The sequence below is a fragment of the Lygodium microphyllum genome, chromosome 4 (assembly GCF_053477565.2).
Source record: "Lygodium microphyllum isolate KBCC chromosome 4, Lygodium_microphyllum_v1.1.10, whole genome shotgun sequence".
Lineage (NCBI taxonomy): Eukaryota > Viridiplantae > Streptophyta > Polypodiopsida > Schizaeales > Lygodiaceae > Lygodium > Lygodium microphyllum.
In genome coordinates this window covers 69,412,225-69,556,403 of record NC_141138.1, presented here as the reverse complement: position 1 = coordinate 69,556,403, position 144,179 = coordinate 69,412,225, and positions in this window count along the sequence as shown.

The window sequence follows — 144,179 nt, the reverse complement described above, 5'->3', positions numbered from 1 at the left end:
TTCATAATTTTTAGCTATTTTTAAGCAATTTTCGGCACCAAAATTTTGCTCTCAATGCATCATCTATTTGAGTCATTTATGTTAGTAACCTCACACTTGAGATGTTTCTTCATGCCTTTCGTTGTCAAGATGATCTTGTTGCACATTTGAATCACCTAGTTCACTAGGATGGGATCTTTATATAGAAGAATGCATAATTCCAAGCATCTCAATTTTTATATGTCTAGAATAAGTACTATGATTCACTAATTGCCGACCTTCATGATTGTCTGCACACTTATACTTACGTACACATTTTCTTAACGTGCTTGAAGAAGAAAACATTAGTTTATTTTTAAAAGATCTATTATGATGGATATAAGATTTGGAAGACCAATATTACATCCCTTACTTGTTGGTATTCAATCTTTAGTCCAGGTCAATAAAATTATAAACTCCAAAAATATAAATTCCAAGACTACAAAAAATTCTACCAATAACATAATATTATGGTAATAACATAGTTTAATCATATGTGTTTTACTTCCCATGCAAATATACTCTCTCTCCCTCTCTTAAGATGTCTGAAATGATGAATAATTATCAATAGAGATGAAACAAAATAGCACTACAACTAGATGCCTATGTGTAGGCTACCATCTTCATTTGCGGGTTCAAGTATGCCATCTCACAACTTTGAGAATTATTATGACTCATGTTTGTTAGAGATGGGTATAAATAAAATACAATATACATACAAAAAATAAATGGATTGATCTATCTTCTTGACTCTCAACATATAGGTATAAAAGTTGAGAGTGAGTAGAATGAGATCCACCTTATCCATCTTTTGTATACAGGTGCATACAACATACAGATAAAAGATGGCTAGCATTCAGTCTAGAACACAAGATTAACAAGAATGAAAATACAAGATAAAATATTTACAAGAATAAACTTCATCTTTTGTAAGAGATTGCAAGCATACATGTAAGAGACTCTTAACATATAGCTGCAAGAGATTATGAGCATACATGTATATAGACATAAATGATCTAGATTAAAATATATAAATAATTAGGATAAAATTAGTTGTACACATGTAAGAGATATAAACATATAAAAGGGTACTGCATGCCAAATGATTTGTGGGCATGTAAGAGATATAAACATCATCATCTTTGCATAAAATCCAAGGTAGAGATAGAACCTCCTATTATATGTAGGTAAAGATGGATAGATATTTGTGCACGATGTCATGTATTCTCTCTTCTTGATTCTTAACATACAATTTTTAGAATATTGTGGAGACACATGACCATCTAACTCAAATGAAGTTGTCATATATAAGCTTCCATGCATTGCTTGGATAGTCCTTTTTTAGAAATGCTAAAAAGTCCTTCTTTCTAGGATATAGGAACCATGATATATCCACATAGAGAGGTGGAGACTCCCAAGATGTAGGGACCATGACACATCTAGGCAAAGATGGACATCATCATCTCTATATACAGATATCCAAGATAGAGATGGAACCTCATGTTACATGGAGGTAGAGATGAACATCATCATCCAAACAATATATATGAGCAAAGATGTCCATGATTCAAAATATTTTGGAGACATGGAACCATCTAACTCAAATGAAGATTCCATATATAAGCTTCCATATATTTCTTGGATACTTATGTAGATATATGCATTGAGAAGTGGAGTCAAGATCACATCTCTGTGTGAAGATAGAAACCCTCGCCCTAGTTGATGGTGGATTTTATTAATATAGAGCACACTACAATTTGAAAGCTAATCAACCAAGTCATTAGGTTAGCTAACCTAGAGGCCATGAGTGTCTCATATAGCACCATGGTCAAAGCTAGTTCTTTGAGGAGGAACACCTTAGATGACTTCTAAGCCCCTTCTAAGAAACCCTAGATAGGGTCCAAAATATCAAATAGTTTGACACCTCTATGATGACACTTGAGGCTATGGAACAAAATCTCTTAGACTTGAGAAGCCAAGGAATAATCATGCTTAATGTATTGATAGACATCGACAATGATATACAACAGCAACTTCTTACCTTGTTCAAAAAAGATGGATGCTATTGAGCACCAAAGCTACATGGCCTTCACAATGCTTGTTAATAAATCTAGTACTATAGAGATGAGTCTTTGATCACAAGGATGAAGTTCACGTGGAAAAATGAATATCCCAAACCTTGTTGACTATAATGGGAAATACACCAAGCACTAGAGACAAGATTTGCCTCATGACTAAGCAACTAGACAGGTATAGAGACGAAGGAAATCCATATAGCTTTATTGAGTAATTTGAATAGGTCAATAAAGCTAAAACCTCATGGGTGATGTAAAGCAAGCTCAAGAATTTGAATTGTGCATAAATGACAAGGGTATGACCTAGTTCATAGAACTTGATGCCATAAAGAGATCGTTGTTCATAATTCTTACCAACCCTACCCATATGCAAACCTAAATATGCAAGCACACTACCAACCCTACCAAATCAAGGACTAACTACTCCAAAAATAAATCCATTAAGAATACCTAAGTCCCTTGCCCCTATATTAACTTACCCACCTAGTGACCATCTTGCACATCTTATAGAGGAATTACATATATGAAGAGGAATAGATGAATTGCTAGGTAGCACGTGACAAAGAGAGTAATCCAATCCTCATGGATTATCTTCCTACTTGAATCATGATCCTAAGCTGCAATAGAGGGAAATGAGTTAAATAGTTGATACAAATGATTGAATATTGGAACTACCCACAACCAAGGAATATGTCAAACTCCTTCCTCCAAAGAACACGAATCTTCATTAGAAAATCAAGTAGACATAAGATGCAATGATTGTAAAATTCCTCATATGTATTGAGATTTCCATATATATAGACATTTAATGGCAACAAAATGGGTCCATGGGACATAACATGTCAATTCAAATGGTCAAATCACAATCATTGAACCCCAAAGGACAATGAGTTCATACCACCTTCCTATATTAGGATCAAACTAGTCACAAAATGAGAGCATGCCAATGAGGCTTTCATTGATAAAAGATTGAATCATAACATCCTTACATATGATACATGGAATCAAATTGGACAACTGAAGCTTATGCCAACTAACACAATAAAAAACCCATACACAGATCTCCATATTCCCTCAAAGGTAATAACAAATCTTAATGATGATGGAAAGTGAAAGCATGTCCACCACCAGGTAAAAATTAAGGGACCCCCATGGCTTTTAGTTTCTAGATAGGTGTGGGAAAATGTTTGGCTAATCAATGGTAAATAGTTTAGAAAATTGGGTGAGTACTATGATAAAACCCTATTTTAGGTTGTTTTTGGGTAAATTTTGGGCCAAAATATGCAATTTTTTGTTTATATGGACCATTTTTTGAGTTTTCAAGCCTAAAAATTAGCCTAATGATCGGAAAAACCTTTGAAAAATAGTATTTGGGTTAAAATTCGCCCCTAATTTTTACCTTGATTTCCACAATGTTTCATGTAATCCCAAATCAAGAATATGTATGGAAGGAAGCCCTTATTGGAAGAACGTTCAAGCACACAAGTAAAGGTGTACACAAGGAAGCTCTTGCACACAACTAAATGTAAAGTGGACTATGAAGTACATTGGGTACACTTGACCCTATGAAGCACCAATACACTCATAGCCTTGAATAAAGGCAATCTTGTCAATTCTCAAAGGAAGGTTGAGAGGCCTACCTCTAAGTCAAATAGCGGTTCTAAATAAGACAATAAGACAGCTCTTACAGACTTCTTAAGGAACAAGAGGAAAAATTAGTACCACACATTTCAAAATGAATTCTATGGTCCATGAAAGGAAAAAAAAGCTATTAAAGAGCCCCAATGTAGCTTCTTATGTGAGTTTGAAGGTAAGCCCAAATAGATTCCATAGTATAACATGTCCACTTGCATTTTGGAATAGGCAATGGTTGTAGTAAACCACAAAGTTTTTTAGTATTCTCTTTATTTACATGAAAAACATTTGGTGACAAAGTGCTTCACATCTCACCAAAGTCCCTTTCGATAAAAGCTATTTGAAAAATGGTTATAGGTCTTAAAGACACCAAAACAACTAGCCCTTGGTGAAGAGTGCATTTTCTTTCATAATATTGTGCTTGAAGGGTGAAGTATGAGGTATAGCTACCTTGTCATGATATCATATGAGATCATTCTTAAGTTAATAATGGGAGTTTATTTCAAGAAAAACATTATGTAACTTTTAGAATATGTAATTATATTCTTTAGTCAGAAAAGATAGGATTTTTGTAGCTCGTCAATCCAATCACTATTTGTAGCTCCATGATAGAATAAACTTTAAATGTCCACATTCTTTAAAGTGAATTCACAATCACATTATCTTTGCCTCACTAGAGAGTGCTTGAGAGAGAGAGAGAGAGAGAGAGAGAGAGAGAGAGAGAGAGAGGGAGAGGGAGAGGAAGAGGGAGAGGGAGAGGGAGAGGGAGAGGGAGAGGGAGTGTGTGTGTGTGAGCATCTTGCTTAACTTGGAGGAATAAGGAAGGAGCTTCAGCTCATGGAATTGAGATATGCAAAGCTTGCTAACACATGGTTGACATGATTGTCGATGCTTGGGAGCTCTCCAACAAAATCCTAAACCACAAAATTTTATTTTTCATGATTTTTGGAAAGGCTTAGTTGAAGGATAGTGTGCCCATTGCAATTAGAACCAATGTTTTGGTAGGGAATGATATTGTTTTAGAAATTTTCATGTGTAATGAAAATACTATAAGGATCAATGTAAATTTCATGGTTTATCTCTACAATGTTTAAGAAATTGGGAGGAAGTCACACTACAAGGAAATGGGCAAATAGCGACAATCATTTCCGATGAAAAACAATGGCATCACTATTTACGTTGCAAATGCGATGCAAATAGGGACACAAATAGTGATGCCGCTCTTAGAAAAAGAAAGCGTTGAAAACCTGAGCGTAGCATTTTGCCACAAAAATTTCAAGAGAGAGGAAAAGAGAGAGCGAGAGAGATCATGGCTTTGGGAGGGAGAGGAAGAGGAAGAGAGCAAGAAAGAGAAGGAGAGCTTCTCATTGTCGCCGGTGCCACCACCACCATACGCAAAGAAGAGGGAGAAGTGCACGCGGGAGAAAGAGGGGAAGTCAAAAAGAGGAGATAAAGAATCCATCCTCAGATCTTTGCAGTAGGTACATTGCCTCTTCTTGCTTTATTATTTTCTTTTGTTTGTTTTTCTTAAGAATGAGGTGCATTGAGAGAGAAAGAGAGGAAAGAAGAGAGGGAGTTGAAGGAAGGAAAAGGAAGAGAGAATGAGAGAGAGAGAGAGAGAGAGAGAGAGAGAGAGAGAGAGAGAGAGAGAGAGAGAGAGAGAGAGAGAACCTTGCTTAGCTTGGAGGAATAAGGAAGGAGCTGCAACCTTGCACAAAGCTCATGGAATTGAGATATGCAAAGCTTGCTAACACATGGTTGACATGATTGTCGATGCTTGGGAGCTCTCCAAAAAAATCCTAAACCACAAAATTTTATTTTTCATGATTTTTGGAAAGGCTTAGTTGAAGGATAGTGTGCCCATTGCAACTAGAACCAATGTTTTGGTAGGGAATGACATTGTTTTAGAAATTTTCATGTGAAATGAGAATACTATAAGGATCAATGTAAATTTCATGGTTTATCTCTACAATGTTTAAGAAATTGGGAGGAAGTCACACTACAAGGAAATGGGCAAATAGCGACAATCATTTCCGATGAAAAACAATGGCATCACTATTTATGTTGCAAATGCGATGCAAATAGGGACGCAAATAGTGAGGCCGCTCTTAGAAAAAGAAAGCGTTGAAAACGAGAACGTAGCATTTTGCCACAAAAATTTCAAGAGAGAGGAAAAGAGAGAGCGAGAAAGATCATGGCTTTGGGAGGGAGAGGGAGAGGGAGAGGAAGAGAGCAAGAAAGAGAAGGAGAGCTTCTTACTGTCGCCGATGCCACCACCACCATACGCAAAGAAGAGGGAGAAGTGCATGAGGGAGAAAGAGGGGAAGTCACAAAGAGGAGACAAAGAATCCATCCTCAGATCTTTGCAGTAGGTACATTGCCTCTTCTTGCTTTATTATTTTCTTTTGTTTGTTTTTCTTGAGAATGAGGTGCATTGAGAGAGAAAGAGAGGAAAGAAGAGAGGGAGATGAAGGAAGGAAAAGGAAGAGAGAACGAGAGAGAGAGAGAGAGAGAGAGAGAGAGAGAGAGAGAGAGAGAGAGAGAGAGAAGATGAAAGATAACACACACACACACACACACACCCACACATACACACACACAATCTTGCTTAGCTTGGAGGAATAAGGAAGAAGCTGCAACCTTGCACACAGCTCATGGAATTGAGATATGCAAAGCTTGCTAACACATGGTTGACATGATTGTCGATGCTTGGGAGCTCTCCAACAAAATCCTAAACCACAAAATTTTATTTTTCATGATTTTTGGAAAGGCTTAGTTGAAGGATAGTGTGCCCATTGCAACCAGAACCAATGTTTTGGCAGGGAATGACATTGTTTTAGAAATTTTCATGTGGAATGAGAATACTATAATGAGCAATGTAAATTTCATGGTTTATCTCTATAATGTTCAAGAAATTGGGAGGAACTCACACTACAAGGAAATGGGAAAATTGCGACAATCATTTTTGACGAAAAACAATGGCATCACTATTTACGACGCAATTGTGATGCAAATAGGGATGCAAGTAGTGATGCTGCTCTCAGAAAAAGAAAGCGTTGAAAACCCGAGTGCAGCATTTTGCCACAAAAATTTCAAGAGAGAGCAAAAGAGAGAGCGAGAGAGATCATGGCTTTGGGAGGGAGAGGGAGAGGAAGAGAGCAAGAAAGAGAAGGAGAGCTTCCCACTATCACCGCTGCTGCCACCACCATACGCAAAGAAGAGGGAGAAGTGCACGAGGGAGAAGGAGGGGAAGTCATGAAGAGGAGACAAAGAATCCATCCTCGGATCTTTGCAGTAGGTACATTGCCTCTTCTTGCTTTATTCTTTTCTTTTGTTTGTTTTTCTTGAGAATGAGGTGCATTGAGAGAGAAAGAGAGGGAGATGAAGGAAGGAAAATGAAGAGAGAATGAGAGAGAGAAAAAATATGAAAGATAACACAGAGAGAGAGAGAGAGAGAGAGAGAGAGAGGGAGGGAGGGAGGTAGGGAGGGATGGAGGAGAATGAGTGAAAGAAACAACAAGGGGGTGATGGGAAACAAAGAGAGAGGCAACAAAGAAAGAGAAAGAGAGAAAGAAAGAGAGAGGGGTGAGAAAAATAAACAGAGAGTGAAGGGAGAGGCGGATAAAATGGTGAAGTAAAGAGAGGAAGAAGAGTGGGAAAAAAAGAGAGAGCTAGAAAGAAAAGGGGATAAAAAGAGACAAAAAGAGGGAGAAAAAGAGAGATAGAGAAACAACAAATAGAGAGCGAGAGAAAGAGAGAGAAGAATGGAAACAATTAGAGAATTAGAGAGAGAGAAATGATAGAAAGAGAATGGCAGAGGGGGAAGAGAGGCATAAAGAGGGATGGGGAGAGAGAGTCTTTCAATGTCTTGTTTTATGAGTTTTTTATATATTTGATTTTTGATTTTAACAAGATGCATCAAGTGCGACTGGAGAGGAAACGAGATAAAGGCATAGAGAAAAGAAGGGAGAAAAAGAAAAAGAGAGAATAAGTGAGAGTGGAAAGGGAAGATGGGGGAGATAATGAAACATTTATAGAAAGAGAGGGGGAGAGAGAAGCAAAAAAGGATGAAGTAACGTAGAACAAATGGAACACCATGATGGTCATGATATGCAAGATTGCGAGGTGTATCTTAATTAGTGTGTCTCGTGTCCTTGCTCTCAATGCAAGCTAGAAATCAGATGAAAGGGTCGCTTGTCTATAGAACATGTATGATGCTTTGGTGAGTTCCAATCAGAGATCATTGATCAAGCGATCTTAGACTTTAAGCGAACGGTAAGAAAAGTGTGTATCAATCATGCCTTACATCCACAAACTAATTGAATATCATATATACAAACATTAGACGTGCCCATAAAATTTATATAGGGAGGTGACACATCATCCCAAGGAGGAATGCACCTATTGCGGCCAATTATGAGAGTTCGTGGGTGCACGATGGATGGAGTGCCTAAGCTAATCCACCAGTTGGAAGGCATGACTTATTCTACACCCTCAATACAAGAGGAGATAGTTAGGCTTTTGGACCTTCCTCCAATCTTGGAGTCTAAGATGGAGGCAATGATCAATGCATTGATGCTCATGGATGCCGAGTCATCTGATCTGCTAAGAGAGGAAGCATACATACCATTATATGATGGGTGCCGAGTATCTCATCTGAAGATGTTAATTGCGCTCCTAAGAGTGCAAGCAAAATACGGGTGGAGTGATGCGAGTGTGACTGAGTTGTTCAGGTACATTCTACGTATGCTCTATTGATCTTTTTGATTCCATTATAAAAAACATTTGTGCTTTTTCAAGGTGTTTTGTGATTTTTTTTAGGTTGCTAAAGTATTATATATTACCACTTGGAAATACAATGCTTGAGTCTCATGATGATGCATGACACGTTTTACAAAAGCCTGTCATGGACTACAACAACATCTATGCATGTGTTAACGATTGTGTGCTATTTTAAGGAGACTATAGGATTATGGAGACATGTCTATAGTGTGGTGCTCATAGGTATGGACATGGCTTCCAAGGGAAAACCATCCCTCAAAAAGTTCTTAGATAGTTTCCACTTATACCGCGTATACATCATAAGTTTCATACGTTAGGCATGGCAAGCTTGACAACATGGCATGCACAGAATAGATCCACAGATGGAATCCAATGAATATCAATAGATTCATGTGCATGGAGCCACATTGACTTTACCTTTTGATGCTTTCCACAAGAGCCAAGGAATCTTCAACTCAGTTTTGCTATGGATGGCATAAACCCATTTTGTCTCCACTCAACTTCTTATAATGTGTGGCCTCGAGTCCTTGTTAACTACAACATCCCGCCATGGCTTTCTATGAAGAAAGGACTTTTAATCCTTAGCATGCTCATTCCTAGGTGCTACAAACTCAAGAATATGGACGTTTATCTCCATCCACCATTAGTTGATGAGCTCAAGATTTTATGGGAACATGTTATACCTTTTTTATTGGGATAAGACATCAACAAGAAAAAATCCACAAGGGGATGCACCCCCCCTCCAAGGGAGTGAGCAAGAACCATGTTAGCATGGATTCTATGTGAAGATAGATTAGCTCACAAGACCAATTAACATCAAATTTTAATTGTACTAGGACTCTCCTCCTCAATAACAAAGAAACTAAGTGCAAGTGGGCAAAAGGCCCTCTCATGACCACACCATGTGCATACTACCAACATTAGGTCCAAGTGTCGAACAAAGTGATGCACCTACCAACATATGAGCCCACAACCTCATAATATGATCCCAAGTTGCCACTTACCATCACCATTGGGAGCCTTTTGTTTCATACTTCCTTTCACTAGCATGTGAATTTACTTTGAAAAACCTCTCAATGTGATGACATGAAGGATGTAATAATGCAAGTCATGGAAAGGGCCTTGGAATTCTTAATTACCAAAGGCTAGAATTGGATATTAAGAAGATGATATGAATGAAAATTGGAACTTTCCTTCCATATGACTATCTCTAGAGACAAGAGTAGCATGGCTAGAATGACCCTTTGCAAACATCTCATTTGGGGTAAAAATTGAAAATTTTTTGACATGATGATATGGTAATGATAATGTGGTAATGGTGATGTGACAATGATGATGTTGCAAGACACTTGATCATATGGCAATAGTTATGCGTTTTTTATTGAAGTTAAAATTTGGGTTGTAGGATATTATAATATAAATTTGAGCCAAATTTTGTGTAATCCAATCAATTAGACACAAATGGTGTTAAAGAAAAAGTAGGAACATGCAAAACCAAAGGCCTAACAACTAGGGTACAAATTGAAATTAGACATTGAAATTGTAATTGATCTAAAAAAGGTTGTTGAATTGAGAAGCACATCTTGAATAGCAAAGTGAAATTCACTTTGCAAGAGATTCTTGGCATTGAAGAGTTTTAGAAAGTGAGGGAAACTTGGTGATCATCAACATAGATTTAGACAAGGTCTATGATATGGTTTGGTGGGATTTTTTCACTATAGTCATTGCTAGACTAGGAATGGGGAGATAATTTTACCATATGGTAAATGTACTCTTCAAGAATGTAGCCATAAAAGTGGGGTTCATAGGTTACATAGCCCACCCTTTTCAGTTTAAGGAGATCACTCAAAAAAGGATGCACTATTCTCTTTAATATAGTTGGTGATCCACTACTTAAGATGGTGGATAACAAAGTGTAGAGAGGACTAATTCATGGTCTCCCTCTAGTAATAACTCCCAAAGATGCACCCAACTTTTTGTTGATGATAACTCAAATCTAATTTTGGCTTATCAGGCTAATTTGGGGCTAACAATTATGAGTAGTATGTAGTTCTGAGGCATAAAAATAAGTAAAATTAAGACAAATATTATTTATCTAGGTTTGGTAGATACCTATGATTAGATTTCTCAATGTAATCAAGGAAAGGGAAGTTTTTCGATATCTAGAGACGTTAGGAAATATGGAAAATAAATTTCCAATAGATATTGTGTTTGAAAATATAAAGCAATGCTCTAGCTCTACTTAGGGTACTTAGGAAAAATGACCAAGTCTTGAAGGTTGCCTTTAAGCAACTAGCTAAGAGTTGAAGCGTTTTGGCTTACCTAGGTCACCAAATTTTATGTTTGTAAATATTCAATATAGATTCAATTTATTAAGAACTAAAGTAGACAATTTACTCAATCAAAAGATTTTCTATAATACAAAAAAGGAACCAAATTCAATTGAGGAATATCAATAAAACAACTTAGAACTAATCCTCATTAGAAGCTCTCTAATAATTCAATTATATCACGGGCAATAAATTGTTCCCTCCTACTAATCAAAATATCATGTCTACTAGTGTTTATATGTATTGAGCTACTCAAATGTTGGCTAATAGTTAGATATTAGTTAGTCATATGTTACCTTCAATTGCTTGTTGCACTATTGAAATAAAATTTTGAAGGATTAAGGAGAGGAAATTCTCAAATCAACAAAGCAAAAAGAAGACACATTGTTACAATAGATGGGCATAAAATGAACAAAATAGAGCTATGTTTAGCATAGGATTGAGCAACTAGCTTAAGGCCACCCATTTGTATAATATGGGGGGGGGGGGGGGGGCATTTCCAATGAGTTTTCTAACATTTAATGCAAGGAAAAAAAGTCCACAATCACATCTAGATATGAATTTTTAAACTAGGAGTGGAGAGGGCATGTGTGTGTGTGCATGCATGTATACGTGTGTATATGTGTGTACTTGGAAATTTATATGGCTCTTAGACACCTTCATATGGTCATTTCCAACTTTAAAAAATTTATAATTTTGTTTATAAGCTAGATCTTAAATACGTAGAGCAATGCATGAATTTCCTATATTCTCCTATATAGAGAATTTTGAGAGAATGTAGGCAATCTTCATATTTGCATATAATTCCCTACTATTAGAGGTGGAGAATGAAATTCTTACATTCTCTTATGTAGGGATTTTGGAGAGAACATAGGAATTCACTACAATGATCTATAATTCCCTACTATTAGAAGTGGGGAATTAGATTATCCTATTCTCTTATATAGGGAATTTTGAAAGAATGTAGGAAATTCTCTCTTTTGATATGTAATTCCCTACTGAAAGATGTGGGGAATTTGATTCCCTAGATATATGTAGGAAATAAATGGATACATATATAGAAAATATCAATGAATTTCCTAGATTTCATAAAATTTCCTATATAGGGAATGATTAAAAGTTCCTTGTGAAGAAGACCTAAAACTGCGGTCATAGTAGATTAGAAACCATCCACAATATTGGAAAGCCTTTCTAAACTAATCCCTCCTAGCGTTGCATGCTATTGTGTGATGACCTGTAGCTTCATCACCTTTTGGAGCCAGCATTATTGGCACATTCAAAGTTATTCCCATTGTTATCATCTCACAATCAAGCTTTCTATCATCATCACCTCTTGTGGGTTGGAAAGTGATGCATTGCATCTCCTCGTTGCTTTACACCCCAAGAAGTCACTATCATTCCCCTCTTCAACTTTTGTGGTGTCGACAATAGAGAAGATGTGAAGTTATGGCTTTTCTTCTCTATAGCTATGGCCCTCCACCAGTAGCTTATGTCAACTTTGACTCTCCCTTTCAATCTACATCCTCCCTCTAATTAATTACAGTGTGTAGCCTCCATTAGCTTTGATACTCCTCAACACTCTTGCTTCCATGTCTATTCATTACTTTTATAAGGACAAGCTCTATCTATTCCTTGGGATGAACCTCCCTTATTTCCTCTTAATCTCCTCTTGTTGATCCATAGTCTCCCATAACTAGTGTTGCTTCTACGGTTCAGTTCCAACCTTGATCCACCATTATTCAAACCTCCTCTTCCATTGCCATAGCCAATAAAAGCCCCCCTTTTCCACTCCTCCTTGTCAACCTCCCACTACCACTAGGCCATCCTCTCCTTTCTCCATAGAAACTCTTTATTCAAGACCATTACCTTTTTGCTAAAATTTCTCCTTCTCTCCATTAGTGCCAATCAAACACTCTTGATCAATCAAACTCTTCAATACCCCTTTCTAGTGCTCTTCCTTTCCTTTCTCCATGTAGAGCATGTATCAATCGACATATTTTTCTTATCCTTTTCCCCGTGCCTTTTTCTTTCCACATGTTTTCTTTGCCTCACTTGTTGCAGCAAAAGGCCATCCAAAAAGCCATGCCTCAAGCATCCAAAAGCATACCTTATGCTACACACTCAATCATATCTCCAAAATAACATTATCTCATCCTTTTGAACATTAACTCTAAGGTCATCATAGATCACCATATTACCATACTCATCGAGTACTATTTTGCATAGCTTGGATAGCATGTAGGCTTCCAAAGAGCTTGTTTGATAACATGAAACCCTTGGCCTCTAGCAACCTCTTCCCCTCATAGCTCCACCCCATCCATTATCACTCCTCCTTTGAAGACTCCATCTTTAGGGAGTGGAAGACCACCTACAGTCACCAATGGACATGCATCCCAAAGTAGCCTTAGATGAAAGTGTAATCCTCTCCTCCACTATATCCCAACTCTTCCTTTGGCTTCTCATCAAATAGAAACATCCATAAATCATCGAGAGATCCCCTTCACTTGGTTTTATTTGGAGCAGAAAGTGAACTTCTAATCTATGTACAAGCGATCTTGCTGAACAATCCAAACATTAGAGGCAATGCTAATGTTATTCTAACTATTCACTCAATAAGCATCCTTCTTTCATGGTATCTTAGGAGTAGACATCTAGTGTCATGACATTCAACCCCTCTAAGCCTACTCGTCTCAGATGGGCCAAAAATATGTAACCACCCAGAACAAATACCCATATAATCTTCAACTCACCAAACATATGTGTAAGTAACCATTCACTTGGATCAAACACTCGATGGGAACAAATATCTGTTGGATATACATACCAATCCCAATTTCTCCCACCTAGATCATAAAACATTATACGTGCATGACAAACTTTAATCATTAAACCCTCCACAAATAGATCTATAAACTCACTAGATCCTCTAGGATCAAATGGCAAGCTCAAATCCCATTACAACTTTAGAAATCCAATAGCTTCCTTTTCATAGACTATTCTTCCCAATTGTATCCCAATTGAATCCCAACATTAGACTATTTTTCCCAACTATATCCAAACATTAGATGCGTTTTGTTTCACTTTTTTATGCATAGTTTTGTACCTAATGATAACCTTGGCTTTTTCTTGCTCTTCTTAAAAATTGAAGTCATGCTATATATGTATAATACTCAACTCTGTGGGCTAAAAATGATCAAACTTCCACTCTTTGGACTACATAAAATCAGCTCCATAAACTATTGGTTGAGATGCCTCAGTCCTCAAGGACTTTGGTGTGGTTGAAAATAATCAACCATCTCTCCTCTTTGTTGAAACATTCTAGCACTCAATTCAGTTTGCTAAGATTCATGTTAAGTGTAGCATAAGAAAAAGTGAAAAAAGTGAAAAAGTGCAAGTCGGAACCTAAAAGAGGTGGGCTAGAAGGAAATTGGATGCAATAGAAGAAGCAAGAAGGGAAACAGTTGAAAGTGCAAGGGTGGTCTCAAAAGCTAAGGCAAAGGCAAAAACATACTTTTCAATGTGAGGCACCCCTAAAACATTTTGTAAAAGACCGCCAAGCTCCCTCTTGTGCAAATTGTAAAGGTAGATGGGCAGTAGGAAGGAAGCTAGGAAGATAGGAGGATAATGGGAAAAAGGGCCTAGGCCATGTGAAAAAGGGGATAAGGGATGACCACCCAAAAGTGATTTAGGGTTTTATATATAAAGTTTAAAAGTGGACTCATTCTTCTCCTCTCCTTCTTACTTGCTTGTGTGTGCTTGAGAGAGAGTGTGTGAGAGTGTGAGGGAGTGAGTGTGTGAGGGTGAGGGATCAAGGAGAAGAAGCTGTCCATCATCTCCTCTCTTCTTTTCTTCTCTTCTCTTCTCTTGTCTCGCATGAAGCTATGGAGGATGGAGCTTGAAGGTGGAAGCTTGTGGTTGCTTGAGCTTTCATCACGAATCGTGGAGCTACCAGTGTGCTTGAGGGAAGAGCCAACTCCTTTGAGCATCAAGGTAAGATCACTACACCCTGATAGGATCGAAGGTGCATCAGCTAGGTGAGAGATAGCCATAGGTGTTCACTTGAAACACTTGAATAATAAGTGGTCAATGGGTCTTGGTGGTTGCTTGCCTCTACATTTTGGTTCCCTTGCCGGGACCCAACTGATTTAAGCTTGAGCACTTGCACGCCTCAAATCTAGCAATCAAGTAAGGGTTTCATCCTCAAATTGAAGCTTGAGATAGGTACGAGGTTTTGGGATTTTAATCTTAGCAGCAAGTATTTTTGGTTTTTGATGATTAGGCAAGTAGGAGGAAGCATCTCAATATTTTGCTTTTGATTTTTGTTGCATTTAGAGTAGGTTAGGACAAGAAATTGAAAGATAAAACTTTTGGGTTTCTGCTATTGAACATGCCTGAACATGGCACAAATATGGAGAAAAATGGGAAAAAATAGTGCTTGGAGATATTAGAATCGCATGAGGGGTGATCAACTAGATTAAGACTGAGTCCAACAAGGGTTTAAGACCCTAGGAGGCAATGTGAAACCTCATTTTCACATTTTCAGGAGAGAGAGAGAGAGAGAGAGAGAGAGAGAGAGAGAGAGAGAGAGAGAGAGAGAGAGCTTGTGCAAGACTTGGTGCTTTCGACGAATAGATATAAGGCCACATGAGTTTTTTACTTGGATCACGTATGTAGAAACCTTTCTTTGCATCTAACCTTGGATCTTGCTGAATCTTGCTTGTGGGCGTGGCCAAAAAGTGTTGGCGGCATGAAGTTATTTTTTTTCTCTTGTTTACATGCCGGCAAAATCGGACACAATCCATAGGTGTTTGATTTCTAGAATCGGACGCTCAAACACCCGACATCTATGTGATTCTGAGAATTGGATGGTCGACACTTAGATCAACTTGACCAATCCAATTGGACTCACCAAATTGGACTCGAACACTCGGACACCCCAATAATCATATCATTACCACGCATCCAATCCTGCGGATCAGACACTTGAAACTAACCTTCTCTGATTTTGAAAAATCAAACTCTCGCACAACCTTGTTTGATTCTAGAAATTAGACACACTCAAATCAAACCAATGTGACTTGTCTGATCGAACAGGTTCCTAGAATGGGCCATCCCATAATCGGACAATCCCAGAATCAGACAACTAAAATATTGGACACTTGTCAAATCAAATGTCCGATTCCTAAAATCGAACACTGCTTGCAGAATTAGACTCTGCGGAATTGGACTAGATCTTGACACGTCAAAATTGACAAATTTAGCGCAATCGGGGTGACTGAGAGTACCGCCCACAACAATAGAATTCATCAAAAGCCCTACAGAAAAATTTGACCCTAGAAATCATAGGAAAATGACCATGCATAGTGTTGACACTCATATCACTATATTTGATACACTTAAGAAGAGCAGGCTAATTAGCAGACCCCATTTGACCTTGAGCAAGTTGAACGATGTAGCACAGACCCTAGAGACTAGAGGAAGTGGCTAGTAACTTAGCGTAAAGCCCTATTCGACCAAGTATCTAGACGAGAGTGTGAAAACTGCAAGTGTCATTTTGTATTCGTACTCACATATTGTTTTCCAACACTTGAAGTGCACCTTAGAAAAGCTAAAAGCCTGATTTCGCATGATACACGGAAGAAAGCATGCGCACATGCACACTGAGTGAGCGTAAGTTGAGGATTGTTTGTAAATAGTAAAGAACTCACTCAAACCTAACAATGTGAATGAACCCACTAGTAGGAGAAGACCCTGAAACGTAGTTGAGTGATCGAGAGCCCCAAGTGTAGGACCAAGCAAGGAGCAACACCATTGGAGAAGTGGATCTGTCCGACTTGATCAATATCATCCACAACCTAGTGGAGGACATGACCACAAACATGACAGAGCTAGGCACTAACCACAGACGTGACGAAGAGCTTGATTTAGGTGGTTTCTTAACAGGAATCCAATGGCTAGTCACTAGTTACAATCTACAGACTCGGACAGACCACCACGGTAGCACATTCGAGGATATCATAACGGACCTTGAGGAGGAGAGGAGACTAGTGCATGAAGCTTTGCAGGACATACTGGCCTACAATCATGAACAAAAAGCCATAAGCTTGTCACAAAACAAAGAAATATGTGTGATTTAGCGAGTGCTAGCCCTAGCAAGTGGAAATAGGACAAAATGTGACACAAAATGGGAAAGAGCACTGGAAGGTGATTTTATGTTGAGCAAGCTTCTTACGAAGCAACTGCTAGTAGACAACTTGTTAGCAAAGTTTAACCACAGCTCTAAGAGCCAATCAAGAATCCCTGTCATGGCTAAGCAACTAGACAAGTATTGGCCAAATGATGACCCATATAGCTTCATAGAGCAGTTTGAGCAATCCTTCGAGGCCAACGGCCTCACTGATCTCACTCAGTGCTTGCAAGCTTTTGGTCTATGCTTAGGGGATAAGGGTAGGACTGGCTACACGAGTTTGGATGCTACTAAGTAGACTAACTTCAACAACCTCAAGAGTCTCTTCATTAAGAGATTCTCTGAGCTTGGGTACTCCACCAATAACCTATTGACGAGCGTCAATCAGAAAGATAAGTAGGACATTTGAGACTACGTCACCCATGTGTGGAGTCTCTTCAAGAGGATCCCAACTAGTGAGTAACCTACCAAAAGAGCAGTCTCCACATTCTTCATTAATGGGATACGAAGTGTGAAATTTTACATGGCCTTGGTCGGCAATTCAAGATTGCAATGAGACGCATTAGCTAGGATCTTTGACAAGGCAATCACAATGGATGACCAACTCAAAGAGAGAAGCTCCAAGAGCTCAACCCAAGAGGAGACTAATGCTGGAAACTCAAAGAGAGTTTCAATGTCAAGTGATCAGGGACAAGTACTTAGGATAAAGGAAAGGGCTTGGATGCAAGTTAGGAGCTAGCGGGAGATGAAGACAAAGCTAGCCAAATCACAAGAAATGATGAGACGACCAATATGCCCTCACATTGAATGTGTGGATTGTGGAAAAAACCACCTACCAACCAAGTGTCAAGACCCAAGGTCTTGACCTTGCACCATTTGTAGTAGGTTGGTCATGATGTCATGCATTGCAAACTACTAAGAAGACTCCCGTACTGGCATCCATATGGACAACCTTACCTAGCAAATATGTCACAAATTTTTTTCGAAAGGGGAGCCCCATTCGCTCTCATAGCACCTAATGACACCATACCAGCCATTCCTAGGATGGAGATAAACTCCACAGGCATACCTAAACCACCTGGACCCTACGTAACCCATCCATCGAGCGATGCTCTAGTCCACTATGTGTGGAGAAGCCAAACGACGAAGAGCCTTATGTGCACCCCTACGTATGGTATGATGAAGAGGAAAATGAAATCCTTATGGATTACCAACCTATACTAGTGATGGAGTTAGGTAGAGGCAGAGACTTTAAAGGGAAGACCCAAGAACCAATCTCGTGTTGGACTTGTGGACACCCAGGACATATCTCCTCACATTGCCCTGAATGAGTGAAGTCTAATCGGATCTTAGATGCCCAGAGTATGGAATCACTCACCTGTTTGCCTAATAACCTAAACAAAGACCACCCTTAAGTGTAACAAACAAGCCATATGTACCATTGGAGCTGTTTGGAGTTGAGACATTTAATGGAGAGGGCACACCTATCCCACTGCATGTCATGACCTGCACACAGACAAAGTAACCCAACTTAGATGCAGCCTCAATTGGAAAGAAAAGTTGTAGGCGAAGGAGAAAGAAAGATGACATAAAGATCAAGCTGAAAATCGAGAGTGCCATGATGCTTCCTACTGGAAAAAAGGTGACAGATGCAAAAGCAGAAACATCAGCTGCAAGGACGGAAAGAAGGCAAGTACAAAGGTCGGGGAGTACCCCAACCTGAACCGCCAACTTGAGGCCATAAAAAAGGTCAATGAGTGGGTAAAAGAAGCCCAAGAGCACCTAAAAGATGTTGAACCCATATTGGAAGATGAGATTAATGATCTCTCAAGCGTAAGTATGCCAGCCTTGCCTCCACAACCAAAGTCGAGAGACACAGCCAGACCACAAGAAGTATCACTTAAATAGAGCCGACATACTACGGGCAAGCAAACTAGTCACAGCCATTGGCCAAGAAACACATAGTTAGGAGAGAGGCAAGCAACCAACGACCTTCTCACCATGCTAGTAACCACCCTAGTGACTCTAAGCCTAGGAGATCTTCTTAGGCAACATCCAACACTATAGCAAGAATTGAAGCTGTGGGTTGAAGGACCAATAGAGCAAGGGGCAAGTGATCTACATGATCATGATGTGGTGACTTAGATACCTAGTTTGACGCTGCACTAAATGCCAAAGTCTTACATGTTAGTGCTTTTTGGGAAGGCATCAAAATGCATGCAGTCTTACCTATCCTAGCTCTAGGAGACACCATGAGAAAGGGAATTGTAGATACAAGAGTAGGAGTTAGTGTACTGAGTCACGCAGTGCTCTAGGACTTGGGTAACCCACCTATTGAGAATGCTAGGTTCAATGTCACCATAGTCAATGGAATGAAAGTGTGCCCATTTGGAGTATTAAGGAATTGACCATTGTAGATCACAGGGATACAATTCTCTGTTGACTTTATAGTCAGGAAGGGAGTGGACTATGACATCTTGTTAGGCCGGGGCCCTAGATGTGCAATACATGGGTCATAGAAGACTCGGGTAACGGTTTGATATTCTTAGGCAATCAAATGGAGATAGTAAAAGTAGAGATGGATATATGAAAGACCACACCAATCGACCTAGATGCCATCTCCACCATGTTGAAGGGTGACATGCAAATTAGGAAATCTTACGGGAAATTGACCAAGTATATCCCCTGTCCCAAGGATGTGTGACATTGGATGCACGTGCTCACCATGATAAATCTACCATTCTTAGACAGTGAGGAGTACAAGCAAGTTGCTGAGATAGATGATAAGCCTAGAGATTTACCCGCAGTGCCAGTATGCATGATGGCCAAAAGCTCGCATAGACAACCCAAACCTATCAAGGTTACGAGTGGCTACCATCATGGAAATTGACGATGAAGATGAGGAAGTGATGGGACCCACATACCTACGCTTATTAGTGTCTAACCACAAGACATGCATCTTTGATGTACTCATTGATGAGGGAGCTGACTATAACATCCTTATGCATGATCATTGGACTCTCATTGGTCAACCCCAACTATAGCCTACCAACACTAATCTGCTAGGAAAATCCAAAATAACGATCTTTATCAAGATTGAAAGCCTACCTGTGATCTTCTATGTGATGCCTAACATTAAGACCACCGGAAAGGAATCGCTATTCAAACATGCATTCCAGAAACAAGCACACTGCAAGGTTGACTACGACTCATATTACATTCACCTTGCCATTGGCAGTTTTAGGATAGTAATTGCTTTTAGCAAGGGTAGCTAAGCTCCATCACAGCCTATCAAACCACCGATAGAGCAACCCACTACCGACCCTAAGAAGAAAGATCGTGACTCATTACAACCCACCAAACCTCAATCCTACCAAACTGCAAAAGTTATAACGAAGGCCTAGGAACCACAACTTAATTGGATGCCTAAGCACAATAGCTCACCTCTTAGAAGCAGGCACACACAACCTCGCAATACAAAAGAATCACACTCGAGAGTTTGGGGGCCAGAGAATAGGTGGTACAAGTGAAGAAAAACGATAAAACCACAATGGGTCCCCAAAACCTTATTGCAAGTGCAATGCTACTACCAGTGCCACAAACTGCACCAATGCCACAAATGACTCAAATTGCAAAACCCACAAAGCCTCAAATGTAGAAGCTGGTGGATACTAAACAAGTCTATCGACAAGTGCTACTCACACTATGTCTCAGCCCTATAATACTAGTGCCCCTAAGACTCACTAGCATCTAGTAGCATGATATCCGTGACTCTAACTAGGCCCATCACACAAGAAACCCAACCACACTCTCAAGAGAAACTAAAGCCACAACCATCAGTTGTCGAGTTATCTAGTTTAGTCAAACCCTACCCACCAACAGGTCTTAAACCATCCTACGAATGACGATCGATCCTCACGTTGGCTAAAGACCTAGTTGAAAACATAGGAGATGACCTAATTACCTACATCAATCACTTTGATGCTATGCTCACCCGAATCGCTAAGAGCTATGAGTGCTTGTACCTAGGTCTACTTGATCCATCCTTAGCATTAGATGTCTACTCCATCCTATGCACTTGGGAGGAATATGAGATTTTGATGGTTAAAAAATGAAATATCTCAGGACCAAGCCCTCAAATGATGGCTAATAACCTCCTATAGCAAAAGCAAAGTTACTACCACAAGCCAAAATTTGTAAGCTAGCTGATAATGACTCATCCTTCTTATGCAAGTGGTATGCTCTCAAACTCCAGTGGGAATAAGAAGGCTACCAAATCATGACCAATCCTGAGCAACAACATGCCATTAGGCCTTTGAGTATGATTCCACTTATGTAGCTCCAACTTCCTATAGGGTGTTGATCACCATTCATAAGCAGCCCCTAGAAGAGCACATCATGACCCACCCATACTCAGATTGAATTCTAACTGAAGAAAAGTTACGCATTGCTAGTAGGATCAACTCCGGTGACTTCCTCTCATGGATGTTCTCACCTACAACACTTAAGTAGGCATTCTTCCTTTCAATATGGATCGCTATGCCAACCTAGAATATAATCTGAACTTCTATGATTGGCTCATGCGGAAGCAAAACGCTGCAAGCCATTGTTAAAATACCCTTGATCTCTCAACCCTTAATGCTAGAAAGGATTCTACGGCAAGGTGAAAATAAACATGTAAATGGGTAAGGTGAATGAAACGCATGGATAAACCATCCATCAATGTCTAAGAGCGGAAGAGAGCGAATAAAAATCAACTCGTTGAAAAATTTGTAAAGTTTTGGAATGAATGGAATGCTTGAAGCAAAAGAATTATCTTTTTTTATTTCAATCTGTTATTCTTCCTAAGAAAGCATAATCAATTCTTACTTTCTTTCCAATAAGAAGTTACCTTCAGGACACTAATGGCGAACTATGGCATCATAACAAGTACCCACAATGGAAGGTCAAGAGAAAATCAGCAAACTTACATTCTCAGAGGAGGAGTAGGCAAAGTACGGTGTCGAAGGGTTCGTGAAAGCAATATCGCATCCACAGAGGACTTTGAATAAGTTCAGGATAGAATACCAATCAAGTGAATATTGTGTGTATGGTTCAGACTTCAAAATAAAGGGTGAAATCTTGTAAATTCAAGTATTTGTCCAGCTCATCTTATGAGATAATTGACAGCTGCAATTGAGGCTCCTATAACAGAAACACCAAGAAACAAGCCCGTTTTGTACCTATGATGGATGTCATGAATATGATAGAACCTCCATTATTGCTCTATTATCAACTGTACAGGCTATAAAGGATGCGGTTGAGAAGCTGAACATGGATGAATACAGGAACTGGATACATAGTTCAAAAGCTCCTAGCTCACTCAAGAAGCCATGACAATAACATCACAGAAAAGCAGCAAAGATCACTACAAAAATCAGTAGCAGTTCTAACTTTGTTGAACTTAGCAATCTCTAGCTCACTGGCACTTTCACTACAGCTATCACTGTCACTGCCACTATTGCTATCAATGCTATAGTTGCCACTGTCACTATCACCGTAATCACTCCACTTTCAAGGTAAGCAATGATGAAGCATAGATATTGCACAAATTCTGCAGTTATCTCTTTACACCACTCCCTGGGAATTCTTTATTCAAGACTTCAATAAATTTTGTGACAACATTAAGTTCACAATGTCCCGTGCAGCTTCAACCAACTCCTGGAACAACTCAGCAAATTCTGTTTCCTGGTTGGCTGCTCTACCAATTGGAGTTCCATAAAAAACAGCAAGTCTTGCAGTCCTGGCTTCTCACAATCACCATAGTTAGCAGTGATCAGCCCTCTGCCTGTCAGTAGGCTCAAGCAAGCCCAAACTTAAAGTAATTGCTCTGAACACGTCAATAGAGAGCTTCCAATTTGCCCACTCTATCAAACACTTAGAACTTACTTGCAATGCAGATCCATAAATATAGCCAAAACAGAAGATAGTTAAACCCTGCATCATACACAGTTTTACCATCATCAACCTTGTTTGAAGGCTCTGAAATGCCACAGCCAGGATGAGCAATTGAGAAGCTAATTAAATAAGAGCCTTTGGGAGGAAAATTCGCAAGATAGCCAAGGTCGCAGCATCACGTGTCTTCTGTGATACAAAGCGGCAACGAAAGAAGGATAGTCCAAGGGAAGTCCGTTTCCTTTCTTCCTTTTCTCACCCTCCTTTCCCGTCAGCAGGAGGAGTTGCTCCTCAAGTGAATTCTACAACAGATCGTCTCCTTGGTCCGCATTCTCCGAGCCCCTCACCCATAGCAATGTCTGCGTCCTCCCATAGCTTGCCAAGAGTCCACCATCTGCTTCCAAGATATTGGGCGAGCGTACAATTCTCACTGGAAGTTGACACAATAGACTCCCTTCTTCCCTTTCTGTTTTTCGTTTCAGGGGAGCTCGTCACCTTCTTTGTCATCGATGCTACATCGCAGCCTCCAAGCTACCATCTTTGACCGTTTCTTTTGCTACAGGTCTGTCCCTATCAAAGAAGGTGATCACTGAAACATCCTTTTTGCTTTGTCTCCAGGCTACGTCTTCTCTCCGTCGCATTAGTGACTTGATCCTTCTTCTCTGCTTGAATGTCGTCTTTGTCTTCTACATCATCATCTCTGCTTCCATCTTTGTCATCGATGCTTCATCGCGTTCTCGGCTCTGATGCTTCATCTCCTACTGTCGTTCTTCTTCTGCCGTCTCAGATGCTTCCCTTATTTGGCCATCTCTGTTAAGTCCTTCCCATATGATTGTGGTACATCTCCTTGAACTATTCGTTGAGCCAACCCTTCAGAGATTTATTTCTTTTCTACTCCAGGCTCTCCCTCACGGAAAATGTAGCAACAGGCGACAACAAGAACACAGCTGAGGCGTTGGTGATGGTGTCTTGATCCCTCCACTCATCGCAGCGCAGAAGCAGCACAACTCCTCCTTGAGGCTTGCATACATGGATGAGTGCATCTCTTCTTCTGTCTTCCACTCATCATTTTCCCCTTCAATTGTCTCCTCATGCCTTCGTTTTCCCTCCCATCGGGCCTCTCCAATGCTTTTTTTGTATGTTCCCCCAAATTAGATTCCCTTTTCCCCCCAATCCAGATTTTCCCCCAATCATTTTGGGTACTTTTCGCCATAATCCATCCTATAAAAAACCACCTTTGTTTTTAGCATACTCTATATAGAGAGTATTAACCGCAGCATACTCTATACAAAGAGTTTTACCAATACTCTACATGTGGTGTTTTGCACCCAACTGAAAAGGAGTAGGCTTAATGTTGTTCCCACTTGTCAAGCCAAAATCCTAGTAAGTCCACCATAGCAACATAGTGCTTCTCAATAGAAATAGTGCCATATACCCTCGTCATGGACACAAATAGTTGAATTCCCTTATCAACATAGCCAAGGATCAGGAAACTCCAAAAAATACTCATTGCGTTGTGGCATGCAGTCAAACATGTGCTGAACATCAAGCAAGCTCCCACATTTGGCATATTTATCCTTCAATGTACTTCGATTTGCATCTCTTGGAAATAGTTTAGTACTTCCTCTCAAAACCCATAATCGGCATATCTTGAAATAAGTGTAGCCCATGAGATTGCATCTCAAGTTACCAGTCTACCAAAAACTCCCTGTTCTTCTCCGTCTTCAGCATAGAATGAAAGAGAAAACATAACAACTAAGTATGTACAAAGTATCAAATCACACGCACAACTTTTGGGTGGTTTTCACACCTCGAATGCGCAGCAATACGATAACGGCCTCTTGTTGGAAACAAGGGCCTACAATCAATTCATATTCCAACATATCCTAAATTTAGAAGACCTAGTCACGGAGGACCCCATCATGCAATTGGTAAAGTAGTGCAAGTTGCAAAAGTACGTGGAGAAGGTGGACCAAGCCATCAACTATGAGAAGTGCACCGAGTTCCTTCAGACCTTCAAGAAAAACCGAGGCACTATCACAATGCATCTAGAAAAGGAATCCCGCCAAGTAGAAATCAAGATAAGCCCTGAGTTGGTACAGAAAGCATTGGGCCTAAACGGACCAAAACAAGATGTGCATGACATGCTAGGGATGGACAAAGTGATGGTCCATAGTAATGACGACATCAACTTAGTTGATATCCCCGACCTTGAGGTTCAAATCTAGGCCAAAATGGTGCATGCTTTGTTCTCTAGTCAATGGTATTATGCATTGATGAACATAATCAATGTACCAATGCTGGAGAGCATTGCTCCTTGGTCCTTTGATGAGGTAAACCTTAATGGCTTCATGAAGAAGATGATAGAGACGTCGGAAAAAACATTAGCCACTAGCGAAAGACATTTGGGGGGAGAGTCCCCAGCCTTCAAAGCCAAGAAATATTCATCCTCAAAGGCCTCCATCATTGGCTTTGAAGGAATCTTGACAACCATCTTAAGAGAGGCACTAGGAAAAGCACAAGATGATGGGACAGTCAATCGGATAGGTCGCCTCCGCACCAATGACAAGATGATGATGCAGTTGTGGATAGGTTCTCTCTGCACCAAGGACAGAAGCAATCTAGCGAAAGGACCGTGAGTGAGGAAAAAGGAGATGAAGAAGCACAATTTGGTCAAGGAGTGACCAAGAAGTCAAAGAAAAGGGACTTTGTAGAAGAAGGCCCAAGGAGAGAGGGGAAAGGAGAATACATACCTACAAGGAGCACAAAGTGAGTCCAAAAGAACGAATTTAAGAACAACAAAGAAAAGAAGAAAGTGATGAGGCAAAGAGAATAAAGAAGGAATCCAAAAGAGCTAAAGAAGAGAGAAAGAGAAGAGATGAGGAGGAAGAGGCAGAGCTTAGAAAGAAGAAGGAAGTTTTCATAATTTTCACTATTAGCCTCTCAGTGGAGTAGCCTTCAAGACAAGAAGAGTTGGTGGCCATGAGCCCACCCTGACACAAAGGTCCAAGCACCAGCTCCAAGACACCAAAAAGTCTAGCACCCCCAATGACTGAGGGAAAGGTCAAGGGTTTGATCGACCCTATCCCACCCATCCTACTACTTGCCACCCTAGTCACTAGACCCACCCAGGACTCCTCCACCACGGTAGATGCTAGCAATCTTGTGGCTTAGGTGCAGTTCATGGTCAACCAAGAGGTAACTCAAGGTGCAAGTGTAGGAACTCGTATGACGGGCACAAGAAGATAGGTAGCTACCGATGTGAAATCCAGGTAGGACCTCAAATGGCTGAAGATAGAGGCATCTACAACCACTTGTCCTTATGCATTGCCATTGTCCACAACCTATGATGCCTATGTGTGGGAAATTTTGTCATAGCTGGAATGGGCAAAGCAAGATAATAAGATAGCCATAGTTGAGCTCGAGGCCAAAAGGGAGAGGATGGCAAAATCTCAGTTTAGAGAGAACCTGTCAAGTGGCCATCTATCAAAGAGAGATAACACGAACCCACAATGGCAGGTCAAGAGAAAAACAAAAAACTTTCATTCTTGGATGAGGAGCAAGCAAAGTATGGCCTCTCGTTGGAAACAAGGGCTTACAATCAATTCAGATTATGGTATATCCTGAATTTAGAAGACTTAGTCATGGAGGAGCTTGCCATCACACAATTGGTAAAGTAGTGCAAGCTCCAAAAGTACATGGAGAATGTGGGCCAAGCCATTGACTATGAGAAGTGCATCAAGTTCCTTCAAACCTTCAATAGAAAATGGGGCACTATCATAGTGCATCTAGAAAAGAAAGCCCACCAAGTAGAAATCAAGCTGAGCCCTAAGAGAGATGGTACAAAAAGCACTAGGCCTACCAATCAAAGTGGAAAATGACCAAAACAAGATGTGTATGACATGTTGGGGATGGAAAAAGTGATGGTTCACACCAATGATGGCATCAACTTTGTTGACATTCTCGACCCCGAGGTTCAAACCCAGGCCAAAATGGTGCATGCTTTGTTCTCTAGTCAATGATATAATGCTTTGATGAACAAAATCAACGTACTAATGTTGGAGAGCATTGGTGACCTGTCTTTCGATGAGGTAAATCTTAATGGCTTCATGACGAAAACGATAGAGATTAGCAAAAGCATTAGCCACTAGTGAAAGACCTTCGGGGGGAGAGTTCCCAGCCTCTAAAGCTAGGAAATCTTCATCCTCAAATTCCTCCACCATTGGCTTCAGAGGAATCTTGAGAGCCATCATAAGAGAGACACTAGGGAAAGAACAAGACGATGAGGCAGTCAACATGTCCCCTTCGCACCAAGGATAGGAGCAGTCTAGCAAAAGGACTGTGAGTGAGTAGACAAAGGAGAGTAAGAAGCACAATTTGGCCAAGGAAGGACCAAGAAGTCAAAGAAAGGGACTCTGTAGAAGAAGGCCCAACGAGAGAGGGGGGAGGAGAAGATATACCTATAAGGAGTACAAAGTGAGTCCAAAAGGACGAAAGAATGATGAAGGAAAGAAGAAAGGGATGAGGAAAAGAGAATAAAGGAGAAATCTAGAAGAGCCGAGGAAGAGAGGAAGAGAAGAACTGAGGAAGGAAGAGGCAGAGCTTAGGAAGAAGGAGGAAGACGACATAGATCTCGCTATCCACCTCTCACTAGTGGAGTAGCCTTCAAGACAAGAAGAGTTAGTGGCCATGAGCCCACTTTGACAGAATGTCCAAGCACCAGCTCTAAGACCCCAAAAAGCCTGCCGCCCCCAGTGATGACTGAGGAAAAGTGTGAGGGCTTGATCCACCCTATCCCACCCATCCTACTACCCACCACCCCAATCAGTGCATCCACCCAAGACTCCTCCACCATGGTAGATGCTACCAATCTTGTGGCTTGGGTGCAGTTCATGGGAAATAAAGAGGTAACTCAAGGTGTGAGTGGCGGAACTCCTATGACAAGTGCAAGCAGATAGGCAGCTACATATGCTGAATCTAGATGGGACCTCAAAGGGCCGAAGATAGAGGCATCTACAACCACTCGTCTCTATGCACTGCTGTTGTCCAGAACCTATGATGCCTATGTGCAAGAACTTTTGTTATAGTTGGAACGGACAAAGGAAGATAAGAAGATAGCCATAGTTGAGCTCGAGGCTGAAAGGAAGACGATGGCAGAATCTTAGTTAGAGAGAACCCATCAAGTGGTCATCTATCAAAGAGAGATCAAGGAGCTAAAAGCAAAGCTGCTTGCCAAAGGAGGAGAAGACGAGAGATGGAAAGAAAAACTCACGGTGGAAACACACAGTCTCACGAGCCTACAATGCAATTTTGATGAGCTAATGGCACTGTACAAGGATCTACAAAAAGAAAATGAAAAAATCCAAGATGTTGTAGAGCAGCTAGTAGCAATATAAGAAGAGAGAAGCTGACTGCACCAAAATCATATAGCAAATCTAGAACAAAGGCTAGCCTCGAATCTTGAAGAACAACAATGCTTGGAAAGAGAAATCGAAGAATAGGAAAAGAGACTAAGGGCATTAGCCTATAGGCACAACGAAATCTTGGAAGAAATGAAGAAAAAAGAGGATGATTGGGTGAACAAGAGTGAAGAAAAAGTGAGTGCCTTGACACATTGACTAGCCCTTGCAGAAGGCGACAAGGTGCTAGTAGAGAGCATGGTAGAAGACGCACAGGTGACCTTGGAAGCCCAACAATGAATGAGCCTTCCTCCACACTCTCTTGGACACCATGCAATTTAAAGAAGAGAAGACTGTTGAGTCCTTAAGGAAAAAGCTGGCGATCATCCGCAAGGCCCTACAGCATGGGCTATACATCCAAATGCGAATTGCCAAGGCCAACAAAAGAAGAGCCACCAGAGAGTAGGGGAGAAGAGAGGTGAAGGCCAATTGAAGATGTAGGGCCAAGTTTTGAAAGGGGATAGCTAGCCCTCGAGTAAGTTACTCATGAATATTAGTGTGTATCATGTGGGCTCAAAATAATGTATTTTTAAAATACCATTTTTATACATTTTTTGCATACAGAGGGTGTAATATAAGGGGGTTATTTATAGATTTAATAGAAAAGGGTTATGTTTTATTCATGAAAAATTCAGAGATAAGGATATTTCTAAATAGGCCTTGAATGCACGCGATGTAGAGGATATACATATAGTAACTTTCCTAAGAGCCAGCCGCGGCTCCTTAAATGGGAGGTTTTACAACCACCAGGATGTTGCCCCCACCCCTCTTTTTGACCTCAAACATCAGCAAAGATATTTGTGCTATAACTAGTTCAATGTGTGACAAAAAAAAAAGGGTTAGCCTCTACATGTCACAATCACTCAACCTAGGGGTTCTCAAGCAAGGTGCATTTGGTAGCTTTGATTGGCTAGCTCAATCTCTAATCCCCTAGCCCATTTTGATTCCCCACTTCAGGCTTAGGGCACCTCAAGGGTAGGACTTTCAGGCCTGTCTCCCTAAGTCACGCATTGCACCTCCAATGATATAAGAACTAGGTCCTCAAGGGTGGGACAATACCAAGGCTTGCATGTGGTTTGATGCAACTCCTAGTTACACTTGCACGAGCACTATGCACCACATGATAAGGCAGAAACATCTCCAGGTAGGGCACCTTCTTTTCTTTTCAGGTAAAAATAAATGTTGCAACCCACCAACTTCGGAGGCTCCGTCATCCATGCAATACACTATCGGACCCCACCACTTTGATCGATTGATCGGCTTCTTTCAAAGATCAATCTCCATGCAACCACATTGTCATCCACTTACACTATCACTGTTACATATGTCATTGTGTAGCCAAAATGAAGCAGAGGAAGACCAAGGAAGTCATAGTAAAAAAGTGAATGAAGAAGCTCATTAGGAAAAATGCAGGAGATGGCACCCTCAAAAACAACATGGGGGAGATTCAACTACTTTGGCGAGGTCCTCTCAAGGATGAGGAAAATTCTCTCAAGGATGAGGGAAGTCTTATCAAGGATGAAGGATACTCTCTCAAGGACGAAAGAAAGCATCGAATATTCTAGCAAGGCTCTCTCAAGGATGAGGAAGAACGGGGCACAATGTAATTCATTTTATGAGAAATGCTAGGTTTCCTCCTGTGCAAGTGAAAAAGTCTGCGCAAATATAGATGAATGGGTAAGGCAACTTGAAGGGAATAAGGAGAAGCCATGTCGTAGCATCCTCGAAAGATGTGAGGAGGCATCTATCCAACACCATTGTCAATTTCCAAAACGGAGCCATCCATCTGCCATTCTCCAAGAAAGATCCATCCAAATTTATCTTCAATTTCAAAGGATGGATCCCCCTACCATCAACGTCAGCAAAGGACCAAGCACAACACCATCTTCAATTTCAAGGGCCGTGCCACCAATACCATTCCCCACAAGGGCTTGTATACAAACTCAAAAAATTCATCTGGCTACACCCGTCCCACCTTTCAATTATTATCAATTAGTGCCATGGGATTGGCACTAGGCTAGGAGGGGGATAATTTTAACTATAGCACAAACAAAGCAAAAAAACTAAAAAAGCACAAGTGGGGACCTAAAAGAGGTGTGTCAGAAGGAAATTGGACACAATGGAAGAAGTGAAAGGAAATTTGCTGAAAGTGCAAGGGCAGTCTCAAAGGCTAAGGCAAAGGCAAAAGCACACTTTTAAATGCGAGACACCCCTAAAAATTTTAGTAAAAGAGTGCTAGGCTCCCTTCTATACAAACTATAAAGGTAGATGGGGGATAGGAAGAAAGATAGGAAGATAGGAGGACAATGGGAAAAGGGGATGACCGCCCAGAAGGGATTTACAGTTTTGTATATAAAGTTGAAAAGTGAATGAGGAGCTCATTCTTTGGTGTGTGGCAAAGTGGAGTGATCTTCTTCTCCTCTTCTCTCCTTCTTGCTTACTTGTGTGTTCTTGAGAGAGGGAGTGTGAGAGTGTGAGGCTTGAGTAAGTTACTCATGAATATATGTGTGCATCACATGGGTTCAAATTAAGGTATTTTTAAAATACAATTTTTATACATTTATTACATACAGAAGGGTGTAATATAAAGGTTTTATTTATAGATTGAATAGAAAAGGGTTATGTTTTATTCAAGAAAAATTCACAAATAAGGATATTTATAAATAGGCCTTGAACGCATGTGATGTAGAGGATATGTATATAGTAACTTCCCCGAGGTGTGAGGGTGAGGGATCAAGGAAAAGAAACTCTCCATCATCTCCTGTCTTCTTCTCTTATCTTATCTTATCTTCTCTTCTCTTCTCTTCTCTTCTCTTCTCTTCTCTTCTCTTCTCTTCTCTTCTCTTCTCTTCTCTTCTCTTGTGTCACGCGCTACTATGAAGGATGGAGCTTGAAGGTCGAGGTTTGAGGTTGCCTGAGCTCACATCATAAATTGTGGAGCTATCGGTGCGCTTCAAGGAGAGGAGGCAACTCATTTGGGTATCAAGGTAAGCTCACTACACCCTAGTAGGATTGAAGGTGTGTCGGCTAGGTGAGAGAGCCATAGGTGTTTGCTTGAAACACTTGAACAATAAGTAGTTTGTGGGTCTTGTCAGTTAAGCGTGAGCTCACCTCTATAATTCCTCAACCTCTAACTCTCTTGATGGCATAGCATCTCCAAGCACAAAATGCATGTCTAGGGACTGCACTAGTATAACACTAGAACTACTCAAATCCTCAAGGTTTTTCATATTCTCAATCTCTATCACAATATCTACATTACTCAAACCATCATACATACCATCGATGTGCTCATCATCATGCAATACACTTGGCTCCTTGAGTACTTTCATCCTTCTTTGCATGTACTATCTAGCAGCTCTATGCATATCTGAAATCCTATGATAAGAAACAAAACTATCAGTACAAAGTCCAAGAAAGCTAGAAGCAAAAACTCCACTACTAGGAGGTGAGAATTTATCCCACCCCATACCACTGTCATCCCACAGAGGACAATGGTACCTAATGAAAATCCATATCTACCATAGGTAGAGGAAGCATGGTATGCACACATAGTCATGAATTGAACTACCCTCATCCCATCTTTGCTACGCACTTGCACATAAGTGGAGCTATCATCCATCACTTTTGTCTCCATGCATATCTTTGTAATAAATGGCTATCCTAGTATGATATCATATGGGCATGTCCTACACAAAGAAATGAAAATCCTCCTACACATCATGTATGGGTACCCTAATATTCAAACATGCAGCATACAAACCCCCTACTATATTGTTGGTTGCTCTCATGTGCCAACTGTAATCCATATCAACTGGCCACTTCTCACTCTCATAAACTTTGTGAAAAATTACATCAAACTTTGACCCATGGTCAAGCAAAGCAATACTTGGAGTAGCCTTCTCACCTATTTTGACCCCTATCTCCATAGTGGCATGAGCCCAATGAGGCCTAGAAAAGTGATTGCAACATACTAGGATAGATGTGTCATTATCCACATAACGTACTGACTAAGTATTCTTAACAAAATTAGAACACTCAGTAACACTCTCCTCATGAACCTTCTCACATTCATCAAACAACTCCTCAATATGAGTACTTGGTCCTTCTACAATCTGCACTATCTACCTCTTTCTCTTTGTGATATTAATGATCTCCTCATAATATTACCTCTTGGTGATTCCCAAGATCTTGCCAAGCGTGAACTCCATTTTATGTTTAAAATCCAATATTCAAGTACCCTCTTGTGAGGCTCGTAGCATTCTGAATATCCAAAAAGAACTTATAGCTAGCTATTTCTTAGGTCATGCATCTTGCTTCTTCTCCTTTTTTTATGCATCATTCATAACTTGCTTAGGAACTAGCCTAGGAGGGAGAGAAATAGACCCATCCTCTCTAGTTTTCTTCGATGTACTAGGAGCATCATCATCTTATCTTCTCTTTTCCTCAATAAGTACCTGAGTTCCCTAGGTCTTTACTAAGATGCATAGATAGAGTAAGTATCCACTAGTGCATCCCATCCAATCTCTCTCTTTATGATTTGACCTACTTTAAAATCTCTCACTACTATATCTTACCTCTGTGAGCTGTATTCAATGCAAAAGTCCATAGTTCTAGCTTACTCTATGATCCCCTCTCAATCTACATACCATAGGCAAAAGCATTGCCTTTAGCCACATATCAACTCTGTGCAACCATATCCTCAAGAGTTTGTTTCATTCCTTTTTCGCCAAAATTTAGCTTCATAAGCATGCAAGTTTCTATCAAGAAAAATTTATTTTTAGGCCCCCAAAATACCAAATTCTTCCTCCTTGCATCCTTGAAAAACTCACAATCCTTGCACTAATGCTCAAGATTGTCACACCAAATATATCTCTTGACACTGTCCCTTCTCAGAGGCCCTATGAAGGCTCTACTCTTTCAAGTGTAGTAGCTAGCCCTATAAGTCTAGAAACATAAGGCTTTAGATCTCTTAAAGTACTTTTAATTACCTCATCCATACCATTATTCTTGAGTCGTAGAGCCATAGGAGCTAGTGGTGTAGTCATAGATACTAGTACGGGCATAGACATATAGACATGTGCAAGTATAGAAATTGAAGCAGGTAAGAAAGTTCTAGGCATAACAAGTGTAGGCATAGAGATAGGAGCCAAGACCAAGATAGTAGAAGGCATAGTAACAAGAGGAAGCATAGGAGATAGAATACCATCCGATAGTCTAGACTTCCACATTTTTCACTTCACCAAGGTAGTGATAATATCCTTCACATATTGTCAATCGGTCTTTAGACCCAGAGGCTATAACTTGTCCTCCAAAGTCTCTCCTTACTGTGCTTGAAGCACTAGATCCGTAGCCTAAAGAAATAACTCCACCTTCTTAGGCTCTAAGGCCACGTGACCTACAACATCCATCTCCTTAAATCTAGACTCAAACTCTCATAGAAGATCTGTCATACCAAGCCCTTGTTTGGTTTTTGTATCCACTCACGGAAGTTGTGCCTTGTATCCATGCCAGTATCCTCTAAGAAGTACTCTTCCTTCAAGGCTTTCTTGGAGGCAAACCAAATAGGACTCATAGCATAGAGCTCATTGATGCATAGATTTAGAAAAGAAGTAACTAGTCGCATAAAGTACTAGCTCATCATATGCGTAGGCACACTAAAGAACTCCATCTTCGACTCATAAATCTTCAAATTGCTCGAAACATTGTGAATATCAAAGAGCTTCTTCTAACTTTCTACCACCTCCATAGCCTTCATAGTTACAATTTCATATTGCGTATTGGATTGAAGTTGCATCTATTGTAGCATCTGCTATTGATGGTGTTGCTGTTGCTATTGTATGTATCCATTAACGGTCTATAGGAGCTACTTTACCTCATCAATAGAATCTAATGTACATGTTGAAAGTGGTGGTTCTTCCATCTTGTTGACAATCATGACGTGACTGTCACGTCAAGTTCACCTGGTGCGCAGATCGGTTGCTGTATGCTCGCATAGTGAATGCCGGAAGGTCCCCAAGAACAATGAACTCTACTTTTTGCACAAGTTACAAGGTAAAAAGCATGAACGACAAGAGCAAGAGACCAATTGGGTGCAATCTCCCCCCATGCCTTGTGTGAGCGCTTCACAAAGCATGTATTTTATGTATATTTCATCTTCATGCTCAATAATAGCCCAATTTACAAAAATATATCAAGCTTTTAGCTTTTGAGTTTGCTTTTACAAAAATAGAAATAAAGCTAATGGACGGTGCCCAAAGAGTCTGGCACGCCCATTACAATGTCCAAATAGAAATAACATAACCATGCGCATGGGTGCATACAAAATAATAATAAATAATCGATGCCTCAATAAATAGGCATGACAAAATATAGGCGTGGCACCTATTAGAATATAATCCATAGATTGAATACTCGCTATCCTTCAATGCTTTCCTCCGCCACTGCTGCTATCTCTACACATCAACTAAAGCATTCACAATCGTTAGTAAAATAATACAATTAAACCGACAAAAGTGAATACCTAGCAGTCTTCAGCTACATAAATAAATCAACAGGTTAGAAATAAATCTTAACCTTAATTTATTACGAGTGCGCACTCTAAACTCATAAACGTTTATTAATTTAATATGCATTTTGCGGAATCACCCGCTATGGAATTACCCATGTACACACTAAATTAATGAAATGCCCGAAAAGGACAGGCGTCCCCATCAACTTCTCGCACAAAGAATCCACTTTGTGTATGAGCCCCGGTCATCAAAGTTTACGGAATCCACTGTAAAATCTCACGAAATCCATCGTGGCACGGAATCCACCGTGAAATATGCCTCCTGGCATCATACCCTCGGGGTAGGATAGCAATTGACCTCAATTGCTATTAGCTCAATGTGGAGCTAACAGAGTGGGGAAAGCATTTAAGTCTCTAGCGTGCATCCATTGTGCTTCCTCTACAGGATGGTTCTTAAATTTAACTAGATATCTAGAATACCTTCGGCCAGTTCTAGTGGTCATAAAGTCAGTGTCTATGATAGCTTCTGGTTCAAGTATTTCAGTCTCTTCTTCTAATAAAGGTGGGTTTTCATAAACAGGGTGTATAGGTAATTGGCCTCTAAATGGTCTCAATAAACTAATGTAAAATGTGTTATGAATTTTCCAATGAGGTGGTAATTCTAACTTGAATGCATTGTCATTAATTTTATGAATGATCCTAAATGGTCCATAGAATCTGGGGGCTAATTTGACAACTGGGTGTCTATCTACACTTTGCAGTCTACGTTTTTCTATTCTCAGCCAAACATAATCATCAACTTTTAAATTCATTGCTTGTCTTTTCTTATTGGCGTGTTTGGCATATGATTGCTGGGCTTTAGCAATCATATCTTTAACCTCATAAAAAATACTATTATGCATACTAGCAATATCATCAGCACTCTGAATTCTATCAGACAAAGATGCAATAGGTGTAGATAATCTATATCCATAAATGACTTCAAACGGTGCTTTCTTTGTAGATGTGTGTGGTGTATTGTTATATGCAAACTGTAATAAATGCAAATGTGTGTCCCATGTCTGAGGTTTAGAGATAGTATATGCATGTAAAAGATCTAGAATTGTGCTATTTGTGGCTTCTGTTTGTCCATTAGTTTCTGGATGAAATGCAGATGAAAAATCAATCTTTGTGCCTAGGTTAGCAAACAGAGTAATCCAAAAGTTGTTACAAAATCTAGAATCCCGTTCTGAAATAATAACTTTTGGCAATCCATGGTTAGTAAAAACAGTTTTAAAAAACAACTGTGCTGCTTGTGATGCTGTTAAAGTTTTCTTACATGGAATGAAATATACTTGTTTACTAAATCTATCTACGACTGTCCAAATCATATCATGGTTAGATTTAGTATTAGGTAAACCAGTAATGAAATCCATAGAAATTTGTTCCCAAGGTTTAGATGGAATAGACAAAGGCATAAGTAATCCATACTGTTTACCATGATGTCTCTTAACTCTTTGACAAATCAAACATTTAGAAACAAAGTTAGATACATCAGCATCCATATGCGGCCAATAAAAATCTTCAGTTAACGTACGTAAGGTAGATATGATACCTCTATGACCTTGATATGGAGGTCAATGAATTTCATTTTAAAAAAAAGATCAGAATGGAATCGTAACACACAATCTCTTTTCATAAAACATAAATCCATCATTATATGACAATGAATCAATAGGAATGAAATTATTTTGAACTATTTTATTCCAATCAGCATGAAAAGTAATATCCTGATGATATGCATCTTTCATAGTAATCAAAGAATCAAAAGATATAACAGAAATATTATGAATGGCAGGTCTTCTACTCAATGCATCATCCACTACATTTTCTTTTCCGGGTTGGTATTGAATGATAGGATGAAAACTTTGAATAAAGGAGGCCCATTTGATAGGACGGTCAAAAATTTGAGGTTGGCTAAGTAAATGTCTAATACTTTGTTGATCGGTCTTAATCATAAATTCTGAACCCATTAAGTAGTGTTTCCACTGTCTTAATGCTTGTACAACTGCTAATAGTTCTTTGTCATATATGGAATATTTCAGCTCAGAGGGTTTCAACTTACAACTAGAATAGGCTATAGGATGATTGTCTTGCATAAGTACAGCTCCTATTCCTGATCCACTAGCATTGGTCACTACTAGAAAGAATGGTTTACTAAAGTCAGGCAACTGTAGAACAGGGGCATGGGTTAATGCATGTTTCAGTAAGTCAAAGGATTTCTGTTGATTTTCAGTCCAATGATAAACAATTCCTTTCTTCAGAAGTTTGGTTAACGGTAAAGCAAGTAATGAAAAATTACGTACAAAATTCCTATAGAAACTAGCAAGACCAAGGAATGAGCGTAACTCATGGACGTTTTTAGGTACAGGCCAATTCAATATTGCATCAATTTTCTTAGGATCAACTTTAATTCCATCAGATGATACAATATGACCTAAATACTCAATTTCTGTTTTAAAGAATTCACTCTTTTTAGGATTTGCATACAGTTGATTTTCTTTCAATAACTGAAAAACCAATGACAAATGCTCATAATGTTTTTTCTCATTTTGACTAAACACCAAAATATCATCAAAGAAGAGAATTACACAATACTGATATTTTAGAAATATACGGTTCATCATTCTACTAAATGTAGCACGTGCATTAGTCAATCCAAATGGCATGACTAAAAATTCGTAGTGACCAAACTGTGTTCTAAATGCAGTCTTGAATATGTCAGACTTATCTAGCCTCACCTGATGATAACCAGACTTAAGGTCTATTTTACTAAATATAGCAGATCCTTGCAGTTTGTCCATAAGGTCATCAACTCTAGGAATAGGATACCTATTCTTTACAGTGATTTTATTTAAAGCTCGATAGTCAATGCACATACGATAGGTATTATTCTTTTTCTTGACTAACAATACAGGTGCACCGAATGGAGAACTGCTAGGTCGAATCAATCCTCTATTTAGTAATTCTTCAACTTGACTCTGGATTTCTTTTTGCTCTATCTAGTTATGCCTATATGGTGCTTTGCAAGGTGGTTGTGTGCAAGGGATCAAATCTATCTTATGGTTTTCTGGACATGAAGGAGGTAAACCAGGTGGTAGGTCTTCTGCAAAACAGTCCTTAAAATATGCAAGAAATTCTTTATGCCTAGGATGCATATGATTTTCTTTGACTTGCAATTCATTCACCCAAATGAGATAGGATTTACTACTCTTGTGTAATGCACGTTTAGCTTGAGTATGCGAAAGTAGTGGAAAAACATTAGATGCATGCATACCATATAATGTAATAGATTTTTCTTAAAAATTAATATTCATTAAGTGTGTGGAATAGTCTATACCTGGATTATGCTGGTGTCGCCAAGGCATACCTAAAATAATGTCACTCGACTGTAATGGAACAACTAAGAAATTTCTTCTATCAATGTATGAACCAATTTGAATCTCTAAGTTTTGCACTTCTTGTGTACCATTATACCTAGTGCCTAAAAATGCAGCTTTTATGCGATAATGCATAGGTACAGTCTGTAACTTCAATTCTTTTACCAATTTTGCTGAAATAAAATCATGAGTACTACCGTCATCATGCAAAATAGTCTTTTTCTTTCCATGCACCAAACATTTCATAGTCAATAATGAATGTGGAGTAGGCATACATGGTAAAGTATCGGAAGTAGTAGTAGTATCGTCCTCATCTTCAGTGAAGTCAAGCATATCTTCATGTTCGTCTTTGTCCATTGCTCCAAGGTAGTTGATATGAGCTGGTGGCTTCTTTGAATGACAATTTGCTGCTAGATGTCTAGGCTGGTGGCATTTATAGCATACTATTGGCTTGGCTTTGGTTACATTGTTTGCAATGGCAGGAAGTTGAGGTACGTTAGGATTTGGCTGTGAAATAGGCTTAGGGTTTTGATTGACATTGGATGGTAATGCAGGTGGTTTTGCCCAATTTTTGTGGAAAGATAATGAAGAGAAACGACCTGGATTAAATCTTCTAAAATTGGAATTGAATTGCTTAGATCCATAATTACCATTGGCTTGGAATTGATGTGGTCGTCTGTCTCTACCTCGTAGTTTATCTTCAGTGTCGCGAGCTAGTGAAATGGCATCTTCAAGAGTAGCAGGCTTGAACATGTTAACTTCAGCGTAATAATGCCCAAGGAGTCTAGACATATACTTACGCTTATGTGTTGCCTCTGGTACGTCTTCAAGCATGCGTAGCTGGAGTAGTGCATTCCAAAAATGCTCTATATACTGAGGAATAGGCTCACGATCCCGTTGCTGGAGAAGATCCCATTGCTTAATAGCTTTCTCATGAAATTGCGGTGGAAGGAAATTCTGCATGAACTTCTTCTTGAAATCTTCCCAAGTAGCAGGACAATCTATGCTCTTGCGTACTACAGTCCACCAAAGAGATGCTCTGTCTACTAAATGATTAGTAATACACTTGATTTTATCTTTTTCTGCATAGGTTTCCTCATGGAAATAGTCGTCAAACTGACTAATGAATGCTAGAACAGTTTTTCCTTCTCGTATGCCATTGAAAGTACAGAATTTGAAACTTCTTTTACTTATCTTTGATTCCTTGCGAATAGTTTGAGCTTCAAGAGTTGCGTCGATGGTACGTCGAATCAGATCTTCAGCTTGAGGTTCTTCTTTATCGGTAGACGCTCTTTGTAAATTTGCCAGTTGAGCTTGCAATGCTTGCCTAGCCCTTCGTTCTTCTTCCAATTGCATCATGATTAAGTCCAGCTTTTGCTCCATTGTAGACTCAGGTAAGTCGGCTTCAACCACATAAGATCATCCATATGTGGTTCCATCATCCTGCAAAACTCAAAAGACATTTCTCACTCAAAATCTAGTTAGCGGGATGAGCGTAGCTCAAGTTCGGGGTTACAAGGCTTATGTGTTTTTGGGTATAGCTTTCTCAATCTTCTGAAAATCTACGATATATCCTTCTTCGTATGCTGAAAATGCTTTAGCAAACCTGTGTATGGGTAGAGTACCTTCCAACGAACAACTTTGAAGTTCGGAGTTTTTGCGCAGGAATAGGTCTTCTAGGAGTTTTGAGCACAAGTCAGTTCTGACTCCAGTTGACTTGTCTGACTTGCAGAGTTGCAGACTTATGTGACTTGCAGAGTTACAGATTTGCAGAACTTAGTCGATTAATGGAACTTGCAGAACTTTATCAGGAAATACTCGCAGAACTTGACTTTGTTGGGTGTGACCTGAAGTTTATGACTTGCAGAGATGAGTTGCCTTAGGAGACTAAGCTTAATTGATTAAGCTTAGGCTTAATAGAATGAAAATGGTGCAGATCATTGACGGGGGCCGTTTTTCAACTGTCGCGCAAATCTCAGAGGTCTTCCGATACCTCGCTGATGAATTTTGAAGCTTTTAAGCTTCACTACTAAGCTTTTGAAAAGAATTAGCTATGGAGATTGTAAAGCTTATCTCTGGTTGTCCACGACTGACAGGGGTTCTTAATCGCCAGAAGTCTGCCTGTTTCGATGGTTCGCGACGAGATTGACCATAGAGACCGATCGTTCCAGGAGCTCCGCCTTCGCACGAGATGGGTAGCGATTGGAAGCTCTTGATCTCAGCTTCGCTCTGATACCACTGGTGCGCAGATCGGTCACTGTATGCTCGCGTAGTGAATGCTGGAAGGTCCCCAAGAACAATGAACTCTACTTTTTGCACAAGTTACAAGGTAAAAATCATGAACGACAAGAGCAAGAGACCAATTGGGTGCAATCTTTCCCCATGCCTTGTGTGAGCGCTTCACAAAGCATGTATTTTATGTATATTTCATCTTCATGCTCAATAATAGCCCAATTTACAAAAATATATAAAGCTTTCAGCTTTTGAGTTTGCTTTTACAAAAATAAAAATAAAGCTAATGGACGGTGCCCAAAGAGTCTGGCACGCCTAATACAATGTCCAAATAGAAATAACATTACTGTGCGCATGGGCGCATACAAAATAATAATAAATAATCGATGCCTCAATAAATAGGCATGACAAAATATAGGCATGGCGCCTATCAGAATATAATCCATAGATCGAATACTCGCTATCCTTCAATGCTTTCCTCCGCCACTGCTGCTATCTCTACACATCAACTGAAGCATTCACAATCGTTAGTAAAATAATACAATTAAACCGACAAAAGTGAATACCTAGCAGTCTTCAGCTACATAAATAAATCAACTGGTTAGAAATAAATCCTAACCTTAATTTATTACGAGTGCGCACTCTAAACTCATAAACGTTTATTAATTTAATATGCATTTTGCGGAATCACCCGCTATGGAATCACCCATGTACACACTAAATTAATGAAACGCCCGAAAAGGACAGGCGTCCCCATCAACTTCTCGCACAAAGAATACACTTTGTGTATGAGCCCCGGTCATCAAAGTTTACGGAATCCACCATAAAACCTCACGGAATCCACCGTGAAATATGCCTCCTGGCATCATCACCATTGATGTCGAAGGGCAATCACATTATGCCACGAATCCACTAAGGATAAAGGCTCAAGTAAGACAAGAGAAGAAGGGAATTTGCGGGGGAATCGGCCACTCAATTTGAGAGTTCAAAGAGAGCTCTTTACTCTTTAGACACCCAAACATTGATTCAAGATACCTAAGTTAGCCGTTACTTATTTCATCACTAAAATCATTTATAGTTGCAAATAGAAGGTGAAGGTTCCACAAGAGGATAGATCTTCCCATGAGATTTCTCTATTTGGAACTTCACATTGGCAAACTTTTACTCTGGGAAGGGTTAGTAAAGAAGTGGTATCTTCGTGGCTTGAGGGTATAATTAAATCCAATACTAACCTAAAGAAGTGGTATCTTGGTGGCTTGAGGGTATAATTAAATCCAATACATTGATTATGGAGTAAGGAGCTTGTAGCTGGACCCCTTTTTTTGTTTTCTAGTGATCATACAATAAAGGACAATTATGTTTAGGATAGCTATGTCAATGGAGTGCATCATCCCCCTTCCAAAGAGGATGGACTTAGCATTTTTAGTATTGGTATTGATGAAGCAAAATCTCATGTTGCTAATTTTCTGCTTCCAGCAAATTTGGCGGCTGAGGATAAATTTCGGCATGGCCCCCACCACCGCGAAAGGGTTCACCCGGTCACTCGGTGGAAATCAATTAAAATATAAAAGGCCCCTAAAATGGCGTTTGGTAGGATCGCCCGCTACACACGGTAAGATTTGAACCCCCTCCCTCATGTAAGCACTCATAAGATCTATCACTCTGGGCGCGCGTACGATTGTTGACAACATGAGTTTTTAAGTTTATTAAATCCTTTAATGGTGAAAAAAGAGGCACACGCGCCTAAAACCGGCGCTTCCGGTCATACCGATGGAAAAGTATGGGGCCCTGGCGGGCCCCATACTGATATTTATCCTCGGCCGCATCGGTATTTATCCTCGGCCGCATCATCTCACCATCAGGCTTTCTATCGTCTTCAGCTCCTGTGGGTTGCTAAGCGGTGCATTTCGACAGTCTACACACACATGCACGCTGAAGGCTTCCTCTTCTCCCTTAGTGTAGCAGCATCTCCTCTTTCTTTTACACCCCAGGCAGTCTCTATCATTCTCCTCTCCAACCTCTGTGGTGTCGACAGCAGAGAAGACGTGAACTTCTCTTCTCTTCTCTATAGCTATGGCCCTCCACTTGCAGCTTATGTCGCCATTTTAGGGGCCTTTTATATTTTAATTGATTTCCACCGAGTGACCGGGTGAACCCTTTCGCGGTGATGAAGCAAAATCTCATGTTGCTAATTTTCTGCTTCCAGCAAATTTGGCGGCTGAGGATAAATTTCGGCATGGCCCCCACCACCGCGAAAGGGTTCACCCGGTCACTCGGTGGAAATCAATTAAAATATAAAAGGCCCCTAAAATGGCGTTTGGTAGGATCGCCCGCTACACACGGTAAGATTTGAACCCCCTCCCTCATGTAAGCACTCATAAGATCTATCACTCTGGGCGCGCGTACGATTGTTGACAACATGAGTTTTTAAGTTTATTAAATCCTTTAATGGTGAAAAAAGAGGCACACGCGCCTAAAACCGGCGCTTCCGGTCATACCGATGGAAAAGTATGGGGTGGGTTGCTAAGCGGTGCATTTCGACAGTCTACACACACATGCACGCTGAAGGCTTCCTCTTCTCCCTTAGTGTAGCAGCATCTCCTCTTTCTTTTACACCCCAGGCAGTCTCTATCATTCTCCTCTCCAACCTCTGTGGTGTCGACAGCAGAGAAGACGTGAACTTCTCTTCTCTTCTCTATAGCTATGGCCCTCCACTTGCAGCTTATGTCGCCATTTTAGGGGCCTTTTATATTTTAATTGATTTCCACCGAGTGACCGGGTGAACCCTTTCGCGGTGATGAAGCAAAATCTCATGTTGCTAATTTTCTACTTCCAGCAAATTTGGCGGCTGAGGATAAATTTCGGCATGGCCCCCACCACCGCGAAAGGGTTCACCCGGTCACTCGGTGGAAATCAATTAAAATATAAAAGGCCCCTAAAATGGCGTTTGGTAGGATCGCCCGCTACACACGGTAAGATTTGAACCCCCTCCCTCATGTAAGCACTCATAAGATCTATCACTCTGGGCGCGCGTACGATTGTTGACAACATGAGTTTTTAAGTTTATTAAATCCTTTAATGGTGAAAAAAGAGGCACACGCGCCTAAAACCGGCGCTTCCGGTCATACCGATGGAAAAGTATGGGGCCCTGGCGGGCCCCATACTGATATTTATCCTCGGCCGCATCGGTATTTATCCTCGGCCGCATCATCTCACCATCAGGCTTTCTATCGTCTTCAGCTCCTGTGGGTTGCTAAGCGGTGCATTTCGACAGTCTACACACACATGCACGCTGAAGGCTTCCTCTTCTCCCTTAGTGTAGCAGCATCTCCTCTTTCTTTTACACCCCAGGCAGTCTCTATCATTCTCCTCTCCAACCTCTGTGGTGTCGACAGCAGAGAAGACGTGAACTTCTCTTCTCTTCTCTATAGCTATGGCCCTCCACTTGCAGCTTATGTCGCCATTTTAGGGGCCTTTTATATTTTAATTGATTTCCACCGAGTGACCGGGTGAACCCTTTCGCGGTGGTGGGGGCCATGCCGAAATTTATCCTCAGCCGATGGCAGTCTCTATCATTCTCCAACCTCTGTGGTGTCGACAGCAGAGAAGACGTGAACTTCTCTTCTCTATAGCTATGGCCCTCCACTTGCAGCTTATGTCGCCTTTGACTCTCCGGCCTTTCAGTCTGCGTTCTCTCCCCGATTAACAGCTGTGCATAGCTTCCATCGGCTTTGATACTCCTCAACACTCTCGCTTCCATGTTTGTCCGTTACTTTTACAAGGATAGGCTCTGTCCATTCCCTGGCATGAACCTCCCTTCTTTCTCACTGATCTCCTCTCGTTGATCCTCAGTCTCCCGTAATCAGTGCTGCTTCTGCGGTTCAGTTTCAGCCTTCACGTGCCGCCATTCAGACCTCCTCTTTCGTTGTTATAGCCAATAAAAGTTCCCTCTTCCACTTCTCCTTTTCCATTAGCGCCATGCAGACCATCCTGATTCTTCAATCCCCCTTCCTAGACTTCTCGCTTTCCTTCCTCCATGCAGAGCACGTATCAACTGACATCTTTTTCTGCTCCTTTTCCCCGTCCTTTTTTTCTTCCCTCACGTTTTCTGTTCCTCACCGTATGGAGCAAAAGGTCTCCAAAAAGCCACGCCGCAAGTACTCAAAAGCATACCTTGTGCTGCACACTCAATCGGATCTCCAAAATAACATTATCTCTTCCTTCTAAACATTACCCCTAAGGTCCATCATAGAGCACCATATTACCATACTCATCAAGTACCACTTTACATAGCTTGGATAGCATGCAAGCTTCTAAAGAGCCCATTTGATTGCATGAAACCCTTGGCCTCTAGCAAACTCTTCCCCTCAATTCCACCCCATCCATTATCACTCCTCCTTTGAAGATTCACTCTTTAGGGAGCTGAAGTCCACCCAAAGTCTTGAATGGACAAGAGTCCCCCAATAACCTTAGATGAATGTGTAGTCCTGTCCTCCACTATACCCCAACTCTTCCTTCAACTTCTCATCAAACAAAAACATCCATAAAGCATTGAGAGATCCCATTCACTTGACCTTATTCATAGCAAAAGAAAACTTCTAGTCTTTACACAGACAACCAATTTTGAACTCACAAGATGCACTCAAATCCGACTATACTCATGATTTTGCCATTGTCATGTAGCTCATGTTGTTTCACTCGGTGTAGTCACAATGCACTGAGTGTCTACCAACCTTGCCACTCGTGCCAATGCTCCTGCCTAATAGGTTGGATGGCCGAGTTTGTGAGTGGGAAAGAGCCTTATGCTCACATGGCTACACATATGTGCAAGAAAATGCACATAGTGCAAACAAAAAAAACAACATTGCCCTCTTTCACCCAAATTCAAAAAGTAATAATAAACAATTCAATTCTTTTGTGCAGAGACAAGTGTGTAGCAATCAATGTACTGCCAGAGGAAGCAAGTGCCAAGTTTCATAGTTCATACATGCATCAATGAATATTTTACATGTGCAATCATTAATGATGTTTAAGTGGCCAGGTTGTTTCTGATACACACATTTCCTTCCTCGTGTAATCACTCACCCCACCAAGAGGGGTGAGAATCCCTAATAGGGTAAGATGAGGTCTCGACTTGTTATGAATACTCTATATGTCAACACCTTCACATGCAATGGGTTAAATACCCTACATGTGATTGCGGGTGGGTTGCCATGGCATCCTTGGCAATGTTGTTTTTGTCTTGTGGCAACTTTGGGTTGCTCTTTCTCCCCTGACGGTGGCTTTGCTCCCCTCTTGACACCTCCCTCCTCTTCAACGACTCCACTTTTCTTTCTCTTGTTCTCTCTCATAGTGTGGTGATAGATGATTTTTGATGTCAAGAAGTGCTTAAAAATAGCCAAAAAATCCAAATTTCAAGGGAAAAATAGACTTCGTTGAAGGCAACAACTGCAATCAGTATGATTTTAAGCGGCAAAGCCCCAAAATGGCTTTAAAGACCCATCGAGTGACGGTTGGGAAATTTTCATAATTTCTCGGCATTTGAGATGAGACTCTAGGAGATCCCCGGCAGTGGGGGACTTCGAGACGGGCACCCAAGAATTTTGGGAAGTTGAATCGGACGCCGCACGCTGGAGGAGTGCCAAAAATTGGCCAACCATTTAAGAATGGAAGAGGTGTGATCGTTTGGGGCCCCCTTGGGTACCCAAATTTTGACGATTGGAAGGGGGGGGGGGGGTGGTTTTTCAGCGGGCGCATGAAGAATACCATGCCATGGATGCAGGCAACATTTTTCTTGAAGGGACAGAGAGAGAGGGGATTGGCACTTCAATGTAACCCCCCGATCCGACTATATCGATGATCTTCATCTTCTCTTCGCTCTCCATCGCTACCTTTGGCTCGTGAAATGGCTACTTCGACATGTAGATACAGATTCAGTCTTTCTCTCTCCTCCCTCTCTCTCCCCTTAAGGGGCAGTTCATGCCCATGAAGAAGAATGAAGACCGGTTGAAGGATGCTTACCCGACATGAACTGGATTGCTCCAAGATGAATAGGAGGCTGAGGGGAGATGTTCATCATTGAAGATTTTCTATTGGTTGGTCCATTGGCAACCCAAAAAATTTAATTACAAAACCTACAACACGCAAATAAGCGGTATGCCTCATTTTTACAAAGGAAAATTGCTTCTTGTTGATGTTTGATGGTTGAAATGAAATTCATATGGAACCAAAACTTGTTTGGATCTTGTTTTCATTATGATTGAGGGTTTTGCATTAAAAAATTGTAGACCGGTAATGATAAATAGTCTCAATATTTAAATTATGGCTCGAAAAGTGCATTTTTAGTGTAAAAATGAAGGTTTTATTGGTTTTGGGTGGGGAAAAGAGATGTGCATGGGATAAAATTCTAAGACAAAACATCTTTCAACTTTCATGATCAATCCATAATCATAAATCAGAAAAAAACCTATTTTTATGCACAAATAAATAGAGAAAAATAGCTAAAACTAGAAAAAAATAGGATTTTTGTGTTATAAAAATCTAGAAAATTATGATTCATGGTTGTGGCTGTATAACAAAGCTGAGGCAAGAATTTTGGCTTCATTTTGGCTTTTTTTTTGTGTTAAAATTTATGTTATTTCCATTTAATGTGAAAAATACATACAAAATAATACCCTACACCTATGCAACGCAGCATAACCTAAACATTAGAGGGAAAGGGTGAGTACTCATAGCCTTACAATCAACCCTACCTTGTGAATAGGCCATCGAAATTCTTTGGAAGGGGAGTCCGACTGGCCCTCCCACACCTAATGACACTAAGCCAACCATTCCTAAGATGAAGATAAAACTTATGGGTATCCGTAGACCACCTGAACCCTTCGCAACCCACCCATGGAGTGACACTCCATTCCACTATGTGGAGGAGCCAAATGGTGATGAGCCTTATGTATACCCTTACATATCATATGATGAAGAAGTCAATCCAATCCTTTTGGATCACTGACGAGTACTGGTGATGGTGTTAGGTAGAGAGAGAGGCAGAGGCCTAGGAGGGCAAACACAAGAGCCAATCTTGTGTTGGACTTGTGATCACCTGGGACACGTTTCGTTGCACTGCCCCAAGAGGGAGCAAGAAAATAGAGACAAGATTGACCTAAGATGCGCTAAGTGTAGAATCACTCCTCTCTTTGTCATTTTCCCTAGACAGAAGATATCCTCTAGTTCGGAAAATGAGCCATCGGTCCCATTGGGGTTGTTGAGTGTCGAGACACTCGATGGGGAGGCTACACTTATCCATTGCATGCCATGACCCACGTGCAAACAAAACAAGCCAGCATATCACTGCCAGGGCCTAGCAACCCTGACGCAACCTCAATTGGAAAGAAGAGTCAGAGATGGAGGAAGAAGAGACCAGACACTAAGGTCACGCTCAAAACCGAAAGTGCTACCACACTTTCTATGAGAAAGAAAGTCACTGACGGAGAGGCACAAATGTCAGCTCTAGGATGGACTCCAGGACTGTTGAAACTTCAGCTCCAGGATGCTCAAAACCGAAAGTGCTATGACACTACCCATTGGAAAGAAAGTCACTAACACAAAGGCAAAAATGTCAGCTCTAGAATTGGGGCTCCAGGATGGTTGAAAAGGAAAGTGTTAAGGTCAGGGAGTACCCCAACCCAAAGCACCAACTTGAAGGCATCAAGAAAGTGAAGGAGTGGGTGAAAGAAGCCCAAGAGCACCTGAAAGACGCCAAGCCCATACTAGAAGATAAGATCAATGATCTCTCAAGCATGAGGATGCTAGTCTTACCCCCACGACAAAAATCAAGTGATGCGACTGCACCACAAGTAGTGCCGCTTTGACAAAGTCTAAATGCTACATGCTAGAAAATTAGTCAAGTCCATTGGCCAAGAACCACGAAGTTAGGAGAGAGGCAAGAAGCTAGCAACATCCTTAATACATTGGTGACCACCCTTGTGACCCTAAGATTAGGAGACTTACTTAGGCAACATCCAGCACTATGGCAAGAGCTAAAATACTGAGTTGAAGAATCAAATGAGCAAGTTGTCGCATAGACTCACATAAGCACAACATAGAAACACAAATGCCAAGCCTGCTTGATATTGCACTCAGTGCCTAAGTCCTTGCAGATCAATGCTTTCTGGGAAGGCACAGAGATACATGCAATCCTACCAATCTTAGCTCTTGGGGATGTCACAAGAAAGGGAGTTAGGATGCTAAGCCAAGTAGTGCTTCAAACTTGGGTAACCCATCGCTCAAGGCCGTTAGGTTCAATGTCACACTAGCTAATGGAATGAAGGTGAAACCATTTGGCATGTTAAAGAATTGGCCAGTGAAGATTGCATGAGTCCAATTCTCTATTGACTTTATAGTCATGAAGGGAGTGGGGACTATGACATCTTGCTAGAAGGCCGACCCTGGATGCGCAACATAAGAGTCATAGAAGAATAGGGCAATGATCTCATCTTCCTAGGTAATCAATCGGTAAGGGTAGAGATGGATATGTGGAAGACTACATCCGTTGACCTAGATGCCATCTCCACCATGCTGAAGTATGACAACCAGATTAGGAAATCTTACATGCCCTTAACTAAGTATATCTCGTATCTTGAGGATGAGCAAGATTGGATGCATGTTCTTGCTACCACCGACCTGCTGTTCTCGGACAATAAGGAGTATGAACAAGCCATCAAAACAATTGGCAAGCCCAAGGACACACCCTCAGTACCAATCTACATGATGGCTAGAAGTCTATGCGGAAGACCCAACCCTCTCACATTCTAAGTCCCAACCAATAGATGAGATTTCCTTGAGATCCTAGGATATCTAACTTACAAGTTGGTTAGCGATCCAACAAAAAATCTCAAGCCACTCCAAGATCTATTAGATGAACCTAAGTGGCGATGGTCCAACGTGCATGATTTAAACTTGATGTACAATTGGGCCTTAGTCCTTGACCATAGCAAGAAGAAATGTATCAGGACTTGGGAGATGATGAGTAATCAGACTGTTGGGCAATTATGAAGACTGCTATTTTGATGCCAGGAGGCATATTTCATGGTGGATTCCGTGCCATGGTGGATTCCGTGAGGTTTTACGGTGGATTCCGTCAACTTTGATGACCGGGGCTCATACACAAAGTGGATTCTTTGTGTGACAAGTTGATGGGGACGCCTATCCTTTTTGGGTGTTTCATTAATTTAGTGTGTACATGGGTGATTCCATAGTGGGTGATTACGCAAAATGCATATTAAATTAATAAATTTTTATGAGTTTAGAGTGCGCACTCGTAATAAATTAAGGCTAGAATTGATTTCTAACCAGTTGATTTATTTATGTAGTTGAAGACTGCTAGGTATTCACTTTTGTCGGTTTAATTGTATTATTTTACTAATGATTGTGAATGCTTCAGTTTATGTGTAGAGATAGCAGCAGTGGTGAAGGAAAGCATTGGAGGAAAGCATTGTCGGTTTAATTGTATTATTTTACTAATGATTGTGAATGCTTCAGTTGATGTGTAGAGATAGTAGCAGTGGCGGAGGAAAACATTGGAGGATAGTGAGTATTCGAGTTATCACTTATATTTTGATGGGCGCATACCTTAGGCATGGCGCCTATATTTTGTCGTGCCTATTTATTGAGGCATTGGATATTTTTTTATTATTTTGTATGCGCATGGGCGCACGATTATGTTATTTGGAGAGAGAGAGAGAGAGAGAGAGAGAGAGAGAGAGAGAATGGAGGTATCTTTATTTTTTTAATCTTTGTAATTTTATTATTCTTCATAGTTATTGTTTAATCCTTAAGTGTCAATTCATATAGAGAGAGAGAGAGAGAGAGAGGAAAAGGAGGGAGAAGGGAGGGGGGAAAGAGAGATGACTTTGTGAGATGAACTAAGAAAATAAGTGATAGATAGTAAATTAGGGTAGAAGATAAGATGATGTTATTGTTCTCCACTAGCCAAGCTTCTGTATAAATATGTTTAAATATCTTTGATCAATTCTGAGAGAGAGAGAGAGAGAGAGAGAGAGAGAGAGAGAGAGAGAGAGAGAGAGAGAGAGAGAGAGAGAGAGAGAGAGAGAGAGAGAGAGAGAGATAATATTTTGGATAGAACAGAAGATAAGATTGGATGCTGATTAGAGGTATATTAAAAGCTAAGATTACAGGCAGATTAGGGGGGTTGATTAGGGTCTATCATGACTGAAATCAAAAGAAAGAGACAAGATCCAACTGGGTAAAAAAGAACATAGATATAGTGAGTCAAAGGGGTGCAATTGTGTGATTTGAGCCAATCCAGAATTAGCTTCATGCTGTTGGATTGATGTTGACATGTAGCTCCCAGATATTTAGACATTCTTGCTATTGATAAAAAAATTGGCATCAACTCCTTAGCTTACTATTAATCAAAGGGGTGCATTTTTGTAATGTTGAAATTGGCATATATTTTTCTTTACAAGATGCAGGTGCAGGACGTACCAAGAGAAAGAGAGATATTCGCTTTCAATTGGAGAATAAATATGCACCAATGTTCAAAAGAAAGATAGAGGATGCACCAAGAAAGAAATGCAAGGAAAAAAAACATGGACCTTTGGGTTGATGGGTGCATTTATCCACCCGATCTAGTCACTCAAAAGCCACCACAATTTCAAGGGCTTACATCATTTGTAAAGTTTGTTTGTCAAGGCAATGAATGATTGTATGGATACACATGCAAACTTGTCACACAAGGATTAGTAGGGGTTCATCAAGCCTTGACAAATATGTAGACAAGATTACAAGGGAATATGCAGTCTTTGATGGAAAATGATAGATTATTGGCTAAGAAGAATAGGGAGAACCAGAGCCCACAATAAGCAATGTCTACCATTGAAGATGCTATGCAGGCTACACATGTGCAAAATATGGAGTTATAGTCTAAAGTTATGGACTTGGAGAAGGAGAATCGCAACATAAAGAGGAAGCTCACAAAAACTTTGAAGATTGGGCCCACTTTAAAAACCAAAGAACCACATTGACACATTCGATTAGTTAAACCAATTCACCAATTAACAAAAGGAAGTTGACAATATCATAGACGGATATATGCTCAATCTGCTATAATGAGAAATATGCTCCCTCATGCAGAGAATGATACTATTGCCAAAGTCCTAAGCAAGGATATGGTCAAAAATGCATTGGAAAATCGTAAATTCAAGGACACGGTAGATGGTGTCGTAAGTGAATATCTTAGGGATGTGAGCAACTTGTTTACTGCTACAGATGATCAAGGATTATGTGACAAGGTGGGAATGAGTTCTAAGTCATATAGTATGCTCTATCAACAATTGGATATAGGATTTAAGAAAGTCTTCAAAACTAAGCAAGTAATGCCTTTGCCAAAACCATTTCACGTGAAGAAGGCTCAAAAGCAACCAAATGAGAAAGCTTCAAAACTAATTGGTGAGTCAATGCATCTGGAAAATACACACATATTGAAGTATGGTTCCAAAGAAGTTGCATTTGTATTGAATGCATCCAATAACTTTGTATTGGATATATGTAGGGTTCAGATTGCTATGGTCAAGTTCTACAATATGTCTATGGCAGAATGTAGAGGCAAGCTTTAGTTTGTCCTCAAACTTGATGAGAGTGAGATTATTAGGGGAAAAAATTTTAATGTGCGAGTATAGCACTTATGAATCGAGCATTGGATCCCAACATTGATGAAAACCATCATTTATACTTTGGTGTACAGTCACAGAATGAAATACGGTGACTTGCAACATTTGAAGTACCAAACGAGGACCAAGTACTTAAAGTTTTTTTAACCTCACTAATATACCCAATGTTATGCAATAGTAAAATAATGGAGCAATTTTACACATCGAGGGGTTTGGGGACTATCAAGTTGAATGGCATCTTGCAGGTGATTTAAAAATATTGAAGTGTATGTTTGGTTTATCAAATGCAGCAAATGCAAAATTTTCGTGCACATACTACATGCAAACTAGGAAGAAAGGGAAAGATTGAAAGAAAGAATGGCTTGCCAAGGCAAGAAAACAAGGTGCTCCAACACGTGATTAAAAAGTCATGAGAAATGGAATGGTAGTTCTAGTGGATCCGAATTGGTGCCCTATTTTGGAAATACCACTAACAAGGGTTCACTTTTGCACATTGCATTGTTTGATTAGAATAATTGAGAAGCTAGTATATGAATATATATGCTTTGCATAAAAGATACAGTCTATTGTCAAAAACTGATGCTACATGCAAGAAGGTAGAACGAGTCCTCTCTGAAGTTGGATTCCACGAGGGCCAAGTATGTCATGTGCCTACCTAAGTGTTCCCTAGTAGCACGTTTTAGTGGTCTATTGGGGGACTATCCGAGATGGCTTCGCCCAACACTCGCGAGAATGCATGGGATCTATCGTCTAGGTTTCCTAGAGTTCACCCCGTAATAGAAGGTACCAGCCATCCCCATAAGGATCAACTTGCAAGCTCGGGGTCCTAATTTGACAATTGAGGTCTTGATGCATCAGGTAGTTCCATCGGAGGTGTCCCACAAGGGCTTCTTATCCGATTGGAGCGATCATAGTTACCCTTGGTTAATGGAGTGCAACACTTTTTTCCAGCAACTAGTTAGGATTCATGGAACCTTAACGGAGTTCTGGTATGCTACACCTTTCCCCTAAGATAATTATTGATCAAGGTTTTAATACCCGACCTTAGGTAAGTCAATGCTCAGATCTATCTAATTTCTCCTAATTAATGTTTCATTCAATCTCTTGAAAGAAGCTCCCAGCTTACCAGGACCACCCATTCGTAGGACAGATCCGTCAGGGATATCGCCCACCCACTTCCTACAAATGGTTTTCTTTAGTTTTCTAATTACCTATCACATTACATTATGACATATAAAAGCATATTTGTTAATTAATCTGTTATCATAGGTTCCTTTGCGTAATTTTACGACACAACACAAAGACAAAGAAAAATAATCTTTTGGCAAAACATATTTATTTATTATTTTGCAAAAGTTATTTACAATGCCTTTATGCAGAAGATAATACCTCCATTCATCGAAAAATCCCTTCTGTCTGTGTAGAAGAAAGAAAACCCTCCAAGATTTCCATTCCTTCACTAGTACCAAGGACTCCAGGATCCCATCCTCATTTGCGTGAGGGTCAAGCAGTTCCTAGGAGCGATCGAGAGATTTACAGCTAGAGGTCCCTGGCACTCCCACCTCCTCCTACTTAATGGATTCCCCATCGAGCAACCTCTCACCATCGAGGCTGGTCCAAAGCTCCTCATGGTGGTACAAAACAATCCCCCTTGGAGTAGGGTTCCGCATCTAGCCATGGGGGAGGCATAGCGCGATCTTTCCTCTTATTGTCTTGATTATATATTTACAATCAGATCTAACTTCTACAAGCACAATTAATCATTCTTGTGCAACCATCAATAAATGCACAAATTTAAAAAAAAAGAAACAACATCAAGTGTTTTTAGCATAGGAAGTAGCCCCACCTAGTTCCAGGGTTTCTCTTTTAAGGTCCCACCTTATTCTTAGGGTTTCACTTCCTACTTGCAACTCTTTTTTTCGGATCCACAAGTTATTTCACGAATCTAAAGTCTATTTTATCCTTATGAAAACTTAGTATTTTTGCCCCAAAAGATAATATGGGCATTTATACCTATGGCAGGCAATTCATGCACTGCTCTCCCCTAACCCACACTTAACAGGATTTCAAATACTTTTCCAAGTCTGTTTAGACATTAGAATTTGTATCGAAAAATTCTTATCAATGTCTAATAAGTCTTACAGACTTTCAATATTTATTTAATTTCTTGATACTGATAGTTTCAAGGTTGTCGAGTATTTCATAGTTGTTTTTGATTCAACATCCTCGATATTTTATGTAAGGTTTTCTCGTTGCTTCATATGGGGTCGACTCATGATATTGATGCTCTTGCTAATATAACCATTAATATTAACATTGTGTGTGTTTTGAGCAAGAAAATAATTTTTATTTTATTCTACTCGTATTCTATGGTTTAATTGATGATGTCCGACCATTTGTCAAACTTTCAACATTATCTAGGAAGATCAATTTTCATTTAGCTATGTCATAAATGCAATGATAATTGTTTTTCTGCAAAATTTTTTCTAAGCAATGCAAAAATCACAATTGTAATTTTTCTTTCATCTTTCAGACATGGAATTATATTACTACACACCTAATTTATGTGCACCTAGTATATATTTTCCTATACAAATTTTTGTTGATTTAATGTATTGATTATTTTATGATATTATCTACATGATTTTCTATAAATTATTATAAGACTCATATGCATTTGTTTATCACTAGAAAAATAAAATAGAGATAGTTATTTCAAGGGAAAACTATAAAATATTCCCTTTCCTAACACCATCTATCTTTTTTTAGTTATTATAATCACACGCGTCATTAACGACATAACAATAAATATCACGAAATAAACCATGATTATGATATTTTCTTCATGATAGGCATATAATCCTTTTTTAAGTGAAAGAGTATTTTCACTGAATAGTTTATTATTATATTACTTAGGCCATTTTTCCAAGCAGTAGTTCAGATGCATCTTCTTTAAAATGCATTTATAATCATTTAAAGCCAAATATAGTGATAAGCTTATAAAATACTATTTTTTTCCAAACCGACGAGATGTTACCTCTATGAGGTTTGTAGTAATTGGGGTCTTGCCAATTCCTACTACATCGTTTTCTCCATTGATCGCGTTTCTTACTTCTTTTGCTTCAAATGGGCTTCTTGAATTTCTACGACCTCGTGGAGCCATGGATGTTAGGCGAAATTAACGTGGTAGCTCAGGGAGAGTTAGTGGTCGTTTAGAAAAATTTCACTGGTGTTTTGCTTAGTGAAATGGCTGTATGGAAGAAAGGCGTAACAGGGCGTAGAGAAAATAGAAATGAGGTAGAAGAGGGGTATTTTCCTGCTTCAAGGCTCAAGTTAGAATGGAAAAGAGATGTAGAGAAAAATTTCCATCATCAGGAGGTCTTCCTTCTTGCTTTCTTTGTGAAGGAGAAGGGTTGTATTTATAGCCATGAGGGGGAAGCATGCAGTCACTCATTCTTTTGGCTACTTGTCAAGAGCTAAGTAATCTTGATAAAAATTGCTTTTTGACTGTGGACCTGTTGGATGGTGGCATGGGGATGATTTTAAAATGCTTTCTCTCCCTCCATGCATAAAAAATGTCATGATTTTTTGCATATTTTTTCAAAAACGTTTTTTTTCTTCAAAACGACTTCATCTTGTAGTTTTTGGCCAAGTTACCTCATGACTTATTTAGTTTATAAAGTCATGCCATATTCTTTTATACTTAACTTACTCAATATCATGCTTGTTCTTGCGCGTTCTTTGTCTACCAATTAAGGCTTTTGCGATTTGTCTTGCTATTGCAAAATCAATGCGATCTTAGATGCATTAAATGGAATCGAGAATGCTAATTCAAATATAATGTGGGAAATATTATGATCAAGACGTCCTAATATCATTTATGAGGCGTATTTACTTTTTTGTTGGCTAGGTTCATTGAGGTATCTTCTCGTGTTAGATTGCAGAATTGATTTAATACAAGATTTAATATTACATGCGGTCACTTATGTGATGACTCAACGAGTAATTTTTAAAACAATTCAAGCCCGAGTTTGTTTTATGAAGTGTTATGGCGGATATTTTACATCCTCTCCTCCTTAGAGGAATCGAGATGTCCTCATCTCGAAAATAACTTGGAAAACTATTTTTCTAGAGCTGTCTCTTCTATCCAAGTAGCATCCTTCTCAGGATAGTCTTTTCACTGGATAAGATACTCTCTAATGGTTTTGTTTCTAAGAGGTTTCTCTTTTACATCTAGGATCTTATCAGGCTAGAGTTCAAGGGCCCCTTGACTAGGCATTACAATTTGTTGGTCCTCAAGAATATGATCTTGATTTGCCAGATAAGCTTTTAGAAGACTAATGTGAAATACATTGTGGACTTTCACATGATCAGGAAGTTGCAGTTTGTAGGCATTAGCTCCTAGGAATTTGAGAAGCTTGTATGGTCCACAATACCTTGGACTCAAATTTTTGAACTTTCCTAGTGACAGGAACTCTTCTTTGGGCATACACGAATGAAAACCATGTCTCCCTCTTGGAAGATGCACTCTTGCCATCCTAGATCAGCATAAGCTTTCTGGCGATCTTTGGCAGCTTGGATGTCTTATCTAATAGTTTTGACTTCATCATGCATGTCTTCTAGCATTTTCTTAGAAGCCTCAACCTTTAGGGTTGGAGAAGAGAAATTCAATGGTGTCAAACAGTCTTGTCCATACAATGCTTGAAATGGAGTCATTTGAATACTTTGGTGATATGATGCATTGTAGGAAAATTCTACTAAGGGCAAATATTGTATCCACTTTGTCGGTTCTTTGGAACAGTAAGCTCTCAGTATATCTTCAATGATTGATTAACTCGCTCTGTTTGACCATTAGTTTGGGGATGGTAAGCTGCGCTAAAGCAAAGTTGGGTTCCAATTGCTTCAAATAGGCTTTTCCAAAAATGTGACTTAACAAGAGAGTCGTTGTCGCTAACGATCCATTTAGGAAATCCATGAAGCCTAAAGATTTCTTTCACAAACAATCATGGAATATTTGAAGCTTTGTAGTTGGTCTTGACTGGGATAAGATGAGTGACCTTTGTTAGCATATCCATAATCATCATGATTGAATTATACCCTCCTTGAATAGAAGGTAAGCCAACTACGAAATCCATATTGATGAACTCCCATTTCATTTGTGGAATGTCAAGTGGTTGGAGCTTACTTGGCATTTTGACACGCTCAGCTTTCACCCGCTAGCAACTTAGGGATTCAGTAACATATCTGAGTACATCATGCTTCAGTCTTTCCCAATAGTAAATTTTCCTGACTGCATTAAGAGTTTTTGCATAGCAAGGGTGTCCTGAGAACGTGGAGTCATGGGCTTCCCATAATATCTTCTTTTTCAGCACTTGACTGAGAGGAATGCAGAGCCTTGTCCTGAAATAGACAAGTCCATCATCCACAGTGAAATTTTTGTATTTGACTCTAAGCTTAGGATCCGTGTCCTTAACTAGGATTTCTCTAAGCATTAACGAATACTTAGGATCCTTGTCTGCTTCTTCTTTGGCTAGCTTAATGACTAGATTGCTAGGCATCGATATCATGGTAGCTAAAGTTTCTCCTTTAGATGGCTCTTCCATGATAAGTGCATTTAAAAAGCTTTACAACTTAATGCATCAGCAATCACATTTTCTTTCCCAAGTTTGAACTTGATTTCAAAATCAAATTCTTGCAAGACTTCAATCCATCGATGCTGCCTCATGTTGAGGTCTGGTCGAGTAAAGATCCATTTGAGACTTTTGTGGTTAGTGACCAAAGTAAACTTGCTTCCAAGCAGAAGGTGTCGCCACAACTTGAGCGCAGGGATCACAGCTAACAGCTCGAGATCATGGGTGGCATAATTCTTGTCATGGATTTTCAGTTTTCTTGAGGAATAAGCTATTGGATGACCTTGTTGCATAAGCACACAACTTAGTGCAAGAGAACTTGTGTTTGTTACGACTTCAAACTCTTGACTTAGGTCAGGTAGCTTTAAGATGGGTATTGTTACCAATTTTTTTTGAGTTGCTCAAAACTGGTTTACTCAATGGGCATCCATACAATACTAGTTTTCTTTTTCAGCAAATCAATGAGAGGTGCAACTATTAGGGCGTAATTTTTTATGAAAATTCTATACCATCCAGTTAATCCTAAGAAGCTTCTCACTTCCTTAACTGTCGTTGGAGGTTGCCACTCTTGAACATCTCTAACTTTGGCTAGATCTACAGAGATTCCTTCAGCATATACTATGAATCCAAGATATTCCATCTATCTTTCGAAAAAGGCACACTTCTTTCTTTGCATAGAGTTTGTACGTCCTCATGGTATCTAGCACAATGCACAATTGTAGCTCATGGTCTTTGTCTCTCTTGGAGTAAGTTAGGATGTCATCAAAGAAGACTAGGACAAACTCATCAAGACAAGGTTAAAAAATGTTGAGCATTAATCTATTAAATGTAGCAGGGGCATTAGTTAGATCAAAAGACATTACAATAAATTAAAAATGACCATATCTGGTATTGAAGGCAATTTTGGGGATATCTTCTTTCTTGATCCTTATTTGGTAGTAACCAGATTGGAGATCAATCTTGGAAAATATTCTCACCCCTTGCACCCTATGAAGTAGCTCGTCTATTCTTGGGATTTGATATTTATTCTTGATTGTTACTTGGTTTAGACCTCGGTAATCAATGCAAAGGCGGAGAGTTCTGTCCTTTTTCTTTTGAAATAATATTGGGGCTCCCCCATGGTGAATTATTGGGTTTGATGTATCCTTGATCTAGTAACTTCTTGAGTTGCTCTTTTAGCTCAATTGCTTCAGGGATAGACATTTTATATGGACTCTTAGGAATTGGATCGGCTCTTGGTTCAAGTTTGATCTCGTGATCGACTTCTCTTCGAGGTGGTAATTCAGTCAGCTCTTCTAGGACGATGTCATCATATTCCTTCAGCCAACATGAAAGAGTGTTGTTTATAAACAAAGTAGAATAAACAAAGCAGAATAAACAAAGTGTACCAAGAAATTAGGCATAGACACATGGCTCTCCCTAGTCTTGTTTATGAGATACATTGGTAATCCTTTTCTTAACCCTTTTGTTATGCAAGATGATTTGGCTAGTTGAACCTTGGGTTTTCCTGCCTCACCTTGGGTCATCACTATTTCCCCCTTTAGGTTTTGAAAAGTCACATGGCCTTTTCTACACTCATTATGTGCATCAATGGGGATTAACTAGTCCATACCCAATAGACATTCATAGGCCCCTAAATTCATGATCCTAAATCCCATTTCAGAGAGATTGCTTCCTAGGCTAAATATCACTTTGCAAGTTTGCTAAGTAGACATTATTTCTTTTCCATTAGCAAGTTCCACAAGTAACCTAGATGTAGGTATTGTGTCTATACCTAATTTCTTGGCTCACTTTGGTGACATGAAAGAGTGTGTGCTTCCATACTCAATCAGGAGTTTAAAGGACTTACCATCATATTTTGCTGGTATTTGAATCACTGAAAATTGGCGATTTGGGTCTTTCTTATGGAGGGTGACATGAACTGATGCCCTCTCCATATCGGCTTCCATAGTTGGGTTTTCCTCTTCTTCAAGATCTTTAAGAATTATAGCAGATGATTTCCTTTTGTAATTTAAGCTTTGTTTTGACCTCTGTACTGTCCTTGGCGAGGAATTTGGCCAAGCTTTGGGCATTGTCTTTTAAAGTGACCTGGCTCATTTTATTGGAAACACGTGGGTACTCCTAAATTACTTCCCATAGATATGAAGTTCTTATCTGCATTTGTTTTGGCCTTCTTTCCTTGACCAAGTGGACGTTGACCTTGGGCTTGCTTAACATAGCCCCGTGAAGTCCCTTTGTTTTGATTCCAGAGCTTATTATTCCTTGGCTTTGATTGAATCTCCTGAATAAGAGGTGCTGCGCGAATCAAAGCATCTTGCAAATCAGTTGGGTGCATAGATTCAAGGCGTGTGTTCAGAGGAGCATTCAATCCGTGACAAAACTTAGACACCTGCTAAGCAATAGTCATGGAAGGCACATATTTAAGTAGTAAGATAAAATTTGAGTAATATGCCTCCAGGCTCATTCCCAGCTGTCTTAAGTTAAAGAACTCATTCATTTTTAGCATGCGATAAGCTAGTGGAAAATATCGACCACGCACAGCTTCTTTCAACTTTTCCCAGATGATAGTTGTCTTAGCAAGTCCCTAGTCTTTACAGCACTGTTTCCACCACAGGCGTGCCTCACCGGTCAATTTCAACTTGGCGATCATAGCTTGATTAGCAGGGCTAGTTCCCATGGCAGTAAAGTAGTCCTCCATGGTCTCAATCCAAATCTCTGCCTCGGCTTCAATGTCTTTGCCCTTGCCATCGAATTTCGGGGGCTTAACCTTCTTAAGGAGATACTTCTTCTCCTGAATTTCAGTCGAACTAGCGATAGTTGTGTTACCCTGGGTTATCATAAGTTTCATAAATTAGTTTAGTCCTTTAAATTTTTCAGCTTTGTTTCCACATTAACATATATTACTAGTTTTGTAAAACAATGATGGGCCAAAGAGCACAATATTTTTACAAAATCTAGTCGCTATTATCTTTTATAATCAGTATCCATATATTATGATTTTTACAAGTAGGGAATATTTACAAATGGCAGATGTTTACAAGTAGATATACATCAACATCAATAGGATATGCTAGATGCTATTTACAATTTTCAAAATAGGATATCTTTATATCTTTCTTTTTTAGGGATGGATTTTAGTTAGATTCATGTAGAAGAAAGTAGGCCAATTGCTATCTATGTCCAGAAACCTATATTGTGGAAATGGCAGGTCTGGAAAACCATGGATATGGTAATCTTGATACTTGCGATGTCCTTGGATTATAATCCTGTCGGTTGGGATTACCTTCAATACCTTGCCATAGACATAACGGTCTAGACGTATTTGTTGACCATTGGTAATCATAAGTGGATTCCTTCTGGATAGACAAAAGATAAATGCCTCAATTAATTTTAAATTTTCCATCCATTCAAGGCATTTTAGATTAGTCTGCAAGTCGAAGAATTGGTCAGCCTTGATGTAACAATAACACTCATCCCAGAACCATCTTCTTTCGCGATTCACGAGGAATGGATCATATAGGCAGGCGATCGAGTATCCTCATCATTTCTCTTCTCCTCTCGTTATCTGTGGAGTTCAACGAAGATGTGTATATTGCTCGAAAAACAAGGAATTGGTTTTGGGCTTCATTATTCTGCCAAAGTTATCCCTTAACAATCAACACATTGATTATTACCCAGAACAGTTAGTCTTAAAAATCATAGATATTTTTAATTTCAATTAGGCTATGATACCATGTGTCACGTGCCTACCTAACAGTTTCCTAGTAGCATGTTTTAGTGGTCCATCGGGGAACTATCCTAGATGGCTTTGCCCGGCACTTGCGAGAATGCACAGGGTCTATCATCTAGGTTTTCCAGAGTCCACCCCGTAACGAAAGGTATCGGCTGTCCCCACGAGGATCAACCTGCAAGCTTGGGGTCCTAATTTGATAACTGAGATCTTGATGCATCAGCTAGCTCCATCAGAGGTGTCCCACAAGGGCTTCTTGTTTGATTAGAGCGATCATAGTTACCCTTGGTTCATGGAGTGGTGCACAGATCGGATGCTGTATGCTCACGTAGTGAACGCCGAAAGGTCCCCAAGAACAAAAGAACTCTACTTTTTGCACAAAACTCAAGGTAGAAAGCATGCACGACATGAACAAGAGACCAATTGGGTGCAATCTCCCCCCATGCCTTGTGTGAGCGCTCCACAAAGCATGTATTTTATGTATTAATCATCTTCAAGCTCAAATAATAGCCCAAATTACAAAATAGCACACTTTTGGATTTTGAGTTTGCTTTAGCACAAAATAGAAATAAAGCTAATGGGCGGGCGCCCAAAGAGTCAGGCATACCCAATACAATGTCCAAATACAAATATCATAATCGTGCGCCCATGCACATACAAAATAATAAATAAATATCCAACGCCTTAATAAATAGGCGCGACAAAATATAGGCGCCATGCCTAAGGTATGCGCCCATCAAAATATAAGTGAAAACTCGAATACACACTATCCTCCGATGCTTTCCTCTGCCACTGCTGCTATCTCTACACATCAACTGAAGCATTCACAATCGTTAGTAAAATAATACAATTAAATCGACAAAAGTGAATACCTAACAATCTTCAGCTACATAAATAAATCAACTGGTTAGAAATCAATTCTAATCTTAATTTATCACGAGTGCGCATTCTAAACTCATAAATGTTTATTAATTTAATATGTATTTTGCGGAATCACCTGCTATGATATCACCCATGTACACACTAAATTAATGAAACACCCGTAAAGGATAGATGTCCCCATCAACTTCTCGCACAAAGAATCCACTTTGTGTATGAGCCCCAATCAACAAAGTTTACGGAATCCACCGTAAAACCTCACGGAATCCACAGTGGCATGGAATCCACTGTGAAATATGCCTCCTGGCATCATACCCCCGGGGTGGGATAGCAATTGTCCTCAATTGCTATTAGCTCAATGTGGAGCTAACAGAGTGGGGAAAGCATTTAAATCTCTAGCGTGCATCCATTGGGATTCTTCAACGTGATGGTTTTTAAACTTCACCAAATATCTAGAATATCTACGGCCAGTTCTAGTGGTCATAAAGTCAGTATCTATGATAGCTTCATGTTCAAGTATTTCAGTCTCTTCATCTAACAAAGATGGGTTTTCATAAACAAGGTGTACAGGTAATTGGCCTCTAAAGGGTCGTAATAAACTAATGTGAAAAGTGTTGTGAATTTTCCAATGTGGTGGTAGTTCTAACTTGAATGCATTGTCGTTGATTTTGTGAATGATGTTAAATGGTCCATAGAATGTAGGGGCTAATTTCACAACTAGGTGTTTATCTACACTTTGTAATCTACGTTTCTCTATTCTTAACAAAACATAGTCATCAACTTTGAAATTCATGGCATGTCTTTTCTTATTTGCTTGTTTTGTATATGATTGCTGGGCTTTGGCAATCATGTCTTTAACCTCATCAAAAGTAATAGCGTGCATGTTAGCAATATCATCAGCACTCAAAATTCTAGTTGATAAAGATGCAACAGGTGTAGACAATCTATAACAATAAATCACTTCAAACGGTGATTTCTTTGTAGCTGTGTGTGGTGTATTGTTATATGAAAACTGCAGTAAATGCAAATGTGTGTCCCATGTCTGTTGTTTAGAACTAGTGTAAGCACGTAAAATATCTAAAATAGTACTATTAGTGGCTTCTATTTGTCCATTAGTTTTAGGATGAAATGCAGATGAGAAATCAATCTTTGTTCCTAGGTTGGCAAACAAAGTAATCCAAAAATTATTACAAAATCTAGAATCACGGTAAAAAATAATAACTTTTGGTAATCCAAGATTAGTAAAAATAGTTTTCAAAAACAATTGTGCTGCCTGAGATGATGTTAAAGTTTTCTTACATGGAATGAAATATGCTTATTTACTAAACCTGTCTACAATAGTCCAAATCATATCATGGTTAGCTTTAGTATTAGGTAAACCAGTAATAAAATCCATAGAAATCTGTTCCCATGGTCTTGATGGAATAGATAAAGGCATAAGTAATCCATACTATTTACCATGATGTCTCTTAACTCTTTGACAAACCAAACATTCAAAAACAAAGTTAGATACATCAGTGTCCATATGTGGCCAATAAAAATCTTCAGTCAATGTACGTAAAGTATATATAATACCTCTATGACCTTGATATGGAGGACAATGAATCTCATTCAAAACAAAAGATCTAAAAGGAACTGTAACACATAATCTCTTTTCATAAAACATGAATCCATCATTATAAGACAATGAATCAATAAGAATCCAATTATTTCTTGCTAATTTATTCCAATCAGCATGAAAAGCAATGTCGTGATGATAAGTATCTTTCATAGGGGTTAGAGAATCAAATGATATAACGGAGATATTATGAATGGTGGGTCTTCTACTTAATGCATCGGCCACTACATTTTCTTTACCTGGTTGATATTGGATAAGAGGATGAAAACTCTGAATAAAAGCTGCCCATTTGATATGTCGGTAAGATATTTGGGGTTGAATAAGGAGATGTCTAATACTTTGTTGGTCATTCTTAATCATAAATTGAGAACCCATTAAGTAATGTTTCCATTGTCTTAAAGCTTGTACAACAGCTAACAATTCTTTATCATAAGTGGAATATTTAAGTTCGGATGGTTTCAGTTTACAACTCGAATAGGCTATGGGATTATTATCTTGCATAAGTACGGCTCCTATTCCAGATCTGCTAGCATCAGTAACTACTAAAAAGAATGGTCTATTGAAATCAGGTAGTTGTAATACAGGAGCATGGTTTAATGCATGTTTCAATAAATCAAAAGATTTCTGTTGATTTTCAGACCAATGATAAACAATAACTTTCTTTAAAAGTTTAGTTAAAGGCAAAGCAAGTAATGAAAAATTTCACACAAACTTCATGTAAAAACTAGCAAGACCTAGAAAAGAACGTAACTCATGCACATTTTTGGGTATAGGCTAGTTTAATATTGCTTCTATCTTCTTAGGGTCAACCTTAATACCTTCTGATGACACAATATGACCTACATATTCAATTTCTATTTGAAAGAACTCACTCTTTTCCGGATTAGCATACAATTGATTATCTTTCAACAACTTGAAAACCAAAGAGAGATGTTCATAATGTTCTTTCTCATTTTTACTGAATACCAAGATATCATCAAAGAATACTATAACACAATGCTGATATTTCAAAAATATGTGATTCATCATTCTACTAAATGTAGCAGGTGCGTTAGTCAATCCAAAAGGCATCACTAGAAATTCATAATGACCAAATTGTGTTCTAAATGCAGTCTTGAATATGTCAGATTTATCTAATCTCACCTGATGATAACTAGATTTAAGATCTATTTTACTAAATATGGTAGAACCTTGTAGTTTATCCATAATATCATCTACCCTAGGAATTGGATATCTATTCTTTACAGTAATCTTATTTAGAGCACGATAATCAATGCACATATGATAAGTATTATTATTCTTCTTTACCAACAAGATATGTACGCCAAATGGAGAACTGCTAGGTCTAATTAATCCTCTGTTTAATAATTCCTCAACTTGATTTTGACTTTCTTTCTGTTCAATCTGGTTATGCCTATATGGTGCTTTACAAGGTGGTTGTATACCAAGAATTAAATCTATTTTGTGGTCTTCAGGATGTGAAGGAGGTAGTCCAAGTGGTAGATCTTTAGAGCAAAACAATCTTTAAATTGTGCAAGGAATTCTTTACGCCTAGGGTGCATATGTTTTTCTTTAGCTTGAAGTCCATTCACCCAAATTAGATAAGATTTACTACTTTTGCGTAATACATGTTTAGCTTGAGTATGAGTAAGCAGTGGAAAATTATTAGATGCATGCATACCATACAATATAATGTGTTTTCTTTGAAAATGAATTTTAATTGAATGCATGGAATAATCTATGTCAGGATTATGTTGATGACGCCAAGGCATACCTATGATAATATCACTAGACTGTAATGGTACAACTAGAAAATTCATTCTTTCAGTATATTCACCAATTTGAATTTCTAAATCATGCACCTCTTGTGTTCCATTATACCTTGTGCCTAAGAATGCTGCTTTAATGCGATAATGCGTAGGAACAGTTTGTAATTTCAATTCTTTCACTAACTTTATAGAAATAAAATCATGTGTACTACCATCATTATGCAAAATAATCTTTTCTTTTCCATGCACTAAACATTTCATTATCAACAAAGAATGTGGAGTTGGCATACCTGGTAAAGTATCTGAAGGAGTAGTAACGTCATCCTCATCTTCCGTAAAGTCAAGCATTTCCTCATGTTCTTCATCTTCCATTGCTCCAAGATAGTTGATATAGATAGGTGGCTTCTTCAATTGGCAATTGGCTGCTAGATGTCCAAGTTGATGGCATTTGTAACACACTATAGGTTTGGCTTTAGATATATTGTTTGCAATGGCAGGAAGTCTAGGAGTATTAGGATTTGGCTATGAAGATGGCTTAGGGTTTTGATTGGTATTTGATGGCAAAGCAGGTGGTTTTTTCCAAGACTTACGGAAAGATAATGAAGGAAATCGACTTTGGTTGAATCTTCTAAAATTTGAATTGAATTGCTTAGAACCATAGTTACCATTTGCTTGAAATTGTTGTGGACGCTTGTTTCTTCCTCGAAGCTTGTCTTCAGTGTCATGAGCTAAAGAAATTGTATCTTCAAGAATTGTAGGCTTGAACATATTGACTTCAGCGTAATAATGCCCAAGTAATCCAAACATATACTTGTGCTTGTGAGTCGCTTCAGGTACGTCTTCAAGCATGCGTAATTGGAGTAAGGCATTCCAAAAGTGTTCAGTGTACTGAGAAATAGTCTCACGACCTCTTTGTTGAAGAAGGTCCCATTACTTTATGGCTTTTTCATGGAATTGTGGAGGAAGGAAATTATGCATAAACTTCTTCTTGAGACTCTCCCACGTAGTGGGACAATCTATGCTCATACGAACCACGGTCCACCAAAGAGATACTCTATCCACTAAATGATTAGTGACACACTTGATTTTATCTTTTTCAGTGTATGTCTCTTCATGAAAGTAATCATCAAATTGATTGATGAATGCAAGAACAATTTTTCCATCTCGAGTGCCATTGAAAGTATGGAATTTGAAATTTCTTTTACTTATCTTTGTTTCTTTGCGGATGGATTGAGCTTCGAGAGTCGCATCAATGGTTCGTCGGATAAGATCTTTGGGTTGTGGTCCATCTTTGTCGGTAGTCAATCTTTGTAAATTGGCCAATTGAACTTGCAAGGCTTGCTGAGCTCTTCGTTCTTCGTCCAACTGTATCATAATTAAATCCAATTTTTGTTCCATGGTAGGTTCAGGAAGATCGCCTTCAGCCATTAAATGATCCATATTTTGTTCCGTCATCCTGTAAAAATTAAAAAGACCTCACACTCTCAAAATCCAATTAGCGGGATGAGCGTAGCTCAAAGTCGGGTGTACAAGGCTTATAGATTTTTGTTTGGCTTTCACAGTCTTCAAGTTTTGCGGTTGCGGGATTTGAAATCTTTGTAAAATCTGCGTATGTCCTTCTGCATGTGCTGAAATTGGTTTTAGAAAGTCTACGTATGCGAACAGAGTCTTCCAGGGGACAACTTTGCAGTTCAGTGCTTCTGTGCAGGAACAGTCCTTATGGGAGTTTTTGGCATAAGTGAGTTCTGACTTTGTGATGACTTGACTGACTTGTGGAGTTGCAGAACTTATGGAACTTAGTCAATTTTGAAGCTTTGTGTGAATTATGACTTGATTGACTTAGCTTAAAGCTAGTCTGAATAAAAACGTCGAATTTTAGGGGTGGGGGGCGTTTTTCAACTAATGGAAATTTCGGCGATCCTCTCCTGATGCCGTTTGTTGACAATTTGTTGTTTTAAGCTTCTTTAAGCTTAACACTAAGCTTTCTAACTTTTAAACTTAAGCTTTTAAGCTTTTTGGAAGATATGGAAACTATTGTATTCTCTGTTCAAAGCGACTTAAAGAGAGGGATGTAGGAGTGGTCCTCCACCATCTCAGGCCGGTCCTTCGCGATCAAAGACTGTAAACAGAGGTTTAATTGTGCGAAGGCGGTTCTCGATCGTTCCAGGAGCTCCGCCTTCACACAAGATGGGTAGCGATTGAAAGCTCTCAATCTCAGCTTCGCTCTAATACCACTGGTGCACAGATCGGATGCTGCATGCTCACATAGTGAACGCCGCAAGGTCCCCAAGAATAAAAGAACTCTACTTTTTGCACAAAACGCAAGGTAGAAAGCATGCACGACATGAATAAGAGACCAATTGGGTGCAATCTCCCCCTATGCCTTGTGTGAGTGCTCCACAAAGCATGTATTTTATGTATCAATCATCTTCAAGCTCAAATAATAGCCCAAATTACAAAATAGCACGCTTTTGGCTTTTGAGTTTGCTTTAGCACAAAATAGAAATAAAGCTAATGGACGGGCACCCAAAGAGTCAAGCATACCCAATACAATGTCCAAATACAAATATCATAATCGTGCGCCCATGCACATACAAAATAATAAATAAGTATCCAACGCCTTAATAAATAGGCGCGATAAAATATAGGCGCCATACCTAAGGTATGCGCCCATCAAAATATAAGTGAAAACTCGAATACACGCTATCCTCCAATGCTTTCCTCCGCCACTGCTGCTATCTCTACACATCAACTGAAGCATTCACAATCGTTAGTAAAATAATACAATTAAATCGACAAAAGTGAATACCTAGCAGTTTTCAGCTACATAAATAAATCAACTGGTTAGAAATCAATCCTAACCTTAATTTATCACAAGTGCGCACTCTAAACTCATAAAGGTTTATTAATTTAATATGTATTTTGTAGAATCACCTGCTATGGAATCACCCATGTATACACTAAATTAATGAAACGCCCGAAAAGGATATGCGTCCCCATCAACTTCTCGCACAAAGAATCCACTTTGTGTATGAGCCCCAGTCAACAAAGTTTACGGAATCCACTGTAAAACCTCACGGAATCCACCATGGCACGGAATCCACCGTGAAATATGCCTCCTGGCATCATGGAATGCAACGCTTTTTTCCAGCAGCCAGTTAGGATTCAAGGAACCTTAACGGAGTTCTGGCATAGCCGCTGCACCTTTCCCCTAAGATAATTATTTATCAAGGTTTTAAGAACGGACCCTAGGTAAGTCAATGCTCGACTCTACCTAATTTCTTCTAATTAACATTTCATTCAACCTCTTGAAAGAATCTCCCAGCTTATCGAGACTACCCATCTGTAGAACGGATCCGTCAAGAATCTCGCCCACCCGCTTCCCACAAATGCTTTTCTTTAGTTTTCTAAATACCTATCACATTAAGTTATGACATATAAAAGCATCTTCGTTAATTAACCTATTATTATAGGTTCCTTTGCCTAATTTTATGACACAACACAAAGACAGATAAAAACAATCTTTTGGCAAAAAACACAATATTAGTGAGTTTGGGAATCTCCCAAATCCCATTTTTTGAATACTAAAAAGGTGGCACTTGGATAACATGCCCATAAGTCTCTCCAAACCATATGATGTGACCTATCATTGGAAAGAGCTTGAAAAATGGAATCTATTGAGCTATAGAGCACTCAATTTGGAGCTATAGCATTCAAGTTATGACAAATTCAAAGATTTGACCACGTGTCCCAAACTTATGCAAAATTCCCATATTCCCCAATATGGTGTTAAAAAATATTTATTTATTATTTTACAAAAGTTATTTATAATGCTTTTCCTCTTCTGTCTATACAGAAGATAAAACCTCCGTTCATCGGAAAATCCCTTCTATCTGTGCAGAAGAAAGCAAATCCTCCAAGATTTCCATCCCTTTACTAGTACTAGGGACTCCAAGATCCCATTCTGATTCACGTGAGGGTCAGGCAGTTCCTAGGAGCAATCGAGAGATTTACGGCTAGAGCCCCCTCACACTCCCACCTCCTCTTGCTTAATGGATTTCTCACTGAGCGACCTCTCGCCATCGGGGTCATTCCAAAGCTCCTTGTGGCGATACAAAACAATCCCCCTTGGAGTAGGGTTTTGCATCTAGCCATGGGGGAGGCATAGCGTGATCTTTCCTCTTATTTTCCTGATTATATATTTACAATCAGATCTAACTGCTACAAGCACAATTAATCATTCTTCTGCAACCATCAATACATGCACAAATTTAAAAAAAAAGAAACAACAGCAAGTATTTTTAGCATAGGAAGTAGTCCCACCTAATTCTAGGATTTCTCTTTTAAGGTCCCACCTTATTTTTAGGGTTTCACTTTCTACTTGCAACTCTTTTTTCTGGATCCGTAAGTTATTTCGCGAATCTGAAGTCTATTTTATCCTTATGAAAACTTGATATTTTCGCCCCAAAAGATAATATGGGCATTTATACCTATGGCAAGAAATTCATGCACTGCCCTGCCCTAACCCACACTTACCAGGATTTCAAATGCTTTTCCAAGTCTGTTTAGACATTAGAATTTGTATCGACAAATTTTCATCAATGTCCAATAAGTCTTACAGACTTTTGATATTTATTTAATTTCGTGATACTAATAGTTTCAGGGTCGTCGAGTATTTCATAGTTGCTTTTGCTTCAACATCCTAGATATTTTAGGTGAGGTTTTCTCGTTGATTCATATGTGGATTGACTCATGATATTGACTCTCTTGCTAATATAATCATTAATATTAACATTGTGTGTGCTTTCAATAAAAAATAATTTTTATTTTATTCTACTCGTAGTCTATGGTTTAATTGATGATGTCCGACCATTTGTCAAACTTTCAACATTATCTAGGAAGATTAATTTTCATTTAGCTATGTCATAAATGCAATGCTAATTGTTTTTCTAAAAACTTTATTATAAGCAATGCAAAAATCATAAGTGTAAATTTTCTTTCATCTTTCAGATATCGAATTATATTACTACGTACCTAATTTATGTGCGCCTAGTATATTTTTTCCTATACAAATTTTTGTTGATTTAACGCATTGATTATTTTATGATATTATCTAAATAATTTTCTATAAATTATTATAAGACTGATATGCATCTGTTTATCACTAGAAAAATAAAATAGAGATAGTTATTTCAAGGAAAAATTATAAAATATTCCTTTCCCTAACACCGTCTACCTTTTTTAGTTATTATAATCACACGCGTCATTAATGAAATAACAATAAATATCACGAAATAAACCATAATTACGATATTTTCTTCATGATAGGCATATAATCCTTTTTCAAGTGAAAGAGTCTTTACTGAGAAGTTTATTATTATATTACTTAGGACATTTTCCTAAGCGGCAGTTCAAATGCATCTTCTTTAAAATGCTTTTATAATCATTTAAAGCCAAATATAGCGATAAGCTTATAAAACATTATTTTTTTCCAAATCCAAGAGATGTTACCTCTATGAGGTTTGTAGTAACTGGGGTCTTGCCAATTCCTACTGTATCGTTTTCTCCATCGATCGCGTTTCTTGCTTCTTTTGCTTCAAATGGGCTTCTTGAATTTTTGCAACCTCATGGAGCCATGTATGTCAGGCAAAATTAACGTGGTAGCTCAAGGAGAGTTGGTGGTTATCTAGAAAAATTTCACCAGCGTTTTGCTTAGCGATATGGGTGTATGGAAGAAAGGCATAACAGGGGGTAGAGAAAATAGAAATGAGGTAGAAGAGGGGTATTTTCCTTCTTCAAGGCTCAAGCTAGAATGGAAAAGAGATTTAGATAAATTTTTCCATCATCATCAGATCTTCCTTCTTTCTTTCTTTATGAAAGAGAGGGGTTGTATTTATAGCCAGGAGGGGGAAGCATGCAGTTACTCATTCTTTTGACTACTTGTCAATAGCTAAGTAAGCTTGAAAAAAATGCTTTGCGATTGCCTACCTATTGGATGGTGGCATGGGGATGATTTTAAAATGCTTTCTCTCTCTCCAAGCATAAAAACCATCATGACTTTTGGCCTATTTTTTCAAAAACTTCTTTTTTCTTCAAAACGACTTCATCTTGTAGTTTTTGGCCAAGTTACCTCATGAATTATCTAGTTTATAAAGTCATGCCATACTCTTTTATACTTACCTTACTTAATATCATGTTCGTTCTTGCGCGTTCTTTGTCTACCGATTAAGGCTTTTGCGATTTGTCTTGACGTTGCAAAGTGAATGTGATCTTTGATGCATTAAATGGAATCAAGAATACTAAATTAAATAGAATGTGGAAAATATTATGATCAAGCCGTTCTAATATCATTTACAAGGCATATTTACTTTTTTGTTTGCTGGGTTCATTGAGGCTTCTTCTCGTGTCGGATTGCAAAATTGATTTAATACAAGATTTGATATTACATGGGTCACTTATGTGATAACTCAACGAGTAATTTTTAAAACATTTCAAGCCCGAATTTTTTTAATGAAGTGTTATGGCGGGAATATTACAAAGTAGAAATAAAAAAGGACGAGAACAAATCGAGAAAGAGTGGAAATATTCATTGTAAACCATACTTTGGTGGACCCAAGGCTAGGAAGTTTATATCTCCACCTCGAGATGAGGAAGGTAATATACTTAAAAAACAACAAGTGAAGTATGAAGCATGCAAAAACTTGCAGCTTGTTGTTCCAGATTGGAGCAATCGGGGTCATATGAGGATTGCAAAGGTAGAAGTGTGGATACACCTAGATAAATTAGCAGCTCTCTTACAAAAGTTGAGGTTAAGGGATGGTGATGTGAATATATTTAAAGAGATAGTTGCTAAATTTCATAAGTCCATGGTGAAGCCATGGACTACATATAGTATAACACACTACATGGTCATGTTAGACTTCAAGCTCATCCTTCTCTCTTTGGTATGACTGTACCCGACACGTGAGTTGTCCAGCTATACTACATGATGCGGACATTAAATAAGTCGGTGCTTAGGACTTAGTTGTTATGGTGTGAATGGTCCTTGTGACCTTAGGTTGTAAACTGTCATTTGAGTCATGAAAAAAATACATAATGGAATATACGTGAGAGAGCAAGATGCTTCTCACTGTCTGTTAGCTCCAACCTCTCTCTCTGCCTTTTATCATGGTATCAGAGCTTAGTTTGGTAGACTCTCAGGAGCAAGATGAACTAAAGAAGATTTGAAGAAGTTGAAGACTCCGGGTTGTAAAAGATCAAACACACTGCCATTGTTTCTTGAAGGTATGCAGTGTAAGGTTGTGGTCTTCATTGGATGAAATGCTGGCAATGGCTTGTTGGGGAGTCTTGTAAGACTTCATTGAGCTTATTAGAGCGTATTCCTTAAAGATCTGAAGGAACTTCCTCCCCAAAGGGAGGTCGACCCCGAAATCAAACTTGTGCCAGGAGCTACACCGATCGCAAAGAGGTCGTATAAGATGTCCATCCCGAAAGTTATCAAACTGAAAGAGCAACTCAAGAAATTCTTAGATCAAGGCTACATCTATCCTAGCAGTTCTCCATGGGGAGCTCCAGTGTTGTTCCAAAAGAAGAAAGATGGAACGCTTCGCCTATGCATTGACTACAGAGGGTTGAATCAAGAAACCATAACAAATAAATACCCCATTCTAAGAATAGATGAATTAATTGACCATCTTCAAGGGGCAAAGATCTTCTCAAAGATAGATCTTAGATCTGGATATTATCAGATAAGGATCAAAGAAGAAGACATCCCGAAGACTACATTTAGTACAATCTATGGGCACTTCGAATTCTTAGTGATGTCATTTGGGCTGACGAATGCTCTTGCTACCTTCAATAGGTTAATGTAGGATATCTTTAGGCCCTATCTTGATGATTTCATACTCGTCTTTTTTTACGATACCCTAGTCTACTCAAAACAGGGAAAGGATCATGAACCCCATCTTCGCATTGTTCTTGAAACAATGAGAGCACACAAGCTTTATGCCAAGAAGAAGAAGTGCACATTTTTCAAGTGACATATTGAATATCTTGGATTCATTGTATCAGGAGAATGAATTTTAGTAGATCTAGCTAAGGTTAGAGACGTTCTAGAATGGTCAACACCAACTTTGTCAAAGAAATATGTAGTTTTCTTGGGTTGACAGGGTTAGGCCCTATCTTGATGATTTCGTACTCGTCTTTTTTTACGATACCCTAGTCTACTCAAAACAGGGAAAGGATCATGAACCCCATCTTCGCATTGTTCTTGAAACAATGAGAGCACACAAGCTTTATGCCAAGAAGAAGTAGTGCACATTTTTCAAGTGACATATTGAATATCTTGGATTCATTGTATCAGGAGAATGAATTTTAGTAGATCTAGCTAAGGTTAGAGACGTTCTAGAATGGCCAACACCAACTTTGTCAAATAAATATGTAGTTTTCTTGGGTTGACAGGGTGGTACAGAATTTTCATCAAAGATTATGCTTTGATTATAGCACCTCTGATTGATCTACTAAAGAAGCAAGTAGCAATTGTATGGTCACCGGCTGAACAGACCAGCTTTGACAAACTAAAGCAAAGCTTAGTATCAACACCCATCTTGAAACTTCCTAATCTTAGTAAGGAGTTTGAAGTGGTAACTGATGCTAGCTCACTTACTTTAGGATGTGTACTTATGCAAGAAGGTCATCCCGTAGCATATTCTTCAAGAAAATTGAAGAGCCATGAAAGGAATTATGCTACCCATGACCTGGAGCTGTAGGCTGTCATCCATGCTTTCAAACTATGGAGACATTACTTGCTAGGTAACAACTTTTCCTTAGTAATGTCTCAAAATATGGAGACATTACTTGCTAGGTAACAACTTTTCCTTAGTAACGAACCACAAGAGTCTTAAATGGATTTTCACCTAGAATGAGCTCAATATGAGGCAACATCAATGGATCGAAGTGCTGGAAGAATATGATTTTGAAATCAAATATAGGCCTGGAAAAGAGAATATAGTTGCTGATGCACTCAGTCACAAGGCATTTCTAAATTCTCTCATTTTGCAAGATCCATCAACAGCGAGGTCTCTAGCCACAAAGGTATCAATGCCAAACAACCCGATTCTTGAGCTAGCAAAAGAAGGGGCATATCATGACCCAATCTATCAGAAAATGCTAAGGGAGATCCCCATCAAGGATCAAGACCCAAAGCTAAAGACAAAGTATCGAGAATTCTCCATCAGTAGTGGACTTGTCTACTTTAGGACAAGATTATGTATCCCTGCAAGCCAAACTCTCAAGCAGAAGATACTTTGGGAAGCCCATGACTCCCCTTTCTCAGGGCATCCTGGTTATGCCAAGACCCTTAATATGGTTAGAAAGAGCTATTATTGGGAAAGGCTCAAGGGAGACGTACTCAAATATATCACGGAATGTTTATCTTGTCAACGCATTAAGGCAGAGCATGTTAAAATGCCTAGGAAATTGCAACCACTTGACATTCCACAAATGAAATGGGAGTTCATTAGTATGGACTTCATTGTTAGCTTACCCCAAGTTCAGGGAGGATATAACTCTATTATGGTTGTACTAGATATACTCACCAAGGTCGCACATCTCATCCCTATCAAGACGAACTATAAAGCCTTAGACATCGCAAGATTATTCATCAAGGAAATATTCAAACTTCATGGGTTACCCAAAAGAATCATTAGTGATCGTGACTCTCTTTTCACATCGCACTTCTAGAGAGCTATCTTTGAGGCTATTGGAACTCAACTCTGTTTCAGTATAACTTACCATCCCCAAACTGATAGTCAAATAGAATGACTCAATCAAGTTAATGAAGATATACTTAGGGCATACTGCTATCAGGAACCCAAAAAGTGGATTCAATACTTACCCCTAGTTGAGTTTGCTTGCAATGCTCATTACCAACAACAGAGTATTCAGATGATCCCTTTCCAAGCATTGTATGGGCGTGATTGTCGTACCCCTTTGAACTTCTTGGATCCAACTTTGAGGGTAGAAGCTTCAAGATAGATGTTGGAGGACATGGATGATCAAATCAAATCAATAAGACAAGACATTCAAGCTGCCAAGGATGGACAGAAGGCTTACGGTGACTTGAAACGATAAGACAGATCCTTCGTCGAAGGTGATATGGTCTTCATCACTATACGCCCTAAGAAGAGTTCACTGTCCTTGGGAGAGTACAAGAAGCTTTGTGGACCTTATAAGATGATCAAGTGCCTAGGGCCTAATGCTTACAGACTACAGTTGCCCGCAACTCTAAGGATTCATAATGTATTCCACGTTAGCCTATTGAAAAACTATCTACCTAATCTGAATCATGTACTTGATGATCAAAAAATTGTAATGCCTAGCCAAGGAGTCCTTGAGCTATGACCTGATACAATCCTAGATGTTAGGGAGGGGCATTTGAGATCAAGGACCTTGAGAGAATACCTCATCCAATGGAAAGACTATCCAGAAGAGGATGCCACCTGGATGGATGAAAATACTCTCAACCAACAATACCCCCAGGTCTTCTCGAGATGAGGATATCTCGATTCCTTTAAGGGGGAGAGGATGTAATATCTCCCCCTTGTGCCTCCCCCATGATAACCCCCCTTCTTAAAATTTTTAAAATTTAACTTGAAATTTTTTACTCTTCCTCTCTCTCCCCGCCAACAGCATGTTGGGGAGAGAGAGAGAGAGAGGGAGTTAAGAGAGGGAGAGGGGGGCATGCACCCTCCCAAGTAGAGGGGTGGCAGCCGTGAACAGCCGTCTCCCCCCCCCATAAACCACCTCCTCCCCCTCTATAAAAGGGGATCCCCCCCTCATGGGCTCGAAAGCAAGCGCCGCCCCCCCTCCCTTGCCCCATGATTACAGCCCCCCTCCCTCGTGGTGGACAGACAATGCCCCCCCTTATCATTAGGAAACCTCTCCCCCTCTGCCTGACGGCAACCCCCCTCTCCTCATCATCATCGCAAGGAGACGCCCCGACACACTGCTCTAATGGAGAGTGCAAGAATTATATCTCTCGTACGTATATCTTCGAGTATGGCCCCGAAGCGTAGATCTACAAGGATACTCGAAAGCCCTGCAAGAGTGGATGGTGGCTTGAATCAAGACGGTACCGCAACCACGAATGGTGTATCATTAAGCGTAAATACCACAAGTGGATGGCGGCTTGAATCAAGATGGTACCGCAACCAGGAATGGTGTATCATTAAGCATAAATACCACTAGAGTCAAGAGATCACTCCAAACCCACGTTGCTCTATTATTAAATCATAGATTAAACTTATCATGGTGAAAAATCATATTTACATGCATCACATTGATTGCGCGATTGATGGGTAATTGCCTTGGTATGAATTTAGTTGTGATGTTTGTAACAAACAAGATAAATTTCATTCTAAGATGACATCATAATAGGTGAAATTGATTAGGTAATTGCATTGTAAATTATCAAAAAAAAAAATCTTGCATGAATTCTGGCATAAAGTGCATTGCTCCTTGCACAACTTCTTGCAAAATACACTTCAGAGGACATTGAAAGAAGCAAAGTGCATCTCCCTATCGCAAGATGGATTCTAAGTTACATGTAATAAACTGCAGAAAATATTAAAGTGCAGCTAGACTCATACAAGAATCACATAAAGTTATAAAGGTCAGATCATTCAAGAAGGCTATAGATTGTGTAAGTAATTACATAGAGGATAATGTTAAGATTGCATACATAGAAAGTACCTTCGCATGTGTAGCATAAAATATAGTATGGATTATATCAAATTTGTAAGCATTGAAATGAAGGCATGGCATTACATTGCATGCATTAAAGTTGTTCGGAAAATTCAATGTTCTTTGTAATTTACCAAATGGGACTGAGATCCATGAGTCCCATGTCAAAGCCCTTGGAGACTTCAAGAGGTATAGGTAAAAGCTTAGTGCATGTGAGCATTATTAAGAGGGCTTAAGAAGATTATACTTAAGACGGAGTAGGAACTGTTCTAAACTGAACCATCTTGACCAACCATGGTCAAGGGGATAGACAATCTTGGTCAATTAAGATCAAAGATAAAGGTACATAGGTACTTCAAGGGATCTAGGAGATAAACAACAAGTTGACCAATCGAGGATGATGGGGTTGTCCAAGATCTAATTGACTATAGTACAAGGAGACCTAAGGTAAGGATAATATTGGTCGGTAGGGTACAAACCCTAACCCAAAGAAAAGGGGGAAAACAAGCCACCTAGCTTGCCAAGCCCTTGGAATCTTGCCAAGTCGCGAAGGATCCAGGATCAAATGTTGGGAGTATTCGAGAAAAAGGAAATCACACCTTAGCAGTTAGTCGTATGAACGACCACAGAAATGATCGTGATTGTACACTTAGGTACATTTTTTGAACTTATTTGCTCAAGGAGCTAATTCAAGGAAAAACACATAATTCTTAAGGTTAAAAGAGTGGAGGGAGAGGCAGGTTCAGTTACCTCCAACTATCTGCCTGGCCCTATCCAAGGGGGTTGTTAGCCGTGTCAGGTATATGGACCCAACCCGCCGCGAGAGGTCTCTTCGTGGGGTGTTGCTTAGAGCGGGAGGATGCTTGGGTGCCAGGGGAGGCTCTAGTTGTAAATTCCTTGTCTCTGGATATCCCACACAAGAGGCCAATGTGACTCGAGATAGGGTCTCGAGGCCCATGTACTAGTCTACGGGCGAAACTTGGAGCAGCAATCCTGTTGATTGCTGGGATAGCCTTCGGGCAAGATACTTGATGTAATCCAAGACTATTATAAATAAAGATCAAATATTTGAAAAAGGAACTTGCCTGACATTGTTTTTTTAATGTCAGTGCCTAAGTTGCGTGAAGGAACCTGTGTTTAAATTGATTAATTAAGGAAGCTTCTTTTGCATGTCAAACATAATGTGGTAGGTAACTAGATAACTAAGAAACCCGAGGAAAGTGCGGTGGGTGTGACTTGGGTCCGTCCTACGGAAGGGTGGTCCCAATTAGCTGGGAAATTTTCTCAAAAGACGTGAAAATGATACTGTGAAGACCTAGAGTTAGTAGAGTTAGAATCCCAAATTATGCTATTTTAGGGGAGTAGAATGAGACTATGCCTTATGGGCAGAGAGGTTGAGCTTCACATCCCTCTCATTTCCCATTCTCCATGAACTAAGTGCAGCATAAATCCACTTTGACTCTATTGCTCCTACACAAAGTGGTTCATCTGGGCTCGTATGCTAGCTACTCCCTAGAGGCTTGGATGATAGGAAAGAAACCTTGACTTCAGGTCAGTCCTAAGTGGGAACGGCAAGATACTTCCGCTTCGGGGTAGCTTCGAGAAGACCTAGATTGCAAACCTTGTGACATTCCTTGTGAGTGCCAGGTGGCGCTTTCTACACTCCCCTCACGATGGGCTGCTAAGACATGTCCCACAAGTGGTCAAGTGGACACGTTACAACAGTGTATCCCTCTCATTTCCCGTTCTCTTTGAACAAAGTGTGGCATGGGTCTTCTTCGGCTTGGGTATGTCTATGTAAAATAGGATATCTAAAACCCGATGCTAGAATGCTATCAGGAGACCTTGACCCCTAGGAACCCAAGTTTCAAATTAATCCTAGTGGATTTGGCTATGAACATTCCATTGCATAGTGGACTCGAGAAACCTTAGAAAACAAACCCCATGACATTCCATGGGAGTTCCAGGCGGCATCACCTTGACTCGTATCTCAATGGACTACTAAAAATGTGCGTGGACAACCAATAGGCGGGCATGTTAGAGTTGGTATTAGAGCAAAACTTCGTAATGATATGAGATTGATTAATGTATGGTTCATAGGCATATTCTAAACAAAATAATATAAATGGTATGGCTTGGTTGTCAGGCACCTTCTGTACCCACGAATGCTGGCATGCAAGAGAAGAAATTTCTTCTCAAGTATATTAAGGCACCTGAGTTTGATGGAGAAGGGATATATGTCGCATCAGAGGCGGAGATATGGATTGAGTCAATGGATGATTATTTCTCTGCTTCAAGGACCACTTTCTCCAATCAAGCAATGATAGGAAAATTGAAGTTAGTTGGCCCACGAATATGATGGAAGCAATGGTGCAAAGATTAAGGTATTTCTGAAGCTACTATCACTTAGGCTCAGATGAAAGATGTTGAACGCGAGCAATACCTTCCACTGACCTACCAGACTTTGAAGATGAATGAATTCTTCAAGCTCAAGCAGCTGGAGTTAACCTTGGAAGCCTACTATTCAAAGTTTGTAATCCTACTAAAATACGCAGTACCACCTATGGATATTGCACAACAAGTATCCAAGTTTTGCCATGGCTTGAACACTCCTCTAAACCACCGTCTTGAAGCAATGCATCCAACAAAATTGCAAGATGCATTACTTTGAGAAAATCCAATAATCCAAGAACTTAAATTGGGCCATTGTAGTAAAGATTATTTTCGAGATCAAGACAAGAGATGCCACGTGCAAAGAGTTAGGGCACATCCGTAGTCAGAGATGTCCAAACCATCAAAGTTTCCACTACAATGAGCTAGGGCACATCCAAGTAGATTTCCCTACTAACTTAAGCCTAGAAGATATGGAGCCTCCAAGGAAACGAAGCTACACAAGTGTAGTCTTCGGATATATAGAGGAATTAGATGAAGACGAAGACCAAGAATCTACAACACCTCTTCAATATGATTAGAAATGCTAGAAATTTTGTCGACATGAAATACAACTTGTATTGGAATAAACTTTACTCTTGTAACTAAAGTGAACTTGAGTAATATGACTTGCATCTATTTTGAGCCTAGAACTTACAATGAATTCCTCTTAAGTCGTTTTCTTTCAACTAATATAGATTGGGTCTTACCAAAATGTCAAAGCTTGGAAGTATTCTTTATTATTACAAGCAAAGTCGATTGTCTATGGAGCTTCTAAAATAAAGGACCACATCGATCTACTTAAAGGATCCTAAGGCAATTCGGTCTAATGAAGAAAATTTTTCCAAGGACGACCATGAATCTTGTGACCGCAGGTGATAAAGCTTCACGTTGTTTTTATTACAGGGAGTTAGGTCATTTCAAAAGGGAATGTCCAAAGCACCCTAAACACCGATGCTTTGAGTGCCACAACATTGGACATGCCCACGTTAATTGTCGCAATAGGACTCAAAGAGAACTTGAACTTACCTTTATGAAATTGTACAAGCTCCATACTTAAGAAAAACCTAGAAGATGTTCATGAGATGTAGCTACAATGATATTTTCTCTTATAATTTAGACTCGGATATATCAAATACAATAAGTTGTTATTTTAAAAGACCACATGCTTATGAGTGGTCAGAGTTGTAATATTTCTACAACGAAATATTAACGACTCTAGATCCCGCTCAAAAGTAGTTCGGAGAATCCCCCCCCCCCCCCCCCCCCAACAAAAAAGAACCTTGGCCTAAGTGCTCCATCCTCGTGCATTAACAATACCATTCCCACGTGGTGCATATGAAACTGTGGCTCGAAACTGCAAGCCACCATAAGAACTCCCCTTCAAGGGACAAAAAAGATAATGAATTAATTTCAATTTAAAAAAAACTCCCTCCCCTTCAACCGTTGCATGGCGGGGAGAGGGAGAATGTGTGGAGCTTGAGTTGTGGAGGGGCATGGGGAGGAGGGCATGCAACCTGCCACTTGTGTGGCCACCGCACCACCTTCAACCCATATAAACCCACCCTCCCAAAGATTGGGAGGAGATCATGCTACTGCTGCCATCATGAGGAGCTGCTCGCCGTCAATCCGTTGCTGCTGCTAGGCCGCTGCCGTCTTCATCATCATCATCGTCATCTTTACCATCATCATCATCTCCAATCATCTTCTCCACGTCACCTCCCTACGTTTCCAGAAGCTTGAGAATCTTCTATTGAAGCTTCTCTAGGCCAAGTTCACCCGTGCCTCTCGGTTTTTTTTAAAACTGTGTCTTGCAAGGCCTGATTCCTGCGCAGGGAAGGAAATCTCGGGCGGTAGTGACTTAGAAACGCGTAAGAGATCCAAGGGAGAGTTCGTTGAGTCGAAATCTACTGCGTCAATGGCTCCTAAGAAAATGTCAAGAGGAGCACACGCGGGAGCTTTCACCCAAAGTACGAGAGTGGACAAAGCCCCGACATTGAATGCCGAGGTTCCGAATAATATTCCCGCATGGAAAGGATGCATAAAGCATGTTTTAATTCACATAGGAAATTTAAATGCATTGGAAAATTTATATACTCATTCGATTTACAAAGTTTAGTTGCATGTCGAGTACTTGCATTTTCTTGCACTTCCGTGGTCAAGGGTAGTTGCATTTTTGAACGTGTTACCATGTTTCGGACCACGTTACCGCAGCACAGAGGAACGGGAACTGGGAAAGAAGGAAAAAGAGCAAAAAAGGCGCAAAAGCAAAAAAGGCGCCTTGACTGGCAACCAAACCCTGAAAAATTCAAATATTCAGACACGACCCTCAAAAGGCTTCGGTGTGGGGCCGCGGCAATAAAAGAGGAAAAGGCACACCCATAAAATATGGCAGCACTCCCAAATCTATGTAAAAGAGTGCCAGGCTCGCTCCTGTGCAAAGTGTATGCATTAGTGGGAATAGAGTAAATTAGAATGGTGGGAAATGGGAAAGAGGGCCTAGGCTATGGCCGGCCATGTAAAAGAGGAAAAGGGGATGACCGCCCGGAAGGAATTTAGGGTTTTGTATATAAGGTTGAAAAAATGAATGAGAAGCTCATTCTTTTGGTGTGTGGCAAAAGGAGTCTTCTTCTTCCTCTCTTCTTCTCTCCTTCTTGCTTGTGTGTGCTCTTGAGAGAGGGAGTGTGAGAGTGTGAGGGAGTGAGTGTGTGTGAGGGTGAGGGATCAAGAGGGTGAAGCTCTTCACCATCTCCTCTCCTCTTCTTCTCTTCTCTCCCCTTCTCTTCTCTTGCGCGCGCAGCTATGGAGGATGGAGCTTGGAGATGGAGGAGGCTTGAGGATGCTTGTGCTAGCATCTAGGATCGTGGAGCTACCGGAGTGCAAGAGAGAGGAGGATACTCGATCGAGCATCAAGGTAAGCTCACTACACTCGTAGGGTTGACGACGCGTCGGCTAGGTGAGAGATAGCCATTAGAGCTCCCCTGAAACGCTTGAAAGAATAAGCGGTCCGAGGGTCTTGGCGGTTGAGCGAAAGCTCCCACATTTTGGTTCTGTTTTGCTAGGACCAACGGATTCAAGCTTGAGCACTTGCGCACCTCATATCGAGCATCGAAGTAGGGTATTCATCCTCGAAACGGATCTTGAGATAGGTAGGAAGTTGGGTGTTTTTAATCTTCGGAACAAGTAAGTATTTTGGACATTTTGGTTGTTTGATGATTGGAAAGCATGGAGAATCTAGTTCAGTTTTTTGTCTTCGATTTTTGTTGCATTTAGCGTAGGTTAGAGCTAGGAGATCGAACTCGAAAACGGTAGGGTTCATTGTTTCAAAACAGGGTAAAAACAGGGAAAAAGTCATTCAAATGCACAAAATGCTCGTTGGTGAGGGCTAAGATCGACAAGAGAGGGATTAGGGGTGTCAACGCCACAGCTGGAAGGGCATATAAGAACCGGAAGGCCAAAAGAGAACTCATTTGTACCATTTCAGTGTGAGAGAAAGAGAGAGAGAGAGCTAGGAAGCCCCAGGCTGTGTGATTTGATCGCAGCACTGACGCACTCATGGACCCATTCAGGTATATCAATCCATCCCTCAAATCCCCTAGATGTATTTGGAGGTTTGTGCTTGTAATAGTTGAGTAAACTGCAAGAATCGGGCAAGATCCGCATCGCACGGTCTCCGTCGCGCCATTTTTGGCCTGTCCGAGCTATTGCTTCTGGGTCGAGGCCCAAAATCGGCCTTCGGCCCCTTACCATTCGACCACTCGTCCAGAACCCCAGTTGGAATTCAGCCCGTCCGAGTCAACCCGTCCGAATGACACTCCTCGGACCGTCTGAGCCATGACTTTTTGACCACGTGGCACATTCGGCCTGGTGCCATTTGGCCCGTCCGAGTGACCCGTCCGAATTCCACAATCGAAACTCGGCCACACCCAGGATTCGACCCTCGGCCAGCTGCGGATTTGACTTGTCCGAATTAGCCTGTCCAAATCTATCAAACTTGACATTCGGCCCGTTGACTAAAACTCGTCCGAGCCAGATTTGGAGATTTGGCCCTTGACCCCATGCAATTCGGCCCGTCCGAGTGACCCACTTGGACCCTACAATTCGAACCACTTGGTCTGAATGCAGCTTTTTGTCAAAGTTGTTAGAAATTTGTCCCAACCAGCAAATGCGCATTAGTGCAACTTGTCGAAACCCTTTGGGCATTCAGAACTTGATTCTAGCACCCGGGCTAAGAGAGATTGTAGTACACAACTGCTTAGCGGTGGGCAGTAGACAGTTGAGGGAACCACAGACTAGAATGCAAGCCGCTAAACCACGACGACCGATCAATCAGAAGTGAACAAGGAAACGAACAAGGAACCCTAAATCCTGACTAAACGGCCGAAAAATGGACCTACAAGCCTATTAGGCCAGAAACGAGCAAGAGTGAGTGGGGCGCCGAGGAATTGCTTGCGCACTCACATGGAATTTTGCACTTGAAGTACACTTAAGGAAACTGAAAGCCTGATTGGGCACAAGTGCACGAGGAACAACACATTCACCGAGTGGCGGTAAATTGAGAATTGTATTCAGTAATTAAAGGAACTCACTCAGATAAACCGCTCAAGGAACCCACAAATAGGAGAGGACCCAGGACGTAAACAGACACGCAAAGCGTAGAAGACAACCAAGCGAGGAGCGGCAACAACAAGGACCTATCACAACTAGTTAACCTGATCAACAGCGCAATGAGGTGCAAGAATCTGACCATGATGAAGGAAGCCTCAGACCATCGGGTTACCAAGGATCTCGATGTTAGCGCATTCCCAGATGCTATACAACAGATGGTGAACAGTTACAATGTGCATGCCCGGTACGAGCACCGCGGCAGAATGGTAGATGGAATCATTGCAGACCTAGAGGAAGAGAGAAGGCTAGCTCGCAAGGCATTGCAAGGCATAGCCGAGTATAATAGGGATCAACAAGCCAGGAGCCTAAGACAAAGCATGGAGCTGCATGAGGTGCAGCGAGTGCTAAACCTGGCTGGCCGGAATCGTACGGACCAGGAAAGAGCGCTAGAGGGAGACCTGACGCTCAGCGAGCTCCTCATGAAACGACTGCTTGATAACACTGCAGTAGAGCAGAGTGTCACTACACTAGCAACGTCGTTGCTTGCAGGGTTAGGGGCAAACCAGGGCTCAAAGAGTCTGGCCAAAATACCTATTGTTGCCAAGCAACTCGACAAGTACCAGCCACATGATGACTCGTATAGCTTTGTCAAGCAGTTTGAGCAAGTCTGCAAAGCCAATGGCCTCAACGACCAGACTCAACGTTCGCAAGTATTCGGACTTTGCTTAAGCGATAAAGGTAGGACATGGTATACAAGCCTGGATGCCATAGAACGGACGAACTTCAATAACCTCAAGGATCTTTTTGTCAAGAGGTTTGCTGAGCTCGGATACTCCGACAACCTGCTAGTACGCCTGATGAACGTCAAGAAGAAGAAGAAGGAGGGCATCCGCGACTATGTGACCCACGTGAGGAGTCTCTTTAAAAGAATCCCTTTAGGCGAGCGACTGACTGACAGGGCAATATCGACTGTATTCATTAGCGGAATTCAAGATGAGGAGTTGTATAAGGCAGTGGGCAGGCAACTCGATCTTGCAGCAAGATTTGGTGGCTAGGGTTTTTTAGGAAGCCATCAGAGTCGATGACCAGTTGAAAGAGCGGAGCTCCAGGAGCTCGAACCTAGAAGAAACCAACCCAGGGAGTTTAGAGAGAATGCCAGCCTCTAGTGAGCGGTCGAACCCATCGCCCCAAGATAAGGGGAAAGCCACCGAGATAGACCATGGTCTGGCGGAGGTCAAGATGGAACTAACCAAGATACAGGACATACTGAGACGACCAACGCAGCCACACATCCAGTGCGTGTACTGTGGAGGGAACCACTTGCCGGCTGAATGTCAAGACCCTAGGTCAAGACCTTGCGCCAACTGCGGGAGGTTCAGCCACGATGTCGCACAATGCAAGCTACCAAGAAGGTTTCCATACTCACAACCCTACGGCTAGCCTTAACTAGCCAACAGGCCGTAGCCATTCTTCAGAAGGGGAGCCCCGTTGGCTCTACCCGCACCTAACGATATGAAACCCGCTATCCCTAGAATGGACATAAATCCCACCGGCATTCCCAGACCGTCTGGTCCTTATGTGACCCACCCACCAAGCGACACTCCAGTTCATTACGTAGAGGAGCCCAATGATGAAGAGACATACATTTACCCTTATGTCTCGCATGATGATGAGGGTAATGCGGTCCTCATGGACTATCGACCCGTGCCGGTGATGGTGTTGGGAAGAGGATGGGGTAGAGGCCTAGGAGGACAGCTATAAGATCCAGTCACTTGTTGGACTTGCGGACACCCCGGTCACGTCTCATCGCGTTGCTCTGAAAGAGAGCAGCAAAACAGGGACAAGCTAGATCAAAGGTGCACAGAGTGCGGAATCACCCATCTTTTCGTTGATTGCCCAAAGCGAAAGCCATCCTCTAGCGCAGCTAATTTGCCATCCATCCCATTAGGGCTGTTTGGTGTGGAAAACCCCGACGGGGAGGCCACACCTATTCCCTTGCGAGTTATGACCCGAGCCCAAACCAAGCAGGTCGGCATCTCTCTGCCAAGACCTAGCAACCTCGACGTAGCCTCAATAGGAAAGAAAAGCCGCAGGCGGAAAAAGAAGGTGTCGGACGCTAAGGTTGCGTTGAAGGCTGAGAGTGCTACGACTTTAACTGCTGGGAAGAAAGTCTCAAACGCGGAGGTAGAAACTTCAGCCCCTAAGACAGCAGAAAGGGGAAGCGCCAAGATAGGGAAATACCCGCACCCCAAGCGACAATTGGAGGCCATAGAAAAGGTGAAGGAATGGGTGAGGGAGGCTCAACAGCATCTCAAAGATGCGGAACCCATCACAGAGGACGAGATCGAGGATCTCTCCAGCATAAGCACGCCTAGATTACCGCCTCCACCTAAGTCGGCCGAGGCTACCATGCCCCAAACAATGCCACTAAGACCAAGCCTAGACGCAACGGAGCCGCAGATCAGTCGTGGCCATTGGCCCGGGTGGTCTAGCTTAAAGGAGGGACCATCACTTAGCAATCTCCTAACCACATTAGTGACCACCCCCGTGACGTTTGACTTGGGAGAGCTACTTAAGCAACACCCTGCCCTATGGCAAGACCTTAAGCAGTGGGTTGAGGGCTCACAAGAGCAGGTCACAGTAGAACCGCAAGACCAGGATGTAGAAACACAATTGCCCAGTCTCACGCTGCACTCTGTACCTAAATCTTTGCACGTCAATGCCTTTTGGGAAGGCTCTCAGATGCACGCAATCCTACCAGTCCTAGCCCTGGGTGACTTAACAAGGAAGGGAATCGTAGACACGGGAGCTGGGGTTAGTATGCTTAGCCATGAGGTGCTATAAACCTGGGGAAACCTGCCTGTTGAAGCTGCTAGGTTTAATGTTACACTAGCAAATGGTATGAGAGTGAAACCATTCAGGGTCCTGAAAAATTGGCCAGTGAAGATCGCAGGAGTCCAGTTCTCCGTTGACTTTATAGTCAGGAGTGGACTACGATGTCCTATTAGGCGGACCTTGGATGCGCAATGCTAGAGTCATCGAAGATTGGGGTAACGGCTTGATCTTCCTTGGCAATAGAACTAACACCGTACGAGTTGAAATGGACACTTGGAAGACCTCACCAGTCGACCTGGACACCATCTCAGCTATGCTCAAAGGGAACACGCAGGTCAGGAAGCCCTATGAGTCCTTGACCAAGTATATCCCCTACCCAAAGGATAAGCGGGATTGGATGCACGTCCTCGCTACAATTGACCTACTGTTTTCCGACCAGGGGGCATATGAGCAAGCCATCGAAACGGTCGGCAAGGCAAATGGAACACTTCCTGCGCCACTCTACATGATGGCAGCAAACCCCCATGAAGGGCTTGAGCCTGTTACCTTCCAAGTACCTTCCAACAAAAGGGAACTCCAGGGAATACTAGAGTACTTAACGAACCGGCTAGCAAGCAGAACCTCATGTATAACTGGGCCTTCATCCCCGACCAATGAGACGACCCAGAGCAAGCCTTGGGAGACGATGAGCAGTCGAGCGATAAAGATTCCTGTGATGAATACGAAGATTGCCAATCCTTTGGTGATGAAAGTGAGGATGAAGTGGATACCATAGAGTACGACATTGAAGGACAAGAAATTGAGCAGATACGGGCAGATGCCAAGCCGTAGAGGAGATAGGCCCTTAGAATGGACCAAGGAGTCATGTGTACGAAGTGTGATCGTGCTTGGTTGGAATGCGTAGGAGCCGTAGACCTTGAGCAAGCCGGCCTCACCCAACCAGGAACGACATCACTGCTTAGAACCGAATCGCCATCTGAACTGCGACCACCAGGGGAGACCACCTCTACTAGTGGAAATGGGGAGCTTAACTCTGAATCGGAAGTTACTTCTGATAGTGACCCAGAAATCCCTAGGCCACCCATGACCAGACGCACCAAGGGGGACTTACCTATCCACCTGAGGCGCAGATGATTTTTGCGGCAGGGTGAGGCAAAGCGCCCCAAGGATGCACGATCAGAGGAACAGAGAAAGCAGCAAGACCTCCCCAAACGCTTCACTAAATTCAAAAAAGGGGATAGGGTAGTGATTCTACTAGGTGCCAAGCACCAAGGGAAAACAAGCAAACCAATCGAAAGGACAGCCAAGGTCAAGGAGGTAAACCTAACCCCGGGAGGGGAAGTACCCCAACCGGTGTTCATTGCCGAGGACTTGACTACTGAAGAGGAGTTCAGTCTTGTCACTCTTTTACGGGAGTACATAGATGTATTTGCTTGGTCCTTAGATGAGCTACGAGGAGTCGATCCGAGTGTTGTGACTCACAACATACCCATGACATCGGACGCAACACCGGTCAAGCAGCGGACCATACCCCATGAATCCAAAGCACGCTCATGCTGTCAAGGAGGAAATTGACAAGCTGATGAGAGCTGGATTCATTTACAAATTTGAGCACACAGACTGGGTGTCTCCCATAGTCATCGTGATGAAGAAAAACGGCAAGATTCGAGTGTGCGTCAACTACAAGAAGGTGAACGTTGCTACAAAGAGAGACAATTACCCCTTGCCGTACACCGAGCACGTGCTCGAGAGGGTGGCAGGTAAGGAAGCCTACAATTTCTTGGATGGCTTCTTGGGGTACAACCATGTGCAAGTGCATCCTGCAAACAGGCACAAGACTGCCTTTGCCACTGAATGGGGCGTCTTTTCTTACGTAGTCATGCCCTTTGGGTTAACCAATGCCCCCGCCACCTTCCAATGCCTTATGTGCACCATATTCAAGGACATGCTTCATAAGGAGTTGGAGGTCTTTGTTGATGACCTGTGTGTCCATTCGACCTGGATTGAACATCTAGACAAACTCCGCACGGTCTTTGAACGGTGTCGCTTATACTGCCTCTCCCTGAACCCCTTGAAATGTTAGTTTTGGGTGAAGCATGGATGCATCTTAGGACACGTGGTGTCAAAAAATGGCATTGCCACGGACTTCTCGAAGGCCAGGGTTATCGTTGACCTTCCACCCCCAAGTAATTACAAGGGAGTTCAATGCTTCTTAGGTCACACGGGATACTATCGACAGTTTGTACTAAACTACGCATTGATCGCTAGGCCATTGCACAAGCTACTAATTGTCTTTGAGTGGACCGAAGCCTGCCAACAGGCGTACGAACAATTGAAAAAGGCTCTAACAATGGCACCGATTCTACGAGCCCCGGACTGGACCACTACCTTCCACGTACACATTGACGCCTCTAAGTTTGCCGTGGGAGCAGTGTTGTGCCAGCTGGGTGAGCACAACTTGGACTACCCAGTGAGCTTTGCTAGCAGACAACTCACGGAGATGGAGATGAATTATTCAACAACAGAAAGGGAGGGACTTGCCATGGTGTGTGCCGTAAAGAAGTTCCGACACTATCTACTAGCCACACCTTTCATTTTCTTCGTGGACCATCAAGCCCTGCTCTACTTGGTAAACAAACCTTGTGCCACAGGACGCATAGCTCGATGGCTCCTCCTACTCCTAGAGTTCGATTTCTCCGTGGTGGTACGAAAGGGAAAGTAGCACTACATGGATAATCACATGTCCTGTATACCCATAGGAGAAGCAGCTGGACAAGGAATCATTGACGAGTTACCTGACGCCCGCCTATTTCACCTGTCCAGAGAAAGAGACCTATTTAAGCCTGATCTGATGCCATACTGGCCAGATGACATAGTCCAAGTGCTCGAGCACGGACTACCTGAGTGATCTATAGAAAAGGCATGCCTTAGGCGTCTGATATTGAAACTCCAGCCCTACCAGCTGATTGCAGGCCAACTCTATAGATTGGGGCAAGACAGATTGCTGCGAAGGTGTGTGTGTGAACATGAGATGAATGATCTGCTCTCAGAAGCACACAGCGGCATTGCAGGTGGACACTTTAGCGGAGACACGACAACACGGAAGGTGTTGTAGTCCCAACTATGATGGCTCACACTTTTTCGCGATGCCAAGCAATATGTCAAGCATTGCGACGAGTGCCAGCAGGCAAAAGTTCCGATTCGTAAGGATCAAATGGAGTTAACTCCAATTATTGCTCGCCAACCCTTCGAAAAATGGGGAATTGACTTCATAGGACCAATAAGCCCTGCAGCGCAGTACTCGCAAGCCAAGTACATCATAGTGGCCACGGATTACCTCACGAAATGGGCAGATGCAAGAGAAACACAAAAGAACGACGCTAGGACGTTCGCTAAATTCCTATGGGAACAGGTGATCTCGCGCTTTGGTTGCCCCATCGAACTGGTTATAGCACACCTCCTATCTACCTTTCTTATCATCCATCACAAATCCTCGCCATACTACCCTTAGGCTAATGGCCAGGCAGAATTGACTAACAACATTTTTATTAACGTCCTGACTAAGGTGGTCTCGGCCTCAAGAAGCGACTGGGACAACAAGTTGATGGCAGCCTTGTGGGCCTACCACATAGCTTATAAAACAGCCATCGGTCAAAGCCCCTTTAGGCTGACCTATGGGACTGAAGCAATTCGATTGATAGAATTCTTTGTCCCTAGCCTGAGAATAGCACTCCAAGAACGGTGGGAAGGGAAGGAAGCATGGACACAATGCCTGACCTAGCTAGAACGCCTGTTTGAGACTCGTCTTCTGGCCACCCATGCGCTCATCTGCGAGAAGGCTTGACAGAAGATGTGGTTTGACAAGGATGTCAAGCAGAGAGACTTGGAACAAGGAGATCTTGTTGTGCTATACTCAGTAAAAGGACACAAGCAAAAGATGAAGTTCCAAGGACTAGGTCCTTTTAGAGTACGCATGATTGGTAGAACCGGGAATGTCGAGTCGGAGGCACTTGACAGTGAAGGAGTGGGGTTTTTTAATGGCAGTCGCGTAAAGAAGTACTATCCTCCTTCCCATCCATTACATGAGCCACCCATGCTAGCAGCCCCATTGGACGTCCGAATGGCAACTATAACCGATCTAACAGATCAAGACAAGGAAGTAGTAGCACCGGCGTATCTACAAATCACAGTCACAACAGGCACGGTATATTCTTTCGACGCCTTGATTGATGAAGGGGCTGACTACAACATCTTGATGCATGAACATTGGACATGCATTGGTCAACCAATTCTACAACCCACTAATGCCAAACTCACCCCATTTGGAGGTGCTCCCTATTCACTCCTAGGGAAATGCAAGGCACTTGTTTCTATCGAAACTGAAAGTTTACCAGCCTTCTTCCATGTGTTGCCTAACACTAAAGAAGTCGGTAACGTGTCACTATTGGGGCGCACCTTCAAGAAGCTAACGCATTGTAATGTGGATTACAACCTAAACCGCATTCATCTCACCATCGCCAATACCCAAATAGTAACGACCTTTAGTAAGGGCTGTCATGATCCCTCCACCATCACGAGGCCAACAGTAGAAACCCCTAAAACCACGCCCCAAACCCACTCTAAACGAACGAAACCTGTGGCTTCGTGCCACGCACTCGAACCAAGGCCCAAACCCACCAAGAATGCTCCCAAGGCCAAGGAGCCCAGACTTATGTGGGTGCCAAAACGGCAAAAACCACATTCGGATACACTACCCAAACGGGACCTTAACTGCCGGAAAAGTCAGTCGTTCCAGCCTAGGAGAAAGTATAGACGCTATTGCCATAGCCAAATGACCATGCTGCGATGGATTCGTAAGGATCTCTTGCGGACACAAGGATACTACGAGGGAAACCCCTGGATCTGGGTGCCTAAAAATGGCCATCTAAAAAGCTCAACTACATGCGATATTGCCCTAGAAAGGAAGGCTTGCACATGGGATAACGAGTGCACATAATCAGGACACCATTACCAGCAACGGCTAGTGAGCCTCAACTTATCTATCAACCATAGCAACCACCACACGCCTTAAACCTGCTTAATCCAGAGGGCTTAAAAAACCCTATGACTTCTCATTTAGAACCTAGCCCAACCCCCAAGCCCCCAGAGCTCCCTGCAGCACCTCAATGTGTTTTTGCGAGCAAAGCCCAACCAGTGACATCAATGAGGCAGTCACCACTATCCAGTCCAATTGCACCAATCCCACCAGCAGGTCTTAGATCCTCGTACGCAGTACGACCTTTCCTTTCCTTGGCTAACGACCTAGCCGCGACCTCTGGGGATGACTTAATAACCTACATCAGGACATTGGACGACACTTTCACCACCTTCGCTAGAAGCTATGAGCGGCTAGACCTAGGCCTCTTGGACAAAACCCTTGCTTCGAAGGTTCGTGCCTTACCCTGCACATGGGAGGAATACGAACTCATAACTACTAAATCCCCCAAGATCGCTGAAGAACTTGTAGCAAACAACGAAATCTCAAGGGAGCAAGTGGCTCTCAGATGCCTAGTCCCTTCGTATCGAAAGCCTCCCCATTCTGTTCCTGAAAGCGAACTGCATGAGCTCATGCGGATGGCAAGCTCGCCCTCCATGTTCTTACAACAGTGGTTTGCTCTGTGAATCCAATGGGAGAAAAAAGGTTGCCGAATAATGACCAATGCCGAGCAACGCAGGGCATTTAAGACCATTGAATATGACCCCACTTATGTGGCACCCATCTCGTTTAGGGTTTTAGCCATCACCCGCAATCAGCACCTAGACGACCATGTGCTCGCCCACCCCTATATTGACCAACTCCTAACCAAAAAGGAATTACATGTTGCTAGCCGCCTTAATACTGGGGATCTCTTTCATGATGTCTTGACCTACATCTCCCAGGTCTCTATCCAATTGGCTGCTCTCGATTGCCATGCGCAACTGGAATACAACCCCCAATTCTACACATGGCTTCTTCACACGTAAGGTCCTACCCCCAGAGCACCAACACCACCCTTTAAACTCCCAATCCTAGGAAGGATTCTTCTCTCAGCCGGGGGAAAGGTGGTACGCATGTACGTGCAAAAATCCGAGGAAAAGAAAAGTGGGAAATACTATGGAGGGAATCAGATAGGAAATGAATAAAAAGGGGAATATGGTAAAATAAAAGGAGTGAAAGATATAAGCATTAGTATGGAAAAAATTGCTGCCAAAAATTTAGTTAAGAGTTTAAAAACAGCAAAGCGCCATATGGAAAACACTAAGGAGGTTATGAATTGTGGCAGGAGCAGAAAATGTCGCAGCAAGACCGAGCCCATCGGCTCCCATTCACTGACAAAGAAAAGGAGCTATATTGCATCCAATTGGAAAACTGCGCGTTTGGCCAGCTGAAGTTCCGAACCATCCACAAGAGCGGAGTCGTGGTGGTGAAGGAGGAGGCAGCCAGAAGAGTGGTGGAACAGTGCAACTTGACAAAATACATTGAAAAATTCTTGTAGGAGCCTGATCACTTCAAATGTGTGGAATTCCTCAGGACATATGATTCGGACCAAGAAACGGGCACTGTAATAGTAGGTGGAGGAGAGGGCGCAAAGAAGGTACCAGTCCGATTGGACCCAGTCCTAGTGGAAAAAGCTCTGGGATTGGCACCAAGGACCAAAAGGCTGCAAAAAATGGATGTTTACGCCTTGCTAAAAATGAAGAAGGAAGAGGTGCTTACAAACGATGGCATAAGCATCCAAGACATCCCTGACACTGACGCCAGGCTGCAGGCAAAGTTAGTGCACGTGTTCTTTTCTAGCCAACGATACAACTCTTTAATGCATTGGATTAGTGTGCCCATGCTGGAGAATGTAGCACCTCACACACTAGATGAGGTGGACTGGAACGGCTATGTGTGAAAGACTATTGATCAAGCGGCCAAAGCACTAGCCCTGGGAAGCGCACCAACAGGAGCAGACTCTCCTGTTTCTAAGGTAACAGAAAGGAAGAAAGCCTCCTCCAAGGCCTCTTTCATCGGTTACGGAGGAGTCTTAACTGCACTAATTCAGGAGGCAGTAAAAGAAGCACGAGCCGGAGGAGGGAGAAGGAGAAACGCCGGAGAAGTCGCCCCCTCAACAGGACAAAGACAGGTCCACCGACAGAACAGAAACAGAAGAAGAAGAGGAAGGACCAACTAGTAAGAGGGCGATCAGGACAACAAAGAAAAAGGCGGCACAAAAGAAGAAAAAGGGTGATGAAGGCATAAAGAAAGAGAGGGAGGACTTGGAAAGGGAAAAGAAGGAGTCCCTGAAAGAAGCAAAAGAAAGAGAGAGGATGAAAAAGCAGGAGGAGTAGAGGGAAAGAGAGGAGTTGCAGAAAGCCAAGGAGGCATCCAAACAAGAAACTGAAGCAGAGAAAAGCAGGGAAAATGAACAAAAATGGAAAAAGCAGCAGGAGCAAAAGAAAAGGCAGGAGGAAAGGACGAGGAAAGTGAAGGAAGAAGAGGAGGAGCTGCGAAGGAAAGAGGAGAAAGACTTGGCGGAGGCCACACGACGATCCATCGAGCAACAGTGCTGGGCGGACGAACTAAGGAACCTAAGCCCATGCAGAGAGGAGGGGCCTGGATCCAGCACACAGGTGCCTGAATTTGTGCTACCCCTAGTCTCCGAAGGCAAAGGCAAGGCCGCGCTTCATCCAATCCGTACCCTCCTGATACCTCCCACGAAACTCACCACCGTCACCCCCAGCATCCCCACTAGCGCTGATGTGTCGAATTTCGTGGCATGGATGCAATATTTTATCAACAAAGAAATGGGCCAGGGGCGGAGCACGAAAACTACAGCCACACGACAGAAAAGGCCGTAGATGCAGAGTCCAGGCAGGAACCCAAAAAGCAAAATGTTGAAGCCTCCACCTTGCCTATTCACGCAATAATGATGCCACCAGCCAATTACGACGAATACGTCACAGAGCTGATCTTCCAGTTGGAGATGGCAAAGGAGGAATGCAAAACAGCCGTGGCAGAGTTGGAAGTGGAGAAGGAAACCATGGCCGCCTTCCAGTTGGACAAGACAAGAATGGTTCCCTTGCAGCAGCATGAAATTGCAGAGCTAAAGCAGGAACTGAAGGCTAGGAATGAGCAAGAGGAACATTGGAGGTAGTTACTTGAGAATGAGATGCAAGAGTTAGTGAACATGCAAAGAGGGCACAAGCTTCTCATAGGGCAGTACGAGGAGCTTGCTACAAAAGCCGCTAAGGTGGATGCACTCAGGGAGGAGTTGGATGCTAAGGACGAAGAAAGGCAATGAGGCATGGAGGAGCAGGAGGAGGAGATCAAGCACCTAACAGATCAGCTGACCCATGAACGACAAGAAAGAGAGAGGCTGGTCAGGGAACTAGAGGATTATGGACAGAAAATCATGATGTTGACCTTGAGACAAGGGGCAGGCCTGGAAGTGATGAACAAGAGGGCGGAGGAGTGGGCCGCGCGTAATGAGAAGAAGGTCAAGACACTGGCGCATCGCCTTTCCTTAACAGAAAAAGAGAAAATCATTGCGGAGAGCAAGGCAGAGGCAGCCCAGGTGGCCTTCAACGCTCAATAGAAGATCTTCCTCGACACCATCTTGGATGCCACCCACATATCACAAGGAGAGTCGTTAGAAGTGGTACAGAGGAAGCTTGGCATGGCGAGGAGGGCTCTACACATTGGACTGCAGATGCCCCCACTACCGGCGGAGGTGAGGCTGAGTCTGGAGGAACAACGGAAATACCTGACGAGAGCCGGCCTGACCCCCCAAGAAATAGATATCCTTGGGTTCCAGGACGAAGCAGAACTCGCAGAACGGCAGGGGGAAGAAGCCGAGTTGGAAGTCGACGTGAATCACTTCAGAGAAGATGTGGTCCTGCAACCCCCCTCGCCACAGGCCCAAGATCCACCACAAGCAGACCCAGCTACAGAAAGAAAAGCCATCTCTAAAGAAAGGCAAAAAAAGCTGGTGGAGGAGGCTAGACAGAAGCTGAGAGCCAAACCAGCCGTGCTACCATATGCGCCTCTCCCCCCATGCCCATACGATCTCCCGGCGGGACTCCATGTAGAACTAGTGGTGTGGGAGGTGCAGGAACTAGCAAAGGAGCCATTCTCCTTCAGTTTCCTCCTACCCAACAGTCTGCGGAGGATCCTGCCCCTCAAAGTGTTGGACGAGGTGATCGCGGTCGGTGGCCGGCTGGGGAAAAGATGGCTGGAAGAGCGAGAAAAGACCCCAACCTCTTGGGGCATCGAACCGGACGACTACTAGCATGACAAAGTTTTTGAAATCCCCTACAGTGTACAAAACTATAGAGACCAACCCTTGTGGAGGAGGCGAGTATGCGACATAAGCATGCTCGCCTGGATGGCTTTTTGTAACACCCTGCCATTCGAGCGGAACGACCCTACTTATATGGCGTACCCTCGAAGGGTAGGCGTAGATTTTGATGCCAACCTCCACGGGCGCTATGACTTCCCCGTCATTTATAACTCCACCGTAGCATCCTTTGACAATGCCCTTCTTTTACCGCAGAAAGCCTAGACGAATCCATGATGCGCTTCCTTGCAGATTTTTCCTCATGCCCTGACCCCGCCTTCATAACCACCTGTAACTATCTTAGGCTGCTTAGGCTACTCCTTAAGCAAGACTCGACTCCACAAGAGCGTGGCCTGCCTCCCCTCTTCTTCGACCCTAATGCTATAGATAATTGTGCCATGGCTCGTCTCATGATGAGGGCTACTCTCCTCCCTTCTTTTTGCCTAGCCCTCCTAGCGGACATGAACGACAGCCAGTTTACTAGATGCAACCACCCCTTCCTCTCCATTACCTCCCTACATGTCCGCATGAATCTAAAGAATTACATGTAGAGTCACCAATTCTTGAGCAAGTCTCTCCATCCACCTTCTCCTCCTCATTCCGACTAAGATACTTGGGCCTATGCCTCATCCAAAAAAAAAAGCACCTAGGGATCTCCCTAGCCCCCTCCCCCACTTCACGCCTAGGGCACATCAAGGGTAGAACCTTCAGACCTGTCACCCTAAGGCTCCCACCGCACCACCAATGAAGCACAAGCTAGGTCCTCAAGTATGGGCCGTTACCAAGGGCTTGCCCAAGGTTAGACCCATCTCCCAGTTTCACTGCCACGAGCACAACACCCTGCACGACAAGCAGCACACCCCTTAGGGAGGGCACAATCTTTTTTGCAGGTTCCATCGACTCTCAAAAGCTGGCTACCCACGGAGGACCGTCACCCTGGCACCCCTTAAAAGACCCAAAGTGCGCCGGCCTCCAGCCACCCGCCCGGTGCTGATGGCCGCTATGATCGAACCAGCTCAAGGAGTCTACCATTGGCATAGATCTTGGATATATATCGTCCAACCATCCATGCCCTACGCCTCAAGATCCACGGATAGCTTATTGACTCCACCGGCCTAAGGATCTTCAGATCCAAGGCACATATCTTCAATCACAGCCACGGAAATCAAGCCAAACCGAGTTAAAGGAGTTTTACCAGAATTGATTCCCCCATACCATCATTGCATTGCTTCAAGCACTTCTCCTACTCACCAGACGACCGGCTACAACATTGTGACGAATGCCGAGTGTCTCCATGCAGCTTACCATATGTTGGACTCGCTCTGGGTCATCCTAACCACCCACCTACCTGCTTCGCCGACCAGCCGACCTAACGTGTCCCTTGTCCCACCGCAGTGCCATGCGACTGGCACTTGGCTAGGAGGGGGGTAATGTTACCGTGTTTCTGACCACGTTACCGCAGCACAGAGGAACGGGAACTGGGAAAGAAGAAAAAATAGCAAAAAAGGTGCAAAAGCAAAAAAGGTGCCTTGACTGGCAACCAAACCCTGAAAAATTCAAATATTCAGACACGACCCTCAAAAGGCTTCGGTGTGGAGCCGCGGCAGTAAAAGAGGCAAAGGCACACTAGTAAAATATGGGAGCACTCCCAAATCTGTGTAAAAGAGTGTCAGGCTCGCTCCTGTGCAAAGTGTATACATTAGTGGGAATAGGGTAAATTAGAATGGTGGGAAATGGGAAAGAGGGCCTAGGCTATGGCCGACCTTGTAAAAGAGGAAAAGGGGATGACCGCCCGGAGAGAACTTAGGGTTTTGTATATAAGATTGAAAAAATGAATGAGAAGCTCATTCTTTTGGTGTGTGGCAAAAGGAGTCTTCTTCTTCATCTCTTCTTCTCTCCTTATTTCTTGTGTGTGCTCTTGAGAGAGGGAGTGTGAGAGTGTGAGGGAGTGAGTGTGTGTGAGGGTGAGGGATCAAGAGGGTGAAGCTCTTCACCATCTCCTCTCCTCTTCTTCTCTTCTCTCCCCTTCTCTTCTCTTGCGCGTGTGGCTATGGAGGATGGAGGAGGCTTGAGGATGCTTGTGCTAGCATCTAGGATCGTGGAGCTACCGAAGTGCAAGAGAGAGGAGGGTACTCGATCGAGCATCAAGGTAAGCTCACTACAGTCGTAGGATCGACGGCGTGTCGGCTAGGTGAGAGATAGCCATAAGAGCTCGCTTGAAACGCTTGAAAGAATAAGCGGTCCGAGGGTCTTGGCGGTTGAGCAAAAGATCCCACATAACGTATGATACATAAGTTAAAAGATGAAGTTGTGCAAAGGCGTCCTTGTTGCATCTTGTAAAGGATAGGGCATATAACACATAATGCACTTATGTAATAAATTCATGGTTGTGTCTCGTGTGTAAGATAATCGTAGACGGTCATTAAATTATGTATGAATAGTTGCAATGTATGGAAAAAAATTATGAACTTTGCAAATCGCATGGGATGATAGTTACTTTCTAGGTCGGGTTAAGTGATAAAGGAAGGATTAAATCAATGATGGATCCATGGCATCTGAGCATGAAAGAATGATACACCCATGCATGGAGTTCTTTTATCAAAGTTGAATTTGGGAAAGGATGCATCTTCATTAAAATACTAAAGCTTGAATTCGATGCATAAAACGTAGGGTTTATAAGAATATCTCTGAATGTCAAACAATATCGCATAGGGCAAGGAAAAGAAAGATCATTATAGATCCTATAATTGCATAAAGGCAAAAGGTCTATGGTCTTGAAATTGCATATTCACATGGAATGATACATCTCATACATCTTGCAATTATTTACATCTTTTAGGGAAAGTATTTGCACCTCTAAGGGAAAGATCACCTCTAATCGTAAGACAATTACATCAATTAGGTAAATTGCATGTAATTGTGTAACTCACATGAGATTCATAAAGGCGTGAATAGTTGGCATACAACGAACACCTCAATGTGCTGGGTTAGGTTGAGTTATGCTAAAATTCTGCCTAGTATCGCTCATTGGGATGCCGATTTAATATTTCTGATCTTAAAGGTCCTACCCACATTCTCGAAATGTTAGGATTAATCACCCATGCAAGAATGATCTTGCGATTCTCACCCTAAGGATCACTTGACCAAATACTAGACCTCGGCAAAGGAATTTAGGGACCTTAGGGCCAAAACGATTATCAACCTAGTAGGGTCAAGGTTTTGGATTGGGTCAATAGGACTCCCAAACCCTATATCTTGATCAAAGGTATTCTTGATCAAGAAATACCGTACGAAGAAATATATAATCCCCACAAGTCAGATACTGACACCTATCTCGTGCTACAAGCTACAACGTCGTATGATCTTGTGTCTAAATCACAAAATAGTATTGCTACTCCTTAGACCAAGTTTGGCGAGTTCTAATTACAAGTCTAATTTTCTAAAAGATGACTAGTCATTCTACTACTTCACTCTTCCTTGGGACTGATTTGCCAAGCTAGGGGAGTTACAAATTGCCAAGAAAGCAGTTGAACCAACATAGGGCGACGAGGGTGTCTAGGATTTATTGACCATAATATAAGGAAACCTAAAGTAGTGACAATTTGGGTCAAAAGGGTATAAACCCTAACCTAAGGAAAAAGGGTAAACAAGCAACTCAGCTTACGAAACCCTTGGGGTCTTGGCAAATCACGAATGATCCAGGATCGAATGCGGGAAGTATTCAAGGAGAAGGAATCACACCTTAGCAATTGGCCGTACGAACGACCACTGGAATGCTCGTGTTTGTACATTTAGGTGCATTGTTTGTACTTCTTTGCTCAAGGAACTAATCTAGGAAGAACAACTAATGCTTCAAGTTAAAGAGTGTGGAGGGAGAGGCAACTTCAGTTACCTCCGACTGTCAGCCTGATCCTATCCAAAGGGGTTGTTAGCCGCGCTGGGTACGTGGACCAAACCCGCCGCGAGAGGTCTTTCTGTGGGTACTACTTGGAGCAGGAGGACACTTGGGTGCGAGGGGAGGCTCTGGCTATAAATTCCTTGCCTCCGAATCCTACACAAGAGGCCGATGTGACTCGAGATGGGATCCCAAGGCCCGTATACTAGTCAACGGGTGGAACTTGGTATAGCGATCCCTGAGGATTGCTAGAATAGCCTTCGGCAGGTTATTTGATGTATTTCAAAGACTTTGATAAATAAAGATCAAATGTTGAAAAAGGAACTTGTTTGACATTGCTTTTCTGTGTCAGCGCCTAAGTTACGTGAAGGAACCAGTGTTTAATTGGTTAATTAAGGAAGTTGTTTTTACTTGTCAAACTAAATGTGGTACATAATTAGATAACTAAGCAACCGAGGAAAGTGCGATGGACGTGACTCTAGGTCCGTCCTACAGAAGGGTGGTCCCAGTTGGCCGGGAAATTTTCTCAAAGAAAATTGACAGTGAGGTAACAATGACCTAGAATCTATAGAGCTAGGGTCTCGATTTATGCTGTTTTAGGGGAACGGAATGGGACTATGCCTTACAGACAAGGAGGTCGAGCTTCTCATCCCTCTCGTTTCCCATTCTCCTTGAACCAAGTGCAGTATAAATCCACTTTGACCGTGATGCTTCTACGCAAAGTGGTTCGTCTGGGGCTCGACGCTAGCTACTTCCTAGGAACTTGACCATTAGGAAAACCCTGATTCAGGTTGGTCCTAAGTGGGAATGGCCAGATGCTTCCGCTTCATGGCACACTCAGGAAGACCTTGATCGCAAACCCCGTGACATTCCTTGTGAGTGCCGAGCAACTCTTTCTAGACTCTCTTCTCAATGGGTTGCTAAGACGTGTCCTACTAGGGACAAGGGGACACGTTACAGTTGGTATCAGAGCGAACCAATGGGATCTAATATTTAAAAGGAAATTTAATGAGGGGAAGTAGAGAAATGTTGCCATTAAAAACTTGGGCATCATCAGTATCTTCATCATGTGTTGTTGGAACAAGATTGTAGATATGCGTGATTGCGCCTGATATAGGCTGAAGCTTCCTTGCTCATAAATCAACACCTTGGTTGCATTCTAAGTGATATAATGCTTGGTTATGCTCTTGGAAAGGCGCTTAAAGATTGTAAGAGGAAAATGCACTGATGGGAGCTCATGTGTGAGCTGTAAGAGTGATACACAGATGTGAATACAATGAAGACCTGCTGTTAATAGTGAGAGGGCAGCATATACTTGACCTTGGTTGATGCATTAAAGTCTTGGACATGTACTTTGGCTACAACTGAAGCTTGTCCATACACTGAAAGTCATATGTATTAGTTTGAATGTCTTGGAGGAGCTGAAGATTACTGATCAAATGCACTCATATTTGAAGCATTTTACTTGGCTGAAATTTGTGGGCTGCATGTATCTCTTGGCTCTTGAAGAGAATTAGATGACTCTGGCTAGCTTCAAGTACTTAATGACTTGAGTTTTGTCTGTCAAATGCATTGAGAAAAATGAGAAGGGAGTTAATGCAAATGTATGGAGCTAAAGAAAATGGTTTGATATGATCTTGAATGTCAATGAACAGTGAATGAATAGCAAATGCTTTATATGTCACTGCATTTTTCAACAAAGGACAATCTTGGATACTGTTAGATTCATGTATTGACTCCCATGTATGGTAGCATATGCATGTGACACTGTGAGGAGTTTTGTGGATTGAAATACATTGTGATTGGCTGGTCTTAGCTAACTCGAATTTGCAAGTAGATTATTCTGCACGTGTACTTGCAATACATGATGTACTCAGTGTCAAATTGACGTGTTTGGAATCCCATATGCAGAAATAGATCTCTGAACTATTGTAAGTGTTCTTGGGGCACGTACCCTTTGTGTTGAGCTCAAAGAGGAGCTATTGTTTATACTGCTATTTTTCAGCCTATAGATTGCTTATCTGTACATGAATAGGTTGCTCAAATACATGCTAGTTATGCAGTGAATACAATCTATATATGCAAGTTGCCATACCTAGGTGATTGCCAAGGGTCAGGAGGTGTATATATCATTGTTTTTTAGGCCAAAATACTGACTGTCTGAGCACATAGAGTGCTTAAAACTGTCATAAATAGTTGCACTCTAAAACTAAATTATCAGGAAGATTTTTGGCTTGTAGGTAGTCAGGCATAACATACGACATGGCAAATGCTGACAGGACATACAATATTACCTAGATTGTGGGGGAGAAATTGGACAGCCATAATTATGCCATATAGAAGTTTCACATTGAGAACTTCTTTATCAAAAAAGGATATTGGGAGTTGGTGACTGGAGTAGAAGCCAAACTTGAGCTCTCTCAAGAAGAATTGATCAAAGGTATTTAAACACATTTATACAGAAGCTTGGCTAGTGGAGAACAATAACATCATCTTATCTTCTACCCTAATTTACTATCCATCACTTATTTTCTTAGTTCATCTCACAAAGTCATCTCTCTTCCCCCTCTCCCTTCTCCCTCTTTTCCTCTCTCTCTCTCTCTCTCTATATGAATTGACACTTAAGGATTAAACAATAACCATGAAGAATAATAAAATCACAAAGATTAAAAAAATAAAGATACCTCCATTATCACTTGATTGCTTATAGTATAGAGTGTTGAAGAGAAAGATATCTTAGAGCATAGTATTGAAGAGGGAGATTGCTTCTAGCAGGGTAGAGAGTGTTGTAGATAGAGATTATTTGATTTTAGCAAATGCTATCAATAATACTCTTGAGATTGCTTGTAGCAAGGTAGAGAGTGTTGTAGATAGTACTGAGTATTGCTTTAGAAGAATTAGTATACAAGAAACCATATTCTAGAGGGAAGGAGAAGAGTACATAAAATTTCGGAGAAAATTAGAGCTTTGAGAGAGAATGAAGAAATGCCTAGAAATCGATATATACTTGTGTCCAAAAACAATAAAAATTTACAAGGAAACTCTCAAGTCAAAAAGGTGTCTCTAGGTTAAAAAATAATCTTAAAATATGATGTGTACGTCATTTTATATCTTTTTTTAACTTCCGCCCTTTTAAGAAAATAGAATCAGAATGATTCTAATATATTTTCATGTTGAAAAGTCACGAGGGCATTAAAGAGTAATATATTAATGATTGGCTTGGTTTTTACAGAAAATAGAATTGCAAATTTTTAGTTATGAGGATGTTGAGAAAATTTGACCTTATCCTACAGTTTGAGAATAAAATAATAGGTGAAATCTATTGAAAATACAAGTACGAGATTTGCTTGATTATAGAAGATCCCATTAATTTTAGATAGTAGAATGAAGAACGATGTTTTTATCTCTCCGTTTTCCCAACGAAAACAAATTAGAAATTAATGATTTATAATAGAGTTCAGGAGTTTTTCCCAACGGGATCTGCTCAAAGCATTACCTAATTGAATCAAATCCGAGGAAAAGATGAACAGGATCGACAGTCTCAATGCATTTCGGGGAGAACCAGCTAGCTCTGGGTTCGAGTGGCATTTCACCCCTAACCACAACTCATCCGCTCTCTTATTCTAATATTATTTTGGAATCTCCTTTTAGAGAGAGAGAGGTGAGAGAAACCCCTAAAGGGGCAAAAAAAAGAGTCCATATTTTTCCTAATGGCTGAGTACAATAGTACTAAGTCACCCTATTCAAAGTCTTCTTGCTTGACATGCCTGTCAAACCACCTTTTGTGTCTTGCCTTCTTACATATTAGCACATGGATGGCTAGAAGTTGAGTTTTCGATAAGCGTTCAAGCTCAACCAAGAATTCTATCCATGCCTCCTTCCCATCCCATCTCTTTTGAAGGGCTATCCTCAGGCTAGGAACGAAGAACTCTAAGGGTAGAATTACCTCAATTCCTCATAGATCAACCTAAAAAGGGAGTCTACAGCTGTTTTATAAGCTGTGCGGTAGGGCCACAAGGCCGCCATCAACTTATTATCCTAGTCATTGTGAGAAGTAGAGACTACCTTGGTCAGGACGTTCACCAATATTTTATTTGTGGATTCAACTTGGCCATTTTCCTTAGGTTAATAAGAAAAATATTTCCAATGTATGATTAGGAAGGTGAATAGGAGATCAGCTATCACTTTGTTGATGAAGTGTATGCCTTGGTCACTAACAAGTTCAATGGGTAGTCAAATCGTGAGATCACTTGCTCCCATAAGAACCTGCTCGGGGAGGGGGGGGTTCACTCATGAATATATGTATATATAACGTGAGTTAAAAATAAGGGGTTTTTTAAAAACAATTTTTATACATTTTTTTACATACAAAAGGGTGTCATATAAAGGGGTTACTTACAGATTGAATAGAAAAGGGTTGTGTTTTATTCAAGAAAATTTCATAGATTAGGATATTTATAAATAGGCCACAAACACATGTTATATAGAGGATATATATATAGTGAATCCCTCGAGAGAATTTGGCAGTGGGCCTAGCATCCATTTTTCTCGTAGCATATGCTTCTGCCTATTTCGTTAGATAATCGGATGCGTACTTAGCTTGTGAATACTGTGCTACAGGACTAATGGGTCCGATGAAGTCAATCCCCATTTCTTGAAGGGTTTTTGTGCAATGATTGGGGTTAGCTCCATGTGATCCTTATAAATACGGACCTTATTCCGTTGGCACTCATCACAATGCTTTACAAATTGTGCTACATCTCAAAAAAGAGTGGACCACCACATTTGGAACTGCAACACCTTGCTGGCTGTCGTGTCTCCACAAAAATGTCCTCCTATAATTCCATCATGTGCCTCTATGAGTATGTCATGCATTTCATGCTCACACATGCATCTGCGCAACAACCCATCTTGCCCCAACCTATAGAGTTGGCCTGCCATCAACAGATAGGTTTGGATCTTCAGGATGAGGTGCCTAAGTCGGCCTTTTCTATTGGTCATTCAAGTAGTCCGTTCTCAAGCACTTGCATTGTGTCATCTGCCTAATATGACATCATGTCAACTCTAAATAAATATTTTTCATTGGATAAGATAAACATATGCACATTTGGCAGTTCATCTACAATGCCTTGTCCAACAGCTTCTCCTGTGGGGATGCGAGACATATGGTCAATCATGTAGTGTTGCTTCCCTTTACGTACCACCACGGAGAAGTCAAACTCTAAAAGTAGAAGTAGCCATTGAGCGATGCATCCTATAGCACAAGGTTTATTAATAAGATATAACAAGGCTTGATGAACAACAAAGAAGGTAAAAGGCATAGCCAAAGGATAATGTTGAAATTTCTTTGTAGAAAATACCATGGCCAAACCCTCTCTCTCTCCGTTGTTGAGTAATTCATTTTAATCTCAATGAGTTGTCTACTAACAAAGCTCATTGGGCAATCTAGGTTGTGTTCACCACATTGGCACAACATAGCTCCTATGGAAAATTTCGAAGCGTCAATGTGCACATGGAACGTGAGTGTCCAATTCGAGGCTCGTAGAATTGGTGCAGTGGTCAAAGCCTTTTTCAGTTCCTCATATGCACATTGGCATTCATCGGTCCATTCGAATATGATTAACAACTTGTATAGAGGTCTAGCAATCAATGCATAGTTCAAGACAAACCACCGATAATACCATGCATGGCCTAAGAAGCACTGAACGCCCTTGTAATTAGTTGGGGGTGGAAGATCGTCAATGACCTTGAACTTTGAGAAGTTTGTGGAAATGTCATTCTTTGACACTACGTGCCCTAGGATGCATCCGTGCTTTACCCAAAACTCACACTTCAAGGGGTTCAACGTGAGATGATATAGTCAACACCTTTCAAAGACTACTCGGAGTTTTTCTAAGTGTTCCCTCCAAGTAGAGTGAACACACAGGTCATCTATGAAGACCTCTAACTCCTTCCTAAGCATATCTTTGAATATATTACACATCGGTTGTTGAAAGATAGTTGGCGCATTAGTGAACCTGAAAGGCATGACTATGTAGGCAAAGACGTCCCACTCCATGGTGAATGCGGTCTTTTAGTATCATTAGGATGCATTTGCACTTGACTGTATCGAGAGAATCCGTCTAGAAAACTATAGGTCTCTTTGTCAGCCACTCTCTCGAGCATATGCTCTGTGTATGACAATGGATAGTTGTCTCTCTTCGTAGTAGCGTTCTTGTAATTGACACATGCTCTAATCTTTCCATTCTTCTTCAATACAATGATTATGGGAAAAACCTAGCCCTTGTGCTCAATTTTGTAGATAAATCTTGCTCTCATTAGCTTGTCAATTTTCCTTGATAGCATGGGCATGCTTTGGATTCATGGGATACGCTCATTATTTGTTAACTAGCATTGCGTTAGGTATCATGGGTATATTGTGATTCACTACACTAAGGTCTACCCCTTTGAGTTCTTCTAGGGACCAAGCAAGGATGTCTATATACTCTCCTAAGAGAGAAATGAGACTTTCTTCCTCTTTCTTAGTCAAGTCATTTTCTAGAAGAGGGAGTCTCTCCTGGTGATCGCAGCTCAAAAGGTGAGTCTATTCTCAGCAGTTGTGCGTCACTTGGTTGGGCTAGGCATGCCTGCTCGTAGTCAATTGCACCTATGTCCTCCAACTAGGTTCGATCACACTCCATGCGCATGACTCCTCTCTCTATCCTAAAGGCATTCTTCTTGTGTGGTCCAGAGTCAACACGTATTTGTTCGATTACACATCCCCCCCCAATGTCGTATTCTATAGTGTCTATTTCCCATTTGCTCTCATCAATGAAGGAATATGGTGCGCAGATCGGATGCTGTACGCTCGCATAGTGAATGCCAGAAGGTCCCCAAGAACAAAAGAACTCTACTTTTGCACAAAACTCAAGGTAAAAAGCATACATGACATGAATAAGAGACCAATTGGGTGCAATCTCCCCCCATGCCTTGTGTGAGCGCTCCACAAAGCATGTATTTTTTTGTATTAATCATCTTCAAGCTCAAATAATAGCTAAATTACAAAATAGCAAACTTTTAACTTTTGAGTTTGCTTTAGTACAAAATAGAAATAAAGCTAATGGGCAGTGCCCAAAAAGTCAGGCATACCCAATCCAATGTGTGTCCAGAGCTCCAACTGACCCGCAAACTGTCTAGGATCAAAACATCATTCTCGTGGTTGGCCTTTTCACCACTTGACCTTCGGGCCATGAATTGAGCAGTGCCGTCTTTGGGTTAATCCGTGTTGCGATCATGGAGATGATCCACCCGTGCAAAATATCCTTCCTTAATTCAATCCTTTAAGAATCAAGCACAAACAAGGCATTCAGCCCTAATATCATTTTCCAAGAAAACATTTCTTTATTCTAATGGTGACTTGTCATCACAAACCCTTGCCATGTGTTTACCATAAATCACAAGCACTTGGAATAATCATCCAAACAACAACTAACAACCAGTTGAATGTAAAATCATTTAGGATGTTGTTTGATTAACCAACAAAACCAACTGCATTTCTCCAAACAATGCGAGAATAGACGATATAAAATTTCCATCATATATTTGCTCTCCCCCTTGGGATCTAAGAGCAATACTATGCAAAAATGTTTCTTAACACTTCCTTCATTTGGCTAGGTCATATGTTAAGGGTTCAAACACTATTCATGATGTAAGTTCTATAGGTCACTTACCTTAATTGATAATCCAACCATGAATTTGGATTGGAAAAAGTCATCATTATTTGACGGATCTCAAGACATCTTTGTTTTAACCCTTATGATTAATTTCTTGTACTAGTTCTTAGTCAAGTCATGAGGCAAATAGGAAATTATCCTCATATATCAAAATATGTTATAGGCATAACATGTAAATATTTGATAAGATAAGTGCGAGATTATCTCAAGTAATTAGACTTCAACAGGCCTTGCCTTGAGCTAGAATCTAGTTCTTCTTAATATTTGGGCTCTTAGGCTAAGTACTTTTGAAGTATCTAAACTAGTACTTTCTATTCATGATTCTTAATGTCATATTCTTTTAGCAATTATGCTATTTATAACCCTTGACTATGCTTTAACCTAGCACTTCTATGCACAATCTTTTAATGTCGTTCTTTTAATGACTATATCCTTCATAACCCTTGACTAATTCTTCCTTGTAATTTCTCTATCAACGAATAAGCCATATGCAACTAGGTGCAATTAACTTTCCTTGATATATGCACTTTGCAAGCTCCATCTTATGAATATGTGAGATGAAATGATCTATACTCGTGCATCATAGCATGGGCCTAACATGGGCTCTCTCTCACAATCCCTTGGATAGTATCCTTCTCTGTACCTCTCTCTCGCAGCCTCTCAGGGTCTCCTTATGCTCCCTTGTGCCTCCCATGTCTCATATTTATAATGAATTAGAGAAGAGGACTTGTGGCTGAGAAGTGGAGTTCTTTATGGAGGGGGATCTTGGAAAGATTAGTGATCTGATGCTTAGATCATAAATCTAATGGTTCCATTGGCTCCGAAAGGGGGGTAAAACTCTAAAACACTTGTTTAGAAAGCTCTTAGTTCACTCCTTTTCTCTATTCGAAGTGATGTTTTCTGTCTGTAGACTACGATCGCGGCACGGGCGATTTTGCAAATCCCTCTTTTTTTAAATTATAAAATCTCCAAAGCTAACTAAAACATCACTTGTCTTTTCTTTTAAATGACATCCAGTTCTAGAAATATCCATATCTTTTTAGGATAATATCTAAAATATACTAGTTTTGCCCAAAATCTAATATTTTTGGACCATACAAACTATACACATTAATACTAGCGATTAATATAGCTCATAAGTCTCGTTCACATTGTAACTTCTATGAAGGGTGGCTACGGTCCTTGTCAATCCGAGAAAAATATCAGATTTACAGCTCTCAGTTTTTTTAACATATATTTTAATTAAATAAAAAACCTTAATTATTAAAGTTAGTCAGTTTTTTACTTTAGTTAGTCTTTAGTTAGTAATCTTAGTAACTTATTAATTTTTAAACTAACTTTGGAACTAACCAACTAACTTTTAATTGCATGAAAATATTGCATCATCCTCCCCTTAGAGAAATCGAGATGTTTTCATCTTGAGAGAAATCGGGGGTATCATTTTGAACCTGTGAGTTATGGGCCCACCATGCTTTCGCTGCGCTACTCTGATCACTCACAGGCATGCAGTCTTTTGAAACAACCACCTATTCTATTTGATATATTTGAGTCTTGATTACAAGAGAAAAATTATTATAGTTATATCTCATGGATATCTTTTAGGTTTTTCCTAAGCACCTGGTATATTCTAGATCATTGGAGCTTGTACAACTTTATTTCTTGTAAGCTCAAGTTCTCTTCGAGTTCTGTTGGGAAATTGATGTAGTTACGTCCAATGTTGTGGCACTCGGAACATCAGTGTTTAGGGTGCTTTGGACATTCCCTTTTGAAATGAACTAGCTCCTTGCAATAGAAACATCATGGAACTTTATCACTTGTGGTCACAAGATTCATGGTTGTCCTTGGTAGGATTTTATTCTTTTTACCAAATTTTCCTAGGATTCTTTTAACAGATTGGAGTGGTCCTTTATCTTGGAAACTACGTTCCCAAATTGTCCTCTTCTTAGTTCGGGATTGAGCTCCATGGACAATTGGCTTTGCTTGTAATACTAATGAATACTTCCAAGTTTCGACATTCTGGTAAGACCCAATCTATATTAGTTGAGAAGGAACGACTAAATAAAAATTCATTGCAATTTATAATTGTCATTCCTTGCTAGTGTATCTCTAATCATTTTCAAGTTCTAGGCTCAAAATAGATGCAACTCATATTACTCAAGTTAATTGTAGTTACAAGAGTAAAGTTTATTCCAATACAAGTTGTATTTCATGTCGACAAAATTTCTAGGATTTCTCGTCATCTTGAAGAGGTGTTGTAGGTTCTAGGTCTTCGTCTTCATCTAATTCCTCTATATATCCATAGATTGCACCTATGTAGCTTCGTTTTCTTGGAGGCTCAATGTCTTCTGGACTTAGGTCAGGGTAGTCTTCTTGGATGTGTCCTATCTCTCCACACGTATGGCATCTCCTATCTAGATCTCGGGAGTCATCTTTGCTACAATTGCCCAATTTAAGTTCTTGGACGATTGGATTCTCTTGAAGTAGTACATCTTGCTAGTCCGTTGGACGCATTGATTCAAGACGGTGGTTCAGAGGAGTGTTTGGGCCATGGCAAAACTTGGATACTTGCTGCGCAATATCCATAGGTGGTGCGTATTTTAGCAGGGTTACAAATTTTGAGTAGTAATCTTCCAAGGTTAATTCGAGCTACTTGAGCTTGGAAAATTCATTCATCCTCAAAGTCTGGTAGGTTGGTTGAATGTTTTGTCCGCGCACAATATCTTTCAGCTGAGCCCAAGTGATAGTGGCTTCGAAATACCTTGATCCTTACACCATTGCTTCCATCATAACCAAGCTTGGCCAACTAGCTTAAGTTTGGCTATCATTGCTTGATTGGTAGAAGCAGTTCCCGAAGTAGAGAAATAAATATCCATCGAATCAATCCATATCTCTGCCTCTTTTGTGACGTCTATTCCTTCTCTATCAAACTCGGGCACCTTAATTTGCTTGAGAAGAAATTTCTTCTCTTGCGTGTCAGCATTTGTGGGTGCAAGAGGTGCCTAACAATCAAGCCATACCATTTAGGTTATTCTATTTAGGATGTGTTTATGAACCATACATTAATCAATCATGCATCATTACAAAGTTTTGCTCTGATACCAACTGTGAGGTTCCCTATCCACGCACGCTTTCAGCGGTCTATCAAGAAACGAATCTAAGTGTCACTACCCAGCACTCCCATGGAATGTTCCGAGTTTTGTCGCCTAGGGTTTCCTGAATCCACCTCGCAATGGAACATTTAGGTCAATCCTAGTGGGTTCTCGACCATGAACATTCCGTTGTGAGGTGGATTCAGGAAACCCTAGGTGACAAACTCGGAACATTCCATGGGAGTGTTGGGTAGTGACACTTAGATTTGTTTCTGGATAGACCGCTAAAAGCATGCCTGGACAGCCGATGGGCAGGCATCTCACATGTCACAACTTCCATTCGATTGCCTAAGAAGATTAGACCATTCCCCCAGTCTTATATGACTCGTGTGTTGCGCATCCAAAGTCAACCTAACTCGATATCGTAGTCCACTCCTTTCATGACTATGAATTCCACACAAAACTAGACTCTTGTGATCTTCAATGGCTAATTTTTCAGCACTTGGAAGGGCTTTACTTTTGTTTTATTAGCAAGTGTGACGGTGAACCTATTATTCTTAAAAAGTGGGTTATCCCAAGCCTAGAGTACTACATGGCTAAGAACACTGACCCTTGCCCCCATATCTACAATCCCTTTTCTCGTGCTATCACCTAGAGCTAGGACTGGCAAGGATGTGTGCATCTCTGTGTCTTTCGAGAAAGCATTAACATGTAAGGACTTGGGCACTAAGTACAGCAACATGTTCTATATTTTCATTACTGTGTCATGATCTTACAAGTCAACTCATGTTTTCTCTAGTAATCATTCCACCCATTACTTTAGCTTCTCCCATAGCATCGGATGTTACCTAAATAGATCTCTTAGGCTTAGAGTTATAAGGGTGGTCACTAGCATTGTGAGGATATTGCTAGCCACTTTCTTCTCTCCTAATTTTGTGCTTCTTGGCCAATGTCCTCCACTGGTTTTCTGGTCCGTAGTGTTCAAGCTTTGTCTAGGCTACAGATGTGTCTCTCGGTCAAGTGGGTGAGACTAACATGCTTACACTAGAGAGATCATCAATCTCATCTTCAAATATGGGCTTAGCATCCTTTAGGTATTCTTGGGCCCCTTTCACCAACTCCTTGACCTTTTCTATGACTTTGAGTTGGCACTTTGGGTTGGATTACTCCTCTACCTTAGCACTCCTTTCTTAGTAGTCTTTGGAGTGGATGTTTCTGCCTAGAGTTCCTGACTTTCTTTCCAGCTGATAGTGTCATTATACTCTTGATCTTCAATGTGACCTTTGCTTTTCTTTTCTACTTTCTTCGCCTACGGCTTTTCTTTTCAATTAAGGTTGTGTCCAGGTTACTAGGCCCTAGCAATGATATGCTAGCCTGCTTTGTCTGTGCGTGGGTCACAACATGCAATGGGGTGGGCATGGCCTCCCCCCATCAAGTGTTTCAACATCGAAAAATCCCAACGGATTTGATGGTACAATTGCCACACTAGAGGATGGTTTTTGTCTAGGGCAATTAGAAACAAGTAGGTGATTCCACACTTAGCACATTTGAGATTAGCCTTATCTTGATTGGCTTACTTCCTCTCGGGCCAACGTGAAGAGATGTGTTATGGGCGAGAAAAAGTCCAATAAGAAATGGACTCTTGGGTCTGCCCTCCTAAGTCTCTACCTCTCCCTCTTCCTAACGCCGTCACCAGCAGTGGTTGATAGTCCATGAGAACTGGATTGCCCTCTTCATTGTACAAGACGTAAGGGTTCACATAAGGCTCCTCATCATTTGGCTCCTCTGCATAGTGGACTAGAGTGTCACTTGGTGGATGGGTCATGTAAGGTCTAGGTGGCCTACGTATGCTTGTGGGATTGATTTCCATCCTAGTGGTAATTGGATTTGCATCGTTAGGTGCCAGAAGGGCCAATGGGGCTCCTGTCCCAAAGAAATTTGGCAGCCTATTCCCTAGGTAAGGCTGGTTGTAAGGTTGTGGGTATGGGAGTCTCCTCGACAATTTGTAGTGCATGGCATCGTGGCCAAAAAAACTACCACAACTGGCACAAGGTTAGGACCTAGGATCTTGACACTCAGGTGGTTTTTTCCACAATACACGCATTAGACATATGGGCATGTAGGTCTTCTCATCATCTCTTGTAGTCTAGCTAGCTCCATTTTCATCTATGCTAGCTCCTGGCTTAGGTTAGTGCCCTTCTCTTTATCTTGTTGTTTGGGCATGATCATTCGCTAGATGTTGTTTCCCTTTGTGAGGTTCTAGACTTGGCTTCATCTTGATTGAAGCTCCTAGAGCTTCTCTCCTTGAGCTAGTCGTCCACTCGTATGGCCTCTTCAAAGACCCTAGCTAGTGCATCTCTCTGCAAGCTTGAGTTTCCCACGCCAAGACCTTGTAGAGTTCCGCCTTGCGTATTTCATTGATAAACACCGTGGACACCACTCTCTTAGTGGGTCGTCCATTAGTTGGGATTCTGTTATAGAGACTTTGCATATGAGTAATGTAGTCCTTGATGTCCTCTTTGGCCCTCTGCTTGACATTCATAAACTGCACTATAAGATTATTTGAGTACCCACTCTTCAAGAATATATTAATGAAGAGATTCTTAAGGTTATTGAAATTGTTGCACTTCGCAGCATCTAAGCTTGTGTACCATGTCCTACCCTTATCGCCCAAGCATAGGCCAAAATCTTGCAGGCATTGAGTGAGATTGGTGAGGCCATTAGCCTTGTAGACCTTCTTGAATTACTCTAAAACTATATGGGTTTTTTCTTAGCTTGTATTTTGCTAGCTATTTTGCAACTCTATGGGAATTTTCGATGGGCTCTTAGAGCCGTGGGTGACTCCTAATGATGCTAGGAGGCATATTCCACGGTGGATTCCGTGAGGTTTTACGGTGGATTCCGTAAACTTAGATGACCGGGGCTCATACGCAAAGAGGATTCTTTGTGCGAGAAGTTGATGGGGACGCCTGTCCTTTTCGGGCGTTTCATTAATTTAGTGTGTACATGGGTGATTCCATAGCGGGTGATTCCGCAAAATGCATATTAAATTAATAAACGTTTATGAGTTTAGAGTGCGCACTCGTAATAAATTAAGGTTAGGATTTATTTCTAACCAGTTGATTTATTTATGTAGCTGAAGACTGCTAGGTATTCACTTTTGTCGGTTTAATTGTGTTATTTTACTAACGATTGTGAATGCTTCAGTTGATGTGTAGAGATAGCAGCAGTGGCGGAGGAAAGCATTGGAGTCTAGCGGGTTTTCGACCTTTGGACTATATTTTGATAGGTGCCACGCCTATATTTTGTTATGTCTATAGAGACATTGATTATTTATTATTATTTTGTATGCGCTTATGCGCCTGGATATGTTATTTCTATTTGGACATTGAGATTGGGCGTGCCAGACTCTATGGGCACCGTCCATTAGCTTTATTTTCTTATTTGTGGTAGAAAGCAAACTCAAAAGCTAAAAGCTTGTCATATTTTTGTAATTGGGCTATTTTTGAGCATGAAGATTGGAAATATACATTAAATACATGCTTTGTGAAGCGCTCACACAAGGCATGGGGGAGATTGAACCCAATTTGTCTCTTGTCTCATGTCGTGCTTGCTTTTACATGGGTTAATAATAATAAATAATCAATGTCTCTATAGACATAACAAAATATAGGCGTGGCGCCTATCAAAATATAGTCCAAAGGTCGAAAACCCGCTAGACTCCAATGCTTTCCTCCGCCACTGCTGCTATCTCTACACATCAACTGAAGCATTCACAATCGTTAGTAAAATAACACAATTAAACCGACAAAAGTGAATACCTAGCAGTCTTCAGCTACATAAATAAATCAACTGGTTAGAAATAAATCCTAACCTTAATTTATTACGAGTGCGCACTCTAAACTCATAAACGTTTATTAATTTAATATGCATTTTGCGGAATCACCCGCTATGGAATCACCCATGTACACACTAAATTAATGAAACGCCCGAAAAGGACAGGCGTCCCCATCAACTTCTCGCACAAAGAATCCTCTTTGCGTATGAGCCCTGGTCATCTAAGTTTACGGAATCCACCGTAAAACCTCACGGAATCCACCGTGGAATATGCCTCCTGGCATCATACCCCCGGGGTGGGATAGCAATTGACCTCAATTTCTATTAGCCATTATAGACACTGACTACATGACCACTAGAACTGGCCGAAGGTATTCTAGATATCTAGTGAAATTTAAGAACCATCCTGTAGAGGAAGCACAATGGATGCACGCTAGAGACCTAAATGCTTTCCCCACTCTGTTAGCTCCACATTGAGCTAATAGCAATTGAGGTCAATTGCTATCCCACCCCGGGGGTATGATGCCAGGAGGCATATTCCACGGTGGATTCCGTGAGGTTTTACGGTGGATTCCGTAAACTTAGATGATCGGGGCTCATACGCAAAGAGGATTCTTTGTGCGAGAAGTTGATGGGGACGCCTGTCCTTTTCGGGCGTTTCATTAATTTAGTGTGTACATGGGTGATTCCATAGCGGGTGATTCCGCAAAATGCATATTAAATTAATAAACGTTTATGAGTTTAGAGTGCGCACTCGTAATAAATTAAGGTTAGGATTTATTTCTAACCAGTTGATTTATTTATGTAGCTGAAGACTGCTAGGTATTCACTTTTGTCGGTTTAATTGTGTTATTTTACTAACGATTGTGAATGCTTCAGTTGATGTGTAGAGATACAAGCAGTGGCGGAGGAAAGCATTGGAGTCTAGCGGGTTTTCGACCTTTGGACTATATTTTGATAGGCGCCACGCCTATATTTTGTTATGTCTATAGAGACATTGATTATTTATTATTATTTTGTATGCGCTTATGCGCCTGGATATGTTATTTCTATTTGGACATTGAGATTGGGCGTGCCAGACTCTATGGGCACCGTCCATTAGCTTTATTTTCTTATTTGTGGTAGAAAGCAAACTCAAAAGCTAAAAGCTTGTCATATTTTTGTAATTGGGCTATTTTTGAGCATGAAGATTGGAAATATACATTAAATACATGCTTTGTGAAGCGCTCACACAAGGCATGGGGGAGATTGAACCCAATTTGTCTCTTGTCTCATGTCATGCTTGCTTTTACATGGGTTTTTGTGCTAAAAAGTAGAGTACTTTGTTCTTGGGGACCTTCCGGGATTCACCACGTGAGCTATCTGCGACCGATCTGCGCACCACCTAATCCTGCAACAATGATGTTACTACTACTATTGTGCTTTGTTTTCTCGATCTGTTGTCTATTAGTTGCTTTGTTAGAAGATCACTCAGCGTTAAATCTACCTCTAGCACTTTTTCCCTCTCTACGTTCGATCCAGTTTGATTTCTATTTGCTAGGTAAGAATTTCTCTCATTTCTATGCCATGTCGCAATCTCCTAGTCTGTTGTTGTTGGTTGTATGTTGCTATACCTTGCAAAGCTTTTCGTACTAGCTTTTTTTCCTCCTTGAGGTCCGCTATGACTTCTTCTGATGGTCTTGCATGGTGGTCCAACCTGGTTTGCACATCATATTTATTCACCATCTGCTAGATTTCGATTGGGAAATCCCCAATGTCGAGCTCTTCATTTTCGTGGTTTGTACTAGTTTCTGCCATATCTACAGTCTCTTATTCCACCAACTTGTCGATGAGGTTGATCAAGTTGAATAGTATCGCACTCCTAATGGTGTTGATCCTTCTATTTGTTTGGCTTTTCATGTTGCATCTCTCACTTGTTCCTACCAATTGGGGTTCTTGATCACCCATCTAGGTGTGAGCATTGTCTCCTATTCATGGGTTTGTTCTATTTATTAAGTCTGAGTGTGTTTCTTCTTATTTATAGACAATCCTCAATTTATGTTCACTCTGTGTGTGTGGTGGTCTTTTCCGTGCACTATGCGAAACCGCACTTTCAATTTTTTTAAGTGCACTTCAAGTGTTGAAAAAAATGTGGGTGTAAACACAGGATGATAAATGTAGCTTCAACACTTCGGTCTATGTTCTTGACTGAATAGGGATTTAGGCTCAATCAATGGCCACTCTCATTGGTCTCTAGGGTCTGTGCTACGTTATTCAACTTGGTCAAGGTCAATTGGAGCTTGTAGGTTAGTTTATGGCTCTAAGAGGGGCTAAAAGATGATGTGCTTGTCATCGATTTTGTCTAGCTGTTCAGCTGCAATTTCTAGATCAATTGCAGGTGTAAGGATTTTGGAGTCTTCCCATGTTGTGGGAGGTGTTTTGCTTCATCTAGGATGTGCTAAATTTTTTAGTTCTTTTCTTGTGAGATTTTTGGTCCGATTCTGTAGTGTTCGATTTTGTAGTGTATCCGATCCCTAGAATCAGACGTCCAATTTTCAACCGTCTGATCTTTGCGCATACAAGTCAGACTTGTCCAATTCTAGCGTGTGATTGTGATGTGTTCAATTTGGAGTGGTCTGAGTCAGATTCTTGTGGTTTGATTGTAAGTGGTTTGAGTGGCCGATGGTCAAGTTTTCGACTCTAATTTTGGAGGTGTCCTATTGTAGGCCGTCTGATTGTCCAAATCAGACAAGGCAAATGTTCAATTGGATAGGTGGTCTAGTTGCCCGAGTTGGTCCAATTTTTAGAATCCGATAGGTAGTGTTTAATCAAACAGGCGGAGGTAGTCCGAGCATCCATTTGCCTGGAATTGGATGTCAGAGTGTCTGATTTTGGGAATTGAACCATGCGAGCCCTGTCCAATTTTGATGGCACGACGACAAGACAACGAAAAATTTAATTGAAGCAATGATTTCAGCCACACAATCATGGAATGAGCTCCAGAATACAAGATTGGACACAGAGGAAGATTTCTATATACATGGTATGTGCAAAAAATGCTTGTAGAAGATGATCAATCCACCCAAAGCTTAAGGTCTCTCTCTCTCTCAAGCTCTCTCGCTCACCTTGCTGAAGTGAAAATGAGCTTTCCCCTTGCTCTCTAGGGTCTTAAACCCTTATTCCACTTAACCTTAACCTCTCCAATCACTCCACTTGTGGCATTAATGCATTTAAGTGCTCTTTTTTTCCATTTTTCCCTTATTTATGGCATTTTGGATGTGTTTTACAGCAACAACCCTAAAGTGTTTTGCTTCAATCTCTCGATCCTATCCTACTCTAAATGCAATAAAAATCAAAATAAAATTACTAAAATGATTTATCCTACTTTCCTACTCATCAAAACCCAAAATATTTACTTGTTTTGAATATTAAAAAACCCAAATATCCCACCTATATCAAGCATTGGTTTGGGGATGAAACCCTACTTCGATGCTCAATTTGAGGTGCGCAAGTGCTCAAGCTTGAACTCGTTGGTCCCGAGACAATGTAACTAAAATGAAGTGGTGGTTCATGCTCATCTGCCAAGACCCACGGACCACTTATTGCTTCAAGAATTTCAAGCAAGCACTAATTGTTGATAAATAGAAAAATGATGTATGCTCCAGGAAGAGGTGTCCTAAATCCCATATGCACAGTGAGGAGAGTGGAACAACCCAAATTCTATAAAGCATTGTACTTGACTATCGCTTTCATATGAAATGAATACAATGTCATGATGCTTTGTACTTTCAGTTAAGTGTCTTGTTATTGTTGATCTTACACAAGGCTATGTTTATGAGTCCAAGCTAATCTATCTTGGAACCTAATTCACTTGTGTAACAATTTGTCTCTACTTGTCCATGCCATTATGAGTTTGGTCGTCATCTTTCACCCACCATAGCTTGTGTGATGCTCTAGATCCATAGCTTGTAACATGGTATCAGAGCCCAATTGGGCATGTCATAGCTCATACTCTAATTCTCTAGTCTCCCTTCACCTCTAATGATCTCTAACCAGCTCACATTCAGCTCATGTCTCCAGTTTTAACTTCAAATCTTAGTTGGACCTTGTGGCAACCATAGCTAGATTGCACCCACTCACCTTGGAGCTTTTGGATCTCTTTCTAAAAGCAATATCTTCAAGTGATTCCTTCTAGAGATATCTTCCTTTACTTAAGACGCTTCATCTTGGCACCTCAATTGATGACATTACTACTCCCCAGCTCCAGCATTGCAGAAATCGAAACATGTTGTCCTATATGTGCCCGAGGGGGGAGGGGTCACTCATGAATATATGTATATATAACGCGAGTTCAAAATAAGGGATTTTTAAAACACAAAATTTATACATTTTTTACATATAGAAGGGTGTCATATAAAGGGGTTACTTGCAGATTGAATAGAAAAGGGTTGTGTTTTATTCAAGAAAAAATCACAGATTAGGATATTTATAAATAGGCCATGAACACACGTTATATAGAGAATATATATATAGTGAACCCCCCGAGTATGTGCTCGTCCTCTATCGTACGCTCAAATCTGTGCCTACATGCCACCATTGATCCTGTGGATATAGAGCAAAGAAAGCCCATTAATTAGTCTCACTTCTCACAAAAGGATTCCTGGAAATATCTCTTGTATGAGCTACACCAATTGAATACTCAGTCGCCTGTCAAACGCTAATCCAGAAAGTCATAGCCAAAACTTCAAAATTTGACATTTTTCACAAGTTCTTCTCACTGAAGTTATCAACAATGATTTTAATCACTAAGCAATACTCTCTAGAGTTCATTATAGTTCTGGAAGTTCCCAAAGAATCTTAGAAGTCATCCACAAAGTTTGTGAGAGAAAGAAGATCAAGTACTGACTAGTACTTATTAATACTCAATTAGTGTCAATTTGACACTGATTCTCTTGTGTCTCTTGACACATTAAAATACAATCTTTTGCTAGTTAACGGAATTTTAGCAACATGGCAAAGCTTGAGAAAATAGCTCAATTCAATGGTGAAGGATTTCATGCCTAGAAGAAGAAGACCATGTATCACATGATGTGAAAGGACTTGTGGGACCTGTTTGAAGATGATGCAGAGAGCAAGAATGAAGATGACGAAGATGGGTTCGTTGAAGAAGACCAATTCAAAACCAAAGAATGGAAGAAGATGAATAACAAGGCACTAGGCATCATTGCATGGGGACTAAGTGATGATGTGCTACATCATATCTCTATCATTAGAAATGCTAGAACCGCTTGGGAGGAACTTGACAGAATTTTTGGTACCCGAGCAAAGAACTCAAAGGTAAAATTACTCATGTAATTTTGTAAACTAGATATCAAAGATAGTGCTTGTATGACCACACACATTAACAAGTTCAAGAGCCTAAAAGCCTATCTTGCAACTCAAAGGTAAAATTACTCATGTAGTTTTGTAAACTAGATATCAAAGATATTGCTTCTATGACCACACACATTAACAAGTTCAAGAGCCTAAAAGCCTAGCTTGCAACGCTTAAGAAGAATATTGATGAAGATGAAGCAATAGCCGTACTACTTGCAAGTGTAAACAAGGATCCATATGAGAATCTTGTGTCCACTCTAAGTAATGTTCTTAGTCTCTCCATCAAAGATATTGAGCACTCACTTCTTGATGGAGAAAGCAAATTTAAAAGGAAAGATGTAAAAGAGACCAGCTTAAGGAAAAATCTCCTATACACCAAATGAGCTACTGGACCCAAAGGAAGAGATCGAGGATTCAACATCGACAATAGAAGTTGGATGACATGCCATTATTGTGGTAAAATTGGCCATATTTTCACTGAATGCTTTCACAAGAAAAGAGCACAACAGATGTAAAATGACCACCACCAAAGTCAGTTCATGAATGAAGAAGAAGAAAAAGATACTTCTGCTACTATCAACAACTCTGATAGATTGTTCTAAGGAATTTGTTCCCATAGTGGATCTCTATGTTTCCTTTAGTGGATTTGATTTGTAAAACCCTTGCCAAAGATGTAAAGTCTCAAGCTTTAACTTGATTAGAATGCCTATGAACTAGTATTCTGGGCCATGTTATCATGTAAGGGGAGAAAAAGCTAGCAAATGTAGGGACTAATCATTTGAGGGGGGTGTTGAGAAATAGAAAAATGATGTATGATCCAAGAAGAGCTATCCTAAATCCCATATGCAGAGTGAGGAGAGTGGAATGACCCAAGTTCTATAAAGCATTGTACTTCACTATCACTTTCATATGAAATGAATACAATGTCATGATGCTTTGTACTTTCAATTAAGTGTCTTGTTATTGTCGATATTACACAAGACTATGTTTATGAGTCAAAGCTAATCTATCTTAGAACCTAATTCACTTGTATAATAGTTTGTCTTTACTTGTCCATGTCATTATGAGTTTGGTCTTCATCTTTCATCCACCATAGCTTGTGTCATGCTTTAGATCCGCAGCTTATAGCACAAATGGCTATCTCTCACCTAGCCAATGCATCTTCAATCCTATGAGGATGTATTGAGCTTACCTTGATGCTTGAATGAGTAGATTTCTCCCTCAAGAAAGCTAGTATCTCCATGATTCGAGATGTGAGCTCAAGCAACCTCAAGCCTCCTCCTTTGAGCTCCATCCTCCATATCTGCGCATGAGACAAGAGAAAGAGAAGAGAAATAGAGGAGATGATGGAGAGCTTCTCCACCATGGTCCCTCACCCTCATACACTCACTCCCTCACACTCTCTCTCAAGCACACACAAACAAGCAAGAAGGAGAGAAGAAGAGAGGAAGAAGAGATCACTTTAGCCACACACCAAAGAATGAGCTTCTCATTCACTTTTTGAGTTTATATACAAGCCTTAAATCCCTCGAGTACCCATCCCCTTTTTACATGATCGGGCATCTTGCCAAGGTCCTTATTACCTATTCCCTTCTAGTTGCCTTATCCCTTCACCTATGCCTGTCTAGATTTTACAACTTTCACAAGAGGGAGCCTTGTGCTCTTTTACAAAATTTTAGTTGCACATGTGGCTTTGTCTTTGACTTGGCCTTTGAGGTCACCCTTGCACTTTTAAAATTTTCCTTTGAGGTTGCCCTTGTCCTTTTGGCCTTTCTTCTCTTATCCTTTGCCTAGCTATCTTTTTTTGCATTATTTCATATTTTTAAATGTTCTTTTTTCTATCTTGCATCGGGGTTAACAAATGGGTCTAAAGGGGAAAAATCATTGCCTTACAAACACATTCACAAGGAACTAGAAACACACAAGAGCCCCTTAATCCCACAAATCTTGTCAAATTTAAGATCAAAGTTTCCCACAACAACTAATATAACTTTAAAACCCAATGACTCCATTGTTACTACTTTCCATCAACATGTGGAAATAGAATAGGTGCACTTTCCAGCCCACTAACTCCAACAAGGAAAATATGCCTACTACCTTAGAAAATAGTGCTACTAGCACAAACCAAACGAGCCCTTAGGAGTTAACAATTCTCAAGTCAAGCTCAACCCACTCAAAATCTCCAATTCAATTGAAATATAACTGGAGACTGAGAAGATTAAACGATAATGTAGTAGAAAAAGCAATCTAGTGCACAATTTGTGTCTTCTTCTCTTGCTCAAGGCATGAAAAACCCTTTGATCTTGTTGGACAGTCCTTTCCTCTAACTAGCTAGGTTTGAACCTCCCTCAAGGCACTTGATTATAGTGACTTGAACAAGTTGGACTCTCTTTTGCTCAAGCTAGTGACCCTTCCAAGCCAACAAAGAGAAAGAAAGGTTCATTTTTTACTATATGCAAAAGTGTTTTAGTGAGATAAGGAAGGCCCAAAGAGCACACAAAGAAGTGATTTCAAAGATAGCTTTTATTGGAGTTTTCAAGGACATTTTTGACAAATTGTCAAGATTGTCCACTGAATTTGGCCTTCTCAAGAAATGAAATCTTGTAACATTTATTTATCTAGAGGAGGCAGCTAAAGATTTTGTTATTGACTTAATGAATGATTCTTACATTGCCACTGCTCATGCTTATAGGATCAGCTTGATGAATAAATATTTCAACATGGTCAACAGTATTAGATACAGGTTTGACAAGTATTGAGCCCCTTGCACACTACTAATCAAAAAGCCTATGAGATCCTTAACTTTGAGAGAGATTAAGCTAGTGTGATTAACATGATGTGGGAAGCATGACCACATCATGAGAAGTCTAGCTTGGATTGTGTTGCAAGCCATTAATCATAGTTGAGTGTTTCCTCAAGGCAATTCACATCAAGCCTAAATTATATTAATCCAAGGTACTATATTGACAATCCATTCAAGCATCACACAAGGTTTAGAGCATTGAATACTTAAAGGAAACAAATTGTTCACACATTGTATGGAAGCTTGACACAGACTTGCATGGCATCCTTAGGGGCCCTTTTACACCTAAGTTGTGCCTTGAGGTCATTTTACCTCAAGGATACATCCTCTCACCTGAAGGCAATCTTTCCTTTCAATTCAGGTCTTACTTAGATACCAAACTTGGTAAACATGTGACTTAAGTTCATTTACATATAAGTGGTATTAAATGACATAGGTATAGAATCATGCATGTCCAAAATATCATACTTAACATTCCAACCTATTTGAACTACTAGATATAAGCATCTAAGGCTATTGCAATAGATCTCTTATACATGCTTGTGCATGGACAAACACATGTATGCGCATGTACATGCATACATGTGTAGACACACATACCCTTTATTGCTAATAGGTAAGTATCATTTTATGTTATTTGGAAAAAAATATGTAAATATATTAGGTCAAATTTTATGTTACCTTCTAAAATTCAAACTGTCTCAAAGGGCAATCGTGTCGTGCCATGAATCCACTAAGGATAAATGTTCAAGCAATACAAAAGAAGAAGGGAATTTTCCAAATTTTGAGAGTTCAAAGAGAGGTCTTTACTCTTTATATACACATACATTGATTCAAGAAACCTAATCTAGGAGTTACTTATTTCATCACTAAACTCATTTATAGTTGTAAATAGAAGGCAAATGTTTCATAAGAGGATAGATCTTCCCATGAGGTTTCTCTATTTGGATCTTCAAATTGGCAAACATTAACTTTGGGAAAGGTTTGTAAAGAAGTAATATCTTCATGACTTGAGGGTATGCTTGAATCCAATACATTGATTCTAGAGTAAGACACCCATAGCTAGACCTTTTTTTTTGTTCATACAATAAAGAAACATTATGTCCACCAAGATGGCTTTGTCAATGGAGTACATCATCCCCTTCTAAAGGGAATGGACTTTGGATTTTTAGTAATGGTATTGATGAAACAAAATCTCACATTGCTAATTTTCTCCTTCTAGCAAATTTGGTTTCCAAGTAAGCACAATGAACGTTTAATCATTCCCTACATAGGAAAAAAAAGGGAATTCCCTATCAATTATAACCTAGTAAAAAATACAGATAAGTAGGGAAAGTAGATCATAGGGAAAATGGAATATTTCGTGGTCGAAGAAACTAGGGAATCACATTGGAAATTTTCTACATATGAAAATTTCCCTACATAGGAAAATTTCCCTACGTAGGAAAAAAAAAAGTTTCCTGTTGAGGGCTAAAATGATGAACGGGTTGCCTCTTACCCATCCAACCTCCAATCCTCACTAAGAGAACTAAAGAGGGGCACCACCTAGCCAAAGGGAGGATGGGCTAGGACATCCCTTTTCTCAAAGAGAATCAAGAGAACCAAGACATAAATTTACAAGAGAGAATATATGTAATAGACACCATATTGGAATATAAGAGAGAGAGATGAGAGGAGAGGAAGACAAGAGGAGAAGAGGTAGAAGAAGCTTGCCATTATGCTACATGGAATGAGAAGATGAGAAGAGAGGGAGATAATAGGAGAAGAGGTAGATGAAGCTTGCCATTATGCTACATAATAAAAGAACTCACTCATAGCTTACCTCAAAGAGATGAGGATATTCTAGAGTGCTCTCATGGACTTGTCATTGTTCTCTCCCCCCTCTTCATTCTCCATGGGCTCTTTATATAGCCTCCATGAGGATTAGATTAAGCTAATCTTCTTGATTAACATAATCCTACATGATGTATGGCATCTTTGAAAATATGGAGAATAGTGGATGGGACAAGTCTCCACCTTGGTCATCATGCAAGAAGCCAAGGGTGGTGGTAGACAAAATAGAGAAATGGAGCTAGATTACAAGAGGTGGGTGTCCAAAGCACATTATTATAATATATTTACAAGAAGGATAGAGTGGAAAGTTGGTGTGGTGAAAGAGAGAAGAAAATTGCATGTAGCTAGTAGTCTACGCCTTCGTAACTTCAAATCCGTGAGGAATTTGAAAAAAGTTTATTCTTCAACTTTGTAGACCAAGTCGAAGGATTGGGCATCGCGAGAATTTTCTTGAAATTCACTTTTTCTTGGGAGTTATTGAGATTATAAAAAATGGCTTCTAAAAGTTGCTTTGACTTTAGTCCCCCATATGTATATAAATACATATAAGCATGTGACAAAAGGGGTCCATGCTTGTAAGCTTTTGTGCAAGATCCAAATGACACCATGATGTGGATATTGACTTGTGTGCTAGGGTGAGGTGTCCTCTAATGATGGTGATAGATTCCAAATCTTAGTGATGCAGACGGGCCCTATGTGTAGTTGGAGGCTAGTCCTTTGAAAAAATCTATGCACTCACTCAACTCCTAGATGTAATCCATTTCCGTTCTTCACTAAGATAACCATTCCTTTTATCCTTTACATTGACATGCCTTCTAAGAACTTGTTCCCCCCATTTGCTAGAGTTATCATAATCGAGAAGCAATGTAGCATATCTAGTGCTTGAAGAGTAAACCCAAAGTGATATGGTAAGCTCTTGATAGGGGCTTTGGCCAAATTTTGTGGTAATAATTCGGGTTGTAAAAAACCCAGATCATTAGCCCTCCCCTTAGGCTAGAGGTATTCATGCCTCTAGCTTGATAATGATGGTCCAATAGAGCAAGAAGGACTGCAGCCCCTCATTGGTGGCTCTTCATTGAATGATTGCTCCAAAGTGTTCATATTTCTTTGAAAATAAGGCTTCACTCGCCATCCATTTACCCTTGTCTTGTGAACCTTCCCATCCATGTCACCTAGCTTATAGCTGCCATTTGGATATCTCCTTATGACCATGAATGGTCCTTCCCACTTGAACACAAGTTTAGCATCCTTTCTGTTATCAAAGCGGTTATCATAGTGTAGCACAAGTGATCCTTCCCTTATGTGTTTGCTAGCCAACTTCTTATTAAATGTATTCCTTCTCTCTTCAGCCTGCATGGAATAGTGTTGGACTGCTGCTTCTCTATGTAACTCCAGCCTCTCTAGATCCAAGATCCTTTCCTTTAACTTCTTATCTTGATTGGCTACTAAAACACGCAAACTGGCCAGTTCCACCTCTATAGGAAGCAAAGCCTCTTGGCCATAGACGAGGTGAAATGGAGTATAGCCAAGTGAGGTTCTAAATGAAGTCCTGTAAGCCCAAAGAGCTGCACTCAATTTTTTATCCCAGTGCTTCGGGTGCATGTGTACTTGCTTGGTAATTATCTTACAAATTAGCCCATTCACTTTTTTGACCAAACCATTACACTATGGGTAGTAGGGAGTAGAATGCATGTGCTTGATTTTTAGCCTTTCCATCAGCTCCCCTACTAGGTTCGCCCTAAAACCGGGACCCCGATTAGAGATAATTTCCAAAGGTGTGCCAAACCTGCAACAAATATTTTCAAACATTAATTTTCTAACTTCTTGGGCTGTGATCCTACTAGTTGCTAAAGCCTCTACCCACCTCCTCATGTAGTCCACTCCCATTATGATGTATTCCTTGCCAAATTGAGTTCGTGGGAGTGGTCCTATTGCATCAATCCCCCATTTCTCAAATGGGCCATATGTAGTTATGGGATTTTGTTCCTCATGCACTAGCTTCCTTGGTCCGGCCTTTTGGCAATCGTCACAAGTGCGGCACCAATGTTGCACATCTCGATGTAGACTAGGCCACACAAAACCGGCTTGGAGAATCTTCCTGCTGGTTATTTCTTGAGCAAAATGTCTGCCACAAATCCCCTCATGGCAGCTCTTAATCACATCTATAATCTCCTTTGCTGTTGGCACCCTTCTAAGCACTACATCCTTTCCTTTGCAATACAACACATCATTTATCAAGCGGTATTTAGTGGCCTTAGTAGCTAGCCACCTTTTCTCACTTTTACTCATATGTGTAGGTGCCTCACCTTGCTCGAGAAAATAAAGCACATCTTGTAGTTGAAACTTACCCTGAAACAAGGGAAGCTTTACTGTAATGATTCCCACCATTACCTCTTTTAATTTTTTAGCTGCTAGAGCATCTGTGTCGCCATTTGTGCGCCTTAGCACAAAATAGATTTGAGCTTTCTGTAGCTTTCTCATGAGAGTTTTAGCTTCTCTCATTTTCACTGCTAAGTTATCATTTTTACAAGCCCAGATTCCTTTCATTTGCTTAACAATGAGCATAGAATCCCCAAAAACATTAAGTTGAGTGACACCATGTGAAAGACACCACCTCAAACCTAAAAGCAAGGCTTGATATTCTGCCTCATTATTAGAATGGACATCCTCCAAGCTGATACCTTCTCCATAAAGTTTGTCACCTTCGGGACTGAACACCACTATTCCTGCTACCGCTTTGTCTTTAATACGCTTGTAGGCTCCATCAAAGTAGAGGGCATGGGCATTCTCCACCCCCGGCGGCTCCTCAAGAGGAGGTGTCTCCTCTTTTACCTTTCCCTTCTCCTTTTGCTTCTTTTGATGGCATCTATGGGTCAACAAATTAGCTAGGCAAGCTCGAGTAGAATCCTCCACCTTGAAGGTGTAGTCAAACTCTTGGAGTTGTATCACCCACTTAGCGATTCTAGCTGAAACATCCATGTGGTGCTGTAAGGCATAGGGAAAATGCTCTTCTGTTGTGATCACTGTGAATGGCCTAGGGAGAAGATAAGGATGAAACTTTCTTACAGCAAACATTAGAGACAAAACCATCAGCTCGACCATCTTGTACCTTCGTTCTGATGTTGTCATTACTCTACTAGAAAAGTAAACAGGTCTCATTAGGCCAGTTTTAGCATCCTTTTGTATTAGTGCTGCCCCTAGAGCATCTTCCCCAAAACTCAGATTGACAAAAAACTCCTGATCCCAATACGGCTGTAAAATTATAGGAAGGATGCTAAGAGCCTTCTTCACCTCGTGAAAGCACCTTTCGTTGTCGTCACTCCACAGGAGCTCCTCAGAGTGGGTTAACTGTTGCAATGGAAATATTAATTGGGAGAGGAGATGAATGAACCGCCCCATATATCGCACCTTCTGAATGAAAGAGGTTAGTTGCTTCACAGAAGATGGTGATGGCATCGCCAATAGGGCCTTAACTTTGTTTGGATCTGCTTTAATGCCCCTCTCACTTACGACATGCCCTAACAAAGTTACACTGCTTTCGCCAATGTGACACTTCTCATGGTTTAATTGCCCCCCCATTTGTGCGAGTCGGTTGAAAGCTTCATCCACCTTCCCTAGATGTAAAGCCTTAGAACTATAAATACAAAAATCATCAATAAAGACCCTGATGGATTTCCCAAAATATGGCTGGAAGACATAATTCATGAATCGCTGGAAGGTAGCTGGGGCATTTGTTAATCCAAATGGCATTACTTTGTAAGCAAACAACCCCAAGGTGTAATGAAGGTGGTCTTCTGTTAATCCTCCTCAGCTATTCGGATCTGGAAATAACCTGAATACCCATCACAAACAATGTATCTCTCATGCCCGACCACCTCGTTAAGTATTTCATCCTGAAAGGGAAGAGGAAAGTGATCTCTCTTTGTTGCAGCATTTAGCGGCTTGTAGTCCACACAAATCCTCCATTTTCCATTCTTCTTGGGTATCACCACCACAGGTGAAACCCACTCTGAGTCCCCTATTGGATAGATGAAGCCTGCCTTTAAAAGTCGTTGCACCTCAGTGAGTAGAGCGTTTTGTTGAACTACTCCCAATCGTCGTAGTCACTGCACCACTAGCCGTGCTCCCTCTTTTAGATTAATGCGATGTTGTACTGCTGTCACACCTGTGATGTGTTCATAATCAGAAATACAAAGTGCAGAGTGTTTTATCACCACTTCCATGTAGGCTGCCTTCTCCTCAGCTGATAGATCCTTAGCCAACATTTTTTCTAACCCCTCCTTCTCGACCTTTGGAAGCTGCTGCGGAATTTCACTACTAGAAGACCCTTTTAATGTAATCCCCATCACTTCTAGATAGCTTTCTTCCTTCTCATTAGAAGACTCTCCCTCTGTCATAGATGACCAACCCTCATTGGAACTCCATTCATTAGCGGTGATCTCTAACACAAGATCCTCCTGTCGGCCCTCCTTCATGTTGTAGATAGTGCTCTTCCATTTTTTATGTAGTCCCTTTTGTGGCCTTAGCTCTAAAGCCCCTGTCTCCCAATCTTGTCTGGCTTTCATTCCCATTAGCCATGGTCACCCAAGAATGAGCAGATAGCCGTCCCCCTTCACTAGCATCACATACATGTCAAGCTCCAATTGCACTCCACACACCTTTACCTTGACTTTCTTTATAACTCCCAAACAATTTACTACTACATTGTTAGCCATTTTGGCCCCAAATTTAGTAGTTTCATTTATCTCTAATCCCAAACGATGCATCAACTTTTTCGTCATGACACAAATCTCTGCACCTCCATCCACATATGTCTTTGACACTCTCTGCCCATTGATTTCGGCTTCCACTAGAGGCACAATATCTTTCATCTTTCTAGCCTGGATTGCATTCACATGTCTATTCTTCATGGGTCTAATGCTTACCATCTTTGACCATTGTCACCGCACTGTTGGAGATAGATGTAGTAATTTTGGCCATGAAATTTTTGGCCCTTGATTCCTCACATCAGCAAGCAAATCATAAGCTCTAGTACCTTTACCCAGGGAAAAATCATGTGGCTCAATGTGTCGGCGTGAGCGAGCCCTCCTCTTTTTATTGTTGCATGCCTTTGCAGCCATTGATGACTCTGCCTCCTCTTCCATATTTTCAACCTCCTTTGGTGGTGTAGGCTCCATTCTCTCAATTCTCTGGGCTTTCTTCACCGGCATTGCTTCAACCTCTACTACTTTGGCCTTCCCTTTGACATCACTCTCATCTAAACTAATTATCTTAACATCATAATTCTCTGGCGACTGGACAGGCAAGGGCGGCACCTCTACAAGTGGTCGAGGATACTGGAGAACTTGAACCGGTGGTGGAGGCCCTGGATTTGGTGGAACAAACCTTTCCCTAGGTGGTGTCACTTGTTGTCCCCTCCTTCTTGGTTGGAACCCATTTCCTGAAAAACGCCTAGGATGAGGGCAAAAGTACATACCATGGCCAGTCTCCCCACAATTATAGCAAACATACTCTCTTTCTTGCCTCCTTGGACCTCGATTGCCTTCATTTATGAGGGGAGGGGGTCATACTCCTTGCACCAAATTTAACGAAAGGCTTTCAAGTTGATTAGTAATGCATTGTAGGAGCTCTTGCTGTGGTATCTCCGGTTCAGGTGGGGCCTCTGCTATTTCTCTAGGCCTTGGCATGGTTGGTAAAACCTGCATGGGCTCAACTCCCCCCTTCAACTGGGCTTGATACTTCAATTTTCTATCTTTCTCCCTCGCATAAGTGACTGATTCTTCATAGGATGTGGGAAACTTTCCTTTGACCTTCTCCCTTAGTAGAGGATGGAGTCCGGCTAGAAAACAATCTTTCTTAAGGCAATCAGGTACTCTTTCTCCCTCGGCCAAAGAGGCTGTCCATTTATCCCACAATTTTATAAACATGCCTTCATAGGTTTGGTATTCCCCTACTACGGTTTGGCGAAGATCTAAGAGTTGTCTCCAAATATCTTCAGGTGGCTCTGTATCTTGGTACTTGTGCATGAATGCGGTCTTGAGATTGTCCCAATTACCCCTTGTAGCCTCTGAGAGAGCTTGATACCACATGCAAGCATCACCCTTTAGAACTAAAGGGAAGGCCCATACTTTGGTTGCTTCATCATCCCGGCCTGTGACTAGGAAGGCCATTTCTAAGTCATCCAAAAAGTCTAGAGCTTTCTCCCCTTTGTGCCCAAAAAAACTTGGAAATGCCATGTTGCCTTAGTAGAGTATGAAGATGAAAACGTCTAGACTTAAGTTGTATTTTATAAGGGGAAGGATGAATGGATTCACAGATGCATTGATTTCAGCAATATGTCTAGGCCCCAGTATGTTTCTAATAATGCCTTGGAATCTAAGCTTTGTGCTAGCTACAATATGCACAGTTTGCATAGCAAGTGGACAGATATGTCCATACAACTCGTTCTGATTCATGAGAAACTATTATAATAGGATAAAGACATGTACATTGAAGGATGCATTGTAGTCTAGCATTGGGAAGATTATAGGTTCTAGTGATACAAGAATCTTCCTTAATCTTTCAGCCCCAAAGTACATGACAAGACGCTGCTAGAAGAAAATATTCCTACTGATGCATACATTAACTCGGATGTTTTGTATAGAGTGGAAGGTGTAGAAATTCGGGCCATTGTTATTATTCATGAGTGGAGACTACTTAAGGGAGTAGAGGGAATGCACTTTCTTGAATTATGAAGGATTTTTCCCATGGTGTTTTTTTTTGGAACCCACCAACTTTGCTATACGGAGAATTTGCTCACCAGTGATTGTTCTTGCCTTGGTGTGTCCATCCTCGGCAACATATATTTCATAAGGTGTAATATTTCCGCACACTGCGTACCGTAAATATTAACTTCCCGCACGCCGTGTAAACCCTGTGCAAGGTTATCCCCTACATCGTATTATTGGGAGCATAATCCATACCGTGCACGCTCAAAAATGAGGCCTCCACATTGTAAATAAGAGGCCGAGGTTGAAGAACGTAAAAGCCACGAGGGAACACCCTTTTTGAAGGGGCAATTTGGAGATTTTTAGGCAATTTTTTTTTTTAATTATCCCTTCCCCCCAGCCGATGCATGGCTGGAGGAGAGGGAGTGTGGGGAGGAATGGCCAAGGAGGAGTAGATCAGATTGCATGAGGGGGAGTCCTCCACGTGTGTGGAGGACCTCTTCCCCACCCCCCCCCAAGGCCTATAAAAACCCCCCCTCCCCAGGGAGTCGTGGGAGGAGAGAGGGCCGTGCAGAGAGAGGGAAAGCATGGGAGGTGGAGGTCGCCGTGCTGGTCGAGGTGGAGGTCGCCGCCGTGCTGCAGTCGCCAGTCCGCCATAGCCGCCGCCACGGCCGCCTTGCTGACACTGTCCGCCGCCGCCTGGATCACGACCCCTTTCCCCCCCGACGTGCTGCAGAAGCTTGGAAGCTTCTTAGAAGCTTCCTAAGAAGCTTCTAAGGGGGGGGCTTCCTTAACCCCCCTTCCCACTACATCCCCCAAAGGTCTATTCATACCCCCCGGACCCTTGAAGAGGAGAGGGTGAAGCTCATAAAGACCTCCCATAAGCCGTTTCCACGAGCTTTCCGGGATCCTAAAATCCATACCCTATAAAGGGGTATTCCTACATAAGGGAGAAGTAAACATATTTTGAGACTACTTGCCAAGACTCGGAGGAAATTTTGAGAGCCATAAAGGGGTAAGGACAAAACCCGGAGCCCAAATCCTCTACATCTACGATGGCCCCAAAAAGATCACAAGGTGCGACCGCGGGAGGTTCATCTCCGAGCATACAAGTGGATATCTCCCCGAGCCCACAAGTCCAGGTTCTTTCAAGTTTATTTTCGCTTAAAGAAATGATTAGGTGCGCTTAGCTCCATAGGGAAGAATGCATTTTATGCTTAATTTTAATGCATGTGGCAGTGGTAAAAAGACATTTGATAAAGTATCTCTTGAAACGTTAGGCAAGGTTGAAGTATGTCATGAATTCGAAACGGGTTGCCCGCCTTAGGAGACTAGCTGCATGATGCTATCTTGGTACATTATCAAAGTAATGAGTCTAAACATATATTACTTAGGCAAAGAGATGGAATTTATAAGTGCATTTTTTTTCTTCTTAGACATGGTAGGAATAAGTATGTGCCGCGTGTTAGGCAACATCCTCCTCGTAATGATTTCATGAGGAAAAGTTAACACCCATAAGATATTATCCGAAAAGAAATAGAAGAGAGTACGGAAATGACCTTATGGGCTTGCAAGTGGCATGTAAAATGGAATAAATTATCACTAGCTGTAGTTTTGTATGAACTTCATTGTAGCTAGGAGAACGTTGCGTATTGCATAGTCATCATGCAAAAATGTCATTCATTAGGAGCCGCATTTAGGAGTCAAAGCATAAGATTCTAAGTATAGACAATAAGGTTGTAGGCATGACTATTTGATGTAAGTCCTAGTAGGACCTAGGAAAGTTAGTGTCCAGGTTATCAGACATTTTTACCTTACCAAGGAAGGATAGGGTTATTGTGAACCATGTGATGCGTAGAAGCAGTGAATCGCATGTTTACACGTATTGGTGTAATTGTAACTATTAATCTCCACTAGATCTAGTTTATTACCTTTAGGAAAGGTTCATCCGTGACGCAAGACAAGTATATTGAGTTGACTAAGTCACCTAAACCACAAGGATTCTTATGGACATGGTTGGGTCGATATGATAGGTATCTCAAGTGCTAACTAGGGTTTAGTGCAATAAGAATTCGACCTAGTTTTACACCGGTTGCCAAGTCAAAACCCGCAAACTCAAAGATCTTACACACATTCACGAGATGTCGAATCAATTGGATGCTCATGCATAAAATGATCTAAGGTTTTATCCTAAGGATCATTCGTTCAAATGATGAAACTCCGATTGGGTTGGAAATTCCTAAGACCGTGGACCAATATAATTAGGAATGGGTTGGGTAAGAAGACACCCTAAACCCTGCTACTCGCCTGAAGTTAATTCCATAACCTGAATACGCCATTCAATGGGTGAAATGATCCCGTGGAATAGATACAACACATGTACAAAAAGTTGCAACATCGCATAGACTTGAGATTTGTCCACAAGAGAGTTTTGTCATTTCTTGGAAATGATGTTGGCAAGTTATTGCGCTAAGTTAACCTACAAAAGGATGAGTAATCATCCTGTTACATCACCTTTCCTGGGAAATAGTTGCTAAGGAAAAAGAAAGTTAGGTATTTGCCTGGAAGCAATTGACCAATCAATAGATTGAAGCGACATGGTCGCTGGAATCTACCATAACAAAACCTAAAGTATTGGTAGGGTATGACCCTAACCCAAGAATCATAGGAATCTTGCCAAGTTGCAATTGATTCCGGATCGAATGCGGGTTGCATTCGGAGAAAAGGAGTCACTCCTTAACAGTTTGCCAGCTAAACGACCATTGGAATTGATTGTGCTTGTAACAGTTTAGAAAGCACTGTTTGCATTGTTTGCTCAATGAACTAAAGGATGAAAAGATATCTAAATACTTCAGGTTGAAGGCCTGAAGGGAGAGGCAGCTTCAGTTACCCCCGACTGCCTGCCTGACCCTAACCAAGGGGGTTGTTAACCGCGCCGGGAACGTGGACCGAACCCGCCGTGAGAGGTCTTTCCGTTGAGTTCTACTTGGAGCAGGAGGACGCTTGGGTGCCAGAGGGGGCTCTGGCCGTAAATCCCTCGCCTTCCGGGCCCTGCACAAGAGGCTAACGTGACTCGGGATTGGATCTCGAGGCCCGCATACTAGTCTACGGGCGGAAACTTGGATTAGTGATCCCTGGTGGATTACTGGATAGCCTTCGGGCGGATTATGAATATGCCTACGGGCGGAACTCCTTGTATTTCAAAGATAAAAGGATAAAATGATAATAAAGAAGTTGTTTGACATTGTTTTCTTTATGTCCTGTGATAAGATTACGTGAAGGAACCAGTGCTTAACAGGGTTAATCAAGGAAGCTGTTTGTTATATGTCAAATTAATGTGGTAGGTAATTACATAACTAAAACAAACCGAGGAAAGTGCGGAGGACGGACCATGGGTCTGTCCTATGGATGGGTGGTCCCGGTTAGCCGGGAACTTTTCTCAAAGTCTTCAACGAACAGAGGATGATCGTCATCACCGAAACACGTAACGAGAACAATGACTTAGAATTAACCATTACCCGATTCACGTTGTTTTAGGGGAGCAGAATGGGACTATGCCTTATGGCAGAGAGGTCGAGCCTTGCATTCCTCTCGTTTCCCATTCTCCTTGAACCAAGTGCAGCGTGAATCCGCTTCGGACCTGGCGTTTCTGCGTAAAGTAGTTTGCTCGGGTCTGACGCTAGTTGCCGCTAGCTAATGACCAAACTAGAAAACCTTAATTCCGGTCGAACCTAAGTGGGAAACGGCCAGGACACTTCCGCTACGTGGCAGACGCGGAAAGACCTAGATTACAAAACCCATAACATTCCATGGGAGTGCCGGGCGGAGTTCTCTAGACAGCCTTCCGATGGACTGCCAAGACGTGTCCTAGAGGATTCTAGCGGACACGTTACAGTTGGTATCAGAGCCGACCAACAATGGAATTGTTTTCATGAGATTTCATTAAAAATGAAGTAAAGAAATTGTTCCTGTCCAAACATTTCCTCATCTTCAATACTGTCTTGCAAAACTATGAAGCGTGGAACAAGTTTTTGGTGTTCCGGATCATGTTTATGACTGCAATGCATTCTCCGCATTATAGGCAGAGAATTGAGATGATGAACATCCTGGAGTAGATTTATAACCCATCACCTTTATATATAGAACGAAGATGGACGGGGTCTTCAGGAATCTACTACATAGCTGCCCACCGGTTCGCTTATCTACAGACCAACCTGAAGAGGATCAAGTGGTTGGAAGATTTGAAAATCGTGAAGCTGTTCATTTTTGTGGAAGCTCACGTAAATTCGACTTTGCATATTCAAGGTCGGAGAGTTGAATTGAACTCATATGTATATGAGGAAGTAACCCGTGTAATTCCAGCTGATAGGATTAAGGTATTGGGCCGCCATGGGAAGTATGGATTCCAGCGGAAAGGATATCCTGAACTTCCGATGAATTATCGATTCCTAAAGATTCATGACCCAAAACCCTACTATTACACAGTTCTTGTAGACAAATCCAATACAATGTTGTTCTCCCCAAACTAAATGTAATGATTGGATTATCATCACACGAGATGTTGTATAAGGCTACGCCATATAAATATAAATAAGGACTTCTTTTTACCACTATCCGATTGTGCATCAGGGTTGTTGCAAAAAGTTAAGTAGCTTCATGATTTACGAGATAGCTGAACTAAAGATAAGCTAATGTCAATTATCATACAATAATGTTAAGAAAACTTTTACTCAGGCACAACCCGAGGTACAGGTTCCAAATTCGCCCCCTACATCAAGTACTACTGTGATCCAGGAGAAGAAGTTCCTCCTCAAACAGATAAAGCCACCCCAGTTTGACGGGAGAGGCAGATTCGTCCAGTCGGATGCTGAGATTTGGATTGAATCTATGGAGGACTACTTCGAAGCAGCTGGCACTGCACCTACCAATCAGGCCATGCTCGCCAAATTAAAACTCACCGGTGAAGCCAGACTATGGTGGAAACAATGGTGCAGGGATCAAGGGATTTCAGAGGGGTCCGTTACCTGGGAGAAGTTAAAGCAAGCCGTGCAAGGGAGATATTTGCCGCCTGCATATCGTACGCAGAAAATGAATGAGTTCTACGAGCTAAAACAGTTAGGACTCACCCTTGACGCATACTACTCTAAATTTGTCTCACTCTTAAAGTATGCGCCACAAATGGACACGACACAGCAGGTGTCCAAATTTTGCGCGGGCTTAAATCCACCTGTAAATACCCGTCTCGAATCTATGCGTCCATCAGATCTTCAGGATGCACTCATTCGAGCGGCACCTATAATTCAGGAAGTGCAAGCTAAACCAAGGGGTATTAAGAATTGGTCTTATAGCGACCCGAACAGAGGAGCATTCAGACCCCAGGTTAAGAGAGTTCAAGGCCACAATCAGGGACAAAGGAAGAAAGCAAGGACGAATAACGTCAACAACTTTGTTCCTACTCACAGTAATGGCCGAAACATCCGATGTTTCCACTGCAACGAACTCGGTCACTTCAAAAGGCAATGTCCCAAGCTTAGCGAAGGACACCGTCAAGGTGCAGGGCGCGGTCAAGGAGCCGCCACCCGTGGTAGAGGAAGAGCTGCCTGCATTATCAATAGGCAAAGATGTGAAGCAGAGGAAGAGGAAGATCCGACTATGGAAGCGGATTTCGAAAGAGCGACGGTCCATGCCGCTCTACATAAGAAGGGCCCGAATCGCCAATTCTCGGTGATTCAAACACCGTCAGACTATCGAGGTAAAGGTTTCAAAACCTTGATTGATTGTGGCAGTACACATTCCTTTATCTCACCAGCGTGTGCTAAGAGATTAGGAATAGCCACAGTAGAAGCACCTACCCTACTTGTGGAATTGGCAAACGGTCGTGAGGTAACTTGTACCAGGCAAACTGCTAAGGAGGAGTTCTATCTGGGAGGAAAGAAAACCTCAGTCAAATTCAGAGTCATGAATTTAGGTATCCATGAGTGCCTACTCGGGATGGATTGGCTTAAGCCTAATGACGCTCACATCCACTGTGGAAAGGGCCAAGTTTCCTTTCGAAACTCTGAAAGAGAGTTTGTTACAACTCAAGGTGAGGCAGGAGTGCCAAGGATCCAGTTACCCAAAGTATCGCGGATCATAAAAGGGGTTAGGAAAGGATTACCTGTTTACTTGATCAAACTCAATAAGTTAGATCAAAAGCAAGAGTCTCATGAGGGACCCTCTTGGCTAAAGGAATATGCTGACGTATTCCCTGAGGAATTAACTGAACTTCCACCTCCAAGAGAAGTTGATCATGAAATAAGGCTAATACCTAGAGCTGCGCCAATTGCAAAGAGACCTTATAGAATGTCTATTCCGGAAGCTATTGAGTTGAAGGAACAACTCAAGCAACTGTTAGATCAGGGTTACATCCGGTCTAGCAACTCACCATGGGGAGCTCCAGTTCTATTCCAGAAGAAGAAAGATGGGACACTTCGACTATGTATTGATTACTGTGGGTTGAATCAGTCAACAGTCAAGAACAAGTATCCTATTCCTAGAATAGATGAGCTTCTCGATCGCCTTCAAGGTGCAAAGATCTTCTCCAAAATTGATCTCAGGTCAGGTTACTATCAAATCAGGATCAAGGATGAGGATATTCCAAAAACAGCCTTCAATACAAGATATGGGCACTTTGAATTCTTGGTTATGTCATTCGGGCTTACAAATGCACCTGCCACCTTCAATAGATTAATGCAGGATATTTTTAGACCATATCTTGATGATTTCGTGCTTGTCTTCTTCGACGACATTTTAGTCTATTCTAAACAAGAAGAAGATCATGAACCTCAACTACGGATTGTTTTGGAGACAATGAGGTCTCATAAGCTGTATGCAAAAATGAAGAAGTGTGCATTCTTCAAATGTCAGATTGAATATCTAGGATTCATAGTATCATCAGAAGGAATATCAGTAGATCCAGCCAAAGTCAGAGATGTGCTTGAATGGCCAATACCAGTATCCGTCAAAGAGATACGCAGTTTCCTTGGCTTGACAGGATGGTATAGGGTCTTTATCAAGAACTATGCTTTGATTGCAGCACCTCTTACCGACTTACTAAAGAAGCAGACTTCTATTACATGGTCAACTCCCGAGCAAAATAGCTTCGACCAATTGAAGCAATGTTTGGTATCGACACCTATTCTGAAACTTCCCGGCCTCAATAAGGAGTTCGAGGTAGTAACTGATGCCAGCATTCTCGCCTTGGGGTGTGTTCTTATGCAGGAAGGTCATCCAGTAGCATACTCTTCAAGGAAATTGAAGAGTCATGAAAAGAATTATGCCACGCATGATCTAGAGTTATTAGCTGTCATCCATGCTCTAAAGCTTTGGAGACACTACCTGATGGGTAACAAGTTTACTCTAGTAACAAATCATAAGAGTCTCAAATGGATTTTTACCCAGAACGAGCTCAACATGAGGCAACGTCGATGGATTGAAGTATTGGAGGAATATGATTTTGAAATCAAGTATCGACCGGGGAAAGAGAATGTGGTTGCCGATGCACTCAGTCGCAAGGCATTCCTAAATTCCCTAATCTTGCAGAATCCATCAACGGCCAGATCTCTGGCTACAAAGGTATCTATGCCAAGCAACCCTATACTCGAACTAGCTAAAGAGGAAGCAAGCCATGACTTAGCCTACCAAGAAATGATAAAAGAAATATCTACCAAGGATCAGAATCTGAAGTTATAGGCCAAGTATCATGAATTTTCTATTGACAATGGACTTATTTACTACAGAACAAGGTTATGTATACCAACAAGCCAGTCACTTAAGCAAAAGATATTATGGGAAGCTCATGACTCCCCTTTCGCAGGACATCCTGGCTATGCAAAAACTCTTAATGCAGTTAGGAAAAGCTACCATTGGGAGAGGCTCAAAGGTGACGTCCTCAAATATGTCACCGAATGTCTGTCTTGCCAACGTATCAAGACTGAACATGTCATGATGCCAGGAAAATTGCAACCACTTGACATTCCCCTAATGAAATGGGAATTCATCAGTATGGATTTTGTGGTGGGCTTACCCCAAGTCCAAGGAGGATACAACTCCATTATGGTTGTAGTTGACATGCTTACTAAGGTTGCACACCTGATTCCAGTCAAGACAAACTATAAAGCCTCCGACATTGCAAGGGTGTTTATCAAAGAGATATTCAAGCTACATGGGCTACCTAGAAGGATCGTTAGCGATCGAGACTCTCTCTTCACCTCACACTTCTGGAGAGCTATCTTTGAAGCTATTGGAACTCAGCTCTGTTTTAGCACTGCCTACCATCCCCAAACGGATGGACAAACAGAACGAGTAAATCAAATCATTGAGGATATGCTTAGGGCTTACTGCTGTCGAGAGCCGAAGAGGTGGATTCAATACTTGCCGTTAGTAGAATTTGCTTACAATGCTTCTTACCACCAGAGCATTCAAATGACGCCTTTTCAGGCATTGTATGGTCATGATTGTCGAAGTCCCCTAAATTTTTCTGATCCTACCCTGAGAGTGGAAGCTTCAAGACAAATGTTGGAGGACATGGATGACCAAATAAGGTCAATAAGACAAGATATACAAGCAGCCAAAGATAGACAAAAGGCATATGCGGATTTGAAACGCCAAGAGAGGGTCTTCGAAGAAGGAGACATGGTCTTCATTCGTGTACGGCCGAAAAAGAGTTCTCTATCTCTAGGTGAATGCAAGAAGCTAAGTCCAAGGTATTGTGGACCGTATAAAATCCTCAAATGCCTAGGACCCAATGCTTATAAATTGCAACTTCCAGATAACCTAAAAGTTCACAATGTATTCCATATTAGCCTCTTGAAAAAATATGTACCCAACCCAAATCATGTACTTGATGACCAACAAATTGTAATGCCTAGTCAAGGAGTCCTTGAACTAAGACCGGATAAGATCTTAGATGTTAGGGAGAGACAGCTAAGATCTAGAACCTTGAAGGAATGCCTCGTCCAGTGGAAAGATTATCCCGAAGACGATGCTACCTGGATGGATGAAAGCTCTCTCAGTCTTCAATATCCCCAGTTTATCTCGAGATGAGGACATCTCGATTCTTCCAAGGGGGAGAGAATGTAATATTTCCGCACACTGCGTACCGTAAATATTAACTTCCCGCACGCCGTGTAAACCCTGTGCAAGGTTATCCCCTACATCGTATTATTGGGAGCATAATCCATACCGTGCACGCTCAAAAATGAGGCCTCCACATTGTAAATAAGAGGCCGAGGTTGAAGAACGTAAAAGCCGCGAGGGAACACCCTTTTTGAAGGGGCAATTTGGAGATTTTTAGGCAAAATTTTTTTATTATTATCCCTTCCCCCCAGCCGATGCATGGCTGGAGGAGAGGGAGTGTGGGGAGGAATGGCCAAGGAGGAGTAGATCAGATTGCATGAGGGGGAGTCCTCCACGTGTGTGGAGGACCTCTTCCCCACCCCCCCCCAAGGCCTATAAAAACCCCCCCTCCCCAGGGAGTCGTGGGAGGAGAGAGGGCCGTGCAGAGAGAGGGAAAGCATGGGAGGTGGAGGTCGCCGTGCTGGTCGAGGTGGAGGTCGCCGCCGTGCTGCAGTCGCCAGTCCGCCATAGCCGCCGCCACGGCCGCCTTGCTGACACTGTCCGCCGCCGCCTGGATCACGACCCCTTTCCCCCCCGACGTGCTGCAGAAGCTTGGAAGCTTCTTAGAAGCTTCCTAAGAAGCTTCTAAGGGGGGGGCTTCCTTAACCCCCCTTCCCACTACATCCCCCAAAGGTCTATTCATACCCCCCGGACCCTTGAAGAGGAGAGGGTGAAGCTCATAAAGACCTCCCATAAGCCGTTTCCACGAGCTTTCCGGGATCCTAAAATCCATACCCTATAAAGGGGTATTCCTACATAAGGGAGAAGTAAACATATTTTGAGACTACTTGCCAAGACTCGGAGGAAATTTTGAGAGCCATAAAGGGGTAAGGACAAAACCCGGAGCCCAAATCCTCTACATCTACGATGGCCCCAAAAAGATCACAAGGTGCGACCGCGGGAGGTTCATCTCCGAGCATACAAGTGGATATCTCCCCGAGCCCACAAGTCCAGGTTCTTTCAAGTTTATTTTCGCTTAAAGAAATGATTAGGTGCGCTTAGCTCCATAGGGAAGAATGCATTTTATGCTTAATTTTAATGCATGTGGCAGTGGTAAAAAGACATTTGATAAAGTATCTCTTGAAACGTTAGGCAAGGTTGAAGTATGTCATGAATTCGAAACGGGTTGCCCGCCTTAGGAGACTAGCTGCATGATGCTATCTTGGTACATTATCAAAGTAATGAGTCTAAACATATATTACTTAGGCAAAGAGATGGAATTTATAAGTGCATTTTTTTTCTTCTTAGACATGGTAGGAATAAGTATGTGCCGCGTGTTAGGCAACATCCTCCTCGTAATGATTTCATGAGGAAAAGTTAACACCCATAAGATATTATCCGAAAAGAAATAGAAGAGAGTACGGAAATGACCTTATGGGCTTGCAAGTGGCATGTAAAATGGAATAAATTATCACTAGCTGTAGTTTTGTATGAACTTCATTGTAGCTAGGAGAACGTTGCGTATTGCATAGTCATCATGCAAAAATGTCATTCATTAGGAGCCGCATTTAGGAGTCAAAGCATAAGATTCTAAGTATAGACAATAAGGTTGTAGGCATGACTATTTGATGTAAGTCCTAGTAGGACCTAGGAAAGTTAGTGTCCAGGTTATCAGACATTTTTACCTTACCAAGGAAGGATAGGGTTATTGTGAACCATGTGATGCGTAGAAGCAGTGAATCGCATGTTTACACGTATTGGTGTAATTGTAACTATTAATCTCCACTAGATCTAGTTTATTACCTTTAGGAAAGGTTCATCCGTGACGCAAGACAAGTATATTGAGTTGACTAAGTCACCTAAACCACAAGGATTCTTATGGACATGGTTGGGTCGATATGATAGGTATCTCAAGTGCTAACTAGGGTTTAGTGCAATAAGAATTCGACCTAGTTTTACACCGGTTGCCAAGTCAAAATCCGCAAACTCAAAGATCTTACACACATTCACGAGATGTCGAATCAATTGGATGCTCATGCATAAAATGATCTAAGGTTTTATCCTAAGGATCATTCGTTCAAATGATGAAACTCCGATTGGGTTGGAAATTCCTAAGACCGTGGACCAATATAATTAGGAATGGGTTGGGTAAGAAGACACCCTAAACCCTGCTACTCGCCTGAAGTTAATTCCGTAACCTCAATACGCCATTCAATGGGTGAAATGATCCCGTGGAATAGATACAACACATGTACAAAAAGTTGCAACATCGCATAGACTTGAGATTTGTCCACAAGAGAGTTTTGTCATTTCTTGGAAATGATGTTGGCAAGTTATTGCGCTAAGTTAACCTACAAAAGGATGAGTAATCATCCTGTTACATCACCTTTCCTGGGAAATAGTTGCTAAGGAAAAAGAAAGTTAGGTATTTGCCTGGAAGCAATTGACCAATCAATAGATTGAAGCGACATGGTCGCTGGAATCTACCATAACAAAACCTAAAGTATTGGTAGGGTATGACCCTAACCCAAGAATCATAGGAATCTTGCCAAGTTGCAATTGATTCCGGATCGAATGCGGGTTGCATTCGGAGAAAAGGAGTCACTCCTTAACAGTTTGCCAGCTAAACGACCATTGGAATTGATTGTGCTTGTAACAGTTTAGAAAGCACTGTTTGCATTGTTTGCTCAATGAACTAAAGGATGAAAAGATATCTAAATACTTCAGGTTGAAGGCCTGAAGGGAGAGGCAGCTTCAGTTACCCCCGACTGCCTGCCTGACCCTAACCAAGGGGGTTGTTAACCGCGCCGGGAACGTGGGCCGAACCCGCCGTGAGAGGTCTTTCCGTTGAGTTCTACTTGGAGCAGGAGGATGCTTGGGTGCCAGAGGGGGCTCTGGCCGTAAATCCCTCGCCTTCCGGGCCCTGCACAAGAGGCTAACGTGACTCGGGATTGGATCTCGAGGCCCGCATACTAGTCTACGGGCGGAAACTTGGATTAGTGAT